Here is a 125,486-nt window from a genome sequence, read left to right as displayed (position 1 = left end):
GTTGTTCTGGGATTGATTTGCACTTTTTGCACCAAAGTACGTTAATCTCTAGGAGACAGAACGCATCTCCTTCCTGAGCGGTATGGCGGCTGCGTGGTCCCATGGTGTTTATACTTGCGTACTATTGTTTGTACAGGTGAACGTGGTACCTTCAGGCGTTTGGAAATTGCTCCCAAGGATGAAACAGACTTGTGGAGGTCAAAAATTTATTTTCTGAGGTCTTGGCTGATTTCTTTTGATATTCCCATGATGTTAAGCAAAGAGGCACTGAGTTTGAAGGTAGGCCTTAAAATACATCCACAAGTACACCTCCAATTGACTCAGATGATGTCAATTAGCCTATCAGAAGCTTCTAAAGCCATGACATCATTTTCTGAAAATTTCCAAGCTGTTTAAAGGCACAGTCAACTTAGTGTCTGTAAAGTTCTCACCCACTGGAATTGTGATACAGAGAATTATAAGTGAAATAATCTGTCTGTAAACAATTGTTGGAAAAAGTACTTGTGTCATGCACAAAGTAGATGTCCTAACCAACTTGCCAAAACTATAGTTTGTTAACAAGAAATTTGTGAAGTGGTTGAAAAACTAGTTTTAATGACTCCAACCTAAGTGTATGTAAACTTCCGACTTCAACTGTATATCCTATTAAATGGTCAGTGAAGTGAATGGTATTACTACAACCCGACATTGCCATAAGAGCTACACAGTTCCATTTGATGAAACCATTGTGTCTATGCATGATGAAATATGATTGTCTACATGTCTGAGTAACATAAAATATCAGTTCACAGCCAAGCCACAGTTGGTGCAATCCAGTTTGTTGTGGTCCATGTTGAATAAAACAAGCCAATAGCCACTCAACATTCACTACTGAACAGGTGCTTGAAGATAAATGGGACCTGATTGAATGTCCAGTTGAAGATAGTTCTTGTTTGTGCCTCCCTTCGTGCCATACACATACAACTACCTACATACAGCATGGACTAATGTCAACATAGATCCCCAACACTGTATATTAGGGAAGTGCATAAGCATAGCAGCTCAGTGATCACACCTGAACCCAATACTGGGGAATGACTGGAATAGACACAGCGCCCCCTGCTGTTATCTGATTCTGCAACACCCCCTCACTTTACATGCCACTGTACACTCCTAGAAGAAAAGATCTAGAACCTAAAATGGTTATTTGGCTGTCCCCATAGGAGAACCCTTTGAATTACCCTTTTTGTTTCCTGGTAGAAATTTTTTTGGTTGAATGAAAAAACCTTTCCACAGAGGGTTCTGCATGGAACCCAAAAGGGTTCTACATCAAACCAAAATGGGTTATCCTATGGGGACAGCCAAATAACCCGTTTGGAACCAATCAGATTGTGTTACCTAGAGTGCCAGCCACTCCGAAAGGCCACAGGGCAAACTTAACCATTATGGAATTAAGGAGCCATAATGACACCCAAATTATTTGGTTTGACCTCATATAATTTCACAGCTGTTAGCCTACATCTGAGCTTATTCTTGTCCTATTATGACTATTTACAATATGCCTCTGGTTTCTGTAATCGATCTGAAACAAAGTGTATAAATACAAAATGTATTCTCAAACTTTTCGTAACGCTCATGGCAGCGTATGAATGGGTTTGACTTTCCTCTCACAGTGGGCTATTGATTGTGTCTGTGCTCCAGCTGAAGTCTTCCCAATTAGAAGATGGAATTGCTACGCTCGACAAGTGTTCCTCCCTACAGGTGTCTTTGATTTAGCATGGTAGAACAATGACAAACAGTGCTCACAACTGTGGTGTACTTCCATCACCTCCTTGCACAGATTTGATTAAATTAATTACTGTAATTTGCTCTCAAGCATTCAGCGTAACACAGAACCCCTACTTTTCTCCACCAAGAGATCCTGAAAGTCAGAAGTGATGCTATGTTGCAATTGGGTGGTTTGTAAATACAGAGAATCACTATCATACATAAAGAGTGGGATTAGTTAGATGGGAGTGTCTCACTGATTGGTATCATTATGGGAATGCCTGCAGGAGCACTGACTGGGTGTGCAGCCAAGGACACAGAGGTGGTTATTTGTAAAACCTTTCGCCACTGTAAATTTACTGTCTGTTCATGGAAAACCACATTTAAAAAAAATCGACAGAGACTATGTAGTGCTTCCTCAGAATACTAACAAGAAGTTGAAGTTATATTCTCAAACATTCGTTCTATATTATCAGGCAGTTTTTTATTATAAATATTTTTTGACGAGCCAGATGTTTTCTTGACGCAAGAATACAGTCATATGCCGTGTTCACGTGCTAGTCGGAACTAGAAAACTCAGACATTTTCGACTTACTAAATGGTTGAACGTGGCACGTGTAGCACTACAACCAGTTAGCAAGTCAGACATTTCTGAGTTTCCTATAGTTCCGACTAGCATGGGAACGAGGCAATAGGCCTACTTGTAAAATCATAATTTCAGTAGCCTGGTTTCAAAGACGTTATCTTTTTAATTGTATTGGTAATCAATAAGTATATTTCCTCTCTCATTCTCTTACACCAAGCCTATAAAAACTGCCTAACAAAAGTAGAGTGGGGGGCCTCGTCAAACGAAAGACACTAAAAATAAGTCTGTGTTATGTTCAGATAGCAACAGCCGTTCAGAGCAACCAGCAACCAGCAACACAGTACACACACCCGTGCACACACACACACACACACACACTCCAGCCAGGTCACCCGCGATACAAGTCGGTATTCGACGTCCATCCATGTCTGAGGATGTCGGGAGATGACGTGGAAACCGGCCACTAGGGGCAACAGTGAGTGCTGTTACCTTCAAGTAGGTTTTGGTTTTTCTATGGAATGTGGGCAGGGATGGCAGATGGGCATAAGCATCTGCCTCTGTTTCCAAAGGTTGCAAGTTAAAATCCAGTGATAAAAAGTTGTTTTTGAGATTTTTTTTTAAGCCTATCCCAAACTTTAACCCTTACCTTAACCATTTGGAGTTAATGCCTAACCTTAAGATTTTGGAGATAATGCCTACACTTAACCTTAAACACTTTGAAATGTGATGTTTGGAGCAACTTCGAAATGTGATGTTTGAGAAACACGGATGAATGTCTAGTTCTGACGTGAGACTGTGAGAGCTAGTTGACACACACACACACACACACACACACACACACACTGTTGCCGTCTCCATGACGCCAAGGATTAATTAGCACAGCAGACTATCGGCCCATCTCTTGCCAGAGAAAGCGTTGTCCCTTGATGAAGTTGGCTGTGCCACTTGTCTCAAATATGCTTCCTCGCCACGTTCCTCCGCTTTTCATTCATTCCCCCATTGCTTACTCATTAATTTAGCAGCCACCCTTTATCCAGGTGGGTTCACCATCGCTTAGCGACAGAGTTAAAAGTAAGATGTAAATCCACCTTATTCATATGCTTTCATTCTTCCCGAGGACACTCGGTCACGTTAATGAGGGAAATATCAAACGTTACCTTGTGCAATTACAGCAGTATGCCACGTTTGACTATAAAGGTCAAATGTTCCAGCTGAAATTATATTGACTGATAATGATAAAGGACTTTATTACAGATTGACTTTGGGCTCTTTCAATCTAAATGTACTCACAAACATCTCAAGTGTGTCTTTGGAGGAAACTGTATTGTCATTAGCTTATAGCTTAGTTGATTATTATTACAGCACTGTAAAGTGTCCATACAACCAGTGGCGATTTTAGCATGTAAATCTTGGTGGGGGAAACTCCCCCAAAAAATGTTTAGATGCATGCCAGCAAAGCCACTACACAATACAACACTAAACAATACATTATTTGCACTATAGCGGTGACAAACGGTGCCCACAAACTGTTAGGGCCTACATAAAGCTGCCCCAACAGCAGAGTCCCAACATCTTACCACTGCTACAGCTGGCTATCAGCGGAGCCTTGTCTGGCAGCAAAACAGTTCATTCAGCCTCATTTTTTTATATATTTTTTACCTTTATTTAACTAGGCAAGTCAGTTAAGAACAAATTCTTATTTACAATGACGGCCTACACCGGCCAAACCCGGATGACGCTGGGCCAATTGTGCGCCACCCTATGGGACTCCCAATCACGGCCGGTTGTGATACAGCCTGGAATCAAACCAGGGGGTCTGTAGTGACGCCTCAAGCACTGAGATGCAGTGCCTTAGACCGCTGCGCCACTCAGGAGCCTTAAAAAAATATATATAGCTGATATGGCTGACTTGCTTAAACAAATGTGGTTTCTACTGTACAAACTATGGCGTAAGGGGGCGACGAACGGATAAGATTAAGACATTAATAAGCGAGCTAGGACTGACGTAGTCAATATAACTATTTGTTCAGCACTTTTGAAATGTACAGCGACAGAATTCAGAACATCGGCCATTCTTACAATATTCTTCCTGTACACCAAGTCAGAACCATAGGATAAATAAAGGGGGCATATAAGCAGACAATGAAAGCTCTTACAATATTCAATGATTACATTTCTCTAAAACAGGTTATAGGCTACATGTGCACCACCAAGTCAGAACAGTAGGTGAAATTATGAGGGGAAAAGGAACCAAATTATTAGGTTGAGGCACATGGGCTACTAACAGCTTACTACACAACATACACTTGGTATTACTTTCTTAGCTACAGTATACATATCTCCCTGGCATATTACATTATTTATGCAGCAGCATACAATACATTTTTGGACTCACCTTGTGCTGTGCTCACTTGAACAGGAGGTGGCGCGGCGGTCCTTCATGGGCAAAATTAGTCATCAAACTTTTTCATCAAAGCCTGCCATTCTCTGAATTTATGGTGCTTTCAAGACAACTGGGAACTCAGAAAAGAACAAGGTCGATTCATGACATCAGTGATCTTCAGGTCGTAGCTCTAGAAGAGACTTGAGTTCCCAACTTACAATTCCGATTTGGGTGACCTTTCAAAACTTATTTTCCCAGTCGGAGCTCGTTTTTTTCAGAGTTCCCAGTTGTCTTGAACTCACTGAAGTCTGAGATTTCCCAGTTCCGAGTTTCCAGCTGTTTTGAGCACAGCATAAATCATGCTGGATTGACAGCATGGCCAATGTTGAATGTTTATACTCTTAAGCTTGGAAAAGATACCCTTAAACCTAGACTTGGACCACACACACGCCACTGAATAGCAGGCTAGTGATTGCTTTTCAAAGCTTGCAGTTAGCCACTGATTCCTTCCAAACCACTCATTGTTGAATTAGCGATTTCCAGCTTGTTGTGTAATGTTTATGTCCAATGGCCGATGAGCACCGATATGTTTTATCTATACTTTCTCTTCATTATTTCTCTTCATATGACAAGGATTGAAAAGGATTTGCCAGTAGATTGTTGACTTGATTCATGATGATGACTGCTAGCTTGCTAGCTAAGATTTTGAAAGTATGACATTGACATGATCAGTCCAATCAAAGCTACTGTAGATATAACATGATTTGACGTCATTGTATGCACACATGACTGTAAGTCGCTTTGGATAAAAGCGTCTGCTAAATGGCATATTATTATTATATTATTATTTAGCTGTGGCCAATGACCTTGAGCCTTCTTGGATGGGCTCTTCTAATGTAACTCTATGGCAGCACCCAAGGGGCTTGAATCTTCGAGCTCTACCCATAGATTTTGCGGTGACGTAGTGTCCCCATGAGTGACAGAACACTGAGCCAATCACGGCGCAACTAGAGAACATTACCAACCCCTACGCTCCATATTTTCCACTGGCTGCCCCACCACAGAAAGCACTGAGCTAGGCTGAAACACCTGCATTTTGGAGCTGCTATACTCAAGAAAGCAAAAAAGAGACCAAGTTTGTATGTGGCTTTATTAACTCAATGATTTATTTATTTATTTTTACATTGTTTGCAAACTGATATGTGACACGTATTAATGCCAAAATAACATGCATAACAGGTGGGGCTCAAAACAGAAACCTGAATGACGGGTCGCCACTGCATACAATATAATTCAAATTGGCATTATAACAGAAGGCATCTCAGAGCTTCAGTCCAATCTGATCTGGCTGCAGAGTGTATTATCCTGATCAGTCTGGAGCTGCTGCTAATCTAACCTCAGAGAGCGGGAGCAGAGTGGCAAGGAGGCAGGCTCCCTATGCCTGGGTCGCTGAACCTGGTTAAATATAGAAGTGGCCGAGATGGGCATCGATTTTTCTTAGAGTTGACGGCCCAGACTGACAGCGCTGAACGCAGCAGGCTTCACAGAGCCGTCGAGGGAATTTGCCAGACGAAGGTGATGAGATGAGATGGCAAGATCACGGCTACAAAGCTGCACAGCTACGCGCTCCAAGCTCCCTCCACCCCACCCCAGCGACGGTCTCCCCCAAAGTAATTACTGTACACACCCCCACTCTCCAGCTCTGAGAATGCAATAGGATTTTGGCTGGCTGAGCACCAGCCTGCCTCAACACACTCCTTTTGCCAACCAAAAAAAAACCTGTGTGCACACACACACTACACACACTACAACACAGTCCAAGTCATCCTTGTGTCTCTTTCACATCCTCCGCTACACACACCCTCCAGTTTACAGACAAATGCCTGTGTAGTAACACTGTAATTACAGTCGCTAGTCATCTTGTGTGATTACAAAAACGCTCAACTCAATTGCTATACAATTACTCAACTATTGTGCAACAATATGTCAATAGGCCTACATTCAATGTTGTTACTAGTGTCACCAAAAAGGATATATTCTGATATCAGGATATTATTTTATGTCTCCTATGTCTTAGCCCTGGTTTCTTTCAGCAGGAAGTCACAAAGGCTTCTGAATCTGCCTGTAGCACAATGCATCCTAATACACCTCCTCCCCCTACAACCGTCATGGTCAGCCTAACACCTTCGTTTCACCATTAACTATGACCTATAACACATCAGATTTCTTGATGTGATGGTTATTAAGGACAAAACCTCCCTCTCTACAGATCTCTGTAGGAAACCTACGGACAGGAATACCCTTCTTAGAGGTGACAGCGTTCATCCACGTCCACTTATTAAAAGTCTCCCTATAAGTCCTCTGTAGCTCAATTGGTAGAGCATGGCGCTTGTAACGCCAGGGTAGTGGGTTCGATCCCCGGGACCACCCATATGTAAAAATGTATGCACATATGACTGTAAATCACTTTGGATAAAAGCGTCTGCTAAATGGCATATTATTATTATATTATAAGTCAATTCAGTCGCATCAGAAGAATATGCAGCTCTGATGCTTCTTACCAGAAACAGACCACGGACCTCACACAAAGGTTTAAGGAAAGGGGGTACAAAGACAATTGGGTAAAACATGCCAATGATTGTTTTGAAGGACTAACACAGTTGGAAAGTTAAAGAAAAAGCAGAACATGTCCCCTCATGGTTCACCCAATACTCACCATTGGGGAAGGCATTTAAGGACATTATCAGGAAGCACTGGTACATTATTGATACTGACCCACAAATGTGAGAGACATTGTGGTTAAATCAGATTATCCACCAGAGAAAAGGGAAACTTTCTTGGACAAGGTACTGGAGGGTAATTACAAATGTGGTCAATTGCTCAATGCAGCTTCACATACAAATGTAACTTATTTACCCACCCCCACACAGGACAAAGATTGAAGATCAAAGGCCTGATTACCTGCATGTCCACCAATGTTATTTACATGTTGAAATGTCCTTCTGGTCTGTCTTACATAGTGTCACGACTTCCGCCAAGACTGCCTCCCCTCCTTGTTCGGGCAGGTTTCGGCGTTCGTCGTCACCGGCTTACTAGCCACTGCCGCTCCATTTATCATCACTCCATTTGTCTTGTCTTGTCAATTACACACACCTGGTTCTTATCCCCTCATTAGTCCATGTATAAGTGTTCCCTCTGCCCCCCTTGTCCTTGTGGGTGATGGTTTATTGTGAGAGTAGTGTAGCTCGGTGGAGCTACTCGCACTTTGAATTGCCGGGGTAGATATTTCCCCTGTGCCTGTATATTGTTGGAGCTACCTGTACCATGTATTTCCAGGGTAGATATTTCCCCTGTGCCTGTTTTCATGTGTCTCTATCCAGCGCAATTGTGTACGACGGAATAAACTCTGTATTCTGTGATTTACCCTCCTGCGCCTGAGTCCTTCTATCACACTCATCACACATAGGGAACCCGTAGAAGCCTTAAGACCCGGATCAGTGAGCACCGCAGCAATATACGGACAGGTGAGACACAAAATCAGGTTGCTGTTCATTTTATACAAGCTGGACATCCTATTAGTTCTCTGAAATACATTGGAATATAGGGGAGGGAACTTCTTCAAAGGGAATATTTTTGGATCCACAGGCTCAACACACTGTCTCCTCTTGGCCTTAACGAGGAGTTCGACTTGAAACCATTTTTATAGTTTCAAAATGTACAAATTATTGTGTTTTTTTATCCTAATTGTGTATACAGTTGAAGTCGGGTTGTAGTAATACCATTCACTTCACTGACCATTTAATAGGATATACAGTTGAAGTCGGAAGTTTACATACACTTAGGTTGGAGTCATTAAAACTAGTTTTTCAACCACTTCACAAATTTCTTGTTAACAAACTATAGTTTTGGCAAGTTGGTTAGGACATCTACTTTGTGCATGACACAAGTAAAATTTCCAACAATTGTTTACAGACAGATTATTTCATTTATAATTCACTGTATCACAATTCCAGTGGGTCAGAAGTTTACATACACTAAGTTGACTGTGCCTTTAAACAGCTTGGAAAATTCCAGAAAATGATGTCATGGCTTTAGAAACTTCTGATAGGCTAATTGACATAATTTGGGTCAATTGGAGGTGTACCTGTGGATGTATTTCAAGGCCTACCTTTAAACTCAGTGCCTCTTTGCTTGACATCATGGGAAAATCAAAAGAAATCATCCAAGACTCAGAAAAAAAATTGTAGACCTCCACAAGTCTGGTTCATCCTTGGGAGCAATTTCCAAATGCCTGACGGTACCACGTTCATCTGTACAAACAATAGTATGCAAGTATAAACACCATGGGAACACGCAGCCGTCATACCGTTCAGGTAGGAGACGCGTTCTTTCACCTAGAGGTGAACGTACTTTGGTGCGAAAAGTGCAAATCAATCCCAGAACAACAACAAAGGACCTTGTGAAGATGCTGGAGGAAGCAGGTACACAGTATCTATATCCACTGTAAAACAAGTCCTATATCGACATAACCTGAAAGGCCGCTCAGCAAGGAAGAAGCCACTGCTCCAAAACCACCATAAAAAAGCCAGACTACAGTTTGCAACTGCACATGGGGACAAAGATCGTACTTTTTGGAGAAATGTCCTCTGGTCTGATGAAACAAAAATAGAACTGTTTGGCCATAATGACCATCGTTATGTTTGGAGGAAAAAGGGAGTTGCTTGCAAGCTGAAGAACACCATCCCAACCGTGAAGCACAGGGGTGGCAGTATCATGCTGTGGGTGTGCTTTGCTGCAGGAGGGACTGGTGCACTTCACAAAATAGATGGCATCATGAGGAAGGAAAAATATGTGGATATATTGAAGCAACATCTCAAGACATCAGTCAGGAAGTTAAAGCTTGGTCGCAAATGGGTCTTCCAAATGGACAATGAGCCCAAGCATACTTCCAAAGTTGTGCCAAAATGGCTTAAGGACTACAAAGTCAAGGTATTGGAGTGGCCATCACAAACCCCTGACCTCAATCCTATAGAAAATGTGTGGGCAGAACTGAAAAAGTGTGTGCGAGCAAGGAGGCCTACAAACCTGACTCAGTTACACCAGCTCTGTCAGGAGGAATGGGACAGAATTCACCCAACTTATTGTGGGAAGCTTGTGGAAGGCTACCCAAAACGTTTGACCCAGGTTAAACAATTTAAAGGCAATGCTACCAAATACTAATTGAGTGTATGTAAACTTCTGACCCACTGGGAATGTGATGAAATAAATAAAAGCTGAAATAAATCATTCTCTCTACTATTATTCTGACATTTCACATTCTTAAAATAAAGTGGTGATCCTAACTGACCTAAGACAGGGAATTTTTACTATGATTAAATGTCAGGAATTGTAAAAAACTGAGTTTAAATGTATTTGGCAAAGGTGTATGTAAACTTCCGAGTTCAACTGTACATACATGCTATAATTCAAGTCCTCTGAATTAATTAAGGCTGGGCAAAATGCAGATTGTGGGATTGTTTGTTGTAACTAAAACCTATATAAATAGAAACCTATATAAATATAACCCATATAAATATAAACCTATAGAAATATAACCCTATAGAAATATAACCCTATAGAAATACAGCTTTTTTGCTGTGCAAGAACAGCAGATATATGAGTATGCAACCCTGTCTGGATGGTTGCCATACCTATCAGGAATGGAATTATTTTCTGGCCACCGTTATCCATTTGTTGACTGAATAAAACTTAAACATTCTCAGTAATTACAGGATTGCAATATTTGCATGGAGCTGACCCTGCAGATAGCACTACTGGGTGATCTGAAAAGTCATAGTCAATCGATCAATAATATAATAATACTTTTAGCAAATATGTTTATTTTCAATTCACAAACTGTAGAAACAATGAGAATAGAAAGGTTCAGAACTTTTGTAAAACATCACAGTACAGTTGTAAAATATATGGCAAATATAAATCCAATATGGATGGTGTTAAGAGATAGATGGGAGGTGTTGAATGGAGCTGAAGGATGGGACTGATAACAACAACTAATAACAACAAGATAACTAGTGTAAGACATGCTGTGTCCATAATAAGGATATAGGTTATATATTGTGAGCTTTTGTGAAAGAGCACAGTTAGAAAGATATGGCATATAGAAGCATACCAGATGGACATCATGAAAATGATCGGAGGAAGTTCAGGAGTAAAAACACACAAAATATAATTATTGACTGTGTCCATAAAATGTATATAGTATGTATAAGCATGAAGTAGAGGCCTAAGCATTGTTGTTCACTAGTTTACTCCAATTAGGGAGGGGATGGTGGGGTTGGAAAGTAATAAAGGGAAATATATATATTTTTAAAGGATATGTATGTATATACAGTATATATGTATTTATGTGTATATATATATATGTGTATGTATGTGTATATATGTATATATATATATATGCGAGAGAAAAAAAAGAAAAAAAAGATATGGGGGATTGGAAGTGATGCAGACAATTACATTGATGGAAGTTACAATCTATCTGCAATATTAAAGCTGATCTACCCCCTAAAAATATATATATATATAAAAATCAAAAATATTAAATGTCAGGAATTGTGAAAAACTGAGTTTAAATGTATTTGGCTAAGGTGTATGTAAACTTCCGACTTCAACTGTATATACACTACCAGTCAAAGGTTTGTACACACCTACACACCTACCCTTTTTCATTATTTTAACTATTTTTTACATTGTAGAATAATAGTGAAGACATCAAAACTATGAAATAACATATAGGGAATCATGTAGTAACCAAAAAAGTGTTAAACAAATCAAAATATATTTTATATTTGAGATTCTTCAAATAGCCACACTTTGCCTTGATGACAGCTTTGCACACTCTTGGCATTCTCTCAACCAGCTTCATGAGGTACTCACCTGGAATGCATTTCAATTAACAGGTGTGCCTTCTTAAAAGTTAATTTGTGGAATTGATTTAGCTCTTAATGCGTTTGAGCCAATCAGTTGTGTTGTGACAAGGTAGGGGGGTGGGGTATACAGAAGATAGCCCTATTTGGTAAAAGACCAAGTCCATATTATGGCAAGAACAGCTCAAATAAGCAAAGAGAAATGACAGTCCATCATTACTTTAAGACATGAAGGTCAGTCAATACGGAAAATTTCAAAAAAGTTTCTTAAAGTGCAGTCGCAAAAACCATCAAGCGCTATGATGAAACTGGCTCTCATGAGGACCGCCACAGGAATGGAAGACCCAGAGTTACCTCTGCTGCAGAGGATAAGTTCATTAGAGTTACCAGCCTCAGAAATTGCAGCCCAAATAAATGCTTCACAGTTCAAGTCACAGACACATCTCAACATCAACTGTTCAGAGGGGACTGTGTGAATCAGGCCTGAATCATGGTCGAATTGCTGCAAAGAAACCACTACTAAAGGACACCAATAAGAAGAAGAGACCTGCTTGGGCCAAGAAACACGAGCAATGGACATTAGACTGGTGGAAATGTGTCCTTTGGTCTGGAGTCCAAATTTGAGATTTCTTTGTGAGACGCGGTGTGGGTGTACAGATGATCTCCGCATGTGTAGTTCCCACCGTAAAGCATGGAGGAGGAAGTGTTATGGTGTGGGGGTGCTTTGCTGGTGACACTGTCTGTGATTTATTAACCAGCATGGCTACCACAGCATTCTGCAGTGATACGCCATCCCATCTGGTTTGGGCTTAGTGGGACTATCATTTGTTTTTCAACAGGACAATGACCCAACACACCTCCAGTCTGTGTAAGGGCTATTTTACCAAGAAGGAGAGTGATGGAGTGCTGCATCAGATTACCTGGCCTCCACAATTCCCCGACCTCAACCCAATTGAGATGGTTTGGGATGAGTCGGACGGCAGAGTGAAGGAAAAGCAGCAGACAAGTACTCAGCATATGTGGGAACTCCTTCAAGACTGTTGGAAAAGCATTCCAGGTGAAGCTGGTTGAGAGAATGCCAAGAGTGTGAAAAGCTGTCATCAAGGCAAAGGGGGGCTATTTGAAGAATCTCAAATATAGAATACATTTTGATTTGTTCAACACTTTTTTGGTTACTACATGATTCCATATGTAGTAAGCCTATTCCCCCTCAGGAGACTGAAAAGATTTGGCATGGGTCCTCAGATCCTCAAAAAATTATACAGCTGCACCATCGAGAGCATCCTGACTGGTTGCATCACCGCCTGGTATGGCAACTGCTTGGCCTCCGACCGCAAGGCACTACAGAGGGTAGTGCGTACGGCCCAGTACATCACTGGGGCCAAGCTTCCTGCCATCCAGGACCTCTATACCAGGCGGGGTCAGAGGAAGGCCCTCAAAATTGTCAAAGACTCCAGCCACCCTAGTCATAGACTGTTCTCTCTGCTACCGCACGGCAAGCGGTACCGGAGTGCCAAGTCTAGGTCCAAAAGACTTCTCAACAGCTTCTACCCCCAAGCCATAAGACTCCTGAACAGCTAATCATGGCTACCTGGACTATTTGCACTGCCCCCCCCACCCCATCCTTTTTACGCTGCTGCTACTCTGTTAATTATTTATGCATAGTCACTTTAACTCTACCCACATGTACATATTACCTCAACTACCTCAACTAGCCGGTGCCCCCGCACATTGACTCTGCAACGGTACCCCCCTGTATATATAGCCTCCCTACTGTCACTTTATTTTACTTCTGCTCTTTTTTCTCTCAACACTTTTTTTGTTGTTGTTTTATTTTTACTTTTTTTGTAAAAAATAAATGCACTGTTGGTTAAGGGCTGTAAGTAAGCATTTCACTGTAATGTCTGCACCTGTTGTATTCGGCGCATGTGACCAATAAAATTTATTTTATTTTATTTTATTTTATTTGATATGTGTTATTTATTAGTTTTGATGTCTTCACTATTATTCCACAATGCAGAAAATAGTAAAAATAAAGAAAAACCCTTGAACGAGTAGGTGTGTCCAAACTTTTGACTGGTACTGTATATTACTGTAAATATTGATCACATTCCTTGTGTATGATCATATATTTTGATACATTGAATGTTAATATTGTCAACCTATGTTATATATTTTTTACCTCCTGTTTCAGGAAGCAATGTCACTGAGTACTGCCTCTATATATAGGACCTTCCACCCCCACCTGGGATATGGTTGCCTGATAAAGACCTAAGGCTGGAAACGTTGTTATAATTAAATATCACCTGGGAGCATGAGCAGCAGTGTGCGCCATTTTCCTTTCTGTTTTCCATCAGCCACAGAAGATCTCACTCTTTGATTGGCTTGAAATGTCCTCAATGTTCAGGAGGGCACTAGGGCAGAGCGGCTGTTTGCAATCTACAGTGGCTGACAAGGGAATCGATGACCTATTTTCATCCCAGTGACCCGGGCGAGATAAACCGCAGCTTATCGTTTTACCTGAGATTGATTGAGGCCATGTGCAAAGACCCAACTCTGCTGGCTTCCTGACATGCCGAAAGACAGAAAGTGTTTTAATCTAGACAGCCCTGTCAGTAATTCAATAGCCCTTTGAGCAACCAGGAGAATGGTCTCCTGTTTAAGTCTACGGTGACTCATTTGAAGTCATAAGGTCCTATTCAACCAATCCTGGGATTCTGGGTTCTAAAATATTTCAGTTAGACCTGTAGCTTGGGTCCTTCATTACAACATGCCGTCATGCTGTCGTTCAGGGACCATATTGGTCCTGCCCTTGGACTATGAACAAAAGTGGCCCAAAAAAACAAATGACGCATTGTCCCTGTTAAATAAATGATCAAATTAATTTATAACTAGACTGGTGTCTATTGACTTGTGGCCTTGCTTAGTCTGAATCATTTCTGACTCATTTCACTACTGGTATGTTGAATTCTGTCACTCATTGAATTTGTTATAGTTTAATTAAGACTTTGATATTTGGAAAATTCATTCATGTTTTTAATGTCCTCAACATAAAGTGGTGTGGCTGAAAATCCTCCACCAGTGAAATGTTTTTAATCAGAATCATTTTTAGGAGGGACTTTCTACCTATTTCATAATATGAGGACAAAATAGAACAGGTTTTTAAACAAACTTAATGAGCCATTTGAGGCCTTGAGACATTTTGCCTAATGAGGCATTCAGGTCGTCTCTCGCTCTTCCTACCCTTGTGGTCTCTCCACCCCTGGTTAAATTGTCTGAGTATCAAGACAGAGCTCTTTCTTTTGTCTCATAGCTCAATTATAACCCCAATCAATTGAGATGGAGACATGAGTCAGACACACAGGCTGACGGTAGGTCTGCAGACTGACAACACTGCTCGAATACTGATCTATGAAACACATAGACCAATCTAACATAACACATGAATCAGTCATAGCTGGCAATACCTAGAATTTCATAGTAAATCCCTGGATACACAATATGTGACCACTACTCCTTTCATGGACGAGCCAACGTGTCAACAGTGGTAGATGCTCTGTTGCATCTTAACAAGTTATCTCTTTCAAAAGTGACTGTTCAAAGTGATTATCCTATTAACCTGTGTGGGTTCTGTACTGTAACGTGTAACAATGTTCTTACTAGTAGCTGTATGAATGTCCATCCCTAGTCAAATTGCCACTGACCATATCATCCTCTCTATACCAAGGTATTTGTCTCTCTCTAGTGGTGATTACGGGTAAAAGTAAGCCCTGTCAGAGCACTACAGGGATCTCAGAAAATATACAGTACTATAGTATTGTGCATTAAATAGACCAGTGGTTCTCAAACCTCTCCTCGGGGACCCCCAGCTGTTCCATGTATTTTATCTATTCCAGAGCCAGCACACCTGATTCAACTTGTCAACTAATCATCAAGCCCTTGACTAGTTGAATCAGGTGAGGTAGTTCAGAACTACAACAAAATTGTGAAACGTCTGAGGAGAGGTTTAGGAACCACTGAAATAGACAACAGAAGTACAAATGGCCTAACATGATACACAAATTAGAGTAACTACCTGAACAGACACACATTATACACAACCCAAAACACACAAAAAAGCCTGCACAACTTCTACTGTGATTGTTGATCAAACAGTCCAAAACAGAGCAATGATCAACAAGCAACATCCCAACAGCTCAGCTGTTCCAAAATGTACTGCTTAAAATAACTCCAGCACATCACACAGCAGCGCATAGGCATGCTTATGCCACGTCACAGTATTAAATTAAAATAAATTAGGTTATGTTCCCCATAGACCAAATGTAATGGTGCATTCAAGACAACTCGGAACTCGGAACTAGAAAATCTCTGACTTCCAACTTCAGTGCGTTCATGACAACTGGGAACTCTGAAAAAACAAGCCCCGACTGGGAAACATTGTTTTGAACGGTCATCCAACTCAGAATTACAAGTTGGAAACTCGGGCATCATCTAATGCCATGTTTAAGACAACACGGAACTCTGAAATTTTCGACTTGGAAACTTGTTGTAGAAAGATGAGGCCCAAGTTTCTGAATCAACCAATAGGAAGCTCTGCGCAAATAACTTACGTTTATTTTAACTCAGAGGTTCCGAGTTTCTGAATTGTCTTCAACGCACCAGTAGAGCTCTGACTTCTCCGACCTGAAGATCACTGACATCACAAATGTTCCCAGTCTGATCCCGCTTTCAAAACAAATGGGAAGTCGGAAGTCGGAAATCTCTGACTTCAGACTTCAGTGTGTTCAGGCCGACTCGGAATTCCAAGTCGCAAACTCTGTCATCTTTCTAGAACCCCGACTTTCTGATCTGAAGAACACTGATATGATTTGACCTCAAGTTCCCAGTTGTCTTGGAAGCACCATCAGCTCGTTTTTTCAAAAACCATGTGATCAAAGGTCATGCAGTTTTTGATGAAGTCACCTTCAAGTCGTTGCAGCTGCTTCTCACCAACTGCACCATGCAGCCATCACCTGCATTGTGGGAGTCACTATTTGTCAACCAATCATTAGGGTGTTTTTGGTTGACCCACGCAAACGTGACCAAAGACGTGACTGAAACAAGATACAAATAAAAGTGACATTTGAGACCTCTCTCTAACCAATTAATTGTACAAACGTTATGTTGTCAGTTTATGAGTGTGCGATATTGGGGTATAGAAAAGTATATTTTGACCAAAACTTTTATAAACAGTAGCAGCTATGTTGACACTGTCATGTTGATCTGAGCCTTGCTGTTGGAAAACCACCATAGTGTCCAACTTTCTGCTGTCGCAGATGCAACTCCCCCTTTGTTAGCCTTATGGTGTGTTCAAGACAACTCTGAACATCAGAGTGAATATTTGCATACGTTTTTTGCGTAGAGCTTCCTATTGGTTGATTCTGATACTTTTCAAGTGGGAAACTCGGACCTCATCTTTCTACAACGAGTTTCCAAGTCGGATATTTCCGAGTTTCCGAGTTGTCTTCAACGCGGCAATACTGCTTGAACACACCTGTGCCCAGGCGTTGCTGACGCATGTCAGATCTTACAATGCCTGGATAGGTATTTTAAGTATCAGCTAATCATATCATATGTTATAGCAATCTGTCAGTCGACAGACTAGCTCTGGCCTCATGTAAACGCGTTGGATATAGTAGAAGGCCTAGTAGTGATGGGCATTTCCATTCTTCAGTCAGCCGAATCATTTAGCCCGTAAAATCAACAATTTGTATAACTTTATGGCTTCAATTCCAACATTCTAATTAGTCATCAAAATTGTTAAAAGCTTTTAAATGCAATTCAAATAAATGCAACAATGGATGAAGACACGCCAAACTTTTTTAATTTAAAAAATCCATCAGATATTGACTGAATTATATCACATAAAACATTTTACTGGCAGTGACAAAAAATTATTGGAGTTCAGGGATTTTGGCAGGAATTCAGATATTTAATTGTCAAATTTCAACAAATAAAATGTAGAATTCACTCAAATATATTTTGTGTTAAAACAAAGAAATGTGGCCTCCCGAATGGCGCAGCGGTCTAAGGCGTCACTACAGACCTGGGTCGATCCCGGGCTGTATCACAACCGGCCGTGATCGGGATTCCCAGAGGGCGGCGTACAATTGGCCCAGTATTATCCAGGTTAGGGGAGGGTTTGGCCGGGGGGCTTTACTTGGCTCATCGCGCTCTAGCGACTCCTTGTGGCGGGCCGGGCGCCTGCAGGCTGACCTTGGTCATCAGTTGAACAGTGTTTCCCCTGAGCCCGTTGGGGAGTTGCAGCGATGAGACAAGATCGATAAAAACAAAGAAACGTACATGTGCCTAATTAGAATAAATACACTGTGGCAATTTGCATATATGAATAGATTAACGTAAAGGGGTAGAACAGAACTGGAACCACCAAAAACCTTGCTGTGTCTAGAAGGCCTACCTGCACTAACCTGTGCTGTCTAGACTGCCTCATTAATTACTGTTGTTGTCACGTTCAGACATAATATCACTATAATCCGAGTGCTCATTTTCGGAACATGCTTTCATTTCAGCACATTTGTAAACATTTCAAGTGTATTAAATTATTACTTTTTTCAATTCCACAAAACATATACACTAATCAAAATAAAGTTATCTTCTCTTTCTCATGATATAGGTGTCGAGACAATCTGTTAAATCCCTTAAAAAGCTTCAGCATTCCTATGGATGCAACAGAAAGACAAAGTATTCCATTGAGCCCATTTCAGCCATTAATGAGGTGTGTTTGACCGGTCACTACAAACATTTCCGTGGTCGTAACGTCCACAGGAAAAAAAGACAGGCACAAGCAATAGTATGAGATAGTCACCGGAGTAAAATGAAAGCAATCAATCCAGTGATATTGAAGTTGATTTTGCACCTTTCAAACACGCATGCGCATTGCTACATTTTTATTAGACATCTAAATTCAAGTAGGTTCCAACTCGTTTCCCATAAATCCAATAAAACAACGTGAGAGATATTCTTTATTGCAACTTGATGTTCAACATTTAGCCTTTTACTCACAATTCCAGTTTTGGTTTGTGGAAGACATTGAATGTATTCCAAGCACAGGAGGCTGGTGAGCGGAGGAAGGCTCGTAATAATGGCTGGAATGGAGTGTTATCAAACACATGGAAACCATGTGTTTGATGTGTTTGATACTATTCAATTCATTCTGTTCCAGCCATTACTATGACCCCGTCCTCCCCAATTAAGGTTCCACCAGCCACCTTTGAGTCCAAGTGATAATAATGACAAAGGTAAACAAAAGAAATGGCACTAAAAGGATCCATTAAAAATGGTCAATGAAATGATACAATGATACAAATTCCAAACAAAACGGTAGATAAACTGTGTCTCTGCTTGGCATCTATCACAGTCTATCCGTATCACTTTGCTGGTGCAATACAGGTAACTTACCAGGTATCACAATCACAAACAAATATAAGGGTTTTTAATTTATTTTGGCCAAATAATATTTTATTTACATTCCATAAACAATTTCAGCACATTTTATTTTCTATCAAAGTGGCTCGAACAAAATGTATTTAAAAGATTTCTCTGCTGTCAGAATGCTCAGAAAACGCGTACAAAACAATACATGTAATTTTCTCCTTGAACATGTAAAACCACAGGGGGGCGATGTGCTCAGAGTTGATCATGTGCCAGCTCAATTGAAACGCTGTGGCGGATTTCGATAGGGCATCTGTCTGCGTGCTTTACAACTCATATCGTGCTTTACAACTCCTATCACCTCTGGTTGGCTAGTTGTCTACTTCAGACAGACCATCAGGATGCTCTGCTCACAAGCACCTTGGGACTCTGGCAGTAACAGGTGAGACAGACAGCATCTACAGACCTGTTGCTTTATAGGATGGACCTACACAGATTAAGGATTTACTATACAGAATAAGAATTGATACCGAATGGAATTTGAAAAGCAAAATGAAGTCTGGATTTTTTCAGATGCTGAGGAAGAGGAAAGAGGTGAGTTTCTCTCTATTTCTTGTTTTGGATCAGTGTTGTCTACGGTTTCTGATAAAGGTTATTCTTTCCTCCTATCCTAGCTAGTTTATTCCCCTCAGGAGTTTAAAGGAAATTCCAAATAAAGAATTTAAGCTTTTCTTTACTATCAGATATATTTATTTATGGGAATTTCATTTCCCTTGCTTCCTGGATTGAAATACTCAAATGGAGTTAAAAGCAACCCTGTTATCCACTATAAGAAGTATAAGGCCCTCATCCTGACAGCTACATGTTTCTCTCTCCCAGCTGATTCCTCTGATCGACTTCATGGCGTTGGCTGCAGCAAGAGCCACCTCTGCCTCCCTCTACTTCCTATTTACAAAGAATGATGTCATGTGAGATTTGATGTATTTTATCATTTATTTTCTGTACATGTTAGTTTCCAGGACCCAAATAAGCCTAGTTTCCATTGGAGATTCTCAATTCTTAGTTCAGGAGAATGTTTAATCTGGGTTTGTGAAACCGTCATATTCTACTATGTACTATTTATTGTGGATTATATTTGCTTGTCTTGCTATTTGTGTTGTTTCTAGTAATGTGAACTAGAAGTACTAACCTGACATTTTAAAATACTTTTATCTAAAGTGAATTTGCTTATTAGTCTCTGACAGGCCTGCCCGTTTTGAATTTTCTCATTTGATTAAAGACAAACCCTGGCATAGCAGGCAGGGATATATTCTGTTTTAATAAATTATCGCTAACCTTCTTTCAGTTTAAATAAAAGTAGAAACCCTGAACCCTGGGAGGGAGTGGACCCATCTAAACCACAGAAGGTGATTGATAACGTAGCCGGCCGCAACCGGGAGACCAATGGGGCGGCGCACAATTGGCCCAGCGTCATCCAGGGTAGGGGAGGGAATGGCCGGCAGGGAGGTAGCTCAGTTGGTAGAGCATGGCGTTTGCAACGCCAGGGTTGTGGGTTCGAATCCCACGGGGGGCCAGTATGAAAATAAAAAAAGAATAATGTATGCACTAACGGTAAGTCGCTCTGGATAAGAGCGTCTGCTAAATGACGTAAATGTAAAAAATTTATGCACTCACTAACTGTAAGTCCCTCTGGATAAGAGCGTCTGCTAAATGACGTAAATGTAAATGTAATAACATTATAAACACTATTTCTATTTCTGTCCTCTCTATGTTGGCATTGGTACTGGCATCAGCAGCCATTTCTGTCTGTTTTTGGTGGGGGGGGTCAATGCAGGGGTTCCTCCTCTATTCTGCTTAGTCACACAAACAGAGCAGCGTTGCCAAGTATAACGATTAGTTACCGGAGTGTAACTCCAGTTCTATGAGTGGAGCGGAGCCCCATAGGGGAGCTCTGCTCCTAATGGTTTACCCTCTGCACTAAGGCAGCAGCAGCCTGAGACAAAATTATGCACACACCTACAGCCAATAGGAGTACAGGTGTCCCTATAAGAGGGGACGCTTCCCCTCAATCAGCCTCCCGAGATATTTTTCTTCAGCGAGACTAAATCAAATCAAATCAAATCAAATGTTATTGGTCACATGCGCCGAATACAACAGGTGCAGACATTACAGTGAAATGCTTACTTACAGCCCTTAACTAACAGTGCATTTATTTTAAACAAAAGAAGTAAAAATAAAACAACAACAACAAAAAAAAGTGTTGAGAAGAAAAAAAGAGCAGAAGTAAAAATAAAGTGACAGTAGGGAGGCTATATATACAGGGGGGTACCGGTGCAGAGTCAATGTGCGGGGGCACCGGCTAGTTGAGGTAGTTGAAGTAATATGTACATGTGGGTAGAGTTAAAGTGACTATGCATAAATAATTAACAGAGTAGCAGCAGCGTAAAAAGGATGGGGTGGGGGGGCAGTGCAAATAGTCCGGGTAGCCATGATTAGCTGTTCAGGAGTCTTATGGCTTGGGGGTAGAAGCTGTTGAGAAGTCTTTTGGACCTAGACTTGGCACTCCGGTACCGCTTGCCGTGCGGTAGCAGAGAGAACAGTCTATGACTAGGGTGGCTGGAGTCTTTGACAATTTTGATGGCCTTCCTCTGACACCGCCATACAGGTCCTGGATGGCAGGAAGCTTTGCCCCAGTGATGTACTGGGCCGTACGCACTACCCTCTGTAGTGCCTTGCGGTCGGAGGCCAAGCAGTTGCCATACCAGGCGGTGATGCAACCAGTCAGGATGCTCTCGATGGTGCAGCTGTATAATTTTTTGAGGATCTGAGGACCCATGCCAAATCTTTTTAGTCTCCTGAGGGGGAATAGGCTTTGTCGTGCCCTCTTCACGACTGTCTTGGTGTGTTTGGACCATGATAGTTCGTTGGTGATGTGGACACCAAGGAACTTGAAGCTCTCAACCTGTTCCACTACAGCCCCGTCGATGAGAATGGGGGCGTGCTCAGTCCTCTTTTTTTTCCCTGTAGTCCACAATCATCTCCTTTGTCTTGGTCACGTTGAGGGAGAGGTTGTTGTCCTGGCACCACACGGCCAGATCTCTGACCTCCTCCCTATAGGCTTTCTCATCGTTGTCGGTGATCAGGCCTACCACTGTTGTGTCGTCGGCAAACTTAATGATGGTGTTGGAGTCGTGCCTGGCCATGCAGTCATGGGTGAACAGAGAGTACAGGAGGGGACTGAGCACGCACCCCTGAGGGGCCCCCGTGTTGAGGATCAGTAGAGAGGGTCGGCAGGGCCTTAAGTCCTATGGGGCTCCGCTCCACTCATAGAACTGGAGTTACACTCCGGTAACTAATCGTTCTATATCGTGGAGCTCCGCCCCATAGGGGAGCTCTGCTCCTAATGGTTTAAGGCGGAGCGTAGCGCTCCAAAATGTACTCCCTGCCGAGCCTAACACTTCCCATCAAAACGAGAAAGTCAGGCCCAGCAATGGCTGTAACCGAGTCCCGCAGTACTGCAACTAAAAACCCTACGGGCGTCACAATATACCGCGTCATCGGTTAAAAGACCCGCCCCACCTAGTCCAATGGCAATGCCAATGACTAGTGGGCAGATCACCAGAATAGAAGCCATACTAATCTGTACTAGCAGATAGATGTGCCTCAATATCCTGTGAAAACACTACCGACCACTAATGGAATGACATCAAATGTCACTCTACATTATGAACGCGGTAGACCGCCTCACTCACTCAATGGAATCCCAGAGATTAGTGGGCAGGAACAAAACATGAGTCATACTAACTGAACGAGCAGATAGATGACCTCATATTCTGTTAATCCACGCATGCCTCTACTGTACTGAGCTTGTCAGTCAGGATTCATGCCACAAAATATGTTTTCTTATCCAAAGCGGACCTGATGGAAACCCAGTCCATAGTCCTGCTTTTCCCTCTCTTCCTAGCTCCAGATCTCCCTTCAGCTATGCTGAGTACAGACCGAGCCAAAGAGTTAGAAAACACATCTGTTAAAAACACGTCTTCCTAACCAAAGCGGACCTGATGGAAACCTGTGTCCACAGTCCTGCTTCTCCTCTCCTTCTTGCTCAAGATCTCCCTTCAGCCACGCTGAGTACAGATCGAGCCAGAGAATTGGAAGACATATCTAAGAGATAGAAACGGATAAATGGAGACGGCGTCGACCAGGATGCTGCTCTACAGATATCCTCTACTCCCGTTCCTCTAAAAAGGGCAGTAGAAGCCGCTACTCCACGAGTGGAGTGAGCTCTGATACCCTGAGGCAATTGCCGCCCTGCTACCTCATAAGCTGTCTCAATGCCTTCGCAAAGCCAGTGAGACAGCCTCTGTTTTGAAAGTGGTCTACCTAGTGCAGCCGCACCATGACACACAAACAACTGAGGCGATGACCTAATCGCTGCTGTGCGCTCGACGTAACACGCCAAAGCGCGTACTGGGCACAGGCGATGGAGCTTTTCCTCACTCCTCTCTCTATGAGGAGGAGGAGAAAAAGCCCACAGCTCCACGGTCTGACCCCTATATGAACTCTTAATAACCTTCGGCACAAATGCCGGGTTAGGACGTAACACTGCTCTGCTCAGGTCACCATTGATGGCCAGGCAGTCAGGTCTCGTCGAAAGAGCACACAAATCACTGACCCGCTTAGCTGTAGTCAAAGCGAGCAACAGTGCTGTCTTGATAGACAGCATCTTGAGGGGTATTTGATTCAATGGCTCGAACGGCGACTTACATAGCGCTTCGAGTACCAAAGCCAAATCCCACTGAGGAAGCGTGACTCTAGGTGTTGGCCTAAGTCGCCGCGTTCCTAATAGGAAGCGTTTCACTAGAGGGTGACTAAAGACATTGTCTCTGCCAAAACCCTCATGACAAGCTGAAATCGCTGCTGCAAACACTCTAATCGTGGCAGGCGATTTTTGCTTATCAAACATGAGCTGCAGAAAAGAGAGAATACTCTCCACCTGACAGCTCATGGGGTCCACACTTTGTGTGACACACCATCGTGAAAACACGTTCCATCTACTGGCATACATCTTAGAAGTGGAACTGGCACGTGAACCCTGTATGGTCCTGATCACCGCATCAGATAACCCACGGCGCTCTAGCCTGTCCCTCTCAGCAGCCAGGCCTTCAGTGGTTGGCCGATTATGGGCAATTTCCCTATCGTGCCAGCCGCCTGAGACAACGCGGCCCCGTCGATGTGGAATTGGCCAAGGTGGCGCAATCAACATCTGACTCATCTCCGCAAACCACAGAGCCCCCGGGCGATCGGGCGCTATCAGTATCACTGACAGCCCCCTGACCTCACCCTGGCTAGCAGTGGGAGAATGCAGGACAGCGGAGGGAATGCATACAGGAGAACTCTCGGCCACGGTTGGTGCGCAAAGGCGTCCCTTCCCAGTGGCGGTTCGTCCTGTTCCCTCAGAGAGAACCACAGAGGACATTGCGCGTTCACGCGTGACGCGAATAGGTCCACCTCGGCTCTCCCGAATTGTTCCCAAATCTGGAGAACAATGTCTGGATGCAGACACCACTCGTCGTCTCGAGGACCCCCTCTTGACATGAGGTCTGCTCCTACGTTCAAGTAGCCCGGAATGTGTGCTGCTCTCAATGAGCGAAGGTGCTCGTGAGCCCACAGCCACAATTCCTCTGCCGCCTGATGGGGAGCAGGAGACCTGACTCCTCCCTGGTGATTTATGTGGGCTACTGTGGTCCGGTTGTCTGACCAGACCAGCACATCGCGACCCCGAAGGGTAGACGCGAAGTGGGTCAGAACCAGTCGAACCGTTTCCAACTCCAGGAGGTTGATGTGACGACCTGATTGAGGCCACACACCTCCTATCGCTTGTGTCTGACATGTCCCTCCCCATCCCGTCAGGGACGCATCCGTGAATACTGGGATGTGAGAGGACACCTTTCCTATCGGGACTCCGTGCGTGAGAACGCGCGAGTTTCTCCAATAGTTTAGGTCTGCACTGAGCGAGAGGGGAACCACCACCAACCGATGACGTTGACGCAATGGGTCTAGTCTTAGTTGGGCGAACCATCGCTGCGTCCTGCGCATGTGCAGGAGTCCCAGCGGAACCACAGAGTGGGCTGACGACATGAGACCCAAAAGTGACATGATCGACAGCGCCGTCACCGTGTGATTCGGACGACACTTCCTTAGGGCTAGCAACAAGGCTACCCTTCGGGGTCCGAAATTCGAGCCCTCATCCTCACAGTGTCTAGCTGTATCCCCAGGTAGACAATCTGATGAGTGGGCCAGGGCGCGCTCTTTTTCCAATTCACAGCAAACCCCAGACTTGTGAGATGCATCACTGTCTGTGTTGTGTGAGTGATCGCCAGCTCTGCTGACGGGGCGAGAACTAGTAGGTCGTCCAGGTAGGCTAGTAGCCGTATTCCCTGACGACACAACGGTTCCAATGCCGCCTCCACACACTTGGAAAATGTGCGAGGTGCCAGGGCATACCCAAATGGCATCCTCGTGTATTCGTACGCCACCCCTTGAAAGGCGAACCGCAGAAACTTCCTGTGACGCGGCTGAACCGGCACATGAAAGTACGCGTCCTTTAGGTCTATGCTCGTACAAAAATCCCCTTTCTGGACACATTCCAGCAGGCGTTTTGTCGTTAGCATTCGGAAGGGCCGTTTGGTTATGCTCTCGTTGAGAATGCGTAAATCCAAAATCGGCCTCACTCCCCCCGTCTTTTTGGGCACTAGGAAATAAGGCGAATGTAGCCCTTTGTTCCTTTGCTCCCGGGGAACTACTGTCACCGCCTCCTTCGCCAAAAGTTCCGTAATCTCTGTCATCAGAGCGGCCACTTTGTCTGCCGTCTTCATCACCGTCTCCACCACTCCCCTGAACGGGGGTGGGGTCCGGTGGAATTGGAGAGCATAACCCTTCTGCAACGTCTGTTCTAGCCAGCGTGAGAGGGTGCAGCTTCTTCGCCACTGCCAGCAATGCAGAGAAAGTGGCTGGGCGCGAAGCTGTGGTGCATCCAGTAGGAAGGACCTGTATTCCTCTATGGCCCTTACCGCCACTGTTCCCCGACATTGAAGTGGTGGAACAGCCCAAGGTGGGCCTCCCGTGAAAGGGAGAGGAAATGCGTTCTGCGAAAGAAAGAGGAGTAGGGACGTCAGTTAAACCCGTAACCGTCGTATTCCTGCCCTCCTTGAACGCATCGCGGGTCTGAATTGCGCTGACCGAGGCCACAGCCTGCGGCAGGGCACCATCCCCAGCGAGCGATTGCGTCATCTTAGGTGACTGCAATTCGCTATCAGAGCCCTTCACTACAGTACTCCTAGAAGTCTGTAGTATGGGGTCTCTATGAGGTAAAACAAGACGGCGCCTTGATACCTTCTTAACTTTCACCTTCTGTGTGTGTTCAACTCTGCACCCCTGGTGGGTTGATTCACGCTCAGTGTGGTGAGTACTGGCTCGTTCTGTCAGGGGAGCTGATACTTCGGTTATACCCATAACGCTAGTAATCCTGCTCTCTGTGAACGTAGCATGGGTCTGAATCGCATTAACAGAGACCTTAGTCTGCGATAATGCGCCGTCCCCAGATAGCTGCTGTGTTACAATGCCTGGGGGCGCCGATACTCTGGACACCTTGGTGACCGCGGTAATCGGGCCCTCCGTGAACGCAGCCTGGGTCTGGCTCGTACTAGTGAAGACCTTAGTCTGTACTAGTGCGCCATCCCCAAATAGCGGCTGCGTCCTCATGTCAGAATCTGACCGGGACTGCTGCCTTCTATGTAAAGCACTTCTTATACGTGAAGTGTGATGTGACGACCTGATTGAGGTCTTTTGGATACCTACTCTTAGTGCCTGTTCAGCAACGCACCCTCGGTGGGCTGAACGGCTCTTAGAGTGGTAAGGAAGAGAGGGTGAGATTTGAACGCTCTCGGACGTATTATGGAAAAGAGGCTATTTTTTGACAAAGTCAGGTGGAGCCAACTCTTTATTAAACACATCAACAAAAGCATTAACATCAGCACCCGTCCCTTCGACCGAAGGGTGGGGGGGAACAGTGGGCACGTTCGACACCATCGATGCGTCCTCCATCCTCTCCCCCGCGTCCCGTCACGTACGCCTCCTCTTGCCTCCCTTGGAGGGCCAGGTCGGCGTCCTTGTCACCTCCCTCGCCGGCTGTAGTGGGGCTACCGTAGCTGCTGGCAGGGCCGAGCCCGCTCCCTTGCTGCTCGTGGCTGCCAGATGACGCCGATTACGCCGCCTCGTCGTAGACCCCGGTCTACTTAGAGGGGCGGAGGTAGATGGCCTTTGGGGAGGAGGGGGGCCGAGTCGTCCTGCCAGCGGCAGGTGCTTGGCCAACTGCTTCTTCTCCTCCTCCAACTTCGAAAAACGCTCCGTCGCCTCTTTGACTGCGACCCCAAAGAGGCCGTCGTCAGAGAGGGGGGCGTTCAAGAGAGACGTCCTGTCTGCCTCTTTCATGGATGTCAAAGACAACCAGAGGTGTCGTTCTCCGACCACCGAAGTGGCCATGGATCTCCCCGCGCAGACTGCGGACGCCTGTGTAAGGTGGAGTATGGCGCCAGAAATCCTGGACGCCTCCTCCACCTCCTCTGGTGCCATCTCTGTCTTACCCGTGGTTAAACGGGACAGAGAGGCCGCCAAGAGGGCAATGTTGTTAGCTGCTGCTACAGCTTGGGCTCCCAACCCAAAAGACTTCTCCAACAGCGACGCTGTGAGTCGGTCCTTCTGGGATGGCAACGTGGCCTTCTTGGAAGAGGGCCAAGGGCTCGAACCCGGTACGAGATACGCCGCCATGGCGCTCTCTAACCTGGGGATCCCCTGACCCTGGAACCTTCCTTCCACTCTCGTGAATGGGAGATACGCTTTTACAGGCGAACGCGCCGCTAAAGGTGCCTCCCACGAGCCTCCAACGTACCTAGCCAAAGAAGGCATGGCAGGAGCCACTGGCTCTGCCGCCTTCCTCGGCCTGGAATAAGGACCGCCCTCCATCATATCAACCTCCGGTGCGGAGGGAAGAGGGGGCAGGCTTATTGCCAGCCGTTGAGCAGCTCTCTCAATGAGACCCGGAAAATCCGCTCTCAGAGAGGCTGCAGCGAAGAGAGAGCTTCTGATCTCTCAGAGCTCGTATCCCCTTCGCTATAGGGACTACAAGCCCTCTCGCTCTCCAGAGGAAAGGGGGGCTTGAAAGTATGAGGGACGGGGTCCGACTGTTCCATTGGAATGCCAAACCCTTCCTCAAAATCCCCATCTTCCCCGAGTCTGCGCCGCCGGACGATGCCTCTGAAGCAGAGGCTAGTATCGACAACACATCCTCAAGGGGGATGTCCTCCCCTGAAAACGCCCAACGCTGCTTCCTCTCCTTTAAAGAAAGGAGGGCGCAGGAGGCGCAATTGGGGGACTGCAGACGCCCTCCTTGGCATGCTGGGATCCCAAACACACGAAACATAAGTCGTGGTGGTCACCGGCCGCCATGGAGGTGCATCTGCACTGAGCTCTGAAAAGAGCTTTTGGGGGGAAATCACCCGGTGTGCTCATTTAGACGACGTTGATGACTGGAATATCAACGGCGTTTTCGTCCTGAGTCTTCGTGCTTCGTCTCTTCTTGGCTCTTCAGTCTAGTCATCCAGTCGCTGAAGAAAAAGGGAGGCTGATTGAGGGGAAGCGTCCCCTCTTATAGGGACACCTGTACTCCTATTGGCTGTAGGTGTGTGCATAATTTTGTCTCAGGCTGCTGCTGCCTTAGGGCAGAGGGTAAACCATTAGGAGCAGAGCTCCCCTATGGGGCGGAGCTCCACGATATAGAACTATAACTCACTCATCGTGGGCGGGAAGTCTCCCATTTTAACTGTCATCTAAACGTCATTTAAACTGTAATCTAAACGTCTGTATTCATTGCCGATTCTCTGCATGGGCACGTATTGGTAAAGGGGGCAGGCGCCAATTGTGTTACATGATGGGAGTGTGATTGACTGTGGATGTAGTGAGGAGCTAGTAGTGTTGGGGAAGCTACTCTGAAATAAAGGTTACCAAGCTACCAATTATTCTACACTGAAAGAAGTTAAGCTACACTAAAGCTACCCCTGTGAAAAATATAGTTTACTTAACTTAAGTTACTTTGAAAAAGTAGTTCACTACATCGTAACTACTTTGTGAAAAATCAGCATATGTAAAACTGAAAATTCATAGACTATAAATTGCAAGAACAGATCACATATGTTAACAGAATAGGTCATTTAGCCTGTTAAACACAAAAACGATGTTCCAAGTGAAAATGAGGCAGGTCTGATTCTGAAAAAGAAAGGACATTATTGCCTACTTCCCCCCATGTTTTATTTTATTTCTGCAAAAAAGTGAGTGTGTAGTTCCAGTAGTTAGCTACACCACTACATGGCAAAAATGTTATTAACTACTTAATAAAAATGAAAAAATAAACAAAGCTAATTCAAAATGTTATTAAATTACTAGTTGAACTACATGTAGTTCACTACTCCCCAACACTGGACGCTAACAGGGTTGGTATCAATTCCATTTCAATTCAGTCAATTCAGGAAACTGCCATTCTAATCAAGCAATGAGGAAAAATTTAACTTTGCATTGTGAGTTGACCAAATGTATGTTGACCAAATGTGGGTTTTTGTAGTAACATGTGATCAGTAGTGGTGGTTGTTGTCATTGTTGTAAGTGTTGTTGTTGTGTAAGTGACTGTGTTGTTCCTATTCTGAAGCTGGTCACTATCAACCAGAAATGGAGGCCCATTGAAGAACTGCAACAGGTGAAGAGTATGACCAAGTGATCTCTCTCTCTCTCCCTCCATCCTGAATGGGAGCCCACCAAGCTACCTGCCTGACCATCCCTGCACTCCTATCAGTCTAGCGGAATCATTTCTACACAGACTAGCTTCTCTGATCCTGCAGTACATTTGTACTGCACTATAGGTGACTATAAGTGTGACCAAAGCTGTTTGTTTGTGAAATATAATGTACATGTGAGTGTGAAATAAGTTATTGCAATTGAAAATGAGCCTTGCTCGTGTTATTAATCTAAAGCAATGGCTGTAGGATGACGATGACACCATCAGAAAAATGGCTTTTAAAAAAAGTGGGCTTTCCAGCTAAATATATTGTACTATAGAAGTAATAATGCACTGATAGTGCCTACAGAAAGTATTCATACCCCTTGACTTATTCAACATTTTGTTGTGTTACAGCCTGAATTCAAAATGTAAATTAATAACTTCACCATGACCAAAGGGATATTCAATGTCTGCTTTTTTCATTTTTACCCATCTACCAATAGGTGCCCTTATTTGCGAGGCATTGGAAAACCTCCCTGGTCTTTGTGGTTGAATCTGTGTTTGAAATTCACTGCTCGACTGAGGGACCATACAGATAATTGTATGTGTGGGGTACAGAGAATCATGTTAAACACTATTATTGCACACAGAGTGAGTCCATGCAACTTATTATGTGACTTGTTAAGCAAATTTCAGCTTTTCATGTTTTAAAATTAATTTGTAAAAATGTTGAACAACTAAATTCCACTTTAAAATTATGGGGTATTGTGAGTAGGCCAGTGACAAAAAAATCTAAATTTAATCCATTTTAAATTCAGGCTGTAACACAACAAAATGTGGAAAAAGTCAAGGGGTGTGAATACTTTCTGAAGGCACTTTATTATCTTAATATAAAATCATTGTTTAAGGAAAACAACCATGACCTATGACTCCTAAAATGCTGATACTGCACTCTGCCTTTGTATGACCTTAAATAACTATATGGGTAATGCAAAAGCAAAGTCCACTATCTAAAATCTAAATGTGTTTATCCAACATTCTTGGCTGCCTCATGGTGTGTGTGTGAGGGTGTCATGATCGGGATAGCCTGAACTCAGAGCCCGACAGAATACCAAGGCAAATCACAGTAACTTCAGTGAACACACGGTGGTAAAAAGCCAGAGTGCACTTAGTAACTTAACTTACTGCTATTTTCCTTGGTCTTTACTTGGATGTTGTAGTTACTGCAAATTTGACACAAGATAAAACAGATACTACAAAGCCTGATTTCAGTCTTAACTCAATTTTGACCAAATGTGTAGTTACTTAAGGCAAAAGCGAAAGGAGGGTGATTGGTCAGGGTGGACGGATTCGAATCTCATCATATACAACTTGAGCATTTTAGCTCATTAGCAACTTAGCAAATACTTACTACTTTATAGCTGCTTTGCAACTATGTACTTAGCATGTTAGCTAACCCTTCCCCTAACCTTAACCCTTTTAGGTAACCCTTCCCCCAACCCTAACCTTAACCCTTTAACCTAACTCCTAACCTTAACTCCTAACCCTAACCTCTAGAGCTAACAAATGTTAGTGTTAGCCACCTAGCTAACGTTAGCCAAACAAATTGGAATCTGTAACATATCATACGTTTTACAAATTCCTTACATATTGTACGAATTGCAATTTGTAACATCATACGAATTATAATTCGTAACATATCATACGAACTGGATGACGGACATCCACAAATGAATACATACCATACGAAACGTAACATTACATACTAAATTGAGTATTATCCGAAACAAAAGAATACGAAATGCTTTGAGACCACGTACATGCTTAGCGATTTTGACGCATGCCTCGGAGCTCCGGTATCAAACGTAACATCACTACATTGCAGTACTCAAACTGTGGTGATTAACAGCTGAGATCAACTTTTATGAATTGATTTTACTCCTGGCTCAGAGTTCGTCTGGGAAGTGTCTTAACATCATCCTAAAAACTCTGAGCTGGGAGTTTTTCTAGTCTTAAAACAGGTTTTAACAGGATTCCTAAAACCTTTTCTGAGGTGCTTTGTGGATATGGGCCCTGGTCTCGGCTCCACTCCGTGTTGGTGAGGTTCATCATAAACGTTGTTCACCATGGAGTGGAGTTTAGATGCTAGGTTTGTTAAAAGGCATTAAATGTATTCCAAGTGATAATGATGACGAAGGTAAACAAAAAAAATCACAAAAAAAGTATTCAGTAAAAATGGTCAATGAAATTATACAATGCCACAATTTCCAAACAAAACGGTAGGATTAGATTAACACGATACACATAGTTTAAAACGGTGTCTTTGCTTGGCGTCTATCAAAGCCTTTTAATTAGGCTTAGGTCTACTGACTGCACCATATTCATTTGCTGGTGCAATATACAGGTAACCACCAGGTGTCACAATAAACAAAATAGAAGTGTTTTCTAAACATAACATATTTATTTTCCCTAAATAATAGTCTCTTTACATTCCATACACAATTTCAACAAAACCTTTTTTATTTTAAAATGGTTCTAACAATTAACCCTTTTAATTACAGTTCTGCTACTCGCTGTTTATTATCTATGCATAGTCACTTTACCCCTACCTACATGTACAAATTACCGACTAACCTGTACCCCCGCACATTGACTCCGTACCGGTACCCCCTGTATATAGCCTCGTTATTTTATTGTTATTGTTATTTATTTATTTTTAATTTTACTTCAGTTTATTAGGGTACATTTTTTCTTAACTCTATTTCTTGAACTGCATTGTTGGTTAAGGGCTAGTAAGTAAGTATTTCACAGTAAGGTCTATACCTGTTTTATTCGGCGCATGTGATGAAATAAAATTTGATTTGATTTGAACATTTTATTTGAATTATATTTACTTGAAAGCTGCTTTCTCTGCTTTCGGGAACGCTCAGAAAAAGTGCAGCAGAATTGCACTTGGCATTTTCACCTTGGACATTTGAAACCACAGGGGGGTGATGCGCTCACACTCACAGAGAAAAGTTGATCATCCATTCCGATAGAGCATATGTCTACTTGCAAAATGAAGTCTGGATTTATTCAGATGCTGAGGAAGAGAAAAGAGGTGAGTTTCTCTCTATTTCTTGTTTTACGGTTTCTGATAAAGGTTATTCTTTCCTCCTATCCTAGCTAGGTTATTGCCCTCAGGAGTTTAAAGGAAATTCCAAATATAGAATTTCAGTTTTTCTTTACTATCAGATGTATTTATGGGAATTCCAATTCCCTTGCTTCCTGAATTAAAATATGTAGACCCCAATTCTCAAATGGAGTTACATTTTACATTTACATTTTAGTCATTTAGCAGATGCTCTTATCCAGAGCGACTTACAGTTAGTGAGTGCATACATTATTTTTTAAATTTTTCATACTGGCCCCCCATGGGAGTTAAGACCAATCATGCTATCAGGCCCTCATCCTGACAGCTACATGTTTCTCTCTCCCAGCTGATTCCTCTGATCGGCTTCATGGCGTTGGCTGCTGCAGGAGCCACCTCTGCCTCCGTCTACTTCCTATTTACAAAGAATGATGTCATCTGAGATTTGATGTATTTTATAATGTATTTGCCGTACATTTTTAGGGTTACTTTCCTGGACCCAAATAAACCTAGTTCTGTACTCAAGCATTTTTGTGGAGATTCTCAATGTAGTATTTTTAGTCCAGGGTAAGATTTAACCAGGGTCTGGGGAATCCGCATTTCTTCTTATTTGCATGTGGATTATATTTCCTTGTCTTGCTATTTCATTGTGTTTCTAGTAATGGGAACTTGAAGTACTAACCTGGGATGATCTAACTTTAACTATAGCCACATGCTGATTTCCTTATGTGAATTTCCTTATCAGTATCTGACAGGCCTGCCTCTTTAACGTTCTCATTTGATAAAATACAAACCCTGGCATAGCAGGCAGGGATTAAAATTTTACTTTAGTTTATTAGGGTAAAATTTTTCTTAACTCTATTTCTTGAACTGCATTGTTGGTTAAGGGCTAGTAAGTAAGCATTTCACAGTAAGGTCTATACCTGTTTTATTCGGCGCATGTGATGAAATAAAATTTGATTTGATTAGAAAATTTGATTTGAATTATATTTACTTGAAAGCTGCTTTCTCTGCTTTCAGGAACGCTCAGAAAAAGTGCAGCAGAATTGCACTTGGCATTTTCACCTTGAACATTTGAAACCACAGGTGGGTGATGTGCTCACACTCACAGAGAAAAGTTGATCATCCATTCCGATAGAGCATATGTCTACTTGCTTTACAACTCGTATCACCTCTTGTCGGATAGTAGCCTACTTCAAACAGACGGTCAGGATGCTCTGCTCACAAGCACCTTGGGACTCTGGCGGTAGCAGGTGAGACTGACAGCATCTATAGACCTGTTGCCTTATAGGATGGACCTACACAGGATTTGCTATACAGAATAATCATTTTTACCACATTGATATTCGACTCAATCATTTAAAACAATCTAACATGTTTTCTTTTAGATACCTGAAGGGAATTTGAAAATCAAAATGAAGTCTGGATTTATTCAGATGCTGAGGAAAAGGAAACAGGTGAGTTTCTCTCTATTTCTTGTTTTGGATCAGTGTTGTCTACGGTTTCTGATAAAGGTTATTATTTCCTCCTATCCTAGCTAGGTTATTCCCCTCAGGAGATTAAAGAGTTAAAAGCAACCCTGTTATCCATTATAAGAAGTATAAGGCCCTCATCCTGACAGCTACATGTTTCTCTCTCCCAGCTGATTCCTCTGATCGGCTTCATGGCGTTGGCTGCTGCAAGAGCCACCTCTGCCTCCCTCTACTTCTTATTTACAAAGAATGATGTCATGTGAGATTTGATGTATTTTATCATTTATTTTCTGTACATGTTAGTTTCCAGGACCCAAATAAGCCTAGTTTCCATTGGAGATTCTCAATTCTTAGTTCAGGAGAATGTTTAATCTGGGTTTGTGAAACCGTCATATTCTACTATGTACTATTTATTGTGGATTATATTTGCTTGTCTTGCTATTTGTGTTGTTTCTAGTAATGTGAACTAGAAGTACTAACCTGACATTTTAAAATACTTTTATCTAAAGTGAATTTGCTTATCCGTATCTGACAGGCCTGCTTGTTTGGAACTTTCTCATTTGATAAAAGACAAATCCCTGGCATAGCAGGCAGGGATATATTCTGTTTTAATAATTTATCTCTAACTTTCTTTCAGTTTAAATAAAAGTAGAACCCCTGAATTAGCTTCACCATGCCCTAAGGGATATTCAATGCCTGTTTTTTTTTTTTTTGAATCTGTGTTTGGAATTCACTGCTCGACTGAGGGACCTTACAGATAATTGTATGTGTGGGGTACAGAGATGAGGTAGTCATTCAAAAATCATGTTAAACACTATTATTGCACACAGAGTGAGTCCATGCAACTTATTATGTGACTTGTTAAGCAAATTTCAGCTTTTAAGTTTTTATTAATTTGTGTTACAATTTCGAACAACACAATTCCACAAAAATGGCACAAAAATGATCCAGTAAAAATGGTAAATGAAATTATACAATGATACAATTTCCAAACAAAATGGTAGGATTAGATTAACACGATACACATATACTGAACAAAAATATAAATGCAACATGCAACAATTTAAAAGATTTTACTGAGTTACAGTTCATATAAGGAAATCAGTCAATTGAAATGAATAAATTAGGCCCTAATCTATGGATTTCACATGACTGGGCATGGTTGCAGCCATGGTTGGGCCTTGGAGGGCATATGCCCACCCACTTGGCAGCCAGACCCACCCACTCCAACTCTACTGGACAGTCCTGCAGTCAGCATGCCAATTGCACACTCCCTCAAAACTTGGGACATCTGTGGCATTGTGTTGTGTGACAAAACTGCACATTTTAAAGTGGCCTTTTATTGTCCCCAGCACAAGGTGCACCTGTGTAATGATCATGCTGTTTAATCAGCTTCTTGATATGCCACACCTGTCAGGTGGATGGATTATCTTGGCAAAGGAGAAATGCTCACTAACAGGAATGGAAACAAATGTGTGCACAAAATTTGAGAGAAATAAGCTTTTTGTGCATATAGAAAATTTCAGGGATTTTTTTTATTTCAGCTCATGAAACATGGGACCAACACTTTACATGTTGCGTTTATATTTTTGTTCAGTGTAGTTGAAAACTATGTATTTGCTTGGCGTCTATCAAAGACTGACTGCACCATATTATTTTGTTGGTGCAATACAGGTAACCACCAGGTGTCACAATAAACAAAATAGGTTTTTCTAAACATATATTTATTTTCCCCAAATAATAGTCTCTTTACATTCCATACACAATTTAAACACATTATTTTTTCTATCAAAATGGTTCCAACAATTATATTTACTTGAAAGATTTCTCTCCTTTCGGGACGCTTAGAAAAAGTGCAGCAAGAAATGCACTTGTCATTTTTCACCTTGAACATTTGAAACCACAGGGGGGCGATGCGCTCACGCTCACAGAGGAAAGTAGATCAACTGCCATCTCAATTGAAACGCTGTGAAGGATTTCGATAGCGCATATGTCTACGTGCTTTACAACTCGTATCACCTCTTGTCGGATAGTAGCCTACTTCAAACAGACGGTCAGGATGCTCTGCTCACAAGCACCTTGGGACTCTGGCGGTAGCAGGTGAGACTGACAGCATCTATAGACCTGTTGCCTTATAGGATGGACCTACACAGATTAAGGATTTGCTATACAGAATAATCATTTTTATCACATTGATATTCAACTCAATCATTTAAAACAATCTTATGTGTTTTCTTTTAGATACCTGATTTGAAAATCAAAATGAAGTCTGGATTTATTCAGATGCTGAGGAAGAGGAAAGAGGTGAGTTTCTCTCTATTTCTTGTTTTGGATCAGTGTTGTCTACGGTTTCTGATAAAGGTTATTCTTTCCTCCTATCCTAGCTAGGTTATTCCCCTCAGGAGTTTAAAGGAAATTCCAAATAAAGAATTTCAGTTTTTCTTTACTATCAGATGTATTTATGGGAATTCCAATTGCCTTGCTTCCTGAATTAAAATATGTAGACCCCAATTCTCAAATGGAGTTACATTTTACATTTACATTTTAGTCATTTAGCAGATGCTCTTATCCAGAGCGACTTACAGTTAGTGAGTGCATACATTATTTTTATATTTTTCATACTGGCCCCCCGTGGGAGTTAAGACCAATCATGCTATCAGGCCCTCATCCTGACAGCTACATGTTTCTCTCTCCCAGCTGATTCCTCTGATCGGCTTCATGGCGTTGGCTGCTGCAGGAGCCACCTCTGCCTCCGTCTACTTCCTATTTACAAAGAATGATGTCATGTGAGATTTGATGCATTTTATCATGTATTTGCCGTACATTTTTAGGGTTGCTTTCCTGGACCCAAATAAACCTAGTTCTGTACTAAAGCATTTTTGTGGAGATTCTCAATGTAGTATTTTTAGTCCAGGGTAAGATTTAACCTGGGTCTGGGGAATCCGCATTTCTTCTTATTTGCATGTGGATTATATTTCCTTGTCTGGCTATTTCATTGTGTTTCTAGTAATGGGAACTTGAAGTACTAACCTGGTATGATCTAACTTTAACTATAGCCACATGCTGATTTCCTTAAGTGAATTTGCTTATCAGTATCTGACAGGCCTGCCTCTTTAACTTTCTCATTTGATAAAAGACAAACCCTGGCATAGCAGGCAGGGATATATTCTGTTTTAATCATTTCTCTAACTTTCTTTCAGATTAAATAGAAGCAGAAACCCTGAACCCTGGGAGAGACTGGACCCATCTAAACCACAGAAGGTGATTGATAACATTATAAACACTTTTATGTCTGTCTATTTCTTACCTATCAATGTTGGTATAGACATTTCTTGCTTTGTTGGGCTTAATTAGTGTGCTGTGTATACTTAACATTATACATACTCTTTATATGCCTAGTTATTTCTGATAGAGGACCACTCTAAGTTGATATTGGTATTGGTATAGGTATTGGGACCACTCTGTGGGTAACGTTATGGGTATAGTAGTGTGCCAATGAAGTGGTTTCTCCTCTATTCTGCTGAGTCACACAACAGAGCAACGTTGCCAAGTATGACTATAACTTACCGTGAAGGGCTGGGCACCCATCGTGGGCGGAATGTCTCCCATTTCTACTGTCATCTAAAAGTAATTTCAACTGTTATCTAAACATCTGTATTCACGGTTGATTCTTTGCATGGGGACCTATTGATAAAGGAGGCAGATGCCGTAGTGTTACATGATCAATGCCCTGTGGGATTGATTGACTGTGGATGTAGTATGAAGCTAGCAGGGTTGGTGTCAATTCCATTTCAATTTAGTCAATTCAGGAAGTTGACTGAAACTGTAATTCTAGTCAAGCAAGGAGGAAAACTGGAATTAGAATTTTACTTTGTTGTTGTTATTGTTGTTGTTGTGTAAATGAGTGTGGTTTTCTCTCAACTGCAGCTGGTCACTATCAACCAGAAATGGAGGCCCATTGAAGAACTGGAGCTGGTGAAGAGTATGACCAAGTGATCTCTCTCTCTCTCTTTTTCAATCCATTTCCTCCCCTCCCCCCTCCATCCTGATTGGGAGCTCACCAAGCTGCCTGCCTGACCATCCCTGCACCCCCTATCAGTCTAGCAGAATCCTTTCTGCGCAGACTAGATTCTCTGATACTTAGTGTGCGGAAACGCTTCTGCTACACTGGTGGGGTATCACTGTGCTCAATACTGTCCCCAGGACTGAGGATGTCCACAGCTGTAGTGTTACTTACATCACCAGGCAGTAAAGAGAAGAAGCTTTTGTCTGCACTTTAAACCAGCTGTCTGTCTGTCCCAGAGATGTAACTGCACTGTATTGCATTATAGCTGACTATAAATGTGACCAAAGCTGTTTGTTTGTATGTGTGTGTGAAATAATAATTATTGCAATAGAAAATGACCATTGCTCGTGTTATTAATGAGGAGTGTCTACATGGAGTTAAGTACGTCCATTCTGGTGGTTGTTTTCAAAAGCTTGTGTCCCCAACTATCATAAAGGTAACTGTATCACAGCTCTGTCTGGCTTCTCTCAGTCTGTGTCCACAAAAGTGTGTCTAATGGAGACATTAACCTGTGTAACGAAAGCCCTTGTGCCAAACTGTCCATAAGGTGACATCATAGTTCTGTCTGGCTTCTGTCTGTGTCCCCACATTTTGGTGTAAAATTAGTATTCAAAAAACATTATTGGCCATGCATTGTCTTGACTGATGGAACAGACTTAATGCACCAGACTGGGCTGAGTGGAGCTACTCCCTCTCTTAACATGATTACTGATTACACTGAGGCAGAGGAAAAGCAGGATGGGGTAGAGTTACCCTCAGGACACTGTGTGTGTGTGTGTGTGTGTGTGTGTGTGTGTGTGTGTGTGTGTGTGTGTGTGTGTGTGTGTGTGTGTGTTGCTCTCCTTGTGTTTGGCATTCAGAGTCAGTCCTCTTACTGACTGGAGGAGCAATAACACCTACATGTCCCCCTCATAAAGCCTTATTATTATATAACCACTTACTACAAGGATACACTGAGTGGACAAAACATTAGGAACAGGGGAATCCAGGTGAATGATCCCTTATTGATGTCAACTGTTAAATCCACTTCAATCAGTGTGGATGGAGGAAGTTAAAGAAATACTTTTATGCCTTGAGACAATTGAGACATGGATTGTGAATGTGTGCCATTTAGAAGGTGAATTGGCAAGACTAAATATTTTATTGCCTTTGAACAGGGTATGGTAGTAGGTGCCAGGCACACCGGTTTGTGTGTGTCAAGAACTGCAACACTGCTGGGTTATTTATGCTCAACAGTTTCCCGTGTGTATAAAGAATGGTCCACCACCCAAATGACAACGGCCAGTTGTCGAAAACGGGTAATTGATTAAATAGGACAAAGGAGGCTGTGACACAAATTGTGCAGAGCAACAGACGGGCTACAGTTAGTCAACTGACAGTCCAGTACAACATTTGTGCCCAAGGACCTATAAAAGAATACACAACTCGTCGTACATGAGTGGGGAGCATTGGAGTCAACATGGGCCAGCATCCCTGTGGAATGCTTTCGACAACTTGTAGAGTTCATGCTCCGACGAATTGAGGCTGTTCTGGGTGCAAAAGGGGGTGCAACTCAATATTAGGAATGTGTTCCTAATATTTTGTTCACTCAGTGGTATGTGTGGTACAGAGATGAGGTGGTCATTCAAAAATCATGTTAAACACTATTATTGCACACAGAGTGAGTCCATGCAACTTATTTTGTGACTTGTTAAGCACATTTTTACTCCTGAACTTATTTAGGCTTACCATAACAAAGGGGTTGAATACTTATTGACTCAAGACATTTCAGCTTTTCATTTCTAATTAAATTGTAAACATTTCAAAAAACATACACCACCGTTCAAAAGTTTGGGGTCCTTGTTTTCCATGAAAACATACATGAAATGAGTTCGAATAGGACATATAGCAAAATGCATAGGAAATGTAGTCACTGACAAGGTTAGAAATAATAATTGTGTCCTTCAAACTTTGCTTTCGTCAAAGAATCCTCCATTTGCAGCAATTACAGCCTTGCAGACATTTGGCATTCTAGTTGTCAATTTGTTGAGGTAATCTAAAGAGATTTCACCCCATGCTTCCTGAAGCACCTCCCACAAGTTGGATTGGCTTGATGGGCACTTCTTACGTTCCATACGGTCAAGCTGCTCCCACAACAGCTCAATAGGGTTGAGATCCGGTGACTGTGCTGGCCACTCCATTATAGACAGAATACCAGCTGACTGCTTCTTCCCTAAATAGTTATTGCATAGTTTGGAGCTGTGCTTTGGGTCATTGTCCTGTTGTGGGAGGAAATTAGCTCCAATCAAGCGCCGTCCACAGGGTATGGCATGGCGTTGCAAAATGGAGTGATAGCCTTCCTTCTTCAAGATCCCTTTTACCCTGTACAAATCTCCCACTTTACCACCACCAAAGCACCCCCAGCCCATCACATTGCCTCCACCATGCTTGACAGATGGCATCAAGCACTCCTCCAGCATCTTTTCATTTGGTCTGCGTCTCACAAATTCTTCTTTGTGATCCGAACACCTCAAACTTTGATTCGTCTGTCCATAACACTTTTTTCCAATCTTCCTCTATCCAGTGTCTGTGTTCTTTTGCCCATCTTAATCTTTTATTTTTATTGGCCAGTCTGAGATATGGCTTTTTCTTTGCAACTCTGCCTAGAAGGTCAGCATCCCGGAGTCGCCTCTTCACTGTTGATGTTGAGACTGCTGTTTTGCGGGTACTATTTAATGAAGCTGCCAGTTGAGGACCTGTGAGGCGTCTGTTTCTCAAACTAGACACTAATGTATTTGTCCTCTTGCTCAGTTGTGCACCGGGGCCTCCCACTCCTCTTTCTATTCTGGTTAGAGCCAGTTTGCGCTGTTCTGTGAAGGGAGGAGTGCACAGCGTTGTACGAGATCTTCAGTTTCTTGGCAATTTCTCGCATGGAATAGCCTTAATTTCTCAGAACAAGAATAGACTGACGAGTTTCAGAAGAAAGTTCTTTGTTTCTGGCCATTTTGAGCCTGTAATCGAACCCACAATTGCTGATGCTCCAGATACTCAACTAGTCTCAAGAAGGCCAGTTTTATTGCTTCTTTAATCAGCACAACAGTTTTTAGCTGTGCTAACATAATTGCAAAAAGGTTTTCTAATAATCAATTAGCCTTTTAAAATGATAAACTTGGATTAGCAAACACAACATACCATTGGAACACAGGACTGATGGTTGCTGATAATGGGCCTCTGTACGCATATGTAGATATTCCATAAAAAAATCAGCAGTTTCCAGCTACAATAGCCATTTACAACATTAACAATGTCTACACTGTATTTCTGATCAATGTGATGTTATTTTAATGGACAAAATAATTGCTTTTCTTTCGAAAACAAGGACATTTCTAAGTGTCCCCAAACTTTTGAACGGTAGTGTAATTCCACTTTGACATTATGGGGTATTGTGTGTAGGCCAGTAACACAAAATCTCAATTTAATCCATTTAAATTCAGGCTGTAACACAACAAAATGGGAAAAACTCAAGGGTGTGAATACTTTCTGAAGGCACTGTAGCTGCCATTACCACAGATGCGCATGTGTCATTTAACCACTGGGTGAGCCTGGACAGGTAGACTACCTGTGAGGCAAAGTCTGAACTCTTGTTACCTCGCTACCCATATATCAAGAGATATTGCTCTATAACCATAGCAATTTGTGATCTTAAGTAAAAAATACTGTCTATATTACCACAGAGGCTAAATAGTCCATCATCCTCTACTTGAGGTAATCAACGATCTGATATGACTGTATGGGTGAAAGCTATACAACAGAACCCTTGCTTATACCTATTTGATTGTGTGAGATCTGCACTTACCTACAGGAAAGAAGAAAGAAATTAAAGGTGCATGTGTAAAAGGTTTGAATTGGGTCTGTGTGTGTACGTGACAATAGTCTCACATACACACATCCTGCCACCGCCAACCCTGTCATGTGATCAGGAAGTCTAGCTCATTGTGACTTAGGCGCCCACTCCACTCCATAACCAGGGTGGAACTCTCAGAACACTGTCTGTTTCCTCTTTGGCCATGGTTATTGGGATAGGCAGGGTTTGTATCAGTTCTAAACTGATCACATAGACCAAGAGCTGAGTGCAGTACTAAAGTTTTATGGTGCTCCAGAGCTAAAGGTCAAGTGTAGGTTGTAAATCTCTGGTCTGAGGGAAATGTAAACAAGAAGATGTCATTAGGCCAGCTCGCCTAACTAACCACTAACAGCCCTGCTATGTTGCGTAGAAACCAGGCTAGTCACAGTGTGGTGGTTATAAGTATAGAAGGAAAACAGGCTAGTCAGGTGTGATGGTTATCAGCATGAGAGTTTTTGTTTCACTTCTTCCTAACTGTCAAGCCTAGGCTCAATTCTGGAAGGAACACACCATACTACTGACAACTACGCCATCTAGTGGTGTTAATGTAACACAACAGCACAAACAGGATCTCACCACTCTAGTCTTCCACAGAAGAAGAGACCACAAACAACGCTCTTGTCCTATAATATATCGCTCAATGTCAAAACCCGGATGTATGACCTCTGTCATTGCCATATTATCACTAAACATGTTAACCTGACTCACATCTCTCTGCCTCTTCCCACTGGGCACTGGTCATTTCATTGAAATCACGTTGAACAAACGTGGATTTGACGTTGATTTGAAATCTGTGCCCAGTGGGGTCCTTGTATCTAATAACGTATCAACTCTTTAGGTGAGTGTTCAAAATAAGAAATGTATTATTTCAGAATGTACTAACAGGTTCTTTATTCACATGTTTCCAGTCAACGAATCTATCAGGTGAGACGGTGACTGACTGTTATGCTGCATTAGTTTCAGTGGAGGCTGCTGAGGGGAGAACGGCTCATAATAATGGCTGGAACGGAGCAAATGGAATGGCATCAAACACATGGAAACCATGTCTTTGATGTATTTGATACCATTCCACTAATTGCGCTCCAGCCATTACCACGAGCCCGTCCTCCCCAATTAAGGTGCCACCAACCTCCTGTGATTAGTTTAGTAAAAGAAAGCATGAGTGACAGACACAGAGACAGATCTCACTCTCTCTGTCTCGGTCTAGTGATAATTTAACTCAGGATTGATAACCATTCACAAACAAACAAACAGCTGATCATGTGACTGCATCCTGAGGTTATGAAGGGAAAAGAGGAGCCTGGTGGGAGGAGCTATAGGAGGACGGACTCATTGTAATGGCTGGAATGGAATTCATGGAACTGAGTAAAACATGTGGCTTCCATATACAGTTCCATTTATTCCATTCCAGCCATTACAATGAGCCTGTCCTCCAATAGCTCCTCCCACCAGCCTCCTCTGGAAAGGAATTGCAGTCTCTGTTCTAATGGCCGTACCAGTGTACCACTTAGAATGCATGCCCAATACATAGGCTGCATCCACATTCTTTAGGCTAGGCGGTGGACTCTCTGCAGTTTGTACAGCTGTGTGTAGCCCTGTTCCTGTGAATCAGAACCTGCTCAGTGCAGCTGGTCAGGCTGTAGGTATGCAGCAACAGGTGTCGGGCCTTGGCCTGCACGTCCTCCCACACACTGGCACTAGAATCACAATACACACAGAGAGAGGGTTAGGACATTGGCTCTTTCTCAATTCATCTTTCCTCGAATCCTCTCTCGATGCCTCCTTGGCCTTTTCTCAATTGGTTTCCTCGATTCCTCTCCTTCCTCTCCTTGCCTCGTTTTGAAGAAGGTCGAAGGTAATCGAGGAGGCGAGGAGAGGAAACAAATTAGCTTGTATGAAATGAGGCTTTCCTTCTCCACTAGCGCGTCAGAAAATTATGTTTACAGTGATGGAATCCAAAAGTACATGTATAAAGTGGTAAAAAATAATAATAAATTAAGCTAGTTGTGCTAGACATTTTATGGATAAAAGGATAAGTAGTGTAGTATCTGAAAGTCTATGATTTTGCTGACGTTTGCAAATGGTGTAATAGATGAACTTTACTCTGCTTTGCTGAAACATCTGGAAAGCATTACTACATAGGCTTCTTGGAATAGAGGACATTTGGAGATATGGGGAGGCCAGGGATTGGTCTATCAAAAACCACCCATCTTATGTTACATAGGATATAAATACCATGTTTTGAACAAAGGACGGAGAGAATAACATATTAGAGATTGGGTCAGTTGTTCTCCAGATTTCTGCAGGAGTCTGTAAATTGATACTGTAATCTTTGATGTAATAAACTATTATAATCAAGGACAGTGTCAGCGGATTTCTTATCAACACAGCATATCAGCATCGTTGTCTTGACACCACAGTAGCTATCGTTTTTAAATGTGTTCAATGCATGCTTTTCTCCTTCGAGAAAACGAGATACAATAAACATTTATTTTACATCAACAAATACACTGAGCATACAAAACATTAGGAACATGTTCTGCTCTTTCCATGACATAGACTGACCAGGTGAATCCAGGCGAAAGCTATGATCCCTTATTGATGTCACCTGTTAAATCCACTTGAATCAGTGTAGATTAGGGCTCTCCAACCCTGTTCCTGGAGAGCTACCCTCCTGTAGGTTTTCGCTCCAAACCAAGTTGTAACTAACCTGGTTAATCTTATCAACCAGCTAATTATTAGAATCAGGTGTGCTAGATTAGGGTTGGAGTGAAAACCTACAGGACGGTAGCTCTCCAGGAACAGGGTTGGAGAGCCCTGGTGTAGATGAAGGGGAGGAGACAAGTTAAAGAAGGATTATTGAGTTTTGATACAATTGAGACATGGATTGTGTATCTGTGCCATTCAGATGATGAATAGGCATTAGAAAATATTTAAGTGCCTTTGAACTGGGTATGGTTGTAAGTGCCAGGCGCACTGGTTTGAGTGTGTCAAGATCTGTAATGCTGCTGTGTTTTTCACGCTCAACAGTTTCCTGTGTGTATCAAGAATGGTTCACCACCCAAAGGACATCCAGCCAACTTGACACAACTGTGGCAAGCATTGGAGTCAACATGGGCCAGCATCCCTGTGGAACGCATTCGACACCTTGTAGAGTCCATGCCCCAACGAATTGAGGCTGTTCTGAGAGCAAAAGGGGGTGCAACTCAATATTAGGAATGTGTTCCTAATGTCTTGTACACTCAGTGTATAATGGTCATGGAATTAACATAATGCATTTTAATTGACACAAAACGTAGGCCTAATCACTGACGTTTCAGAATGGATTAGGCCTATGCTATCCCAAAAAATGTCTGCGCACTACACAGGTAAAGTAGTGCATGAGAGCACTTTCGAGAACACCGAACGTTAGACTTTCAAGATGGTGACACGGTAGAAATGTTACAAACTAAACAGTGTTTTATAGACAAACTGTGCAAGGTAATGATTGCGTCTTTAGCAAGAATGTAAAAAAGCACTATTGCTAACACATACAAATGCGAGCTCTCATCTGAACAGTAGAGATTCAGAAATACAAATTGACCTAATCCACTCTAATATCACTCTGCTGAATGACAATACAAGAGGCACGAGTCAAAGTGTCAAACTTTAGTACCTGGTGGTAGGCTATGTGCAAAACATTTTCTTGCTACAGATAGCCTTGGATATCTGTTTAGTGGGAATCTTTCTTGCTACAGGTAGCCTTGGAGATCTGTTTAGTGGGAATATTTCTTGCTACAGGTAGCCTTGGAGATCTGTTTAGTGGGATTATCTTGCTACAGGTAGCCTTGGAGATCTGTTTAGTGGGAATCTTTCTTGCTACAGGTAGCCTTGGAGATCTGTTTAGTGGGAATCTTTCTTGCTACAGATAGCCTTGGAGATCTGTTTAGTGGGAATCTTTCTTGCTACAGATAGCCTTGGAGATCTGTTTAGTGGGAATCTTTCTTGCTACAGGTAGCCTTGGATATCTGTTTAGTGGGAATCTTTCTTGCTACAGGTAGCCTTGGAGATCTGTTTAGTGGGAATCTTTCTTGCTACAGGTAGCCTTGGAGATCTGTTTAGTGGGAATCTTTCTTGCTACAGGTAGCCTTGGAGATCTGTTTAGTGGGATTATCTTGCTACAGGTAGCCTTGGAGATCTGTTTAGTGGGAATCTTTCTTGCTACAGGTAGCCTTGGAGATCTGTTTAGTGGGAATCTTTCTTGCTACAGATAGCCTTGGAGATCTGTTTAGTGGGAATCTTTCTTGCTACAGATAGCCTTGGAGATCTGTTTAGTGGGAATCTTTCTTGCTACAGATAGCCTTGGAGATCTGTTTAGTGGGAATCTTTCTTGCTACAGATAGCCTTGGAGATCTGTTTAGTGGGATTATCTTGCTACAGGTAGCCTTGGAGATCTGTTTAGTGGGAATCTTTCTTGCTACAGGTAGCCTTGGAGATCTGTTTAGTGGGAATCTTTCTTGCTACAGATAGCCTTGGAGATCTGTTTAGTGGGAATCTTTCTTGCTACAGATAGCCTTGGAGATCTGTTTAGTGGGAATCTTTCTTGCTACAGATAGCCTTGGAGATCTGTTTAGTGGGAATCATGCACCATGGCCTATTTATGCATCTACTCACTGGCATACTCCCACTCCCTGCTGCCAGAGAGAGAGGGTGAGGAAGGGAGCCTCTGTGTCAGCACTCAGCACAGCCTTAGTGGAACAGGCCCTTAGATTGCAGACACAGCAACCCAGATAGATGGGCACCGATTAGGTCACCTCTCTCTCGCTCCTTAGGTAACACACAGTTTCCTGCTTGATGTGTGTGGGCTACTCCGTCCTAACGGATGGCTTTCATACATTTTGTGTTGATACAGCTAATAAGACTCAGATTCAATTCAAACACAATAACTACAACAAAGTTTATTGTCAAAGTTTCCAACACAACAACTTGTACTACACATGTTCTGCAACTTGACATGGTCACATGTCTTTTGTGCTGTTTGGCTGAGCTAGCCAAAGAAGCTGTGACTGCTTAGGTTTCCAGCTTTCAAGGATGACAGCTTCTGGGCCTCTTTCTGTATCTAGACTATACTCTTTGACTGCAAGGAGGCACTGTAGGCTACTCGGTGAGTGAAATGAAGAAGTGCAGCTGTGTAGTGTGGCCTAACCTAACTCAAACAAACAAAAGACATGGCTGTCTATCATGCAGCTGCTTGGTGTGAGGCGACTGACATTGATTGTTTCTCACCTTGACACATACACACATACACACATACACACACATTTGGTGTCAGGTTGCCTATTACAGAAGCTGTACCCTGGGAAGCGGCAGGTTGCCAGATAAAAGTCACTGACTGATGTCCCTTTTTGACATCAGAAAATATGTATTGTGTTTCACGGAAATTAGAGGTAAACTTATCCCACTCTTTATGGGTCCGTGGTGCGACAGTGCAGCTGCTAGTGACCCCAAAAAGTATCTTCAAAATGTACTTTGAAGAGAGATAACTGTTTCACGGTGAATGAGACATGTCTATGAGATATAACATTGAATGTAATTGTGTGAAATACACTCTTAGAAAAAAGGGTTCCAAAGGGGTTCTTCGGCTGTCCCCATAGGACAACCCTTTTTGGTTCCAGGTAGAACCCTCTGTGGAAAGGGTTCTACATGGAACTCAAAAGGGTTCTACCTGGAACCAAAAGGGGTTCTTCAAAGGGTTCTCCTATCGGGACAGCCAAAGAACCCTTTTAGGTTCTAGATAGCACTTTTTTTCTAAGAGTGTAGACACTGATATGTGAAGTACTGATTTAATTCAGCATAAGGGAAGCAAAGCATATGGCAGCATAATCTGCTAAACATTAAAGGAAGGTTTTCCAGCCAAGGATTAAACCTACTAGTCCTGAACTTAAAAAGTACTTTACATGGAGATTCTCAATTGAGCACGCTTTAAGTCCAGGACTAGGCTTAATCTGGGTCAGGGAAACTGTCCCTCAACACTTAAAGGCCTAATGCAGCAGTTTTTATCTCAATATCATCACCAGTCTGAGTGAGGGACCTAATTGGAGTGGCCTAATGGGAGGGATATGTTACCTGAAAACTAGCTGTTATTGGCAGAGAGGCTTGGAACTCTCTTTGTTATTGGTCTGAAATGTCAGGCTATCTTTTCAAACAGCTCTTACACTAAAAGGGCATTATCATCATTTTCACAATTTCACAGTATTAGTTCAACCTCATAGTGTGGAAATAGCATATAAACACAGGAACATCAGGTTTTTGACTACACTGGCCGTTTAAAACAGCCTAGCTCTAACTTTTCTCTATTTTTCCCCCTTTTACATTGAAAGATGTGAAGATAAAGCGAGGGATACTTGCAGAAGTTCCCTCCGCAGGCGAAACCCTAATTTAAAGTCCCCAGGTCCTTCACATTATGTTTGTGAATGTAGAACACGCCATTGAGGATATCAGCCTTTGAGTAATGACCTGACGGATTAGGGCTATTTCCCCTGGGCCAGAGGGCCTTCCTCCACAGTGCTGTGCTTTGCTGAGGAGCTTTTCCACCCAAAGTTGATATACAGTACATGCACCAAAAATATATTAAACATGCTCCACATTTTACCAGTATTTTCCAGTTTTAAGATGTTGCAATGCAAACCATGTCCTATACATTTGTTTTTTATGCCAATGCTGAAAATCTATTTTAGATACCCCCATGTTCATTTTAGACATTGATTTAGCTGAGATTCCACTTCTCAGCATGTGAGCAAGCATATCGTTTTGTGCACATACTTTTCATCTGTTGCACCAAAAGGTTTTATCCTAGTTTTTAAAGGACTCTTCAAGTGCGAGTGACCAATTTTTTCAAAACAAACTTGCAGGAGTCAACATCGGGTTTTTAAGCTGTACATGGAGGCAGAAGCTGCTATATGATATCAAACTGTCATTCTGTACTACATTAAGCTTTGAATGGTGGAGCAGAAACATGAAAACAACATTTGTCTTCTTGACCCAAAATACCTTGACCTTAGCCTAGATGCAAGAAGTACATTTGCTGATGAACTTCTTACTGCAAATTAAATTCACATGGACATTTTAGGATATGGTACCACAAGGGAGCGTGCTCAGCCCACTCCTGTACTCCCTGTTCACCCATGACTGCGTGGCAACGCACGCCTCCAACTCAATCATCAAGTTTGCAGACGACACAACAGTAGTAGGCCTGATTACCAACAATGATGAGACAGCCTACAGAGAGGAGGTGAGGGCCCTGGGAGTGTGGCGCCAGGAAAATAACCTCTCACTCAACGTCAACAAAACAAAGGAGCTGATCGGAAACAGCAGAGGGACCACGCCCCTATCCACATCGACGGGACCGCAGTGGAGAAGATGGGAAGCTTCAAGTTCCTCAGCGTACACATCACTGACGATCTGAAATGGTCCACCCACACAGACAGTGTGGTGAAGCTCTTCAGCCTCAGGATTATACCATTTTGATCACACGACTCCACAGGTCGATAAACACTGGTATTCCTCATTGGTAGAAACATCTGAGAATTTGATTGCATAAGTGTTTTGGAACAGTTGCATAATAAACAGCTCCCTCCAATGTGAAAACCTGACTAAAATATTGAGACTCAAGGTTATAGCACAATCTGACAGTGCTGAAAGATGTTGTGGACCAGCTCTTCCCCGAGGTGTTTATCTGTGTTAATGATAAAAGCCATCTGTACTCACTGTACCATGCAAACCATCCACAATTTAGAGTTTATGGGTAATGCATTATTCTATTTAAATTTGACTGCTGATTCATTCATACATTTTTATGTAGACATTTTGTGCAGGATAATCCCCTCTTTTGAGCGAGTCCGTAATTGCCTGTAGCCACAGATCTACAACAATAATAATTTGGTGGGTGCTTATAATTGTTAGTCCTATTTCTTTCCCACATCCCAACTCCCCCTGAGACACCATAAGAGAGTGGGATCACAGGTTACCCTATCCCAATTCTAGCCTTATCATTTCGGTTGAAACCACTGGCATTAGAGCTAGTGAAATTAAATAGGCTACTTCATGCCGCCATATTGTTCTATAATAGCATTATACATTACGTTTTTACACACAATGTGCTATATGCTACAGAATTTGTTGTTTGACGTCAGTCAAATGTAGGCTACTTTTCAATAAAAGGTTGTGTATTTAATCAGAAAATGCCTCTAAGGTTAAAATATATGTAATGGGCTTAGGCTACAGTAATATGCTACACTCATGGTAAACTCATAAAGATACGTATTTTGTAAGAACACGTCCATCTATTGATCTGTAGCCTATGAACAGTCAGGAAAGTGTGGCAGGGTGCCACCTGGACCAAGTCCATGAAAACCACGCCTGTCCCAAACCCTTCGCCGCTTTTAAATCCATCGACCTTATTCTCCAATCTTTCTGGAAGGACGAAGTCAGGGTGGACGATACCAGAATGGCAAGCTAAATTATCAATAAGAAACCGTTATAGCTCCTGAGTAGTTTTAAGCTAGGTTCTGTATTTATTTATAGTCATTAAAATATTAGCTACACCTGTGCTCGAGACATGTAGGCTGGCTAACATATCCCAGGCTTTGAATTGAACTTGCTGGTGATGATGCTCGTGGATCATGACTGTTCTGGGACTGATGTTCGGTTGGTTCGTCAGCTCAACAAGGGTATGAGGATTCAACCAGGGATATGCAGCGGAGGGACCGAGCAGCAACGAGGATGTAAAACTGGAGACGTCAATGAAAATATTGTTTGTCTGCAATCTCAGGATGAAACGGGACGGGTGTGTCCTGGAAGCCCAGCACTAGCGACAGACACGCGGCTATCCTCCTGTTCCACAGCAGGTGAAGTCCAAAGAAAGCATTGTATATTTTTTCTGTAAGGTTTTCAAAGTAGGCTACAAGAGATGAATGAAGACAAACAAATCCCCTTCACGCAGGAGCGCTTATATCTGATTCTGGAGATAAGTCTTGGTGCATGGGTGGTGATACAATGTAGCTGAATTTACAGTGCGCATACAATTTACACTAACATCCCACATTAACTTTAAATTAACAATTTAAGAGCAGCCATAAGCAAGCACATAGATGCTTAATATAAATAGTGTATTGTCCTGATGTAGCCTACATGTGATTGTTTTTTTTATAGGCCCCACTCTGAGAGTTATTAAACATGAAAACATGTATTTCCCTTGATGACCCAAATTTAATTTGTTATTTCTCAGCTCATCAGCCATAGGTTTCAGGGTTGATTTTTCATTTGACTGGGTGACCCTCATAATCTTAGCCAGCAAAGCTGCTCCCTATTCACATTCATCCATTATGGAGAGTCATTGACATGCATGCACACCAGTATTCCAATATGACACTAAGTGTGGAAATACAAGATGTGAGTCTTTTAAACCTTTTGCATCATGTTATCTGAAGTAGGCCTATGTCATTGTTTGTAAATGTTGGCACCCTTTCCCCTCAATATAATTAGCGACGTTTCCAAAATGTTAATGCATTTTTGCTAATTAATGACTATTGCATCTTTTGAGCAGTGTGACTCAACATAGGTATTGTAGTGGACATGGAGACAGTATTTAGACAGCCTTTACTTTAGATACATGTTGGATAGTTAGACAAAAATGTTTTCAGAGTGGCGACAACAAACATCCCCCTGAATGAAATAAATGTATCTCTGAGTACAGTATTGATTATATTGCAGCACTTGCCCCATCCCAGACACAAAAGTCTGTCCAAAAAATAGACATTATTTATTTAGTAAGTTTCAGCAGCCTCTGGCAAGATTTAGGTCCTCCATAAAAGCGAATCGAACCAATGGGGGTGTTTTTGTCTTCTGCTCTAAAACACAAAAATGTCCTCCAAGAAACTCCGAAGCAGTAAATCGACTACTGTGTGTGACCTTGCATGATTTTTCTGGGATAAATCCAGGTTATCTGGGGTGAATGAAAATGTCCTTGAAGGTTGAGTGTGATGTGAGAGTAGCTCTGTTCAAGGGGAACCAATGATGATGTTGTCTTTCCAGACCGTGAACCAAGCAGTGGCAGTTACAACGTCTCCACTGGAACTGGAACCTTTTACAGCTGCGTCAGTCAGATCACCATCGGTAATTGCACTTTACAGAATGTCTTACTCTATATCCAAAAGAGACCGCAAGGGGAGGCTATATTTGGTTTGGCGGGAAAAAGTCACGCTGAAACTTTCAGAAATGTGTGGAAAATAGACCCTGTGTGAAAATGGTGACCAAGCCAAGAAATCAGCCTTTAAAAAAATAAGTCTATCCTTTATCAGATAGAAGTACACAAGAGCCAATATCATGCATCTTTTACACCTGCACATGAACAATTCCTCAGGTGCTGTATGTGGAGTTCTTGACAATGAAATTGATATAGAGTAGCCTAGATAAAAAGCTAATGTTAATGGCTGCATGGATTAATTTTTGACCAAGCACAAGTCTTTCACAGATTGATCATTCTAAATGTAGCCCACATGCTTTACCTTGAGACAAATCAATAGCCTTCCTCAATAAGCTGCCTTCAGAGGAGTCAATATACCGCCTGGATGAGCGTGATTTAAAAGCTTTCCCCATTGTTTGGCCAGAATAGGGTAATCAGCATTAGGATGGGTCCCCTAAAGCGCTAATGGACGATCAGTCTCCCCTAATTCAACCCTAACGGTTTTTTCTAGTCTTTACTGTAGTAAGTGCTGTTGAATATTGGAAATTAATAAGCGTATTATAACCATGGACAATTCCTGGATTACAAGCAAATGGTGTTCTAAAGTGATGATCTACATCTAATCAAATTTGTTGAATTGATTTATTGATGCAGAATATTACCCTGGTCAAACATACTGACTGCTGCACTCACCATTGTTTGACTTCACTTATTGACCAGGCCAGCTGATCACAGCCCATGATGAATCCAGAGACAATTCTATTTTACTGTAAACAAATTGACAACAGACTTTCAGCATGGGCTATGAGGTTGAAGGAGTTGTCCGTAGAGCTCAGAGACAGGATTGTGTCGAGGCACAGATCTGGGGAAGGGTACCAACACATTTCTGCAGCATTGAAGATCCCTAAGAACACAGTGGCTTCCATCATTCTTAAATGGAAGAAGTTTGGAACAACCAAGACTCTTCCTAGAGCTGGCCACCCGGCCAAACTTAGCAATCGGGGGAGAAGGGCCTTCGTCAGGGAGGTGACCAAGAACCCGATGGTCACTCTGACAGAGCTTCAGAGTTCCTCTGTGGAGATGGGAGAACCTTCCAGAAGGACAACCATCTCTGCAGCACTCCACCAATCAGGCATTTATGGTAGAGTGGCCAGACGGAAGCCACTCCTCAGTAAAAGGCACATGACAGCCTGCTTGGAGTTTGCCAAAAGGCACCTAAAGGACTCTCAGACCATGCGAAACAAGATTCTCTGGTGTGATGAAACCAAGATTGAACTCTTTGGCCTGAATGCTAAGCGTCACGTCTGGAGGAAACCTGGCACCATCCCTACGGTGAAGTATGGTGGTGGCAGCATCATGCTGTGGGGATGTTTTTCAGCGGCAGGGACTGGGAGAATAGTCAGGATCGAGGGAAAGATGAACGAAGCAAAGTACAGAGAGATCCTTGATGAAAACCTGCTCCAGAGCGCTCAGGACCTCAGACTGGGGTGAAGGTTCACCTTCCAACAGGACAACGATCCTAAGCACACAGCCAAGACAATGCAGGAGTGGCTTTGGGACAAGTCTCTGAATATCCTTGAGTGGCACAGCCAGAGCCCGGATTTGAACCTAATCGAACATCTCTGGAGAGACCTGAAAATAGCTGTGTAGCGACGCTCCCCATCCAACCTGACAGAGCTTGAGAGAATCTTCAGAGAAGAATGGGAGAAACTCCCCAAATACTGGTGTGCCAAGCTTGTAGCATCATACCCAAAAAGACTCGATGCTGTAATCGCTGCCAAAGGTGCTTTAACAAAGTACTGAGTTAAGGGTCTGAATACTTATGTAAATGTGATATTTCCTTCTTTTTTTTAAACATAAATTAGCAAAAATGTATAACAACCAGTTTTTGCTTTGTCATTATGGGGTATTGTGTGTATATTGGTGAGGGCGGAAAACAATTTAATCACTTTTAGAATAAGGCTGTAACATAACAAAATGTGGAAAAAGTCAAGGGGTCTGAATACTTTCTGAAGGCACTGTGTGGTAGTAGAGTAGTGGCCTGAGGGAACACACTTAATGTATTGTGAAAAGTGTTATGAAATGTAATTTCATGTAATATGATGCCTTAATGCAACATATATATATTTTAAAATATTTTTATATTTGTGTATTGTTGTGAATTCTTAGATACTACTGCACTGTTGAAGCTTGGAACACAAGCATTTTGCTACACCCGCAATAACATCTGCTAAATATGTGTATGTGACCAATACAATTTGATTTGATTTAATGTTGCTGGACCCCAGAAAGAGTAGCTGCTGCATAATGGGGATCCTTAGTAAATACAAAAGAATACAAATCTAGCCCAATTCTAGGCACCTGCATTGTAGTGTACCTTGGTCCCTCTAAGAGGCAGGAAGTGCTGGCTGTGGGGATCTGGGCCTCACGTTCCTCAGAGAGCTAGGCAGGGCATTTTTTTGAATGACTGCGACAGAGATGTTGCTTAGAACACACTGTATCATTCAAACGGCTCGTTGCATGGATGGTTTTAGAGGGCACCCTGAAGCACACGCAGGTGGTGTGGATTACCTTGTATGCTATAGCATTTCAAGTGGTATACAGTTGCAATGGCAATGGAGATTGAGATTTCCCAGGGACCCACTACATTTGCAATGGTAGGAATAAAGATGTATGTTAATGAATAAATAGTAGTAATAAAGTTGCCACCCAAAGAAGCTAAACTTTTTTCCTACATTAATTAAATTTTAGCGCTTGCTTCAGTGTAATATATAGCCTTATATAAAAATGCAATGAATTATGTATTACTGTCTACTGATGCTTTACACAGCATTAATACGAAGACTGCTAGCAACACCAAATACAAAGTGCCCCTGGTTCCTGGTCTCCAAATGTATGTTTTGAGATGCCAGATTCATGCTCTGTCTTATTGAGCGTACTGTGCTTCTTTCTCAGTTAAAGATTTGCTGCTGATGTATACTAAAAATATGTGGATACCTGCTCGTCGAACATTCATTCCAAAATAATGGGCATTAATATGGAGTTGGTCCCCCCCTTTGCTGCTATAATAGCCTCCATTCTTCTGGGAAGGCTTTCCACTAGATTTTGGAACATTGCTGTGGGGACTTGCTTCCATTTAGTCACCAGCATTAGTGAGGTCGGGCAATGATGTTGGGCAATTAGGCCGGCTCGCAGTCGGCGTTCCAATTCATCCTGAAGGTGTTCGATGGGGATTGAGGTCAGGGCTCTGCAAGCCAGTCAAGTTCTTCCACACCAATCTCGACAAAACATTTTTGTGTGGGGCTGCTCGGCCATGGAAACCCATTTCATGAAGCTCCCAACAAACAGTTATTGTGCTGACGTTGCTTCCAGAGGCAGTTTGGAACTCGGTAGTGAGTGTTGCAACCGATGTCAGACAATTTATACACGCTACGTGCTTCAGCATTCGGCGGTCCCGTTCTGTGAGCTTGTGTGCCCTACCACCTCACGGCTGAGCTGTTGTTGCTCAGTAGTAGTGTATCTTATAAATGTGCTGGGGTAGTGTCTCCAGAAAAGCTAAAGAAGGCTTCCCTCCTCTCTTTGTTTTTTGGTGTGCTGCCTGTTGAGCGTGGATAGAGGGAGCGAGAGAGACATCTTCCCTCCTCTCTGTGGTTTGCTGCCTGTTGAGCGTGGACAGAGGGAGAGAGTCATTTGCATTCATACAATATCTTTAGGATTGTTGGGTTTGTTGGCAACCTTCCTGTGGTATGCTTCAAAAGCAAAGTCAATTTCATAAAATAAACTCAGTTAAATCAATTCAAGTTAAATGTACACTATGCAGCACACTATCAATGTTACCATATTTTTCTTTGAAGGAATTCAATTTATTTAATTCTACAGCTTTTACACAATTTACGGACTTCCACAAAGGTGCTTGCAGTTGGAAATGTTGCACAACACACCTTTTAAATGATTTAGTTGTCAACCGTCAAAACATCGTTTTTGTCATAAGTAGCTTCCTCATACTTAGTTATGATACTTCCCAAGATGTATGTGGAAGTAGACCACTCACAAACGAGGAACGGAGATGGACTCATCAGACAAGGGAAAGGACAGTAATGGAGTTGGCAAAAATCAACCACTAGAGAGCAGCATTGTTATGGACATAGCCGCCCCATTTTTCCTTTTGAACTGGGAGAGCGAAATATGTCAGCATTTTTCTAAATTGGTTAAATTAGGGAAGCAGAACCCTGAATTTCTGAGATATGGGAAATGTAATTGTAAGTGGAAACTCACTCCTCCAGAGAGCAATAACCTTAGTTTCTTTATCTGTCTCCCGAGTGGCGCAGTGGTCCTGGTTCGAATCCAGGCTCTGTCGTAGCCGGCCGCGACCGGGAGACCCATGTGGCGGCGCACAATTGGCGGGGAGGGAATGGCCGGCAGGGATGTAGCTCAGTTGGTAGAGCATGGTGTTGCAACGCCAGGGTTGTGGGTTCGATTCCCACGGGGGGTCAGTCTGAAAAAAATAAAATAATGTATGCACTCACTAACAGTGGGTCGCGCTGGATAAGAGCGTCTGCTAAATGACTAAAATGTAAAATTATGAAACAGGAAATTATTTTATTAATATCACTAATTTCCCTTTTCAAGGAATTTGATTTTTCTGCAATGTCTGACTTTCTGGGAACTATTCAATATCAAGGATTTTCAAAGAACCCTGACATTGCTATAAGAGAAATTGACTAAGTATGCAAGTTGCAAGGACAAGTGTTCACATTCGCATGCTTTCCAGGGTTATGTGCTATAGGAGGGGAGTCTATGTTTTGAGAAACTCTTTCAGTCTGAGATATTAATATTCCTTACAGGGTTTGATCTCGGGGGCCAAGTGGCCATTGGTATCTCCCATTGGAAGAGTCCATTCCCTCCCAGAGGTCACCCCCTGTGTGACAGTCCTGATGGGGTTCGCTCCGAGGCCTCCGCCGCCGCGGCTCCGCAACTCCCTGAGTACCCAGAGCCAGTGTCCTGTCCTGCCTCCCTGTCAATCAACCCTGTATCATCCCACTGCAGCGCCAGCCAGGAGACCATCAGCGACAGCAGCACAAGTAAGGTTTCACCTTTCAACTTTGAACCCTGACTTCATTCTAATTTCAGCCATGTGGTTTGGTCCCTAAGAAGCCAGTCTAGAAACGGCTTATCCTGCCAAAGCACAGAACCTTTGGCGTTGACAGTAATCCGTGTAGATGGCAGTAGTGAGAGCCATCAGGAGATGTATACTGAACAAAAATATAAATGCAACATACAACAATTTCAGTGAGTTACAGTTCATATAAGGAATAGAGTCATATATTTGTGTTTATATTTGTGTTTACAGAGTTTATATTTGTGTTCAGTATAGATGTGCTGATTCAAGTGATAATGACAGTAGTGTCTGTGCTTTTGTGAGTTAGGCCAGTACAGTGTTAGGCCAATGGTGATGAGTCATATCGAGTTAGTCTGTTGGTTCTGAGTTACACAGAAGATAGTATCCTGAAATCACATTATACGATGAACACACCTGGGTCGTTCCATGTCATTTCAGCAAGCCATGACACCCACTACCTCAGATTGTTCTGAAATTGTTTCTGTAGTTAGAAACAGATAAGATGTCCTGCAACATTATTTTGTTGAAATATAATTTGTTGAAAATCATTTGATACCTGAGACATTAAGCTAATTGATTGCACCCAAATTGGCCATTTTTTATTTATTGGATTCATATAGTACCTAACATCCGATTTGGACCCAACTTTTTTCTAACAATGAGGAAGACATGAGGAATCCAAAGAAATGGTCATAAGCCACCAACAGGGATCCCACGCCAATCCCACCCCAACAATGAGTATATAGTATCAGTTCTCTGACTGACAAGTAGTATGGAGCTGCGGCTCTGAGTATTGTTTCTTCATCCTATGTAATGTATTCTCAGTAAATTTGGTGTTTTTTTTCCCCCTGTTCAGAGAAATGTGTCATTGAAGTTTGATAGGTATATGTCCCATCCTACATCCTTTTATTACCAGGTTCTTACCACTAGATTGTTAATGTTATGAAGTTAAAAAAAAATTAAGAATCCCCCTCCCCATCAATGTTAAAGGGTTAGTTCACCCAAATTACTGAATAAATAAAAAATTCCTTACCCTGTAAGCAGTCTATGGACAAGGTATGACAGCAATCCATGCTTTGGTTTTATTTACCTTGTGTGACTGTCCTTATCTATCAGTGTATCAGTGTTTTGTTACTTGTCATGTTTTGTATTTTTTGTGGACCCCAGGAAGAGTAGCTGTGACTTCTGCAAAAGCTAATGGGGATCATAATAAACAAACAAACCTGGCCACTATTTCAAATGCTAACTTTTTAGCATTAGTGGCACAAATCCAATGCAAGTCAATGGTACCTATATTAGCATTTTCGCGCTTCATGTCCAAATCATCTATAAGTAACATTATTGAGTTACGCAATCCATTTTGTGTTACTTTAGGATCATTTGGATATGAAGTGTGAAAATGCTAATATAGGTACTATTGTCTTGCATTGGATTTGTGCCACAAATGCTAAAAAGTTAGTATTGAAACAGTGGCCAACAAATCAAAGCATGGGTTGCTGACATACCTTGTCCATAGACTGCTTACAGGTTAAGGAAACCAATATGTCATTTTGTAATTTGGGTGAACTATCCCTTTATCATTTAAGGGGGGATTCTTCAATATTTTCTCACCTAATAGCAGGAACAGCACCATCTAGTGGTCAGAACCTGGTAATATCCGGATGTAGGATGGGACATAAACCTAACAACTTCAATGACTAATTTCTCTGAACAGGGGAAAAAAAACATCAACAAATTCACTGGGAATACATTACATAGGATGAAGAAACAATACTCAGAGCTGCAGCTCCATACTACTTGTCAGACATAGAGAATTTATACTATATACATTTGAGCTATTTAGCAGACGCTCTTATCCAGAGCGACTTATAGGAGCAATTAGGGTTAAGTGCCTTGCTCAAGGGCACATCAACAGATTTTTTACCTAGTTGACTCGGGGATTCAAACCAGCGACCTTTCAGTTACTGGCCCAATGCTACCTGCTGCTAGGCTACCTGCCACCTCAATATACTAGTTGTTGGGGTGGGATTGGCATGGGTGTGGGTGATCCGTGAGTGGCTTTTGAACATTTCTTTGGATTCCTCATGTCTAACTCATTGTTAGTAAAAAAGTTTGTTAGGTACTATATTTATTGAATATTATATGAATCCTATACATTGAAAATTGCCAATTTGGGTGCAATCAATTAGCTTAATTTCTCAGATCAAATTATATTTCAACAAAATAATGTTGCAGGAATGCTAATGTTATCTGTTTCTAACAACCAAAACAATTTCAGAACTTCTTGAGGTGGAACGACCCACCTCTGACCTTTTGAAATAATATGTGGATGCTTTCCACTTTATTGGTTGACTGTGGATCTAAATATGTGTCAATATTGGAATGGAATATTTGAAATACCATACTGTACGTCACACAATCTAACAATGCTTGAAAAAATTCAGTGCTGAAACAAATATGGTTGTTACACACACACACACACACACACACAGTGCATTTCTGGTTAGCACACTGTGTTCCAGTTGGATCCTGCCTGAAAACTAACAAATTGTTAAAATAGTGTAACTGACATGGTAAAGCGTACAGCAGACTTTTGAAAACACACTTTTGGAAAGCAGCCAGCTATTATATATGTAGGGTTTGTTTAATTTGCAGTAGCGTGACACTCACTCTGAGTATTGCATGCAAGTAGAGTGACTAATGGTAGAATTCTCTAAGGGATTCCTCCTTCAAAAGATACACACTGTACACTGTATTTGTGAATGTGCATTTGTGTGAGGTGCTGGCTTTTAAAGAACACATTGACACCCAGAGCAGCAGCAACTGTCATTCCTTTGGTCAACAACGACACTGATACAGCCAGCCCAGCTCCGATTGGCTACCCTCAAAGCTCCTCTCCCACGGATTGGCTGACGGGTTGACTGATAAAAAATACTGATTGTCTTGCAGCTCTTTAGCTCTCCCCCCTCGCTCTCTCCCTCTCTCTGCATATACATTCTGCTTGTATTTTTCCCTGAGAGAGGATCTAAGCTGGTCTCCATCTGTTTCTTCCTGAGCTTTGCCTCGTGTTGGCTGGACAGAGGTTTATATAATCTGAGGGATGTTTTGGGGATGAGCGGAGTGTGTGTTTCACTGTGAGTGTGTGTGTGAGCGTGAGGGAGCTCAGGAGCTAGAGCAGAGTGCTGCGGTGCTCGGGAGTGGAGGTAAATATGGGGAATGCAGCTGATCGCCTCTGCAGAAGGTCATTTTCCATTTCCCGCTGCGGGGTCTTTAGTACCGGAGCCAAGTTTTGCTAGTTATAGCTACTGTAGCGCTTGTGGAGCCTCCACTGGGGCGGCCCCGGGGCTGTGTTGTCCTCTCCTCCTGTTGCCCTCTGAGGGGTTGAAGCTCTCCCCCACTCCACCTCGCATGGTGAGTGCTGCAGGCAACTTGTTTTAGACCCACAGCAGTGTTTTTTTTTTCTGTAGTGGTTTTGCTGCAGTGATTCTCTCTCACCCCCTCTCTGTCTCTCTCTCTCTCCCCCTCTCTGTCTCTCTCTCTCTCTCCCCCTCTCTCTGTCTCTCTCTCTCTCTCTCTCTCTCTCTCTCTCTCTCTCTCTCTCTCTCTCCCCCTCTCTGTCTCTCTCTCTCTCTCTCTCCCCCTCTCTGTCTCTCTCTCTCTCCTCCTCACTCACACTCTATGACCCACATGTGCTCTTCTCCTTTTACTGTCTATTATCTCTGTTCTCTTTTCACACTGTTGTGTTCCTGAACCATACAGGCGTTTGACCTTCACACACATACACACACTCTCTCTCCCTCTTTCTCCCATCTCTCCTTAGCTCCCGTTCCCCCCTTCTCTCTCTCTCTTTCCCCGTATCGCCCTCCCACACGGTTTCACTACGGGGGTTGTAAATGAGCTGTGTGTCCTAAGTGTAGCACTCCTCCATTATGCATGGTTCAGGGAAGGAGAAGTGGGTCAGGGCTCAGTGGAGACACTATGTGTCCGAGCTCCGTTGCCCGTCTGGCAGGCGTGAAATGGCCATTGTGTTGCCCTGGGGCCTGACGGAGCCTGGAGGTCTGTTGTCCCCTGACTGTGCTGATGTAGTGGTCCAGAACCACCCTCTGTCTTCCTGATTCCTGGTCCCCATGGCAACCCCCCCCTTTTTATTTTCCGCTCACTTATCCAACCAGCTAGACTTCTGTGAGCTGTCATGCTAAGGCAAGGTTATGCCATATGAAATGAGGAGGTATTAGTGATCTCATTCATTTCTGACAAGAGTTCACAATTTCCAGATATTCAGATCCAGACACCTGCCCAGATCAATATGCTTAAAAAGGGCGTCCATCCCAAAATATCTCGGTGCTCTGACTGTTTTCCTCTGCTGTTAAGGCTGAGGTGACCTCACCAGTAGCTTATGTTACAAATGAGTGATTCCATACGAAACCAGGACAAAAAAAAGACCATGATTTTTTGGCCTTTTCACAATTTTATTCATATAATTTTTCTTTGGGGGAAGGATTGTTGACATATTTGACATATTTCTCAATTATACTTTTTGATACACAATTAGTCAAAGTTAGCATATTTATTACATTTTTTCCTGGTTCTGTATGGAATCACTCAAATGCAGGTCTGACAGAGAGTCTGATAATGATACAGATCTAATGTATGCTGGCTGTTTCAGCCATAGAATTACATACAGAATAACATGAATTATAGGACCTCTATAAGCTCAGATCACTAGATTTGTGTGGTCATACATACCATGAACAGTGACGTAAATCTACTTTCTGAATCAATATTAACCAATCTCTATCTCATCATGTAAGAGATTACATTTATGGGAATGAGGGAAAAATCATTTGACTCAGATTTTTCTTTTGCCAGAATGATTATTTTGTAGGAAACCCTCATGCTGTGCATTGTGAGCCAGGCTAAATCATGTTAGCACAATGGTGCAGCTTTACTCACAGATTAGCAAATAATGTCACCTAAGAATCACTTTAGTCTCATGTTACATTTCCTGAATGTAATTTCATTACATCCACTGAATGTAACTTAATACTTTGTTTTGCTGTTTGCTAACTCCATTGCGCCTTGGTAATGGCCCCCATTCCTGGAAGAATCCTATTTTTCCCTCAATGTGGGAGACTCAATCACAAACTTAATAACACCCATAATAACGTGCCAATAACTTAAAAGCTTGTCCAGCAAGACTGCTTCCTGTTCATATGCAGAGGCCATGAGCCACGGTTGGTGCTATCTGGGATCCTTGGTAGTTCCCTACCCTAAACCCTAACCCCTACCCTTACTCTAACCATTAACCGTTTTAAATTTCAACTTCAGAGTTGGGACATCCCAAGGATCCCATTTAGACTTTTTCCATGAGCCACTCTATCTATCCTCTAATTAGCTGCTGGTGTGATGCAGCACACCTGTATGTAATGTACTTCTCATTATCAATCAGAAGTTTCTGATAATACTCCTCTCCACTGAATAGTTTTGTGTGACTGTGCAATGGTTCTGTGGGGTAACTACTTAAACCAACCAGCTTAGCCTGAACATCCTCCTGCGATAACTAGCATAGCAACATGCTAGCACTAGCTTGGCCTTCACTCTTATGGCATGAATTACCATGACAGTTGGTGTTTTGTGTGTGTACCTTGTGTCAGGATTTCAGCCGATATGCTCATTGACTGAAATCAGTTTGTGTTTTGTGCATTCAGTGTCTCCAAACAGGAGGGAGGGGGGTTGGCTTGCAACACCAGGGTTGTGGGTTTGATTCCCACGTGAGACCAGTACGGGAAAAGTACGAAAATGTATGCACTCAATACTGTAAGTTGCTCGGGCTAAGAGCGTCTGCTAAATGACTAAAGTGTATGTGTGCTGCTGCCCAGTGGTCAATCAGAGGCAACAAAACCACTGTCGTTAATTATTGATGAATTTCTGTTTCTCTATGGACACCTAGGCTTCTATGCTTATATCATCTGTCATAGATCAATTCTCAATGTTGTGACTTGTGCTTAATCTTGAACTTAGAGGGTACTGTGGTAGTCATAGAAACAGCATGAAATAAACCTCGCGTTTGGAATTAGCAGGTCATTGGATTTTGATGGGCACAGATGGAATTTTGAAGTGTGCAAATGATATGCATTGATATGTAAATTCAGACCGGCAGAGCTACGTTAGACAACTCTTTCAAATGTAATGTAATTAGGGAAGGAATCAATCTATTTCTATAGTGCCCTAGCTTTTATCACTCACATCTCCTTTGGGGCTGCTGTAACGTCTACTCGCGCTATAAAATACCTCCTAGCCGCTGACGGTTGAGTGAAACGTTTATTACAACCCAAGTCACAGAGTGAACCCAACCATCGATTTCAGGAAGAAAGAGTTAATGGTGGTTTTATTACCTGCTGCTATATCATTACCTCAGCCACTGTGGAAGGGCGCGAGCGTTGAGCGTTCTCCCTCCCTCTCCTTCTCTGTATGTCTGGGGCTCAGCAGAAATATTCTGCTGAGTTGCGGAGCTGTCACAAAGGGAAATTCAGCGTTCAGACCATCAACAATCTTCCCCAGAGACAAGGCTCGTCAGAATGAAGAGTGGGTCACAGACCTCTTCAGAGGGGTTGTTGTTAGCCTCCTCACTAGGCCATGTTAGATAATGGCTCCTCTCAGCGGGCGCACAGAATCACTTCAGGGCACACCATTTCTTTCTCTGATCAATTGCATTAGTATGAAAAACATTTGGGTAAACAATATAGCTCAGTATTTGTATTTATTTTATACCCGACTGTATAGAGATAAGTACAGTACCAGTCAAAGGTTTGGACACACCTACTCATTCAAGGGTTTTTCTTTATTTTTACTATTTTCTACATTGTAGAATAATACATATGGAATCATGTAGTAACCCAAAAAGTGTTAAACAAATCAAAATATATTTTATATTTGAGATTCTTCAAAATAGCCACCCTTTGCCTTGATGACAGCTTTGCACACTCTTGGCATTCTGGAAACCTGGAATGCTTTTCCAACAGTCTTGAAGGAGTTCCCACATATGCTGAGCACTTGTTGGCTGCTTTTCCTTCACTCTGCGGTCCAACTCATCCCAAACCATCTCAATTGGGTTGAGGTCGGGTGATTCTGGAGGCCAGGTCATCTGATACAGCACTCCATCCCTCTCCTTCGTGGTCAAATAGCCCTTACACAGCCTGGAGGTGTGTTGGGTCATTGTCCTGTTGAAAAACAAATGATAGTTCCACTAAGCCCAAACCAGATGGGATGGCATATCGCTGCAGAATGCTGTGGTAGCCATGCTGGTTAAGTGTGCCTTGAATTCTAAATAAATCACTGACAGGGTCACCAGCAAAGCACCATCACACCTCCTCCTCCATGCTTCACGGTGGGAACCACACATGCGGAGAACATCCGTTCACCTACTCTGCATCTCACAAAGACATGGCAGTTGGAACCCAAAATCTCAAATTTGGAATCATCAGACCAAAGGACAGATTTCCACCTTTCTTGGCCCAAGCAAGTTTCTTCTTTTTGGTGTCCTTTAGTAGTGGTTTCTTTGCAGCAATTCGACCATGAAGGCGTGATACACACAGTCTCTTTTTGAACTTATCCTCTGCAGCAGAGGTAACTCTGGGTCTTCCTTTCCTGTGGCGGTCCTCATGAGAGCCAGTTTCATCATTGTGCTTGATGGGTTTTGCGACTGCACTTGAAGAAACTTTCAAAGTTCTTGAAATGTTCCGTATTGACTGACCTTCATGTCTTAAAGTAATGATGGACTGTCATTTCGCTTTGCTTATTTGAGCTGTTCTTGCCATAATATGGACTTTGTCTTTTACCAAATAGGGCTATTTTCTGTATACCACCCCTACCTTGTCACAACACAACTGATTGGCTCAAATGCATTAAGAAGGAAAGACATTCCACAAATTAACTTTTAACAAGGCACATCTGTTAATTGAAATGCATTCCAGGTGTCTACCTCATGAAGCTGGTTGAGAGAATGCCAAGAGTGTGCAAAGCTGTCATCAAGGCAAAGGGTGGCTACTTTGAAGAATCTCAAATATAAAATAAAGAAAAACCCTGGAATGAGTAGGTGTGTCCAAACTTTTGAATGGTACTGTATATCTATCTCTACATCTCCTTTGGGGCCACTGTAAAGCTTACTCATGATTTGCATGTCTATATAATAGGGATGGGGGGGCTGTGGGCTTACCTGGCCAAAACGCTGGTATTTACATCCTATAGCTTCTTCTCCATCTTCTTTTTAAATAGTAAGCCAACATGGTTTCAACACTTTTATTTTCCTGTCTGATCAAAACTAGGTTTCTCATGCTCTCTCTTGTCTCTCTGCAGCAGACATATAGTGAGCAGCATGTTTGAAACATCGAATCGCAATAAAATCACAGTAAAATCACAGTATAGAATCGCTATATATATATATATATATATATATATATATATATATATATATATATATATATATCGCAATACATATAGAATCACAATACATATAGAATCGTGAGAATCTCCATACATATCATATCGGCACCTAAGTATGGGGATAATATTTACCTGGAGCTAACCTTGCAGATAGCATTACTGGATGATCTGAAAAGTCATAGTCAATCGATCAATAATATAATAATACTTTTAGCAAAAAAAAATATTTTTAATTCACAATCTGTAGAAGCAATGAGAATAGAAAGGTTCAGAATTTTTGTAAAACATCACAATACGGTTGAAATATATATGACAAATAGAAATCCTATATGGATGGTGTTAAGAGATAGATGGGAGGTATTGAATGGAGTTGAAGGATGGGACTAATAACAAATAACAACAAATAATAACAAGATAACTAATAATGTAAGCATACTGTGTCCATAATAAGTATGTAGGTTGTATGTTGGGAGCTTTTGGGAAAGAGCACAGTTAGAAAGATATGGCATATAGAAGCAAACCGGATGGACATCATGAAAATGATCGGAGAGGTTGAGAGTAGAAGAAGTTCAGGAGCAAAAACAAATAAAATAGAATTATTGTAAAATTGACTGTGTCCATAAGGTGTAGATAGTAAGTATAGGCTGGAAGTAGAGGCCTGGGCATTGTTGTTCACTAATTTACTCCAAGTAGGGAAAGGATGGCGGGGTTGAAAAGTAATAAAGGGGAGTGTATATATATATAAAAAACATGGGGGATTGGAAGTGATGCAGACAATTACGTTGATAGAAGTTACAATCTATCTGCAATATTAAGCTGATCTAACCCCAGAAAAAGAAAGAAAAAAATAATAAATTAAAAAGTATGGGGATAATATTGTATCGTGAGGTCCCTGGCAATTCCCAGGCCTACTATATAAGGCTGTGGACTCGCCTATCTCCCATTTCCTAACCAACAGAGAATGTCTCCTGAAGGTTTGATAAGGTCTCAGAAACATTACAATTTGAATGTTACTGCTCCCTTACTGTTACGTCTCTCTATATTTGAGGTTATATACCTTGTCATGCTGACACGTTCTTTACTGAGCTCTGATCATAATACCACTCTCCCTCTCTTCTATCCTCTCTTTTTTCCACTAAATGTGGAAAACCCTCTTTCTCTCTCTCGCTCCCTCTTTCTCCCTCTTTCTCTCCCTCTCCCTCTCTCTCGCTCTCGCTCTCTCCCTGTCTCTTTCTCTCTCTGTCTCTCTCCCTGTCTCTTTCTCTCTCTGTCTCTCTCTGTCTCTTTCTCTGTCTCTCTCCCTGTCTCTTTCTCTCTCTGTCTCTCTCCCTGTCTATTTCTCTCCCTGTCTCTTTCTCTCCCTGTCTCTTTCTCTCTGTCTCTTTCTCTCCCTGTCTCTTTCTCTCCCTGTCTCTTTCTTTCTGTCTCTTTCTCTCCATGTCTCTTTCTCTCTCTGTCTCTCTCCCTGTCTCTTTCTCTCCCTGTCTCTTTCTCCCCCTGTCTCTGTCTCTCTCCCTGTCTCTTTCTCTCCCTGTCTCTTTCTCTCTCTGTCTCTTTCTCTCCCTGTCTCTTTCTCTCCCTGTCTCTTTCTCTTCCTGTCTCTTTCTCTCCCTGTCTCTTTCTCTCCCTGTCTCTTTCTCTCTGTCTCTTTCTCTCCCTGTCTCTTTCTCTCCCTGTCTCTTTCTTTCTGTCTCTTTCTCTCCATGTCTCTTTCTCTCTCTGTCTCTCTCCCTGTCTCTTTCTCTCCCTGTCTCTTTCTCCCCCTGTCTCTGTCTCTCTCCCTGTCTCTTTCTCTCCCTGTCTCTTTCTCCCCCTGTCTGTCTCTCTCCCTGTCTCTTTCTCTCCCTGTCTCTTTCTCTCTCTGTCTCTTTCTCTCCCTGTCTCTTTCTCTCCCTGTCTCTTTCTCTTCCTGTCTCTTTCTCTCCCTGTCTCTTTCTCTCCCTGTCTCTCTCTCTCTCTGTCTCTTTCTGTCCCTGTCTCTTTCTCTCCCTGTCTCTTTCTCTCTCTGTCTCTTTCTCCCTCTCTCTTTCTCTCCCTGTCCCTGTCTCTTTCTGTCCCTGTCTCTTTCTCTCCCTGTCTCTTTCTCTCTCTGTCTCTTTCTCCCTCTCTCTTTCTCTCCCTGTCCCTGTCTCTTTCTCTCCCTGTCTCTTTCTCTCTCTGTCTCTCTCCCTGTCTCTTTCTCTCCCTGTCCCTGTCTCTTTCTCTCCCTGTCTCTTTCTCTCCCTGTCTCTTTCTCTCCCTGTCTCTTTCTCTCTCTGTCTCTGTCCCTGTCTCTTTCTCTCTCTGTCTCTTTCTCTCCCTGTCTCTGTCTCTGTCCCGGTCTCTTTCTCTCCCTGTCTCTTTCTCTCCCTGTCTCTTTCTCTCTCTGTCTCTCTCCTCCAGGTGTGAGTTTCTCTCTACATGGGGCTGAGCTCCAGTGGCAGAGCCCCCACAGACAGAGAGTGCTGCAGCCCCCGGCCCCTGGGTGCGAGGCGGCGGACTCAGCCTTCTCCTTCCCCCCCACCAGGTCGCCAGTCAGAATGGAGGAGTCCTTGGCTGGGGCTCCGGATTCCCCCAGCACGCAGGACAACGCGCCACCCCACGGTAAGCCATGTGGCACCTCCTTAAAGAGGTACCTCGACCAAATAACATTTCCATAATGTAACTGTTGTGCAGCACCTTTTAAAGAGCAACTTTTATGAGACAAAAAAACTTTATTAAAGTTCAAATCTGAGTGGTAGTCATGCAATTCAGTTAATCTTTTAGTTGTATTATCTGAGTTAGGAAGTAGTCTAGGTGTCCACAGAATCAACAACATATTGAGGGTTTCACAATTCACAATGTGTTTTCTGCTGATTTCCCGTCCAGTTCTGAAGGATGTGAAGTTGTTAATGGAGAGTTTGGAGGGGCTGAGCACCCCGTCCAAAGACGGCGACTCGACCCTGCTCGACCCCGGGACCAGTAGCATCTTGGACGACAACACTAGGACTGACCCGGCACCAGAGGTGAGAGGTCAATTACTGGTGTGTCCCTAAAGTACGTATGGTCAATGTGGGTTGAAGCTGGCTGCTGTAAGTGTTATTCTTATCCTCATTGGGGGATCTGACGTTTTGCCTTCTTAGGGTGAACACATTGGTTTCTTACTACAATAGTGTGAGGTATAACCCTTGGAAGGGCAAATGTCAATGTTATGCTTATGAGCAAAGCACTTTAGCTGAACCGCCTCTGTAAATGTTCCATTGAAGTCACTTTGGGTCAAAACAACCTTATAGTGGTTACTCCCTCCCTCTGTTTCTCTCCCCAGGTAGGGAGAAGTAGGTCCAGTGGGCTGTGCTTCAGTGATGGCAAGTGCCACATCGACTACATCCTGGTTTACAGGAAGTCCGGTCCGCAGTCGGAGAAGAGGGAAATATTTGAGCGCAACATCCGAGCTGAGGGCTTGCAGATGGAGAAGGAGGCGAGTACTACTGAGTATTACAGTATAATATAGTATTACAGTAACATAGTATTACAGTAACAGTATATTATAGTATGACAGTATTACTGTAGTCACTGAAGCTCTGCCTGTCACTCATAAACCAATGCAAATGTGCTGATGGCAAGTTTCACCCTCAATCTGGTTTATTGCAGGGAAGCAATTGTGCTGAGTGTGTGTGTGCTTTTACATGTGTGTGAGTTGCTGCCACTTAGTGTGCTGACGCAGTAGCATCAAGGTTATCATCTGAATCATTCAAAGAGACTATGCTTCTTCTTCTCTCCTTTAACAGCATCATTTTCTTCTCTACTGCATGGAGACGCTTTGTTATGTTTAGGTCCTGCGAGGGTAGCTAGTTTTTCATTTGCCTACTGTGTAGTCAGACTTCTTATGATGACAACAAGATGCAAGGCAGAATTCTGCTTGAAATGATCAGAGAATGCAGTACTGACTATATAACTTGGCTACTGGGATTTTGAATACATGAATCTCACATAGTTTGGAATCTTTTAAAGATCCTAGTAAAAACTATTCCACGGCCATGACAGCGAATGCCTGTTAACTGTTCTGAGATATCACTAATGGATGTCAAAGGAAATGATGAGAGAGAAAATAACATCTATATTTCAACTGTCCCTTTCCTCTCTATGTCCAGTTATGAAATCCATAAACCTCTCTACTGAAGTTGGATACATGTGTAGCAACATGATTTAGAATGGAAACATTTTCATTTAAAACATTTGATCCTTCATTATATACCTTTTTAATGTGCTAAGAAACTGTTTTAAGAAATAGTGTTAACGGGACTTAATAGTTCTAATGCTGGGTCTTTTCCCCTCAAACAGTTGTCTGTGTGCAACAGTGATGTGATCTTCCTGAAGCTGCATGTTCCCTGGGAGGTGCTATGTCGCTACGCAGAGCTTATGAACATTCGGATGCCGTTCAGGTGGGGAGACGAACACGCAGCCTCTGTAGTTCCAGAAACTCACACACATAAATCACGTCGACAGACAGGTTCCCACCACACACTCACTCTCTCTCTCTCTCTCTCTCTCTCTCTTCTCTCTCTTTCTCTCTCTCTGTCTCTCTCTCTCTGTGTGTCTCTCTGTCTCTCTCTCTGTCTCTCTGTCTCTCTCTCTCTCTGTCTCTCTCTCTCTCTCTCATACTATGAATATACAGTTATTTGCAATGTACTTTTATTTTCAGTATTTCTTCATGTTTATTAGATAGAATAGTGAGAGACTGACAGGAAAGCTAGAAGAGAGTGCTCTAGAGGGGTCAGATTCTAACACATGTGAGCACCAGTGCATTTGTTCCAGAGGCATAAGCGACCTAGACTGCTAGACCACCCCAAGCCACTGCATTGCATTAATGCACTGAGATTAACTTTTAATAGTTGATAATGTTGTGGGGTTTTTCAGGAGGAAAATCTATTACATGCATCGACGGTACAAGTTCATGAGTAGGTGAGTGTTAATTGATTGATTTATTGATATAATTTTTGGGGTACGACCCTAATGTTAACGGTCTCTGGCTGTGTGTGATGTGATTTTGGGCTTTCTGTCACCGTCCAGGATGGAGAAGAGAATCAACAGATTTCGAGGATGGCTGCCTCGCAAACCCATGAAGTTTGACAACGACACCCTCCCTGACCTGGAGGAGAACGAGAGCTTTACCGCCCCCTTCAGTCGCTCCAGAATACATCAGTAAGTGTGTGTGTGTGTGTGTGTGTGTGTGTGTGTGTGTGTGTGTGTGTGTGTCCACCACCAGTCTGGTATATGGTCTTTCCTTACTAACTTAAAGGTGAAGATTAATCAATGTCTTACATCTTTAAACCATGATTCTTAGTTTTAGGGTACCACATTTTGCAATGTAAACAAATGAACTACATTTCCTTGTGGCTGTGGTCCAATTTTAGGGGCCTTTTTGGGGGCCTCACAAGCGCCCGTCAAGGCAAAATTATATAGAATGCACTGAGATGACCTCAGACCAAAATTGTGTGCTTTTCAAAAGCTCAATAAATCCAACGGACTGGTGCGGTCTAGAAGAAATATGATCTAGGATCCTTTTCTGTGTCTATATTCTGTTACAGTTTCACCATTCACAACAAAGACACGTTCTTCAACAACGCTACCAGGAGTCGCATCGTCCATCATATCTTGCAAAGGGTCAAATATGAGGAGGGCAAAGACAAAATGGGTGAGATTGTCATCATCATATAACACAGTTACAAATGACCTCTGGATAATACATTTACATTGTAGTCATTTAGCAGACGCTCTTATCCAGAGAGACTTACAGGAGCAATTAGGGTTAAGTGCCTTGCTCAAGGGTACATCGACAGAATTTTCACCTAGTCGGCTCAGGGATTCTAATCTGCGACCTTTCAGTTACTGGCCCAACGCTCTTAACCGCTAGGCTACCTGCCGCCTCTCCAAATAGTAAAAGACCACTGCTAGATGTATTCCATGTTTGAGGTACAGCATGTCACTGGTGTGTAGAGATATTGACAGTGTCTTCATGTTATTGTTCATGCTCCAGGGCTGAATCGTCTTTTGAGCAACAGTTCATACGAGGCAGCTTTTCCCCTTCATGAGGTAATGCACTGAGACTTCACACATTGGCTTGGAAGATAAATATCACTTGTAGGATCTTCATTTGAGCCAGTTCGCTACAGCAGGAAAATAATCCTGCGGCAACTGGAAATGTGAATTATTATGTGGTTTATAATTAATGGACATTTTTGTAGGGGTTGATACATTTTCGTAAGGGCAAATCAAGTCTGATATTTCAAAGTGGAAATTACAAACTTTAGAAGCGTTTTTTAAAAACTCAAATACACAACAAGTTTGCATTTCCTGCTTAGCAGGAAAATTCTCAGCAACAAAAGAGTGATCAAATTAAGATCCTACATCTGTAGTTATGATGGTACATTACTTGCGTGTGTGTGTTAACAGGGGAGCTACAGAAGTAAGAATTCCATCCGGACGCATGGGGCAGAGAACCACAGACACTTGCTGTATGAATGCTGGGCCTGGTGGGGGGTGTGGTACAAGTACCAGCCACTGGACCTCATAAGGTACAACACTGTGCTAACACTCCTGCTGTATAAGGACATCACAGGTCTGCAAGCAATACAACTTCACCAGCCACATGTATTAAAGCCACATTAATTAATTAATGGAGTGAATTTACTAGATCATTAAAAACGTATGAAGCCACAACATCGTTGCGATGGTTGTACATAGTGACCTGTTTGTTGGTGTTTATCTCCTGATGGGTCTGTCAGGCGGTACTTCGGGGAGAAAATTGGTCTCTATTTTGCCTGGCTGGGCTGGTACACTGGGATGCTGTTCCCTGCGGCGCTGGTTGGGCTCATGGTCTTCCTCTATGGCTGGTTCACCCTAGACCACTGCCAGGTCAGGTAATGTGAGCTCACCTGATACTCATTGGTCTTCTTTAATTAAGTTTTACCTCAAGGTTTTACCTTAATATTTTATCCTTCACTTTAATGTTTGGTCTTGTGCTATTCCCCAAGAAAAAATACCAAACAGACGCATGCTTTACACTGGTGTAAATCTGGCCTTAGTCTGGTAGAAGTCTATTACCAATGCTATCAGTGCGTTAGTCGTTTGGCAGCACTGAGACAGGCTGATAAATGCACTAAGAACTGATGAGTGTATTGAACCAGGCTAAAGGTTGTCTGTGATTCTCCAGTAAAGAAATCTGCCAAGCCACTGACATCATCATGTGCCCCATATGTGACGAGTACTGCCCCTACCTGAGACTCTCAGACAGCTGCATCTATGCCAAGGTGACTTCAGTACTACCATGTAGAGTATGTTAAACGTTTGCCCCAGACTGAGCACTGCTGACAAACATCAGGGCAGTTGTGGCTAATTCTGATCCTGGAGAGCCACTGTGTGTGACTCAAATGATTAACTAATGATGGTCATAAATGTAGACCACAATTATTTTGTGTTAGAGCTGGGCTGAAACAAAAGCCTGCGTACACTGCAGCTCTCCAGGAACAGTGATTTTGTCATTTACTTTATCGAAAAATATTTACTTGTTTGACAAACATTTACTCCAGCGCCATGTCACAGTAACAGAAGTATAACTAATTTAGCCAGGTAATCTTTTTACTTTACAATTTACATTTTAGCAGACGCTCTTATCCAGAGCGACTTACAGTAGTGAGTGCATACATTTTTGTACTTGTCCCCCGTGGGAATCGAACCCACAACTCTGGCGTTGCAAGCGCCATGCTCGACCAACTGAGCTACACGGGACTACTTTGTGAGCTTGCTCTGGAAAATGTCTGACAAACAGCCCTCATTTGCAATCTTTATATACAAATGTGACTACTGTATGTGTTTGTACTGAATTCATGTTTACAGAAATCATTTCTCTAAGCAATTGCTATTGATTTGTTTCTTGGCTTTAGGTCACCCATCTTTTTGACAACGGAGCAACAGTTTTCTTTGCTGTATTCATGGCTGTGTGGGGTGAGTTTTTATCATTTATTGTAAATATGATGGGTTCAATTTAAAACAAATCTAATTTTATTGTAAAATAAAGTTTAAGAAGTAACTCGTCAGCATTCCATGTACACTTTATTTAAGTTACAGTATTTACAGGGAAGTGTTACATGGTCCTCCTCAGCGTTGCACAAGATCCCAGGCAAAAGGTGTATAGGGAGAGTTAGTGCAGGGCCTAGCCTCCTCATCGTCATAGCAGCAGGGCCTAGGCAGGGAGGATTCAGCCACTTCTACATCATAACGACAGTAAGCAGGTGGTTTCACACTCTTCAAGTCCTCTGGAAGTTGAATGATGGAAGAAGTGACTGAAACATCTGGAATACATGTGTTATTAACATTACCTCCAGTTTAGTCAAAGGAAAGGTCTCATTTCAACCTGCTTAATTTTTGATTTCAGAATGTAGTGAGATTGAAAGTGTTCAGTGGATTTGATAAAACAAAAACAAAAGTTTTTATCAAACTAGATATTTGCTTTGGTCAGTTCATGGATCACTACACTGTGTCAAGGCAACATCCCTGGAATAGACCTACCTGTTGTTGGGCGCTTCCCTGTAGAGGGCAGGTTTTTAAGAGCCTGCTTTAGCCTTGTGTCATAACTCCAGCACTTCAGCAGGCAGAACACAGCTAGGTAGAACTGCAGGCCAAAGGTCAACAGAAGCGCTAGCCAAATGAAGACCTGAGTGGCTGTGTGAGAAGACAGGTGGGGAAAAATAATTAGGGAGAGGGTGAGTGAGTGAGGTAAAGGAAGAGAGCAAAGATGGTAGAGACTGATGTGGAGGAAGGGATGATCGAATGTCTACAGTTAATCCAAAATATCCCTGGTGAAATGGACCTAGATTAGGCCTAGCATATCTTGACAAGAGCTCCTAATGGCCAGGGCCAAGCCTTTTGCAATGAATAGCAAAGTAACCATACAGAAGTTGTAGACTGTAACCAGTGTGGTGGAAAAATCACTCAGAAGGCAGTCCGTTCTCAATATACAAAAGCTTTATTACGAGCATTCATGCAAGGGAAAACCAATTTGACTCGCTCTTTGTTCTCACAGACATTGTATACAGACCGAGGATGGGTGGGGTGTATCACATGCCCTTCAAATGAGTCCGGTACTTCTGCTTATCACCACAAATAGTAGGCCCAGAGAAAGACTAATCATACCAAGGACATGTCCACTCCCCCACACATCCTGGGATAACAGGAACCATGAAAGATTGTTTGACAGAAAGTTAGAACAAGGCAATTTAGAAACAGTTCTAAAACAGACTGGTTATAATACATATCAGGGAACAGAGCAACCTTACAGACAAGACGAGGAACAGGATGACCTGTGTCTTCTTCAGGTCATATTTGATAACAAATCTAATTTTCTCTTCCACACCAGTCCTCTTCCATCAGTTTTCCAGAAACGTACGCAATTGAACAATAGGCATGAACTATGGCTTCAATACACTTTAGATACCTGACTGTAAACTGCCACATGCTAATCCATACTACCAATAGTGACCAGTCCTCTCTATATTCCAGATACAGTGCCTTCGGAAAGTATTCAGACCCCTTGACTTTTTCCACATTTTGTTACGTTACAGCCTTATTCTAAAATCGCTTAAATTGTTTTCTTTCTTTATCAATCTACACACAATACCCCAAAATGACAAAGCAAAAACTTTTTGCTAATTTATAACAAATAAACCCCGGAAATATCACATTTACATAAGTATTCAGACCCTTTACTCAGTACTTTGTTGAAGCACCTTTGGCAGCAATTACAGCATTGAGTCTTTTTGGGTATGAGGCTACAAGCTTGGCACACCTGTATTTGGGGAGTTTCTCCCATTCTTCTCTGCAGATCTTCTAAAGCTCTGTCAGGTTGGATGAGAGCGTAGCTGAACAGCTATTTTCAGGTCTCTCCAGAGATGTTCGATCGGGTTCAAGTCCAGGCTCTGGCTGGGCCACTCAAGGACATTCAGAGACTTGTCCCGAAGCCACTCCTGCGTTGTCTTGGCTGTGTGCTTAGGGTCGTTGTCCTGTTGGAAGGTGAACCTTCACCCCAGTCTGAGGTCCTGAGCGCTCTGGAGCAGGTTTTCATCAAGGATCTCTCTGTACTTTGCTCCATTCATCTTTCACTCGATCCTGACTAGTCTCCCAGTCCCTGCCGCTGAAAAACATCCCCACAGCATGATGCTGCCACCACCATGCTTCACTGTAGGGATGGTGCCAGGTTTCCTCCAGACGTGGCGCTTGGCATTCAGGCCAAAGAGTTCAATCTTGGTTTCATCAGACCCGAGAATCTTGTTTTTCATGGTCTGAGAGTCTGTAGGTGCCTTCTGGCAAACTCCAAGCGGGCTGTCATGTGCCTTTTTACTGAGGAGTGGCTTCCGTCTGGCCATTACCATAAAGGTGCTGCAGAGATGGTTGTCCTTCTGGAAGTTTCTCCCATCTCCATAGAGGAACTCTAGAGCTCTGTCAGAGTGACCATCGGGGTCTTGGTCACCTCCCTGACCAAGGCCCTTCTCCCCCGATTGCTCAGTTTGGCCGGGCAGCCATCTCTAGGAAGAGTCTTGGTTGTTCCAAACTTCTTCCATTTAAGAATGATGGAGGCCACTGTGTTCTTGGGGACCTTCAATGCTGCAGACATTTTTTGGTACCCTTCCCCAGATCTGTGCCTCAACACAATCCTGTCTTGGAGCTCTACGGACAATTCCTTCGACCTCATGGCTTGGTTTTTGCTCTGACATGCACTGTCAACAGTGGGACCTTATATAGACAGGTGTGTGCCTTTCCAAATCATTTCCAATCATTTGAATTTACCACAGGTGGACTCCAATCAAGTTGTAGAAACATCTCAAGGATGATCAATGGAAAACAGGATGCACCTGAGCTCAATTTCGAGTCTCATAGCAAAGGGTCTGAATACTTATGTAAATAAGGTATTTCTGTTTTTTATATTGAATAAATTTGCAAACATTTCTAAAAACCTGTTTTCGCTTTGTCATTATGGGGTATTGTGTGTAGATTGATGAGGATTTGTGTTTATTTAATCAATTTTAGAATAAGGCTGTAACGTAACAAAATGTGGAAAAAGTCAAGGGGTCTGAATACTTTCCGAAGGCACTGTAGTTCAAATGAGAAATACAAGTTGTGTAATGTATCTTCTATTCTTCTTAGAGAGCTTGGTGACTTCCAAAGCTCAGGCGGTGAGTGCACTGCAAGACTCTGCTCATATTAAAATAGCTGTAGCTCTTAGTTTTTCCGTTATTGATTGCACTGCAAATTCAGACATTGTCTTCAGGGCTTATGGAAACCACTCATACATTTCCCTGTCGTTCATCTTTTATGGTGAGAAATGTATTGGATAGAGGGATTTAACTTCAACATACATTGGATCAGGTATTCATTACACACTCTACATATACTACTGTACTGTAAGTCAACAATTTAAATTCTGTTTATCCAAGAATAATTAATTAACCAACACATAAACAATGGAGCAATAGTACAAGGTGCATTCTATGCCATTTTCACATGCAAATATAGCACTTGATTTGAGTGTGTCACCGCATGGTCTGTGATTTACTCACCCTCCATTGGTTCTGGCTCCCAGACCCAGACGTCTGGCTGGGAAAGGTCCAGAGAGAAGCTGTCATTCTGGGGACAGCCCATCGATCATCGTCCTTGCACAGAACCAGGACCTATCTAGACAAGACGGAGACATCAGTATGTAGCATTAACCACAGATTGCTTTAGATAACATTTTGGACTTGACAGAGGCTGTCATACTTCTTTCATAAGAGTTTGTGACAGTAGAGATTACATATTTCTACAGTGTATGTTAGTAGCTATGGTTACTGATTGCCAGTGGTGGAAAAAGTACCAAATTGTCACACTTGAGTAAAAATAAAGATACCTTCATAAAAAATGACTAAAGTAAAAGTGAAACTAACCCAGAAAAATACTACTTGAGTAAAAGTCTAAAAGTATTTAGTTTTAAATATACTTAAGTATCAAAAGTAAATGTAATTGCAAAAATATACTTAAGTATCAGAAGTAAAAGTATAAATAATTTCAAATTGCTTATAATAAGCAAGTCGGACAGCACAATTTTCTTGTTTTATTTTATTTACGGAAAGCCAGGGGCACACTACAACACGCAGACATCATTTACAAACAATGCATTTGTGTTTAGTGAGTCCTCCAGATCAGAGGCAGTAGGGATGACCAGGGATGTTCTCTTGATAAGTGAGTGAATTGGACCATTTTCCTGGCCTGCTAAGCATTCAAATTTTACAAGTACTTTTGGGTGTCAGGGAAAATGTATGGAGTAAAAAGTACATTATTTTCTTTAGGAATGTAGTGAAGTAAAAGTAGTCCAAAATATAAATAGTCAAGTAAAATTCAGATACCTAAAAAAAACTACTTAAGTACTTTGCACCACTGTTGATTGCGAACTTCTTCATGAGTCATGATTGTGTCATTTGTCATCTATTGTTATACTGTTCACTGTTTTGAAAGGTCACATGTTGATCAATGGTCGTTGTTTGTGATTGCTTTATGCAGTCGTCATGTGTACTTAGTCTTCTCCTAATGTGTTATATAATGTGTTGGTGAGATTAATGTATAGGTTAATGGGGTCAAATGCAGGTCATTGTTACACTAAATATCCACCATTCATCATTCTCTTGACTAGAGTGCAATGACCACCACAAATCCCTTTTATCTAACCCTCCCTTTAATCCGTCACAAATTGGCAGTGTTATCTCATTGGTACAAAGGTGAAATATGTTGAGTGAAATGTTCTTCACCCAACTTCATGCAACAAATGTAGATCGGCTGAAAACGTGAAAACAGGTAGAAAAATGTAATAAACTAACCTGGAAAATGAGGTAGTTCATGTTAGCTACCATAGCCTACTGACATTTTGAGTCTTTGTTGTGCATACAAGTGGAACCACAGCTATAAAATTAGGACAATAAAGCAAAACATTTTTAAATACATTTGGGATTAATCAAGGCTAAATAACTGTATAGGCCCTCAGATACTCAATACAGCAGGGTTCCCCAACTGGCAGCTCAGGGGCAAAATTCTGTGGTTTTATCCCCCCCCGAAGTTTTCTGGGGGGGGGGGGGCGGGGGGGGGGGGGATTTTCATTGTTGGACATAAAAAAATACCAGGAAATCAGCTCCAAGTTATTTTAATGTAAGAAACCTGTTCCCAAGTATTCCCACACATAATAGAGAGACACGACGTGATCGTATACAAATGTAAGCAAGGTTTGAAATGATTGTTTTAGTCGAACATTATATGTTTGGGCAGACTTTTTGCAGTCTACAAATGATTTGTAATTATGTTCCGACCCCCTGACCATCCACTCAAGAAAAAATCGGCCCACGGCTGAATCTAGTTGATGATCCCTGCAATACAATATCGTTGGACTGCCTGTAAATAAGTATAAAACTCAACCTACCTGGGTTTGTCTGGAGAGCAGTGGATCTTGCTGTTGTCCAACACTGACTATTTCTTGGCATTCAACTACAGTAGAATACCCATTGAAATCGCTTCATTAACATTCCTCTGAAGTGTGCTCCCCTGCTGCTGGCTCTGCAGAAACATGTGCCTTTCCACCAAAAGAGACCGCTGGCTGGCCTCATACAACTGTCTGGAACTACAGAAACATGTGCCTTTCCATTCAGAGCTACTAGTTAAACTGATCTTAGTCCAGCCTCTGCAAAGAGATTGCTCTGATTGTCAAGTGACACACTGGTAAACAGATTGGCAATGGATAACCCATCCTAAGGACTTTGTTCAAGAGAACCTACCCTCTCTTTACAGTGCTTTAAAAGCAGCAGTGGCTTGTTGGTGAAATGACCTATTGCACAACGTCCATCCTAAATAGCTAGAATAGTGAACGATTTTAGATAACTGAAGTAACAGTATGAATCCTGGCACCCAACAACTGTGCTGCAAAATTGTCTTATCTGAATGTGGAGAACTACTTGAAGTGATAATTGAATCATTTTGAGTCATGCAAAACAACCTTCCTTCAACAAAGAAAGAGATTAATTTAAATGATTCTTGTTTTCGGCAGCAATGCAAGAGATGGTTACATTTAAAGGATTCTGTTTTGTATTGCATTGCCAACATTGTTTGATAACTTGAACACACGTGTACATACTTGTCCCACATTGAATATGACACATACTGACCTAGCCCTAACAACCCTCAAACACTAACCTAGTTGTGTATTTTAGCAACCGTGTTTCTCGAGTTCTGGAAGAGGCGGCGAGCGGTCCTTGCATATGACTGGGACCTAATTGACTGGGAGGAAGAGGAGGTAAAAATACATTCATTATGATCAGCATCATCAATTTAGAAATAACCTCCCAGGCATAACGTGTGTGTGTGTGTGTGAACGTATAAATGGGAATGTACTGTCTGCTGTTTTTCTAGCATGAAGATCTTTTCAACAACAAAAAAATTACATTTCTTAAAAGATTTGAACAATCATGCCATGAAGGTCCTAGGGACGTTCCACTTTTCTGATGTATACAAAATATTACAAGAGGGAGCATTGCCTTGAGATTCCCACTCGGTTATGACTAGGGTTGAGTAGCGGAAACTGGGTTACTGAAATTTCCCACCCAAACCCAATCCCTTTTCCCGGGGTAAATAACTGCAAGAAACCGGTAAATTATTTATATGAACAGCATGATGTGAAATAGAACTGTTAAATGATATGCAATGTCTAAATCTTCTCTAGGCTACGGCCTTCTCTCTGCTATCGCATATCTGCATGATCAATCATCAACGCTCAGGTTGGGGACAGACTGCGCATCTCAGTATTCACAATGCATGTATCTCATCATGGTAGGGTGACTTGGGGTTAAACGCCCCCCAGGGTTAAACGCCCCCCTCCTGTAATTCTCATAAATTACGGGGGGACCTAGTGAATGACCTGCAGAGAGGTTGTCACGGTTTCGGCCGAGGCTGCTCCTCCTCCTTGTTCGGGCAGGTTTCGGCGGTCGTCGTCCCCGGAGTACTAGCTGCCACCGATCTATGTTTCATGTTCGTTTGGTTTTGTCTTGATGTTGTACACCTGTGTCTAGTTAGTCCTCATTAGTGTCCTATTTAGTTCTCGTTGTGTGTGTATGGTGTTGTGTGTGATTGCTCTTCTGTTTTGGTGTTCTGAGCTACGTATCTTCCCTCCGTTGTTTGGAGAGGTTTTCGCACATGTTAGTGCGCCTTTTGTTTGACGCATGTGTGCGCCTTTATTTAGCCTCCGGGCTTATTGTTCTCGTGTACTACGTGAATCATTCACTAAAGTCTTTTGGACTTAGCTTCTGCGTCCTGTGCTTGATTCCTGCACCACACCCACCTTCAGCACCCCTGACAGAATCACACACCTTTATGAATGGAATCAGCAGGAGCAACAGTCACGCCTGAGTCGCTGGAGGAGCATGTCCGCGGCCAGGATGACCAGATCAGACAACTGGGGACCGCTCTACAGGACGTCATCAACACCCTGCACCGATGGGAGTCCAGAGGGGTACCCACACCTCCACCTACCCTACCACCCCCATCGGCCGGTCCACCAGTCCCAGGTCCGGAACCCAGTGGGATTCGGCTCTCGCTCCCGAGGGCGTATGACGGAACAGCTGCCGGGTGTCAGGGGTTCCTCCTGCAGGTGGAGCTCTACCTGGCCACTGTACACCCGGTGCCCTCGGGACACGAGAGCGTTTCCGCCCTCATCTCCTGTCTCACGGGCAAGGCGTTGGAATGGGCCAACACCGAGTGGAGGAGGATGGACGCCACCACCATCTCCTACGCCGAGTTCTCCCGTCGCTCAAGGCCGTGTTCGACCATCCACCTGAGGGCAAAGCGGCGGGGAGCGTCTATTCCACCTGAGACAGGGGAGGAGGAGCGCACAGGCGTTCGCGCTGGAGTTCCGGACTCTAGCGGCAGACGCAGGGTGGAATGAACGGGCCCTCATCGACCATTTTCGATGTAGCCTACGGGAGGACGTTCAACGTGAGTTGGCCTGCAGGGACACCAATTTCACCTTCGACCAGTTGGTCGATATGTCCATCCGTCTGGACACCCTGCTGGCCACCCGTGGACGTCCCAAGTGGGGTCCGTCCATTCCACCCTCCGGCACCTCCGAGCCGAGCCCTATGGAGCTCGGGGGTGCTGGCGCTAGAGAAAGGAGGAGGAGGAGCCCGAGGGGGCCTGTCCCCTGCACCAAGTGCGGTCGTAGAGGGCACACTGCGGCCAGGTGCTGGGGAGGATTCCCCGAGGTAGGAGACAACAGGCCACGCACTGGGGAGCCTTCCCAGGTGAGTAGACGCCCCACTTACCCAGAGCTCTCTGTTGCGCACTTTTGTATACCTGTTTGTTTTCCACAGGTTGCACCTCATTCCCAGCATAAGGCGCTAGTAGATTCAGGCGCAGCTGGGAATTTTGTTGATCGGAAGTTTTGTTTAGATTTAGGGATCCCTCTCCTGCCTGTTGACAAGCCTTTTCCCGTTCATGCTTTAGATAGCCGCCCGTTGGGGTCGGGGTTGATTAGGGAAGTCACAGCGCCACTTAGGATGTGTGCGCAGGGGGGGTCATGAAGAGACTATACAGTTGTATCTGATCGACTCTCCTGCGTACCCGGTGGTGCTGGGAATTCCCTGGTTAAGCACCCATAACCCTGCTATTTCGTGGCAACAGAGGGCTCTCAATGGGTGGTCTGCTCAGTGTGAGGGGCGATGTCTGGGTGTTTCCGTAGGGGCGACTTCGGTGGAAAGTCCAAACCAAGTGCCCGCACTGCACATTCCTGAATATGGGGATTTAGCTCTCGTGTTTAGTAAAGCTAGGGCGACACAGTTGCCTCCTCATAGACAGGGGGATTGTGCGATTGATCTCCAGGCAGGAGCAGCGCTCCCACGGAGCCACGTGTATCCTTTGTCTCAAGAGGAGAGAAAAGCTATGGAAACTTACATAGCTGAATCTTTGAGACAGGGATACATACGGCCCTCCACTTCTCCCGCCTCCTCGAGCTTCTTTTTTGTGAAGAAAAAAGATGGAGGGTTGCGCCCGTGCATCGATTACCGTGGTCTCAATCAGATTACTGTGAAATACAGTTATCCACTCCCTCTGATTGCGACCATGACGGAGTCATTGCATGGAGCGCGGTTTTTTCACAAAACTGGATCTCAGGAGCGCGTATAACTTGGTGCGCATTAGGGAGGGCGACGAATGGAAAACAGCGTTTAGTACCACGTCAGGTCATTTCGAGTATCTCGTCATGCCATATCGGTTGATGAATGCTCCATCAGTCTTCCAATCCTTCGTAGATGAGATTTTCCGGGATATGCAGGGGCAAGGGGTGGTCGTGTACATTGATGACATTCTAGTGTACTCGTCTACCCGAGCCGAGCATATAGCCCTGGTGCGTCGTGTATTGAGGAGGCTGTTGGAGCACGACCTATATGTCAAGGCAGAGAAATGTCTGTTTTTCCAGGAGTCGGTCTCCTTTTTGGGTTATCGGTTGTCTGCGTCAGGGGTGAGAATGGAGGTGGATCGTGTGTCAGCTGTGCGTAATTGGCAAACCCCAACCACTGTCAAAGAGGTGCAGCAGTTCTTGGGCTTTGCGAATTACTACCGGAGGTTTATCCGGGGTTTTGGACAGGTGGCAGCTCCCATCACGTCCCTTCTGAAAGGGGGTCCTGTGCGCCTGCAGTGGTCAGCTGATGCGGACAGGGCCTTTAGGAGACTGAAGGACCTGTTTACGTCGGCTCCGGTGCTGGCGCATCCGGACCCCGCATTACCCTTTCAGGTCGAGGTGGACGCGTCTGAGGCCGGTATAGGGGCCGTACTCTCTCAACGGTCCGGCACGCCACCTAAACTCCGCCCCTGTGCTTTTTACTCTAAAAAGCTCAGCCCGGCGGAGCGAAATTATGACGTCGGGGACAGGGAGCTGTTAGCTGTAGTTCAGGCCCTTAAGGTGTGGAGGCATTGGCTTGAGGGGGCTCAACATCCTTTCCTCATTTTGACTGACCATCGGAACCTGGAGTACATCCGGGCAGCGAGGAGACTGAACCCTCGCCAGGCTCGATGGAGTATGTTTCTCGCCAGGTTCGTATTTAAAATCACGTACATCCCTGGGTCCCAGAATGGTAAGGCAGATGCGCTGTCCCGGCGGTATGACACGGAGGAGAGGTCCGTTGAGCCTACTCCCATACTACCGGAGTCTTGTCTTGTGGCACCGGTGGTGTGGGAGGTCGATGCTGAAATCAAGCGAGCGTTGCGTACTGACCCCAGCCCTCCACAGTGTCCTGAGGGTCGGAAGTACGTTCCGCTCGAGATTCGGGATCGACTCATTTACTGGGCTCACATGTCACCCTCCTCTGGACATCCGGGTATTGGCCGGACAGTGCATTGTCTTAGCACTAAATACTGGTGGCCCACGTTAGCCAGGGATGTGAGGGTTTATGTCTCCTCCTGCTCGGTGTGCGCCCAGTGTAAGGCGCCCAGACACCTGCCCAGGGGTAAGTTACAACCCCTGCCCGTTCCACAACGACCATGGTCCCACCTCTCGGTGGATTTTGTGACAGACCTTCCCCTCTCTCAGGGGAATACCACCATCCTGGTTGTTGTGGACCGGTTCTCTAAGGCCTGTCGTCTTCTCCCTATGTCGGGTCTTCCTACTGCCCTACAAACCGCAGAGGCACTATTTACCCACGTCTTCCGGCATTACGGGGTACCCGAGGATATAGTGTCTGATCGAGGCCCCCAGTTTACCTCCCGAGTATGGAGAGCGTTCATGGAGCGTTTGGGGGTCTCGGTGAGCCTTACCTCAGGGTACCACCCGGAGAGTAACGGGCAGGTAGAATGAGTCAACCAGGATGTGGGTAGGTTTCTGAGGTCGTATTGCCAGGACCAGCCTGAGGAGTGGGCTCGGTACATTCCCTGGGCCGAGATGGCCCAGAACTCTCTCCGCCACTCCTCTACCAACCTAACCCCCTTCCAATGTGTGTTAGGTTACCAGCCGGTTCTGGCACCTTGGCAGCAGAGCCAGATCGAGGCCCCTGCGGTGGATGATTGGATGAGGCGCTCGGAGGAGACGTGGAACGCTGCACAGGTCCACCTGCAGCGGGCCATCCGTCGTCACAAGGCGAGCGCCGATCTCCACCGCAGTGAGGGGCCGGTGTACGCACCCGGAGATCGAGTCTGGCTCTCTACCAGAAACCTACCCCTCCGCCTGCCCTGCCGGAAGCTGGGTCGGCGGTTTGTGGGGCCTTTTAAAGTCCTGAGAAGATTGAACGAGGTGTGTTATAGGTTACATCTGCCTGTTGAATATAAGAATATTAACCCCTCGTTCCATGTGTCTCTTCTCAGGCCGGGTGGTAGCTGGTCCACTCCAGGAAGGTGAGATAGGAGAGACTCCTCCGCCCCCACTGGACATCGAGGGGCTCCGGCGTACACCGTTCGGTCCATCTTGGACTCAAGACGCCGGATGGGGGTCTCCAGTATCTCGTGGAGTGGGAGGGTACGGCCCGGAGGAGCGGTGCTGGGTGCCACGGAGGGATATCCTAGACCCATCTCTCCTGTCGGAGTTCCACCGGGACCATCCCGCGCACCCTGCTCCGCGCCCTCCTGGTCGTCCCCGAGGCCGGGGTCGGCGCACGGCTGGAGCCGTGCGTCAAGGGGGGGTACTGTCACGGTTTCGGCCGAGGCTGCTCCTCCTCCTTGTTCGGGCAGGTTTCGGCGGTCGTCGTCCCCCGGAGTACTAGCTGCCACCGATCTATGTTTCATGTTCGTTTGGTTTTGTCTTGATGTTGTACACCTGTGTCTAGTTAGTCCTCATTAGTGTCCTATTTAGTTCTCGTTGTGTGTGTATGGTGTTGTGTGTGATTGCTCTTCTGTTTTGGTGTTCTGAGCTACGTATCTTCCCTCCGTTGTTTGAAGAGGTTTTCGCACATGTTAGTGCGCCTTTTGTTTGACGCCTGTGTGCGCCTTTATTTCGCCTCCGGGCTTATTGTTCTCGTGTACTACGTGAATCATTCACTAAAGTCTTTTGGACTTAGCTTCTGCGTCCTGTGCTTGATTCCTGCACCACACCCACCTTCAGCACCCCTGACAGAGGTGGGACCAAAGTAATAAAGCCTACCATCAGTAACACACTATGCCGCCAGGGACTCAAATCCTGCAGTGCCAGACGTCAAATCAAATCAAATCAAATCAAATTTTATTGGTCACATGCGCCGAATACAACAGGTGCAGACATTACAGTGAAATGCTTACTTACAGCCCTTAACCAACAGTGCATGTATTTTTAACAAAAAAAGTAAAGATAAAACAACAACAAAAAAAGTGTTGAGGAAAAAAAGAGCAGAAGTAAAATAAAATAACAGTAGGGAGGCTATATATACAGGGGGGTACAGGTGCAGAGTCAATGTGCGGGGGCACCGGCTAGTTGAGGTAGTTGAAGTAATATGTCCCCCTGCTTAAGCCAGTACATGTCCAGGCCCATCTGAAGTCTGCTAGAGTGCATTTGGATGATCCAGAAGAGGATTGGGAGAATGTCATATGGTCAGATGAAACCAAAATATAACTTTTTGGTAAAAACTCAACTCGTCATGTTTGGAGGACAAAGAATGCTGAGTTGCATCCAAAGAACACCATACCTACTGTGAAGCATGGGGGTGGAAACATCATGCTTTGGGGCTGTTTTTCTGCAAAGGGACCAGGACGACTGATCTGTGTAAAGGAAAGAATGAATGGGGCCATGTATCGTGAGATTTTGAGTGAAAACGTCCTTCCATCAGCAAGGGCATTGAAGATGAAACGTGGCTGGGTCTTTCAGCATGACAATGATCCCAAACACAGCGCCCGGGCAACGAAGGAGTGGCTTCGTAAGAAGCATTTCAAGGTCCTGGAGTGGCCTAGCCAGTCTCCAGATCTCAACCCCATAGAAAATCTTTGGAGGGAGTTGAAAGTCCGTGTTGCCCAGCGACAGCCCCAAAACATCACTGCTCTAGAGGAGATCTGCGTGGAGGAATGGGCCAAAATACCAGCAACAGTGTGTGAAAACCTTGTGAAGACTTACAGAAAACGTTTGACCTGTGTCATTGCCAACAAAGGGTATATAACAAAGTATTGAGAAACTTTTGTTATTGACCAGATACTTATTTTCCACCATAATTTGCAAATAAATTAATTAAAAATCCTACAATGTGATTTTCAGGATTTTTTTCCTCATTTTGTCTGTCATAGTTGACGTGTACCTATGATGAAAATTACAGGCTTCTCTCATCTTTTTAAGTGGGAGAACTTGCACAATTGGTGGCTGACTAAATACTTTTTTCCCCCACTGTATATCACCCCAAGAAAATTCAACACTTTCCACTAGTCTTGCTCAACTAAAAATGTTATCGGCCTCGTCTCAACTTAAGTCTCTCCAACAACGATTTTGAGGTACATTGTTCTAGTATTTGTTTTAAACACCCCCTTTCTAAAGTTTGTATATATTTTTGGTTATTCTATAAAAACATTCTGCCAACACTTATTTTCCTTCAAAATGTGTTTGCCTAAGGATAGCCAGTTTTACACATATCTAAATCTTACCAAACGATGCTTTTTTTCTGTCAGAAATAGACATTTCCCTTAAGGGGGGTGTCCATCCGTCCGTCCGTCCCCCGTCCCCCGTCCCCCGTCCCCCCTTAACTTTTTTTTCTTGTGACAAGTAGGCCTACATTTGCTGCAGTAATATAAGGACTGAATGCACGTCTAATTTACACATCTCCATCTGGCTTTCGGGGGTCATCTTATTTTTTTTGTTTAAAGATGATCTTTTTTATTCCAGCTGCAGAGTTTTAAAACACCCTATCACTCCAATGTCATTGCTTTAAATCAGTGCGCATGTGACCACTCTCTCGCAGTGTTTCTCTCTGTCCATCAATTCCATTCAAATTGCATCCAAAATAGATAATCCTGTTGATTTATATATACAGTAGATGTCCTAGCCTACCTCTTCCAGGTAATACATATTAGCCTTATATGTAGCTAATGAATGATGGGTTCATATGCATAAGCTTCTAACTTTTGCGCATACGCACCCACACTCCGCTCGCCTCTCTTTCTTTAAAAAACGCTCCTTGGCTCTTGGAGTCCCAGGAAAAGCTAGACTAGAAATAGCTTGCTGGACTTTTTATTTCAGTATTTCTTATACTAATAGACTATTGGAAGAGGGATGCAAGCTCTTGTTTGCTGAACATTAAATACAGCAGCCCATAGAACTCATTGGGAGTTTGAAAGAAGAGAGAATGCGCGATGGCGGTATACTATGGCAGTTATTTATTCAAACCCATAACCATTCAATCTTCGTGAAGAGAAGTGAAAGCCGTTGGCATCTTCTAGTCTTATATTATTCAAGCATGTCATTACAATGAAGAAGATAAGCACAATGAAACTTATTTCATTTAACTGTTGAAAGTGAGGAAGGAATGAAGCAACAATAGAGAGAGCGATGAGGTAGTATAAGACACATGTTGACAACATTAGGGGAAATGTAAAATTACATTTTAAAATCAAATTCACTTGCCTATAATTGTAACTTTGTAGGACCCATGTCCTTTACCAGCATCACAGCTTCTCTCCCAGCTTCATGGTTTGAGCGAGGTGCGTAATTCCAGTCCATATAATACAGTACAGTAACATAGTCCACACTCAAAGATTCAACACTTTAGAATGACACTTCCGGCTTTGGCAGGAAATACCGGGTTACCCGGGAGAAAAGTGATTTATTCTCGGGGATGGACATTTGTAAAATAATAGGAAAATATTCAACTTTAATTATGACACTGCTGTGTTCTTGAAATACCCACAGTTTGTGTTCTAAAGCTGTTTCAAGAAAGCCAAGGAGACGTGTCATGATCACATTTTGCAGACGTTTGCAGAACATTCTGGGAGCGTTTGTGGCTCAGCCAGCTTTCTGTGTGCTGCAGGAGGAAATCCGTCCCCAGTTTGAGGCCAAATATTCCAAAAAGGAGAGGATGAACCCCATATCTGGAAAGCCTGAGCCGTACCAGGCCTTTACAGACAAGTACAGCCGACTCATTGTCTCAGCTTCTGGAATCTTCTTTATGGTAAGTCCCTGGAGTAGGTATAGTGAATATTTCGTAATAATTTAATTTGAGTAGGGACAGATGCATTAAAATGGTTTGCATGTTGCCTCATGCTTGCTGCTTGTTAAACCAGTTTCCCACTGGTTTTTGTTTGAATTCATTCAAATCTTCAGTATGTGGCCCATGTAGGAATCAAACCAACAACTGTGATGTTGCAAGCAAGCCAACTCAACCCAGTGAGCAATTAATCAGATTTGCCTTGTTACTATATGTGTGCCTGACCAGAATGTTTTATTGACCTCCTCAGATCCTGGTGGTGATCGCTGCCGTCTTCGGCATTGTGATTTACCGTGTGATCACAGTCAGCACTTTTGCCGCCTTTGGCTGGGCTCTTATCAGGAACAACTCTCAGGTGGCCACCACCGGCACAGCCGTGTGCATCAACTTCTGCATCATCATGCTCCTCAATGTGGTAAAGGCTTTGTTGAAAAATGCATTTAGGATTATGAGATCAATAAAGTGGCATATATACAGTACCAGTCAAAAGTTTGGACACACCTACTCATTCCAGGGTTTTTCTTTATTTTTACTATTTTCTACATTGTAGAATAATAGTGAAGACATCAAAACTGTGAAATAACACATATGGAATCATGTCGTAACCCAAAAAGTGTTAAAGAAATCAAAATATATTTTATATTTGAGATTCTTCAACACTCTTGGCATTCTCTCAACCAGCTTCATGAGGTAGTCACCTGGTATGCATTTCAATTAACAGGTGTGCCTTGTTAAAAGTTAATTTGTGGAATTTCTTTCCTTAATGCGTTTGAGCCAATCAGTTGTGTTGTGACAAGGTAGGGGTGGTATACAGAAGATAGCCCTACTTGGAAAAAGACCAAGTCCATATTATGTCAAGAACAGCTCAAATAAGCAAAGAGAAACTAAAGTCCATTATTACTTTAAGACATGAAGGTCGGTCAATCCGGAAAATGTCAGGAACTTTGAAAGTTTCTTCAAGTACAGTCGCAAAAACCATCAAGCGCAATGATGAAACTGACTCTCATGAGGACCGCCACAGAAAAGGAAGACCCAGAGTTACCTCTGCTGCAGAGGATAAGTTCATTAGAGTTAACTTCCCCTCAGATTGCAGCCCAAATAAATGCTTCTCAGAGTTCAAGTCACAGACACATCTCAACATCAACTGTACAGAGGAGACTGTGTGAATCAGGCCTTCATGGTTGAATTGCTGCAAAGAAACTACTACTAAAGGACACCAATAATAAGAAGAGACCTGCTTGGGCCAAGAAACACGAGCAATGGATATTAGACTAGTGGAAATGTGTCCTTTGGTCTGAAGTCCAAATTTGAGATTTTTGGTTCCAACCGCCGTGTCTTTGTGAGATGCGGTGTGGGTGAACGGATGATCTCCACATGTGTATTTAGGGTGGCAGGTAGCTTAGTGGGTAAGAGCGTTGTGCCAGTAACCGAAAGGTCGCTGGTTCTAATCCCCGAGCCGACTAGGTGAAAAATCTGTCGATGTGCCCTTAAGCAAGGCACTTAACCCTAATTGCTCATGTAAGTCGCTCTGGATAAGAGCGTCTGCTAAATGACTAAAAATGTAAAAAAAAAATGTATTTCCCACCGTAAAGCATGGAGGAAGAGGTGTTATGGTGTGGGGGTGCTTTGCTGGTGACACTGTCAGTAATTTATTTAGAATTCAAGGCACACTTAACCAGCATGGCTACCACAGCATTCTGCAGCGATACACCATCCCATCTGGTTTGGGCTTAATGGGACTATCATTTGTTTTTAAACAGGACAATGACCCATCACACCTCCAGGCTGTGTAAGGGATATTTTACGAAGAAGGAGATTTATGGAGTGCTGCATCAGATGACCTGGCCTACACAATCCCCTGACCTCAACCCAATTGAGATGGTTTGGGATGAGTCGGACGGCAGAGTGAAGGAAAAGCAGCCAATAAGTGCTCAGCATATGTGGGAACTCCTTCAAGACGGTTGGAAAAGCATTCCAGGTGAAGCTGGTTGAGACCATGCCAAGAGTGTGCAAAGCTGTCATCAAGGCAAAGGGTGGCTATTTGAAGAATCTCAAATATAAAATATATTTTGATTTGTTTAGCACTTTTGTGGTTACTACATGATTCCATATGTGTTATTTCATAGTTTTGATCTCTTCACTATTATTCTACAAAGAAAAACCCTTGAATGAGTAGGTGTGTCCAAACTTTTGACTGGTAGTGTGTGTGTGTGTGTGTGTGTGTGTGTGTGTGTGTGTGTGTGTGTGTGTGTGTGTGTGTGTGTGTGTATGTGTATATGTGTATATATATATGTATATATATGTATATATACTGCTCAAAAAAATAAAGGGAACACTTAAACAACACAATGTAACTCCAAGTCAATCACACTTCTGTGAAATCCAACTGTCCACTTAGGAAGCAACACTGATTGACAATAAATTTCACATGCTGTTGATCAAATGGAATAGACAACAGGTGGAAATTATAGGCAATTAGCAAGACACCCCCAATAAAGGACTGGTTTTGCAGGTGGTGACCACAGACCACTTCTCAGTTCCTATGCTTCCTGGCTGATGTTTTGGTCACTTTTGAATGCTGGCGGTGCTTTCACTCTAGTGGTAGCATGAGACGGAGTCTACAACCCACACAAGTGGCTCAGGTAGTGCAGCTCATCCAGGATGGCACATCAATGCGAGCTGTGGCAAGAAGGTTTGCTGTGTCTGTCAGCGTAGTGTCCAGAGCATGGAGGCGCTACCAGGAGACAGGCCAGTACATCAGGAGACGTGGAGGAGGCCGTAGGAGGGCAACAACCCAGCAGCAGGACTGCTACCTCCGCCTTTGTGCAAGGAGGAGCAGGAGGAGCACTGCCAGAGCCCTGCAAAATGACCTCCAGCAGGCCACAAATGTGCATGTGTCTGCTCAAACGGTCAGAAACAGACTCCATGAGGGTGGTATGAGGGCCCAACGTCCACAGGTGGGGGTTGTGCTTACAGCCCAACACCGTGCAGGACGTTTGGCATTTGCCAGAGAACACCAAGATTGGCAAATTCGCCACTGGCGCCCTGTGCTCTTCACAGATGAAAGCAGGTTCACACTGAGCACATGTGACAGACGTGACAGAGTCTGGAGACGCCGTGGAGAACGTTCTGCTGCCTGCAACATCCTCCAGCATGACCGGTTTGGCGGTGGGTCAGTCATGGTGTGGGGTGGCATTTCTTTGGGGGGCCGCACAGCCCTCCATGTGCTCGCCAGAGGTAGCCTGACTGCCATTAGGTACCAAGATGAGATCTTCAGACCCCTTGTGAGACCATATGCTGGTGCGGTTGGCCCTGGGTTCCTCCTAATGCAAGACAATGCTAGACCTCATGTGGCTGGAGTGTGTCAGCAGTTCCTGCAAGAGGAAGGCATTGATGCTATGGACTGGCCCGCCCGTTCCCCAGACCTGAATCCAATTGAGCACATCTGGGACATCATGTCTCGCTCCATCCACCAACGCCACATTGCACCACAGACTGTCCAGGAGTTGGCGGATGCTTTAGTCCAGGTCTGGGAGGAGATCCCTCAGGAGACCATCCGCCACCTCATCAGGAGCATGCCCAGGCGTTGTAGGGAGGTCATGCAGGCACCTGGAGGCCACACACACTACTGAGCCTCATTTTGACTTGTTTTAAGGACATTACATCAAAGTTGGATCAGCCTGTAGTGTGGTTTTCCACTTTAATTTTGAGGGTGACTCCAAATCCAGACATCCATGGGTTGATACATTTGATTTCCATTGATAATTTTTGTGTGAATTTGTTGTCAGCACATTCAACTATGTAAAGAAAAAAGTATTTAATAAGATTATTTCATTCATTCAGATCTAGGATGTGTTATTTTAGTGTTCCCTTAATTTTTTGAGCAGTGTATATATGTATATATATATATATATATATATATATATATATATATATATATATATATATATACACACACACAGTGAGGGAAAAAAAGTATTTGATCCCCTGCTGATTTTGTACGTTTGCCCATTGACAAAGAAATGATCAGTCTATCATTTTAATGGTAGGTTTATTTGAACAGTGAGAGACAGAATAACAACAACAAAATCCAGAAAAACGCATGTCAAAAATGTTATAAATTGATTTGCATTTTAATGAGGGAAATAAGTATTTGACCCCCTCTCAATCAGAAAGATTTCTGGCTCCCAGGTGTCTTTTATACAGGTAACGAGCTGAGATTAGGAGCACACTCTTAAAGGGAGTGCTCCTAATCTCAGCTTGTTACCTGTATAAAAGACACCTGTCCACAGAAGCAATCAATCAATCAGATTCCAAACTCTCCACCATGGCCAAGACCAAAGAGCTCTCCAAGGATGTCAGGGACAAGATTGTAGACCTACACAAGGCTGGAATGGGCTACAAGACCATTGCCAAGCAGCTTGGAGAGAAGGTGACAACAGTTGGTGCGATTATTCGCAAATGGAAGAAACACAAAATAACTGTCAATCTCCCTTGGCCTGGGGCTCCATGCAAGATCTCACCTCGTGGAGTTGCAATGATCATGAGAACAGTGAGGAATCAGCCCAGAACTACACGGGAGGATCTTGTCAATGATCTCAAGGCAGCTGGGACCATAGTCACCAAGAAAACAATTGGTAACACACTACGCCGTGAAGGACTGAAATCCTGCAGCGCCCGCAAGGTCCCCCTGCTCAAGAATGCACATATACAGGGCCATCTGAAGTTTGCCAATGAACATCTGAATGATTCAGAGGAGAACTGGGTGAAAGTGTTGTGGTCAGATGAGACCAAAATCGAGCTCTTTGGCATCAACTCAACTCGCCGTGTTTGGAGAAGGAGGAATGCTGCCTATGACCCCAAGAACACCATCCCCACCGTCAAACATGGAGGTGAAAACATTATGCTTTGGGGGTGTTTTTCTGCTAAGGGGACAGGACAACTTCACCGCATCAAAGGGACGATGGACGGGGCCGTGTACCGTCAAATCTTGGGTGAGAACCTCCTTCCCTCAGCCAGGGCATAAAAAATGGGTCGTGGATGGGTATTCCAGCATGACAATGACCCAAAACACACGGCCAAGGCAACAAAGGAGTGGCTCAAGAAGAAGCACATTAAGGTCCTGGAGTGGCCTAGCCAGTCTCCAGACCTTAATCCCATAGAAAATCTGTGGAGGGAGCTGAAGGTTCGAGTTGCCAAACGTCAGCCTCAAAACCTTAATGACTTGGAGAAGATCTGCAAAGAGGAGTGGGACAAAATCACTCCAGAGATGTGTGCAAGCCTGGTGGCCAACTACAAGAAACGTCTGACCTCTGTGATTGCCAACAAGGGTTTTGCCACCAGGTACTAAGTCATGTTTTGCAGAGGGGTCAAATACTTATTTCCCTCATTAAAATGCAAATCAATTTATAAAAATTTTTACATGCGTTTTTTATTTATTTTTATTTTTATTCTGTCTCTCACTGTTCAAATAAACCTACCATTAAAATTATAGACTGATCATTTCTTTGTCAGTGGGCAAACGTACAAAATCAGCAGGGGATCAAATACTTTTTTCCCTCACTGTATATATATATACAGTGGGGAAAAAAAGTATTTAGTATTTAGTCAGCCACCAATTGTGCAAGTTCTCCCACTTAAAAAGATGAGAGAGGCCTGTAATTTTCATCATAGGTACACGTCAACTATGACAGACAAAATGAGAAAAAAAATTCCAGAAAATCACATTGTAGGATTTTTTATGAATTTATTTGCAAATTATGGTGGAAAATAAGTATTTGGTCAATAACAAAAGTTTCTCAATACTTTGTTATATACCCTTTGTTGGCAATGACATTTTCTGTAAGTCTTCACAAGGTTTTCACACACTGTTGCTGGTATTTTGGCCCATTCCTCCATGCAGATCTCCTCTAGAGCAGTGATGTTTTGGGGCTGTCGCTGGGCAACACAGACTTTCAACTCCCTCCAAAGATTTTCTATGGGGTTGAGATCTGGAGACTGGCTAGGCCACTCCAGGACCTTGAAATGCTTCTTACGAAGCCACTCCTTTGTTGCCCGGGCGCTGTGTTTGGGATCATTGTCATGCTGAAAGACCCAGCCACGTTTCATCTTCAATGCCCTTGCTGATGGAAGGAGGTTTTCACTCAAAATCTCACGATACATGGCCCCATTCATTCTTTCCTTTACACGGATCAGTCGTCCTGGTCCCTTTGCAGAAAAACAGCCCCAAAGCATGATGTTTCCACCCCCATGCTTCACAGTAGGTATGGTGTTCTTTGGATGCAACTCAGCATTCTTTGTCCTCCAAACACGACGAGTTGAGTTTTACCAAAAAGTTCTATTTTGGTTTCATCTGACCATATGACATTCTCCCAATCCTCTTCTGGATCATCCAAATGCACTCTAGCAAACTTCAGACGGGCCTGGACATGTACTGGCTTAAGCAGGGGGACACGTCTGGCACTGCAGGATTTGAGTCCCTGGCGGCGTAGTGTGTTACTGATGGTAGGCTTTGTTACTTTGGTCCCAGCTCTCTGCAGGTCATTCACTAGGTCCCCCCCGTGTGGTTCTGGGATTTTTGCTCACCGTTCTTGTGATCATTTTGACCCCACGGGGTGAGATCTTGCGTGGAGCCCCTGATCGAGGGAGATTATCAGTGGTCTTGTATGTCTTCCATTTCCTAATAATTGCTCCCACATTTGATTTCTTCAAACCAAGCTGCTTACCTATTGCAGATTCAGTCTTCCCAGCCTGGTGCAGGTCTACAATTTTGTTTCTGGTGTCCTTTGACAGCTCTTTGGTCTTGGCCATAGTGGAGTTTGGAGTGTGACTGTTTGAGGTTGTGGACAGGTGTCTTTTATACTGATAACAAGTTCAAACAGGTGCCATTAATACAGGTAACGAGTGGAGGACAGAGGAACCTCTTAAAGAAAAAGTTACAGGTCTGTGAGAGACAGAAATCTTGCTTGTTTGTAGGTGACCAAATACTTATTTTCCACCATAATTTGCAAATAAATTCATTAAAAATCCTACAATGTGGATTTTTTTTTCTCAATTTGTCTGTCATAGTTGACGTGTACCTATGATGAAAATTACAGGCCTCTCTCATCTTTTTAAGTGGGAGAACTTGCACAATTGGTGGCTGACTAAATACTTTTTTCCCCCACTGTATACTATGTATACATGCATACATACATACATATACACTGAGTGTACACAACATTAGGAACACCTGCTCTTTCCATGACAGACTGACCAGGTGAATACAGGTGAAAGCTATGATCCCTTATTGATGTCACTTGTTAGATCCACGTCAAGCAGTGTAGATGAAGGGGAGGAGACAGGTTAAAGAAGGATATTTAAAGCCTTGAGACAATTGAGACATGGATTTTGTATGTGTGCCATTCAGAGGAGGAATGGGCAAGACAAAATATTTAAGTGCCTTTGAACGTGGTATGGTAGCAGGTGCCAGGCGCACCGGTTTGAGTGTGTCAAGAACTGCAACTCTGCTGGGTTTTTCACAATCAACAGTTTCCCGTGTGTATCATGAATGGTCCACCACCCAAAGGACATCCAGCCAACGGCAGGCCAGTGGTTGAAAACGGGTCATTGATGAAAGAGGACAAAGGAGGCTGACATGAATTGTGCAGAGCAACAGACAGGCTACAGTTAGTCAACTGACAGTCAAGTACAACATTGGTGCCCAAAGACTCATAAAAGAATGCAAAACTCGTCGTACCTTGACACGAATGGGGTATGGCAGCCAACGACCTTACAGAGTTCCACTTCTTTCAGCAAAAACAAGAAACTGCGGTTGCAGTGGGCTAAGCAACGAACACACTGGACACTGGAGAATTGGAAAAACATTGACTGGTCTGATGAATCCTGGTTCCTGCTATTTCACACTGATGAGTATCAACATTGCAGGCTGGTGATGGTGTGGGGTGTGTTTTCATGGCACACATTAGGCCCCTTGATAAAAGTGGAGCAACGTTTGAATGCCACAGGATATCTGAACATCATTGCCAATCAGGTGCATCCCTTCATGGCAGCAGTGTATCCGTCTGCGAATAGATTTTTTCAGCAGGATAATGCCCCATGCCACAAGGCTAGGATTGTCCAGGAATGGTTCCACGAACTTGACAGTGAATTCCGCTTACTGCAGTGGCCTGCCCAGTCACCAGATCTCAATCCAGTTGAGCATCTGTGGGATGAGATGGAACAAGCTATTCGGAGTAGAGATCCACTACCAGCCAACTTGACACAACTGTGGGAAGAATTGGAGTCAACATGGGCCAGCATCCCTGTGGAATGCTTTCGACACCTTGTCCCTGACCCGATTTAATTGAGGCTGTTCTGAGGGCAAAGAGGGGTGCAACTCAATATTAGAAAGGTGTTCTTAATGTTTTGTACACTCAGTGTATTTTAATGTCTATCAGTGTTGAAACCCTAATGCCGTGTAGCGCTTTTTGATATAGTTAACTACAGTTGTGCTCAAAATTTTTATAAAAATGTATCCTAATGCCCTTCAATGTCAGGACATCGCGCTTTAGCTACAACAGCATGAGAATCAAGGAAAACAAAACCCTATTAACTGGTAACCTTGTTTTTTTCTTCAGTTGTATGAAAAAGTCGCCCTTCTGCTCACCAATTTAGGTAAGCTACAAGTGTTCCTCCATCTGTCATCATGCTGTAACATGCCATCCTCCGAGGTAATTACAGTCAATATAATGCAGGGGCTGTCATTTTATACACAACCTCTCTCTCTCTTTCTCTCTCTATCTCTTTATGTTTCTTTAATCTTATTCTCAATTTTCTCTGTTTCTCTCTCCCTCTGGCTCTATATCCACAGAGCAGCCAAGGACCGAGTCAGAGTGGGAGAACAGCTTCACCCTGAAGATGTTCCTGTTTCAGTTTGTCAATCTCAACAGCTCTACCTTCTACATAGCATTTTTCCTGGGCAGGTGAGGAAACATCTCTACTTCATGGGGTAAATCGTAATATCTACCATATTTCACACTATATTTCATTGAGATTGGTTAGTAGAATGATGTGACCATCTTTGTCAGGTTCACTGGTCGGCCAGGAGCCTATATCCGCCTCATTAACCGCTGGAAACTGGAAGAGGTGAGTGAACTTGTATGTGTTTCTTAAGGCTTTTCAAATGTGTTCAACGTGGAACATTTCTAGTGGAAAGTACTCTTGTGGACAGATGCACGTAACATAAATGGTAGTAGCATCTGTCGACAGACTGTGGGATGCCACAACGAATTAGGAACTTTGATCCAGTACGTCGATTTTTTATCGCTGATTATATCACAAATTCACAGGTGCTCGCATCTTTCGAATTTAGGAAGTGGAGGGGACATTTGTCCCATAGACTTGCCAGAAACTGTCTGAGAGTTTCAGTTTAGAGGGGTGGAGACTTCACTAGTCTCTTTAGTATATTTCCTAACACGTCTCCTCCCAGAACTTAATTGAGTTTATGCCGCAATTACCCGAGTTCTGGGTGTCCCAGATTAAGTGGAAAGTAGCTTGGAACACTGTATTGTCACTCGAACCTCTGTGTTATGAACCAGAAAATTATGGTGTAGGGTTACTGTATAGTTAGTTGAACAGTTGTTTATTGAATGAAGTGCTGGCACTGTTTCCCCTGTCTGTGTAGTGCCATCCCAGTGGCTGTTTGATAGATCTCTGCATGCAGATGGGTATCATCATGGTGCTCAAGCAGACCTGGAACAACTTCATGGAGCTGGGCTACCCGTGAGTATGGCCTGCCTTAGCCAATTAGACGCAGATAGCGCCTAGCATGTCACCCCCCCCCGTGACCCTTAATAATTGGTTGTTTGTCAGGCTGATCCAGAACTGGTGGACACGGCGAAGGCTGAGGCAGGAGCACGGCCCCAACGCCAAGGCCAGCTTCCCGCAGTGGGAGAGGGACTACAACCTGCAGCCCATGAATGCCTACGGACTGTTTGACGAATACCTGGAGATGAGTATGTGCCCTTTGACCCTGAGCCCACATTTAAAGTAACTGTCCAGTGAAAATCTCACTTTTAAAAGTTCATATTCTGTTAACTCATACCCAAATAATGTTGTTGACTCATCCTATACTCGTATTTGTGGCAAAAACATACATAGGAGAAAAAACACTTCAAAAACCCCACATCAAACTGACCGTTTAAAAAATGCTTGCTTTTTCAACATAGAGGATGATGTCATCCTCCTGAGAAGGATGAGCTGGCCAATCAGTGGTCTACTCAAATAAATGTTTTTAATGACCAGTATACACCCACACCTTTCTGTTGTTGGGGTACGCCATTCCAATACAGAAAAGCTGCTTTTTAACATACTTAATTACCATTTTTTTGGAAGGAAAAATTATAGGTTATATTCCATACAAATCTGGAAACACTGGACAGTTACTTTAAAACGCAAATAATTTCTACCTCAATTTCATTCTAGCACAATCAATCAATTGACCAATCAGAAGAAATCAGTGTGGCTCGAGCCATATAGACCTGAGTGAGCAACCAAGTAAGCCACTGCTCTGCATTGAGAACACTGAGAATCATTGCCGTCATCATCTTGTATACGGTTAATACACAAGTGCAGAAAACATAGCTAACTCCTCTGTGTAAGATGGGTGTAAAAATGTGTTGATGTTGTAAGTTTGTTGTCATCGATAGATCCTCTTCTTTCTGTTTGTCCCATTCCCATCAGTGGTGCTTACACTGTTCTGTTTGTTATGTTCACACGCTTTCACTACAAATGGCTCAATTTTAGACACTTTGGGATGATTGGGACATGAAATGCTAAACATGCTAATATTGGGGATATTGATTTTTGGACAAAAATATTAAAATTTTAGCATTTGGAAATTGTGGCCAGTGGCCAGGTATATAAAACCAAAGGATGGATTGATGTCTTACCTTGTCCCTAGACTTCTTACAGCGTAAGGTAAACAATGTACATTTGTAAATTGGGTGAACCATTTCCTTTAACAATTTGGGTAAAACTTTACATAGGGTTCTTATTACTGTGTAATTATTCCTGTGAGTACAGTGTTACAAGGATTGTAACTCATAGTTACACTCCAACTTACAGCAGCACAACTAATCCTAGCAGCACCCCTAGACATAACCATTAGTTACACTAACAGTAAGTACAGTGTAGCAATGAGTAATTACAATACTTGTTGCACTGCTTACAATAATAATTATACAGTAATAAGACTACTGTAATGTAAATTGTTAAAAGTTGAGAGAACCTATTGGTCAGATGTGGGACACCAACTCCGTTGTCATTTCTCCCTGATTGCCTGATTGCTTGCAGTGAACATGAAAGGTACTGTAGAAAACAATGTTGTTTACCAGTTAGGTCATGAATGCATGTGCCAAATATGTTTATTGCACTCCTTGCCATCATATTCTGCTTTGCCAGGCAAACTGCACATGGAGAGGAAAAATACCATGAATATTAGCTTAGGACCTAATTACTTCTATAGAAAAAATATTTCCACTGGGCAAAACAGTGTCCTATGAGAAGCTGTGGGTGGTTCTGGGGTGGGGAAAGTGCTGGTGTTAGTGCCAACTTTTTCTCCAGCCAGCCAAAACAATAACACACCTGACCACAGTCTATTGATGACTATAGATCACCTCAGAGGATGCTGATTCATCTGGCTAGTTTCTGGGTGGTGGAAATTACCTTTCTGCCGGAGAGATTCCAGAATGAAATACAGCCTTCTTGAATAAGTGGCCAGTTCATTGATTAAACGTCACAAGGCCCACATAAGGCTAAAAACATCTGTCATAAGAATAAAGAATTTATAACAATTTATACCAGTATTACAAATGACCCAGGAATGTAATTTACCAAGTCAACACTGGTGTAAGAATAATGAGTGGTTATGTATGATGTCATTATTGAAAAGTTATTATCTCATAGTTAACGGAAGTATAATGCTATACAATTCTCCATGTGAAATGTCCATATCAATCTGTAAGCTCTTCACCTTTACAGGAATAACATCCTCTAAAACGGCATGCAGCCTCTGCCAACTTTACTAACTAGGAGATATCATTATTGAAATGTCATCATTTCAATATTTCAGTATTTTATAATCCTCTAATACAGTTTGACATTTAAGAACTGTTGAGTAAAAACCAGAACATGTTTGGACAGTAAGAACTCTAACCTGCTCTTGTTAAATTCTACAATAAGTTGATCTACATGACTGACTTGTCCTCTTTGCCCCCTGGGGAACTGGAGGTCGAAGGTTAACCATAAACCAGCATTCGTATTGTGTTAGCTCATGTAAACGATTATATACATGCCATGTACTGTATGTCATGTTTACATTTATTTACCAGCGACATTAATCATTGTCTACATAGTTTTTCCACATGTGTATATTGAAGGAAAACTCCACCCAAAAACGATATTTTGGTATTTGTTTTATTAGTCCATTGTTGACATAGTCCCAAAAGGTTTTGCTTGTCAGCGCTCAAGTTTTCAAGATATGTAACTTTCAAAGTACAGAAATCATCCCTGCATGATGCATTTTGCATCATATGATGCTACATTTTGCATCATATGCATCATAAACAGATGATTTCTGTATTTTGAAAGTTCCATATCTTGAAAACTTGAGCGCTGACAAGCAAAACCTTTTGGGACTATGTCAACAATGGACTAATAAAACACATACCAAAAGATAGTTTTTGGGGTGGAGTTGTCCTTTAAGTCTTAAGTATGATTATGTGAAGTATACATAAAGCAGGCACATGCCATGTATTAATCACACAATGGTTACTTGAAGCATTTCTCCTACAAGTGTTTGATGTAGACAGATATATGTATGACAGTGTCTGATGACCGTGACATTTATGACAATGACAGATCAGTGTAACACTTAGGCTAGGATTCCGTGGTTGCACACAGCATGCAACTATATCCACATGCATGTGTCACTGTTTATTTTAACCCATAATGCTATTTTAACCCATAATGCTCCATAGATCCATTATGTGATGTCTCTGTAGGCTTTTTGAATGCTGATTTGTAATTACGCTCGATGTACTACCGTCTGTAACTTCCTTGGCGAGGCTCTTCACGAAGCACAAAATCTAATGGCTAACTTTGTCCTGTGCAATGCCCACACGCACTGACATACAGTAACAATTGTGACATTGAATGGTATAACCTCAAATCATATTGGCCTGTCTGAGTGAATATGGCTTTGGGTTGGCCATCTGTACAAAATGGAATGGGGTTTTTGAATGGGGGTTTTAATAGGACTACTGTTCATGCTTTACTCTCTGTGCCTATGTGTTTTTCAGTTTTACAGTTTGGCTTCACCACCATATTTGTGGCAGCTTTCCCCCTGGCCCCGCTCCTGGCCCTCCTCAACAACATCATCGAGATTCGCCTGGACGCCTACAAGTTTGTCACCCAGTGGCGGCGACCCCTGCCCTCTCAAGCCAAAGACATAGGTTAGGCTCATCTTACGGTCTGACCATCCCCTACTGTAGGGACATTTTCAAAGGAACGCAAAACATGCCGTATTTTTATTTTATTTTTTATTTCACCTTTATTTAACCAGGTAAGCCAGTTGAGAACAGGTTCTCATTTACAACTGCGACCTGGCCAAGATAAAGCAAAGTAGTGCAATAAAAACAACACAGAGTTACATATGGGGTAAAAAAAAAACATAAAGTCAGAAATACAACAGAAAATATATATACAGTGTGTGCAAATGTAGCAAGTTATGGAGGTAAGGCAATAAATAGGCTATAGTGCAGAATAATTACAATAGTATTAACACTGGAATGCTAGATGTGCAAGAGATTATGTGCAAATAGAGATACTGGGGTGCAAAAGAGCAAAATAAATAACAATATAGGGATGAGGTAGTTGGGTGGGCTAATTTCAGATGGGCTGTGTACAGGTGCAGTGATCGGTAAGGTGCTCTGACAACTGATGCTTAAAGTTATTGAGGGAGATAAGAGTCTCCAGCTTCAGAGATTTTTGCAATTCGTTCCAGTCATTGGCAGCAGAGAACTGGAAGGAATGGCGGCCAAAGGAGGTGTTGGCTTTGGGAATGACCAGAGAGATATACCTGCTGGAGCGCAGACTACGGGTGGGTGCTGCTATGGTGACCAATGAGCTAAGATAAGGCGGGGATTTGCCTAGCAGTGATTTATAGATGGCCTGGAGCCAGTGGGTTTGACGACGAACATGTAGTGAGGACCAGCCAACAAGAGCGTACAGGTCACAGTGGTGGGTAGTGTATGGGGCTTTGGAGACAAAACGGATGGCACTGTGATAGACTACATCCAATTTGCTGAGTAGAGTGTTGGAGGCTATTTTGTAAATGACATCGCCGAAGTCAAGGATCGGTAGGATAGTCAGTTTTACGAGGGCATGTTTGGCAGCATGAGTGAAGGAGGCTTTGTTGCGAAATAGGAAGCCGATTCTAGATTTAACTTTGGATTGGAGATTCTTTATGTGAGTCTGGAAGTTGAGTTTACAGTCTAGCCAGACACCTAGATATTTGTAGTTGTCCACATACTCTAGGTCAGACCCGTCGAGAGTGGTGATTCTAGTCGGGTGGGCGGGTGCTAGCAGCGTTCGATTGAAAAGCATGCATTTAGTTTTACTAGTGTTTAAGAGCAGTTGAAGGCTACTGAAGGATTGTTGTATGGCATTGAAGCTCGTTTGGAGGTTTGTTAACACAGTGTCCAATGAAGGGCCAGATGTATACAAAATGGTGTCGTCTGCGTAGAGGTGGATCTGAGAGTCACCAGCAGCAAGAGCGACATCATTGATATACACGGAGAAAAGTGTCGGCCCAAGAATTGAACCCTGTGGCACCCCCATAGAGACTGCCATAGGTCCAGACATAATTGTTTTACGCCAACACCGTGCCTCAGCTATTTTCACTCAATAGAACACTATTTTATTAGTTTCAGCACAGACAACCAATTTTAGGCGACTAGTCTATTATGCTTCATACTTTTGGAATCATTTTCAAACTCCTTTGAGTATTCTTTGAAGAAGTCCTGACAAAAGCTGCTTGTTGGTGAACCGTAATAAATAATTTGCATCGGAGCAAGAACATTCTTTTATTTTCTCTCCAGGGATCTGGTACGGCATCCTGGAGGGCATAGGTATCCTGTCCGTCATCACCAACGCCTTTGTCATCGCCGTCACCTCCGACTTCATCCCACGCCTTGTCTACGCATACAAGTACGGCCCGTGTGCCGGGCAGGGCCGAGCCGGGGAGAGGTGAGCGAGCCTGACCACAGTGACCACACAGACAAAGTGTCTGCCTTTGACATGTATTATGGTTAGTAATAGAGGGCAGCGGCATTGTCCTGCATCACAATGTCAAAGCACTGACATTTTATTGTTTCCGGTCCAGGTGCATGATGGGATATGTGAACGCCAGTCTATCGATGTTCAGAGTGTCTGATTTTGAGAACAAGTCGGAGCCCAGGACAGATGGATCGGAGACCTTTGGAGAAGCAGTGAAGTACTGCAGGTAGGTTTGGTGACCAAAGAGAGTCTTGGTATGGTTGGGCTTGTTTGAGCAGAAAAGTCATAACCTTTGACCTTTTGACCCTGTGTTTGACCCCCAGGTACCGTGACTACAGAGAGCCCCCAGACTCGCCCGGTGAACCATACTCCTACACGCTGCAGTTCTGGCATGTCCTGGCCGCACGGCTGGCCTTCATCATAGTCTTCGAGGTTAGTTTGTACAATTAATTCTATTAAACTCAGATACCGCATGCAAAACCATAACACAATATTCAGCCAAGATTGCATTATGTAATTACTGTACTATTGGTGTTGTGTGCTTTTGTAGCACATGGTTTTCACCATCAAGAACCTGATCGCCTACCTGATCCCAGACCTGCCCAAGGACCTACGGGACCGCATGCGGCGGGAGAAGTACCTGATCCAGGAGATGATGTACGAGGCTGAGCTAGAGAGACTGCAGAAGGAGAAGAATGAGAAGAAGAAGAATTACAGGGCCAATCATAACGCGTTGCCCTGAATGCACAAACAGGTGATAAATAACTGCACTGCACTGAAGGGACCAGCACGGAATACTGACTGGCAATCTATAACAGTTTGCAGGCTGCAGAGTGTGGCGCATAGGATTTACATTTATAAATAGGAAGGATAACTCACCTGCATGACCAATGTGTAGCACCACTCATCTGGGTGAAGCACGGCTGTCATTTTATGCCTGAACACTCAACACACCAGCTATCGAAGTAAGATTTGCCAATTTGAAGCACTGGACGACAAGGGACCAGGTTGTGCAAGGAAGTTAAATAAGTAATGTCACTTTTGTTCCTGTTGTCTAGAAGTTCCACTACTGTTACATTTACATTTTACATTTTAGTCATTTAGCAGACGCTCTTATCCAGAGCGACTTACAGGAGCAATTAGTGTCACTGTTGTGATTATCAACTGACACTCTCTCTATGACACCACAGGTCATACTGGTGCTGTGTGGGGGAATGACAGAGAACTGGCTGCATGCATGCCAGGGACTGTCCTGCCTGTCTGTGTCTCCAACTGGACCAGGTGAGCACCCCCAAGAGGACCGTCCAACAAACTGCATTCAGCATACTCCTCGCCATGGTGTTCAAACGTACTGTATGTCATTCTGATGCCGAGAGGCCAGTGGGTGAGGGAAAAAGAGGACATACATTGGAACATTTGACAATGGGGTTTGCTACTTTTTTCCATATTTCTCCTTCCACTTTGGACTCACAACTGTACATTTCTTCAAAACCTGAATGTAGATTTCAAAGAAAAGAGACACACAAAAAAACATTTGCATTTCTATTGTCACAACTTTAAAAAAGATTCTGTCATCCGTGCGGTTGAATGACAAACCCTGTTTATGACAAACCCTGTTTACAATCCTAGCCTTTTTATTTTGAGGACAAAACTCATGAGAAATCATGATTAATTGCTTTCACAAGGTTGTGGACCTTCAGCGATGTTCTCTGCTTACATTGTGTGCTGCAATAAGATGTTATTTTGAAACAATGTTCCATCAGATCTGTGGTAGTGGACGCAGACTGCTCAAACATCAGATGCCTTCCTTTACAATGGATACTAATAACAAGAGTAATAAAGATTCATATTTATTACAAACCGGTTTTGTAATTGTCCCATTTGCACTTTGATGTCATTTTAAACCTGTTTCAATATCTTTCCATCTGACAGAATACGTGCCACTATTAGAATCTCCATTGAGGTTATCACATCCTTAGCGGGTAGGTCAGGTTGTCAGGACACTGTATACATCACTACCACTGATGTCTCCTCCAGCGCGTTTAGAGGCTGCCCACGAAGTGACTGTACCTGCAGCTACTGTCTGTCTCTAGTGTCTAGTGTGGTAACGCCTGACCCCCTGTGCAGTTCCCTACTGGACCACCAGGGGGCGCCAATACACCTATCTTCTGACGCAGCCACAGGGCTCAAAGCAATGAGAGAGAGATGGGAATAGGTTTACATTTAGCATTTTGTGAGTGTTCTCACGTATTTTCAGTCAAGTGTCCAAAGATAAAACACAGTCATGTTCTGATACTTTGAAGATCAAAAGTATGTTTGTTTTGACCAGTGACATTGTAGGGTGGGTTTTTTTGTGCCCCTGGAGGAATTCTTCTTTGGTTAACACCATTATTGGTGTAAAATATCTTCTCAAATCCTTAAAGCTTTATGTTTATTTGAATGCTCTTTACTGTTGGCAGCTTTCTCTTGTACGTTTATATAATTCTTATACTGTCTACATGTCGATATAATATTAATACACATTTTGCCAAGGGCAACAGTTGGTTGCTAAGCTTTGTATGCAAGTCTCAATATCAACCACTTTCTTTCATATCCGTACGAATTATCAGACTTGTTTCACACATTTGGCTCTACAACAGCCTATCAAGGTGAACTAGCTTGTTATCCCTTTCTGTGACAGGTAACAGTTACATTGAGGACAGATGTAATTTAAAACTGTTACAGCTCCTATTCAGGTTTGAGGTTCAGGGGTATAATAAGACTAAACAAAAGGATAGCTGAAGAGGCCAATCAAGGTCATGTTGGCACACAGAGCACACTGAAAGGGCTTTTTCATCAGCAACCACAGGGCTGGATTCAAGCAGAAATGGGATGTTCCTGTTTGTATTGGCTGAATGTCATTGAAGAGAGACAGTATTTTGGTTGGAAGTTGATTGTCTTGACAATGGAATCACAAACATCTTGCAACTGTCTTGACCCTGGAAGCCTGAGAAAATGGCTTTGCAATGCCATTGGGAAGTTGCAAACCATTCTGTATGTTTTATGAACACTGCTTTTACAGTATGTTGTCTATGGTCATATTGTGTTAGCATTATAAAGCCATTCTGAGGATACACAGAGCATCTCTTCTTAGCCTAACTGTCTGACCTTGACTGGGACTGTTACATGTGCAGCTGGAAGCTGTTGGAATCTGTTGGAAATCACATTAGCCAAATCTGAGTCGTAGTGATGTAGCTAACGTAATAATACATGGATGTACCAATCATCTAATAACCACCTTATCCATAATGTTGTCTATCTATATTGTTTTTGGCTTTATAACTTTTCCATATTGTTCCATTTTCTATATTCAAAATGCTTAATCCTCCTGACCCTTGAAAAATGCTTGTAATCTGCTGTGCAGATTTGTAACCTTTGCTTGTACATGGTGCACATCACTACAAATTGGAGGCTACAAGTTATATGTAGTCCAGTGCCATGTCCTTCAGTGTGGATTACTGTGGTGTGGTGGAGGAGTTATCTCAGGGTGCCCATCTACACGTAAACTCTCCATTTTGATGATTAAAAACAGGAGAGGGGAAACATGACGTGTTTGTTTCCTATTAAGGCAAATTTTCTCCTATAAGAGGATTATCCCTGACACCAGCTTTGAGTTGCGTAAGGCTATCCTGGGAATCTGCGATCATATCAGCCGTGTCCTCATATCCTGTATTTTGGCAGCTATGTCCAATAGGAAGTGGTAGGGACCTGGGCTCATAGAAATAGAATGAATAGATTATATTTCTATGTCTGGGCTACTGTTTGATGGGATGTAAGCTTCATTTGAGTTTTCATCTATTTCGTTCAGACTGGTGACCAGTGTTCCTTGACCTGTCTGGGGTTTTTTTTCTTCCAATTTCTATCCCTTAATAGTCTTTTTAATTAATCCATTCTAACTCATTGTCTAATACTTTTTCATGCAGGACTACTCAGTCTGCCTCTCCAGTCTGTCTCAGCCACGATCCAGATTTAGACATCAAACACAATGTCTCATAATGTTATACCCAAACGTATTGATGTTCAATAACATTTAATAGGAGTTCTCAAATATAGACTTTCAGATTTTAATTAAAGAGACCCCCTGCTTTGTGTGGTTCAATGAGTTTTGCTTGCCTATTGATCAACCATGCCTGATACCTGAAAACCCATGTCAGCTCCTAGAGCTCATTCTAAGGCTTTAGCTCAGTGGGCTACCACAGACAACGCAGGTTTGATACTGGTCAAATTTGTATACCCCAAGATCAAGGCTCACGGGTAAAAGCTATTTTGTAAGGATCCAGAACTTCAATGTGAGGGTGAAAAAGCTGTAGCACACCTGATTCACACAGTTCTGGTCCCTCACGCATTTCCCAACCTCAGTGAGAGCTTCGCCAGAAGAATGCCTAGGCCCTTTGGGCAACAGAAAACCCCAACACACAACTGATGTGTGTTGGTTTCTAACATGGTCTTGTATTTCTATCATATATGTCATAAATGATTTCAGCGCTCCCGTGGGGACAGTGCCATGGTGCATGTCCTTGAATGTCAGGGCCCCAGCTGTCAGCACTAATGTTGCTGATAAAGAGTCCTCCTCACGGGCTGTTTGCACATGCAGATTAGATGTATGACTGTCTTCCTCTGTCCTTGCTACAGGGAGAGAAAGGACCACTCACTGGTTGCCTGGTGTGACACAGCAGCCTGTTCCATCAAACACACACACACACACACACACACACACACACTTAAGTGCGCCTACAACCCTTGTAACGGCGGATAGATAATAATGTAGTCTAATAACACGGTTGATGATGTGGAAAGCTGCTCTCATCCTGTCCAAACCGTGACCTGCTGCGTGCACCCAATACATTGGAAGGGACCATTTTAAGGGGGAATCTGTCAGCGCTTGTCCCGGTGAAAGTGGCAATTATGTCAACAGTGCATCACTCTATACCTTCCCCACATAAAGAACTGGGTCAAAGGCACCACATTCTATTGTCTTGTCCATTGAACCCATTTCTGTTTATATGAAATGTCATGGCACCCTTTACCAGTCCTGGTCTAGGAAATAGTGCCACAACACGCAAGTCTTATTCCCCTCACTTTAATAGGTCCACCGACCGTACAAATTAATGAATTCTGAAAGAACACATAGCATTGTTATAAATTGATAGTAAAACTAATTATGAAATGAGTTCCATATTTAATAACTGAACAATAGTGTGCGCTGCGGCTCTCTAAGTCAAACATTTTGAAATGCTGCTTAATAGTTTCATAGCCAATCATGTTTGACCTTTCTCGCCCATGTAACTGCATATCACTTAGAGATTATGGTCAAATGTCAAATGTGTAAGCTTTCAGAGGAGGCGTGTAAGAAATCTAAGTGAATAAATATCAAATTATGGATCTGGCTAAATTTGCTAATGCAGACCCATCATAACTCTATAATGTATTTTTCTACACCTGTTTCATAAGCTCCTGCTAAACTAACCTGTTAATTTACTTGTTTACTTTCCAAACGTACATCTTCTCGCTGAATGTTATTTTAACCTTTATTTTAACAGGGAAGACATATTGAGACCTAGGTCTCTTTTTCAAATGCGCCCAGTATAATACAATATAAATATACACACACATTAAAATACAAAAACCCAGTAATGGGAAGCACAAATAAACCATCACAAATCACCCAGAAAAACTGTTACATTCCTCCACAAATAAGTCCTGTCCCATGTCAGGTGCATTGTAGGTACCTCACAGGTCTCTCCTCTCACTGTCACCCCATAGGTCGTAAACAAAGTTGGGTGGGAACTTTTAAAGGGTGGGCTAAAGTTACACCTCTGTCATAGCCTTGGTGACCCCTGACCTGCTGGGGATGAGGGGATGTATGAAATACCAATGACCCAGTAACACATCCCCTTACACCCGTGACCTGCAGAAGACACTACTTTCAAGACCCAATGCAGGTAGCTTAGTGGGTAAGAGCGTTGTGCCAGTAACCGAAAGGTCGCTGGTTCTAATCCCCGAGCCGACTAGGTGAAAAATCTGTCGATGTGCCCTTAAGCAAGGCACTTAACCCTAATTGCTCCTGTAAGTCGCTCTGGATAAGAGCGTCTGCTAAATGACTAAAATGTAAATGTATTATTAACACTCACACAGACATGCACACACACAGGCACTTAGCCCAGCATCTACCTGAAGGGTTGGTAAATGTGCAGTCAGCTGTTGTTTATCATAATCTGCCAGTATTTCTCTACGGTCTGTTTTCAAAATCTCCCATGTGTTTCACTATGGTAATTCACTCATGTAAAGTTTAAAGATGCAGTATGCAGCATTTTATGGAAACATTTGATGGTTTTGCAATTAGTAACAGTAACCACGTTTCCATCCACAGTTTTTATGCGCGTCAAGTCATACCGTATAAAAAAATTCATCACAACAGCTGTGAATGAAACTGGAAGTTTCGGTACATTTTTATAACTGCAGACAGATCATTAGTTTGTTATTTTTGTGTCGGTAAAATTAATTATGCGAGAAATAGCGGTGGAAACGCCTTTATGCGCAAATATTGATATACTAACCATCATATCGAAGTAAACTTGGAGTCACGCGATGACATGGTGTGTGGTCCTCTCACTACGACTCGGCAAACCATGCAGTTTATTAGGCTACAGAAGAAATACATTATGATGGATTTTGCACGGTGCAGTTTATTAGGCTACAGATTAAATAAATTATGCAGGGTGGTGAAAGTGCACGGTATGAGCTTGACGCTCCTTTCCAATAAATGTTGGTCTTATTCTGTGGACATGTTTATAAATACTTGACTGCCGTTTGACAAATAAAAATATTCTCGCTCTTATCCATAATAATCTCATCATGTATTGCAGACTAACCTACCCGCAGAGCCTACCTGCACTGTATCTGCGAGCTGTTGGCTAGAGCGCACGTGCCAAGGCTAGAGTAGGCTCATTTGCTATTTAACGCAACACTTTTTGTGACAAAACTATAGGTAAGAGTTTAAAATGCGATGGAATACATTGAACGTTTAGATTTTTATTTGGTACATGAAAACTTAACATTTTGTGTGCACTATGTCATCACGCACTGATTTTTATACGCAACAATTCAGTTTAGTAGAAACACACCACTGGTGGGAAATGGCAGATTTTAGAATATTCGCATGAAAATCTGTCGCCAATTGGGTGGAAACCTAGCACCTTACTAACTTTAATCACTCTGTACCAGGAATGAGCAGCAGCAGGTGCAATAAATCCGGCTTGGTTTCTTTGGCATGGAAAATAAAAAGTGTTACACAGGAAGAGGAAGAAGGAGAGCCAGATGGGAAAGATGAGCAGTTTGATTTAGGGAAGGAGTATTTGGTCACGTGTTTAAAGAGGGGCAGCTTGGGAGACCATAAGCATCGGAAGGGTTGGAAGAGTTAGAAGCATAAACCAAATACATTTCTATTTGTCACATGCTTCGTAAACAACAGGTGAAGACTAACAGTGAAATGCTTACTTACAGGCCCTTCCCAACAATGCAGAGAGAAAGAAAATAGAGAAATAATAGAAAAGTAAAACACATAATAATAAAAGTAATAATAAATACACAATGAGTAATGATAACTTGGCTATATACAGGGGTACCAGTACCAAGTCGATGTGCAGGGGTACGAGGTAATTGAGGTAGATACTGTATGTACTTACGGTATAACTAGGAATAAGTGACAGATAATAAACAGTAGCAGCAGCATATGTGATGAGTCAATAGAAGGGTCAATGCAGATAGTCCGGGTAGCTATTTGGTTAACTATTACTAAATATTTAGCAGTCTTATGGCTTGGGGGTAGAAGCTGTTCAGGGTCCTGATGGTTCCAGACTTGGTGCATCGGTACTGCTTGCCGTGCGGTAGCAGAGAGAACAGTCTATGACTTGGGTGGCTGGAGTCTTTGACAATTTTTAGGGGCTTTCTCTGACACCGCCTGGTATAGAGGTCCTGGATGGCAGGGAGCTCGGCTCCAGTGATGTACTGGGCCATACGCACTACCCTCTGTAGTGCCTTGCGGTCGGATGCCAAGCAGTTGCCATACCAAGTGGTGAAGCAGACAGTCAAGATGCTCTCAATGGTGCAGCTGTAGAACTTTTAGAGGATCAGAGGGCCCATGCCAAATATTTCCAGCCTCCTGAGAGGGAAGAGGCGTAGTCGTGCCCTCTTCACGACTGTGTTGGTATGTGTGGACCATGATAGATCCTTAGTGATGTGGACACCAAGGAACTTGAAGCTCTCGACCCACTCCACTACAGCCCCGTCGATGTGAATGGGGGCGTGCTCGGCCCTCCGTTTCCTGTAGTACACGATCAGCTCCTTCGTCTTGCTGACGTTGAGGGAGAGGTTGTTGTCCTGGCACCACATTGCCAGGTCTCTGACCTCCTCCCTATAGGCTGTCTCATCGTCGTCGGTGATCCGGCCTACCACCGTCGCATTGTCAGCAAACTTAATGATGGAGTCGTGCATGGCCACGCAGTCGTGGGTGAACAGGGAGTATCAATCAATCAATTTTATTTTATATAGCCCTTCTTACATCAGCTAATATCTCGAAGTGCTGTACAGAAACCCAGCCTAAAACCCCAAACAGCTAGTAATGCAGGTGTAGAAGCACGGTGGCTAGGAAAAACTCCCTAGAAAGGCGAAAGCCTAGGAAGAAACCTAGAGAGGAACCAGGCTATGAGGGGTGGCCAGTCCTCTTCTGGCTGTGCCGGGTGGAGATTATAACAGAACCATGCCAAGATGTTCAAAAATGTTCATAAGTGACAAGCATGGTCAAATAATAATCAGGAATAAATCTCAGTTGGCTTTTTCATAGCCGATCATTAAGAGTTGAAAACAGCAGGTCTGGGACAGGTAGGGGTTCCATAACCGCAGGCAGAACAGTTTAAACTGGAATAGCAGCAAGGCCAGGCGGACTGGGGACAGCAAGGAGTCACCACGGCCGGTAGTCCCGACGTATGGTCCTAGGGCTCAGGTCTCTCAGTTGGCTTTTCATAGCCGATCATTAAAGAGTTGAAAACAGCAGGTCTGAGTACAGGAGGAGACTAAGCACACACCCCTGAGGGGCCCCCGTGTTGAGGGTCAGTGTGGCCGATGTGTTGTTGCCTACCCTCACCACCTGGGGGCGGCCCGTCAGGAAGTCCAGGATCCAGTTGCAGAGGGAGGTGTTCAGTCCCAGGGTCCTTAGCTTAGTGATGAGCTTAGAAGGCGCTATGGTGTTGAACGCTGAGCTGTAGTCAATGAACAACATTCACATAGGTGTTCCTCTTGTCCAGGTGGGAAAGGGCAGTGTGGAGTGCAATAAAGATTCCGTAATCTGTAGATCTGTTGGGGCAGTATGCAAATTGGAGTGGGTCCAGGGTGTCTGGGATGACGGTGTTGATGTGAGCCATGATGGAAAACCCATGTTTTACTGTAGCTAGTACTGTTCCTTTGGGGGAACTCCTCACAACTAATTCCACTTCATTGACTTTTCCATGTACGTACTCCGTGGATTCCCTGAAGGAAAAACATTTCATATGCCATTGTTACTTGTTTTTAAAGGCCAACTACTGCAGCCACAACACAGAGCTGGCCCAGCCTGAAGATTCATCCATAAGAGTCTGGCCATCAGAGTTGGTGAGTCCGTGTGCCAAGACTTTTGTTTAGTTTGTTGACATTTTTAATAACTGGTATATGAACCCAAGTACTCATTGTTGCCAAGATAGTGAGTGAGGTGGAAACCAACGCTGAACGCCTCTTGGCAGCAAGAATGATTTTTCTTTGGGCAACTGAGAAACCGATTTCTTGAATCAAGTCCTGTCCAGTCAAAATTTAGGATTTCCCTACAATTCTATCATATTCACCAAAGTTTTGAAGTTCTGAAAAAAAAAATACAACTTGATCTGAAATAGCAAGGCTTCCAAAAAGCTGTTATCTCTGACAAAAAGGAAGCTACACAGGTTCAGATCAATGATACGCCCCTCGGCGTGACCAGACTGTAAATGCAGCAAGGTGTCTGGGGTAAATTATCCCATTTCTGTCATTTCAATCCTTGATGTGTCGTGGTGGTTGGACACTTTTGCAGAGCTCACGAGACCATCCCCTTTGATGATGATTGCCATGGCAACCATCCCTAAGGCAGAGAGTGTCTGTCACGGTGTCCGGGATGGGAAGCTCATAATTACAAGTGCATAGTGATTAGAGAGGATGTCTGGATTACGCTGTAGGCCTCCCATTCAATTCCCATACAGCTAATGGAATTGACTTCTCTTTGGGTGAGGGAATTAAATGGACTCAAGCTGCTCTGTAGTTTCATCAGGTACTATCTAAAGATTACTAAAGCATCACGTGTGACGCTACAAAGGTGTCATGTGCGCTGGTGCACATGCAATGGGTGTCGTGACTAAACTTGAATGTCTTTATCCAAAATGGAGGCATGCTATCAAAAATATTGTTTCCCAGTTTACCTACACTACCGGTCAAAAGTCTTAGAACACCTACTCATTCAAGGGTTTTTCTTAATTTTTACTATGTTCTACATTGTAGAATAATAGTGAAGACATCAAAACTATGAAATAACACATGGAATCATGTAGTAACCAAAAAAGCGTTAAAACAAATCAAAATATATTTTATATTTGAGATTCTTCAAATAGCCACCCTTTGCTTTGATGACAGCTTTGCACACTCTTGGCATTCTCTCAACCAGCTTCATGAGGTAGTCACCTGGAATGAATTTCAATTAACAGGTGTGCCTTCTTAAAAGTTAATTTGTGGAATTTCTTAATGCGTTTGAGCCAATCAGTTGTGTTGTGACAAGGTGTGTGTGGGGGGCATACAGAATATAGCCCTATTTGGTAAAAGACCAAGTCCATATTATGGCAAGAACAGCTCAAATAAGCAAAGAGAAACGACAGTGCATCATTACTTTAAGACATGAAGGTCAGTCAATACGGAACATTTCAAGAACTTTGAATGTTTCTTCAAGGGCAATTGCAAAAACCATCAAGCGCTATGATGAAACTGGCTCTCATGAGGACCGCCACTGGAATGTAAGACCCAGAGTTTCCTCTGCAGCAGAGGATAAGTTCATTAGAGTTACCAGCCTTAGAAATTGCAGCCCAAATAAATGCTTCACAGAGTTCAAGTCACAGACACATCTCAACATCAACTGTTCAGAGGAGACTGTGTGAATCAGGCCTTTATGGTCGAATTGCTGCAAAGAAACCACTACTAAAGGACACCAATAAGAAGAAGAGATTTGCTTGGGCCAAGAAACACGAGCAATGGTCTGGAGTCCAAATTTGAGATTTCTGGTTCCAAATAAAATAAAAATGTATTTGCCACATGCGGCGAATACAACAGGTGCCTTACAGTGAAACGCTTACTTACAAGCCCTTAACCAACAATGCAGTTTTAAGAAAATAAATGGTTAAGTAAAAAATAGATAAGTAAAAAATAAAAATAGCAAATAATTAAAGAGCAGCAGTAAAATAAAATAACAGTAGGGAGGCTATATACAGGGGGTACCGGTACAGCAAATAGCCCGGGTAGCCATGATTAGCTGTTCAGGAGTCTTATGGCTTGGGGGTAGAAGCTGTTAAGAAGCCTTTTGGACCTAGATTTGGCGCTCCGGTACTGCTTGCCGTGCGGTAGCAGAGAGAACAGTCTGACTAGGGTGATTGGAGTCTTGGACAATTTTTAAGACCTTCCTCTGACACTGCTTGCTATAGAGGTCCTGGATGGCAGGAAGCTTGGCCCCAGTGATGTACTGGGCCGTATGCACTATCCTCTGTAGTGCCTTGCGGTCGGAGGCCAAGCAGTTGCCATACCAGGCGTTGATGCAACCAGTCAGGATGCTCTCGATGGTGCAGCTGTAGAACTTTGTGAGGATCTGACGACCCATGCCAAATCTTTTCAGTCTCCTGAGGGGGAATAGGCTTTGTCGTGCCCTCTTCACGACTGTCTTGGTGTGTTTGGACCATGATAGTTTGTTGGTGATGTGGACACCAAGGAACTTGAAGCTCTCAACCTGTTCCACTACAGCCCCGTCGATGAGAATGGGGGCGTGCTCAGTCCTCTTTTTTTTCCTGTAGTCCACAATCATCTCCTTTGTCTTGATCACGTTGAGGGAGAGGTTGTTATCTTGGCACCACACGGCCAGGTCTCTGACCTCCTCCCTAAAGGCTGTCTCATCGTTGTCGGTGATCAGGCCTACCACAGTTGTGTCGTCAGCAAACTTAATGATGGTGTTGGAGTCGTGCCTGGCCATGCAGTCATAGGTGAACAGGGAGTACAGGAGGGGACTGAGCACGCACCCCTGAGGGGCCCCCGTGTTGAGGATCAGCGTGGCAGATGTGTTGTTACCTACCCTTACCACCTGCCGGCAGCCCGTCAGGAAGTCCAGGATCCAGTTGAAGAGGGAGGTGTTTAGTCCCAGGGTCCTTAGCTGAGGGCACTATGGTGTTGAACGCTGAGCTGTAGTCAATGAATAGCATTCTCACGTAGGTGTTCCTCTTGTCCATGTGGGAAAGGGCAGTGTGGAGTGCAATAGCGAATGCATCATCTGTGGATCTGTTGGGTGCGGTATGCAAAGCCTTTCAAAGCACTTCATGGCTACAGACGTGAGTGCTACGGGTCGGTAGTCATTTAGGCAGGTTATCTTAGTGTTCTTGGGCACAGGGACTATGGTGGTCTGCTTGAAACATGTTGGTATTACAGACTCAGTCAGGGACATGTTGAAAATGTCAGTGAAGACACTTGCCAGTGTTGTGGAAAATCTAAGTTCTTACAGAGTTTTTGTTGCATCAAGATACAGTGGGGGAAAAAAGTATTTAGTCAGCCACCAATTGTGCAAGTTCTCCCACTTAAAAAGATGAGAGAGGCCTGTAATTTTCATCATAGGTACACGTCAACTATGACAGACAAATTGAGGGAAAAAAATCCAGAAAATCACATTGTAGGATTTTTAATGAATTTATTTGCAAATTATGGTGGAAAATAAGTATTTGGTCACCTACAAACAAGCAAGATTTCTGGCTCTCACAGACCTGTAACTTCTTCTTTAAGAGGCTCCTCTGTCCTCCACTCGTTACCTGTATTAATGACACCTGTTTGAACTTGTTATCAATATAAAAGACACCTGTCCACAACCTCAAACAGTCACACTCCAAACTCCACTATGGCCAAGACCAAAGAGCTGTCAAAGGACACCAGAAACAAAATTGTAGACCTGCACCAGGCTGGGAAGACTGAATCTGCAATAGGTAAGCAGCTTGGTTTGAAGAAATCAACTGTGGGAGCAATTATTAGGAAATGGAAGACATACAAGACCACAGATAATCTCCCTCGATCTGGGGCTCCACGCAAGATCTCACCCGTGGGTCAAAATGATCACAAGAACGGTGAGCAAAAATCCCAGAACCACACGGGGGGACCTAGTGAATGACCTGCAGAGAGCTGGGACCAAAGTAACAAAGCCTACCATCAGTAACACACTACGCCGCCAGGGACTCAAATCCTGCAGTGCCAGACGTGTCCCCCTGCTTAAGCCAGTACATGTCCAGGCCCGTCTGAAGTTTGCTAGAGTGCATTTGGATGATCCAGAAGAGGATTGGGAGAATGTCATATGGTCAGATGAAACCAAAATAGAACTTTTTTGGTAAAAACTCAACTCGTCGTGTTTGGAGGACAAAGAATGCTGAGTTGCATCCAAAGATCACCATACCTACTGTGAAGCATGGGGGTGGAAACATCATGCTTTGGGGCTGTTTTTCTGCACAGGGACCAGGACGACTGATCCGTGTAAAGGAAAGAATGAATGGGGCCATGTATCGTGAGATTTTGAGTGAAAACCTCCTTCCATCAGCAAGGGCATTGAAGATGAAACGTGGCTGGGTCTTTCAGCATGACAATGATCCCAAACACACCGCCCGGGCAACGAAGGAGTGGCTTTGTAAGAAGCATTTCAAGGTCCTGGAGTGGCCTAGCCAGTCTCCAGATCTCAACCCCATAGAAAATCTTTGGAGGGAGTTGAAAGTCCGTGTTGCCCAGCGACAGCCCCAAAACATCACTGCTCTAGAGGAGATCTGCATGGAGGAATGGGCCAAAATACCAGCAACAGTGTGTGAAAACCTTGTGAAGACTTACAGAAAACGTTTGACCTGTGTCATTGCCAACAAAGGGTATATAACAAAGTATTGAGAAACTTTTGTTATTGACCAAATACTTATTTTCCACCATAATTTGCAAATAAATTCATTGAAAATCCTCTCATTTTGTCTGTCATAGTTGACGTGTACCTATGATAAAAATTACAGGCCTCTCTCATCTTTTTAAGTGGGAGAACTTGCACAATTGGTGGCTGACTAAATACTTTTTTTCCCCACTGTATGACTTTATTAGAGTTTCAACAAAGCCGATGCCGGTCTGCAGAGTGGCACCCTTTTTCTCTCTCTCTCTCCCAGTTATATATCCCATCCATATCTCCTCTAGCTCAAAATCCCTCCCTCTTCAGTTTCCTGCTCTTTATCGCTCCGCCCACTTCCTTTGTCTATGATGGCGGCTAAATTAGACTTTCATTCAGTTCAGAATCAATACTAATACCATCAATCAATCCCTTATCTTGCAAAAACACTCATGTTTAGTTTAAACTCTGTTCAACCCCGGCTCTCCCGGGCTTGACTTGAAGACCGATTGTTGGACATGACAGGTCCCTAAATCCTTGAAACATACACAAACCCCCACACACACAGTGAAATGATCCAATTCATTCCTGGCCCAATAACAAAGAACTTTAACTCTTTGTTCGTCATTAACCCAGTTTTATCTCATAGTCCACTAAAGAATCTCCATCACCAGTTGGTCAGCGCATGCTCGGAGTGCATGTCCTGGTAATCCGTCTGGTCCTGCGGCATTGTGAATGTTGACCTGCTTAAAAGTCTTACTCACATCGGCTACAGAGAGCGTGATCACATAGTCATCCGGAACAGCTGATGCTCTCATGCATGCTTCAGTGTTGCTTGCATCGAAGTGAGCATAGAAGTGATTTACCTTGTCTGGTAGGCTTGTGTCACTGGGCAGCTCGCGGCTGTGCTTCTCTTTGTAGTCTGTAATAGTTCTCCAGGCACCACTACACCACTGCCTACAGCGATTCACACATGTCCTATTTAGGGAGGGAATCTGTGTAGGATGGGTTGTATCATTCAAGCTAATCAGATATTTTATATTCAATGCTAAAAGCTGTTAGGTGGGTGAGAAGTGTTTCATGTTGGTTATGCTGATCAAACCCTTCAAAGTTGGATTTTTACCATACACTGAATTTGTTAATATAATGTTATTCCTAATAGGATATGTGGGTAACACTACCCTGTGGGAGGCATATAACATCCATACTGTATAACAGCATGAGGCATTGGTCATGTCAGCGGGACCTCTTCGAAGCACACAGTCACAGGAAATGAGGTACATGAGTCAGGGGTATGGGCAGAATTTAAAGCTCCATGGTCTTTAGATTGTCACAAAATACTTGAAACACTGCCAGATAGGCCTAATAACTGCTGTTCAATAGACATGGCATACAGTATGTCCTTTGTTGTGACAATAAGAGTACCTCATATTCAATTATGAAATATATTATAATTTTTATCCAAAGTAGACAAGTTCAAGTGTTGATTATTTTGTATAAATATATACTGTAGGCCTATGATTATCTTCTTATACAATCAATCTATTAAAATAATATACAATTTAATTGTTCCCTTTTCCAGGTGCTAAATACAGGTCAATTCACCAGTTTGTTACAGTGAATGTCTGTTGAAATTCTAAGGCCCTTCTCCACTGTGGTAGAAGACATATGGTGATTTCCATAACCAAGCTACTCTCTATTCTGATTTAAATAGGCCACTGTCTTCGTATGAGTTAAAGGGGCAAACTGCAGTTGCTACATCTATTTTTGGACTTAGAAATTAATTATATATACCCATTGATTATTGAGGAATATAACTTATAAAATGCCTCATGAGCTTAGTTGAACTGTCACACCCCATCAGAACCCAAAATATAAGCTGGTTTTACTACAATGTTTGTAAACATTGTAAATGTATAGCCTCAAAACAGGGTTAAAACAGGGTGAAAACGATACCTTTGATATAATGTATGGTCAGTCCTCTGTCTATGAATTTGAGTGGTTACATTTCTCCAGGCCTATCCCTCAGCTTTTTAGCAAAACAGAGGCAGGGTTGACACTTTGTTATTGTTTCAACTGCGGATTCGGCCTTTAAGTGGAGACTTGAGAGATATGGGATAGGCCACCTAACTGTATCAACACAGGATCCTTTGGGCAACATCCCACTGGGCAAAAACTGGTTGTTGATATTACGTTGAATCAATGTGGAAAACTGATTTGGATTTGCAAAAAGTCATCAACATAAGGGCATTTTGGGGGTTTTCACCCATTTTAACCTAAATCCAATGACATGGTGATATTTTTGATTTATTCAGTTTAGTTGACAACTCAATCAAATGTAAATTAAAACTAGACGTTGATCTGACGTCTGTGCCCAGTGGGATGTAGCCTACATAACTGAAGAATCAAAATTCCTTTGATTGCACTTTATGCAATCAAAGGATTTGATCAATATCGGTGATGATTTCTCTTTGCTTTCATAGCCTACACTTCTTGATTAGACTTCTATATTACAAAAGGCATTTGATTAGCCTTTAGCAACAATAATTGTAAATACCACTCACTTATAGGAGTCTTTTTTTCCCGGTTAAACTGCATCTTCTAGAGATGTTAATTATTGGGTGTGAATAGGAATGATTTAGGTAAGCATATCTATATCAGTGGAGGCTCCCCAGGGGAGGACCACCCTCCTCAGTGAATTTCATAAACATTTTGAAACCTTAAAGTTATGCTTTTTAGATAAAACTATACTAACTATATTCAGATCAGTGGCGGTCGGTGCCATTTAAGATAAGGGAGGGGAAAAAACAAATCATGAGCATGGCCTTATTTCTATTACAGCATATTGGATGACTGTCATTCATATTCCATTAACCCAGTTCAATGTAACATGGATAGGTTTAGGCTACTACATGATACTCAAATTTTCCCTATACCCATCATGAGGTTGCTACAACCTAGCCTATGAATGAAAGTTTACAACGTAGGTTAATCTAGCTGATCTAGGGTGTAATCATTAGTCCAACAGTTGCAAACAAGAGTTACTATTGGACAAATTCAGGTACTGTATGTTAACCCCGTTGTGTTCCGTTTGAGAAACGTTTTTCAACAGAATTGGTGGAATGAATACACCCCTGATCACACATAAACATAGTTAACTTTCATAGCAGCCACGTTGTATTCTTTCTCGCATCTATGCACTCTTCTCCTCTCACCTTTTCCCTTCGCTTGTGGACTTCAATGCACAACACATCAGCTGTATGTGACCAGGCGAAAAAACCTTTCCAAACCATATCATAACCGCTACACACAGCCTACATCGTTGTCACCATATGAGCTAAAGTAACGTCATAGTCAACATAGCTAATAGAACTAACGCATTAGTAAACCTGCTACAATCATGCAGTACAGTGTACAGTCAGTAAGCAGTTTAGCAGTTACACCGCGGGCCTTAGTGGCAATAAATAAGTAAAACTAAAAGCTTACCTTGACTTGGAAGAGTTCCAGTGTTGTGTTGGATAGTCATAGCCAGCTAGCTAACATAGCATCCCTCTGTTTGAGCCGGGTGTTTGAGTGGGCTAAACTAGCTAGCTGCATTTGTTAGCTAAGTAAGTGAACGTGAAAGTAAAATAACTAAATATAGCTCTCGCTTTGCTTCTCCTTCATTTTTGAAGAAATGAATTTGTCCAAAACTGTTCAACTATCGTCTTTCTATCTCTTTGAGTCAACTACTCAACACGTTATGCACTGCAGTGCTAGCTAGCTGTAGCTTATGCTTTCAGTACTAGATTCATTCTCTGATCCTTTGATTGGGTGGACAACATGTCAGTTCATGCTGCAAGAGCTCTGATAGGTTGGGGGACGTCCTCCGGAAGTTGTCATAATTACTGTGTAAGTCTATGGAAGGGGGTGAGAACCATGAGCCTCCTAGGTTTTGTATTGAAGTCAATGTACCCAGAGGAGGACAGAAGCTAGCTGTCCTCCGGCTACACCATGGTGCTACCCTACAGAGTGCTGCTGAGGATACTGTAGACCTTCATTGCAAAACAGTGTGTTTTAATGTACTATTTGGTGACGTGAATCAGTGAAGGCTCCTCAGAGGAGGAAGGGGAGGACCATCCTCCTCAGTGAATTAAATTTTTTATTTGTTATAGTGAAACATTAAAAAGGTTATCATTTTTAGATAAAACTATCGACCTGTTACAGTTCATAGAAGGAAATCAGTCAATTGAAATAAATTCATTAGGCCCTAATCTATGGATTTCACATGACTGGGCAGGGGCGCAGACATGGGTGGGCCTGGGAGGGCATAGGCCCACCCACTTAGGAGCCAGGTCCAACCACTGGGGAGCCAGGCACAGCCAATCAGAATGAGTTTTTCCCCACAAAAGGAATTTATTACAGACAGAAATACTTCTCAGCACCCCCCCTCCCCCGACGATCCTGCAGGTGAAGAAGCCGGATGTGGTGGCGTGGTTACACATGGTTACATGTGGTCTGCGGTTGTGAGGGCGGTTGGATGTACTGCCAAATTCTCTCAAATGACGTTGGCGGCGTCTTATGGTAGAGAAATTAATATTACATTCTCTGGCAACAGCTCTGTTGGACATTCCTACCTCAAAACTTAAGACATCTGTGGCATTGTGTTGTGTGACAAAACTGCACCTTTTAGTGGCCTTTAATGTCCCCAGCACAAGGTGCACCTGTGTAATGACCATGCTGTTTAATCAGCTTCTTGATATGCCACACCTGTCAGGTAGATGGATTATCTTGGCAAATGAGAAATGCTCACTAACAGGAATGTAAACGAATTTGTGTACAAAATTTGAGAGAAATAAGCTTTTCGTGCATGTGGAACATTTCTGGGATCTTTTATTTCAGCTCATGAAAAATGGGACCAACGCTTGACATGTTGCGTTTATATTTCTTATACATTTCAGTCAATAATGCTAATGCCAATATTATGCAATTGTTGCAGCCTGATTATCAATAGATCCATCTATCAGCCTGCAGTATAAATGATTTTTATTTGCAAATGAAACGTGTTTATTTACAAATTCTCTGTTTACACACGTTGTAGATTATTTATTTTTTTACCAGTTGATGGTTGTGAACACCCACTGATGCTGCGCAGTAGCGTAATCGACCCAGACACACCGTGGCATCCAAGCAACGGTTGTATTTGTCGGGGACAGCAGGAAACAAGTAGCCTAATTGGTTTAATAGCCTAAGCCTACTATCGATTGTGCCATATTTATTTTGTGCGCAACCCCTCCCACTATAAGGTGAACTGAACAACACGCTTCCTGAGTCCTGACAGCTCTGCTTTCATTTGGACGCTTTTGGAGTCGGTTTGGAGATGACAACGCCGCTTTTGAAGTGCGCAATCATGTGGCATTCTGCTTGAAAGTGTATTTTATTATATGAAGTATTGGCTCTTTATTTTTTCTTATAACGGAATATAGCCTACGCATCTTGTGTGAGATGAAAAAAGTTCCAGAGGAGAGTGAAATACATTCATTGGTTATGGTCACAATACGAAGAAAACGATGTCGCATTATTGTGAGGATCTTCTCCGCTTGGAAATGTAAGTGGTTATGTTACACTTTCTATTGCTTGGACCTTTTCTTTGGTTTGCCTGCCCTCTGCGAGTCTTTTCTATGAGACTCAATCTCTTCCCTTATAGCCTCATTTTCATCTGGTACAAGAACAGTTTCACTAGTAGTTATAAACTACATGGTGGTTCGAGCTATTTCACTGTAAGTAGCCTACTAAACGAGCATTAAAAAACATCCAGATGGTTATCTAATTTAATAGCTAATGCCTCATGAGTTTAGTTCAACTGTTTTGATATCATGGATCTTGAATCCTTGCATCCACAGCTCTATGAATTTGAGAGTGGTTACATTTCTCCAGGTCCATCCCTCAGTTTGTTACCAACACAGAGGTGGGGTGTCCGCTTTTTTGTTTTAATTAAGGACTCAAGCTTTAAGGTTATTTTGCAGAGAAAACAAGTTAATCACTGTCCTATGACAGTATTGGATGCCAATACCCATCTCTCTCTTTGTCTCTCTCTCTCTCTCAGCTCTTTCTGAATGGGACGCCTAAGAGTGGCTCATAAGATGTTTGCAACTTCTTCACCAACAACCTGAGACTCAGCCCTCAAACAGTAGAATGTGTCCCGTTGTGCCACAACCGCTGTGTGTGTCCATTGACGGGCACTTTATGGTTACCTTGGCATTCCTCCTGTCCATGTGTCTGTCCTTTATGACGGTCACGGCTGCCTGCCCACCACCCTGCCTGTGTGCCAGCGACATCATCTCCTGCAGTGGTCACAATCTGTCAACCGTTCCCCCTGACCTCCCTGGCTATGTCACCCGATTGGACCTCAGCCACAACGTCCTCTTTGCTCTGCTTTTGGATTGGTCAGACCGGCGTCTGGACAGGCTGACCGCGCTGGTCCTCAGCCGAAACGCCATTACCCATCTGGCACCGGACGCCTTCGCCCCCACCCCTCACCTCCGCCACCTGGACCTCTCGTTCAATGG

General features: G+C 43.0%; 4 protein-coding genes across 8 annotated transcripts in view; all 4 read left to right on the top strand.

Annotated features, from left to right (window-relative positions):
* Positions 1-19,495: 19,495 nt before the first annotated feature.
* LOC121542461 (normal mucosa of esophagus-specific gene 1 protein) lies at positions 19,496-39,018 on the top strand. Of its 4 annotated transcripts, none has more exons than XM_041851861.2 (6): positions 19,496-19,514; positions 34,419-34,466; positions 36,786-36,806; positions 37,200-37,288; positions 37,703-37,763; positions 38,430-39,018. In XM_041851861.2, the coding sequence occupies exons 2-6, from the start codon at positions 34,446-34,448 to the stop codon at positions 38,496-38,498; spliced, it is 261 nt and encodes an 86-aa protein (XP_041707795.1). In that variant the 5' UTR covers positions 19,496-19,514; positions 34,419-34,445; the 3' UTR covers positions 38,499-39,018. The 4 variants fall into 4 exon arrangements, with proteins under 4 accessions (XP_041707795.1, XP_045070568.1, XP_041707794.1 ...); XM_045214633.1 differs by lacking the exon at positions 19,496-19,514 and adding an exon at positions 34,216-34,283; XM_041851860.2 differs by lacking the exons at positions 19,496-19,514; positions 34,419-34,466 and adding an exon at positions 34,246-34,283 and having other exon boundaries at positions 36,744-36,806.
* Positions 19,574-29,900, top strand: LOC121542463 (normal mucosa of esophagus-specific gene 1 protein-like). Its single transcript, XM_041851862.1, has 4 exons — positions 19,574-19,666; positions 19,952-20,040; positions 20,418-20,478; positions 29,832-29,900. Exons 1-4 carry the CDS (start codon positions 19,625-19,627, stop codon positions 29,898-29,900), a joined length of 261 nt encoding a protein of 86 aa, XP_041707796.1. The 5' UTR covers positions 19,574-19,624.
* An 11,838-nt stretch (positions 39,019-50,856) lies between the features above and the next one.
* LOC121543482 (anoctamin-4) lies at positions 50,857-106,565 on the top strand. 2 transcript variants are annotated; one of them, XM_041853360.2, is made up of 29 exons: positions 50,857-51,336; positions 52,523-52,603; positions 57,518-57,754; positions 68,617-68,817; positions 69,082-69,218; positions 69,518-69,670; positions 70,534-70,634; positions 71,110-71,154; positions 71,263-71,394; positions 71,781-71,887; positions 72,230-72,285; positions 72,646-72,767; positions 72,978-73,112; positions 73,406-73,502; positions 74,136-74,196; positions 80,472-80,554; positions 89,211-89,351; positions 89,638-89,802; positions 98,006-98,042; positions 98,239-98,350; positions 98,456-98,513; positions 99,052-99,149; positions 99,240-99,382; positions 102,728-102,880; positions 104,528-104,675; positions 104,812-104,931; positions 105,029-105,137; positions 105,256-105,459; positions 105,896-106,565. In XM_041853360.2, exons 1-28 carry the CDS (start codon positions 51,096-51,098, stop codon positions 105,445-105,447), a joined length of 3,465 nt encoding a protein of 1,154 aa, XP_041709294.1. In that variant the 5' UTR covers positions 50,857-51,095; the 3' UTR covers positions 105,448-105,459; positions 105,896-106,565. The 2 variants fall into 2 exon arrangements, with proteins under 2 accessions (XP_041709294.1, XP_041709295.1); XM_041853361.1 differs by lacking the exons at positions 50,857-51,336; positions 52,523-52,603; positions 57,518-57,754 and adding an exon at positions 60,802-61,203.
* A 17,537-nt stretch (positions 106,566-124,102) lies between these two features.
* LOC121542464 (amphoterin-induced protein 2-like) overlaps positions 124,103-125,486 on the top strand; it is a 3,312-nt gene continuing 1,928 nt past the window's right edge. Inside the window, exons 1-2 of the mRNA XM_041851863.1 lie at positions 124,103-124,525; positions 125,024-125,486. The exon at positions 125,024-125,486 is cut by the window's right edge and continues 1,928 nt beyond it. Coding sequence (XP_041707797.1) covers positions 125,113-125,486 — 374 coding nt within the window. The 5' untranslated portion in view covers positions 124,103-124,525; positions 125,024-125,112. The remainder of the gene's footprint in view (positions 124,526-125,023) is intronic.

This window comes from Coregonus clupeaformis, unplaced genomic scaffold (assembly GCF_020615455.1).
Source record: "Coregonus clupeaformis isolate EN_2021a unplaced genomic scaffold, ASM2061545v1 scaf0290, whole genome shotgun sequence".
Lineage (NCBI taxonomy): Eukaryota > Metazoa > Chordata > Actinopteri > Salmoniformes > Salmonidae > Coregonus > Coregonus clupeaformis.
The sequence above is the reverse complement of the archived record's forward strand: the minus strand, read 5'-3'. Positions and strand labels throughout refer to the sequence as shown.

Excerpts from the sequence above, each read along its gene's own strand:
- LOC121542463 (XM_041851862.1), top strand. The coding sequence starts at position 19,625 with ATGAAGTCTGGATTTTTTCAGATGCTGAGGAAGAGGAAAGAG. Across the intron at positions 20,041-20,417 it reads TTTACAAAGAATGATGTCAT|TTTAAATAAAAGTAGAAACC; the intron begins GTGAGATTTGAT and ends ACCTTCTTTCAG. Across the intron at positions 20,479-29,831 it reads ACCCATCTAAACCACAGAAG|CTGGTCACTATCAACCAGAA; the intron begins GTGATTGATAAC and ends CCTATTCTGAAG.
- LOC121543482 (XM_041853360.2), top strand. The coding sequence starts at position 51,096 with ATGATGCTCGTGGATCATGACTGTTCTGGGACTGATGTTCGGTTGGTT. Across the intron at positions 89,352-89,637 it reads CTTCTGGAATCTTCTTTATG|ATCCTGGTGGTGATCGCTGC; the intron begins GTAAGTCCCTGG and ends TGACCTCCTCAG. Across the intron at positions 99,150-99,239 it reads TTCATGGAGCTGGGCTACCC|GCTGATCCAGAACTGGTGGA; the intron begins GTGAGTATGGCC and ends GTTGTTTGTCAG.
- LOC121542461 (XM_041851861.2), top strand. The coding sequence starts at position 34,446 with ATGAAGTCTGGATTTATTCAG. Across the intron at positions 34,467-36,785 it reads TGAAGTCTGGATTTATTCAG|ATGCTGAGGAAGAGGAAAGA; the intron begins ATGCTGAGGAAA and ends GGATTTATTCAG. Across the intron at positions 36,807-37,199 it reads TGCTGAGGAAGAGGAAAGAG|CTGATTCCTCTGATCGGCTT; the intron begins GTGAGTTTCTCT and ends TCTCTCTCCCAG.